General features: G+C 37.3%; 3 protein-coding genes across 4 annotated transcripts; 1 reads left to right on the top strand and 2 right to left on the bottom strand.

The window, feature by feature from the left end:
• Positions 1–29802: 29802 nt before the first annotated feature.
• LOC117344328 (calcitonin gene-related peptide type 1 receptor-like) lies at positions 29803–71395 on the top strand. The gene is made up of 12 exons (XM_033907055.1): positions 29803–30412; positions 39401–39520; positions 40713–40813; positions 50868–50959; positions 63674–63797; positions 64404–64557; positions 64841–64907; positions 65227–65290; positions 67521–67606; positions 69005–69131; positions 69322–69537; positions 70510–71395. Exons 1-12 carry the CDS (start codon positions 30241–30243, stop codon positions 70591–70593), a joined length of 1407 nt encoding a protein of 468 aa, XP_033762946.1. The 5' UTR covers positions 29803–30240; the 3' UTR covers positions 70594–71395.
• A 3008-nt stretch (positions 71396–74403) lies between these two features.
• On the bottom strand, positions 74404–88944 carry LOC117343135 (histidine-rich glycoprotein-like). 2 transcript variants are annotated; one of them, XM_033905450.1, is made up of 8 exons: positions 88839–88944; positions 88274–88411; positions 86109–86234; positions 84947–85069; positions 83229–83351; positions 81677–81799; positions 76107–76229; positions 74404–74483 (listed from the first exon to the last, which is right to left on the bottom strand). In XM_033905450.1, exons 1-8 carry the CDS (start codon positions 88882–88884, stop codon positions 74479–74481), a joined length of 807 nt encoding a protein of 268 aa, XP_033761341.1. In that variant the 5' UTR covers positions 88885–88944; the 3' UTR covers positions 74404–74478. The 2 variants fall into 2 exon arrangements, with proteins under 2 accessions (XP_033761341.1, XP_033761342.1); XM_033905451.1 differs by lacking the exon at positions 86109–86234.
• Positions 88945–100048: 11104 nt separating this feature from the next.
• On the bottom strand, positions 100049–104146 carry LOC117343256. The gene is made up of 6 exons (XM_033905601.1): positions 103804–104146; positions 103331–103411; positions 102965–103035; positions 101980–102642; positions 100502–100661; positions 100049–100168 (listed from the first exon to the last, which is right to left on the bottom strand). Exons 1-6 carry the CDS (start codon positions 104122–104124, stop codon positions 100049–100051), a joined length of 1416 nt encoding a protein of 471 aa, XP_033761492.1. The 5' UTR covers positions 104125–104146.
• Positions 104147–144179: the final 40033 nt, after the last annotated feature.

Genomic DNA, 144179 nt, shown 5'->3' with positions numbered 1-144179 from the left:
TTTCAGATTCTAGCATCACCATACATCCACTTTAACATCTCTTTAACACATGTAGTATTAGTTGTCATGTTAGTACCTTGCAGAAGTGGCAGTTGCCATGGTATGACCGTATTTAAGTGATAGTTGTCATGCCAGTACCGTAATTCAGTGTAAGTTGTCATGGTATTATCATAATTTAGTATTAGCTGTAATTGTAATACCATGATGTAGTATTAGTTGTTATGATAATACCGTGATGTAGTATTAGTTGTTTGATAATACCGTGATGTAGTATTAGTTGTTATGGTAATACCATGATGTAGTATTAGTTGTTATGGTAATACCGTGATGTAGAATTAGTTGTCATGGTAATACCGTGATGTATTATTAGTTGTCATGGTAATACCGTGATGTAGTATTAGTTGTCATGGTAATACCGTGATGTAGTATTAGTTGTTATGGTAATACCGTGATGTAGTAATGGTTGTCATGGTAGTACCGTGATGTTGTAAACGTTGTCATTGTTATACCGTGATGTATTATTAGTTGTCATGGTAATACCGTGATGTAGTATTAGTTGTCATGGTAATACCGTGATGTAGTATTAGTTGTCATGGTAATACCGTGATGTAGTATTAGTTGTCATGGTAATACCGTGATGTAGTATTAGTTGCCATGGCTGTACCGTGATGTAATATTAGTTATGGTAAAACCGTATTGTAATTCTAGTTCGCACGACAGTACTGTCTCTTCGTGTTAGAAATGTATTATCAGTAGTCTTGATAGTCAGATTCACACGTAGTTGTCATGCAAACTGTAGTAATACTGGTGTGTCATGGACATTATCTTGGCGACTTTTCTGAGAATTTAGCCAGCATAACCGATACGTTATTGCACAATATTGTCGATAGAGCAGAAGACGCCTTCCAATATCCTCTGATCATTCTGTGATGTAAGACTTTGTTATACTAATTACCTGGTAATTTTCGCCCCCGTTTAATTTTCGCAATTTTCGCCCCTTTATGATAGGGCGAATTTAAGATGACGGCGAAAATTTCAAGCTCAATTGCAGGATGTATAAGTTATCGTACAAAGGCTAATTGAAGTCGGATCCAAAACAAAGCCTCGTACTTTTCAAGTGTGTTTTTTCCTACACAATTACAAGCAACACGTGTTATATATTTACACTAATTTTTTAAAATAATTTGTTGTTTTATTCCAATCTATACATGTGAAATAAAATCTAGATCTAAATCTAGACCTAGTAAATTTTCAATATCACGTGGAGTTAAATCGAGAATATGGGCTAAGACAGCGTACTAGGTTTAGTATATTTGATTTAAAAAAAAACTATAAATACTAAGTAACATTTAAAATCCAATCTTTTTTTAAAATGATGCACACAAAATAGCATCAGATTCTTGCCATTGTGAAGACTAATTTTATGAGTTCATCGTCGCTTGTGGCTTCCATCGATGACAAATGAACAAAAGAAAATACTGGTCAGTAGCTAGACTTCTAATTAGTCACGGCACGGTGAACTTACCGCTCATCGTGTTTGCTTAAAATCGACCATGCATACCTGATACTATTTGAATCAATATAGGCTAAAAGTAAATCTGAACACAGGTAAACGTTGTATATTTCACACCTGATTACATTTCACAACTCAGCGGGATATGCAAATAAAAGAAAATGGGGGAACTCGATAAATCCCGAATGTTCCGAGTGCAATTATATCGAGAATTGAGAACGGAATTTTTCCGATAGTCCACGAGGAAAAGACATTTCTTAAAAGTAGTTTAGGGCGAAATTAAAACGGGGCGAATATCTTTTGTGTTGCTCAAGGGCGAAAATAACCTGGGGCGAAAAATACCAGGTATACAGTATCTCTTCCAGATGTGATTATTGAAAGGTTTTATTTGCATGATGTGTTCGTTTCACACCAGTTTTTCGAAGTATGACAAACAAGAAATATCTTTAAAAAAGATAAACGGCATAGTTTTAATGCTGGTGGTTCATAATGTAAAACTACTGGTGAAATAAGTTAACGAACTACATTGTAATTAATAAATGCGCAGTTTCAGCACGGATAACAAAATTATATCAGTTTGAATCCTTTTTGGTGATAATAAGACTGTAATATCACTATAAAAACGTTGCAATTTTCACTGAATGTACGCGTTTTGTTCCTTTCCAGTTATGTTTCTGTGCTGTCCCAATGTTCACAGTCAATCCCTATGTCCAGCTTGTCCACTCGATTTAGTTGGGAATCCCCCTCTAAATTTAGCGCGGAAATTATTTTTAAATCATTACGTGACTGTTTTGAAATCGTGGCAGCACAAACACACGATAGTTTACAAGGCGATATATATATTCCATCTGGGTTAGTTGGATAACGATATTATACAGTGGTTTAAATGTTAAATAACACGTTCTGTATATATTATGGCACACATATTTATGTGTAAATAAGTGTAAACATTGTTCATATAGTATAGTGACAGTAGCGATGTACTGGTACAGACTGTATAAATATTACCGAGTTTGTGGAACTATTACAGAGTTTGTGGAAATCTTATCGAGTTTGTGGAAATCTTACCGAGTTTGTGTAAATATTACCGAGATTGTCATGACCTACTATCAAACAATCAAGCAGAATACGAGCGGCGTCCGTATTACTGCTGTTTTCATGTTTGAACTGTTACAATCTATTGTACTGCTTCCCAAGTTTAATTCTAGGATTGTGTTTGACCCATTTTCCTATTATTCTCTTCATTGCGGAAGCTGTTATCGTTTTCAACCGCAGTCGATTCACATTGGAAGCCATTTTTGTTTCCATGTGTTTTAGTTTGTTGTGCGCATGCGTTTATCGTATATGTCACAAAATTTTTGCATATTCAGATTGTTTGATAACCTTTTAATAATAGTTCAGAAGGTTATTTTTTTTAAAGATATACCCAATAATATGATCAAAAATACAAAATAAATATTGGTTTACCGTGAGGTCCCTTTAACTTTGTTTCGTTTTTAACTGTATATCTGCATTTTGCATTGACCGCTACATTGACCAATCACATACTTCATCTTGACCAGAACGCCACCTGTCGCGTCATATCCGGGGCCAAAACAAAATTAGACGGCTATGCCGAAAAATCGGTGTTTACCGACAGGTATTTGGTAGAGTTAATGAGTTACACGTGACCAATGACAGAGTTTCGGTACTTAAGCCTCCTATAACACCACCCGGGTCATTACCTCAGATAGTTGTTCACTTCACTCGAAGTCACCTTGGTCAGGACCTCATACAGTGGTACACTAACTCGAAATTATCCGGGTCAGTCCTTCTAGATCTATAACCATGGTTAATACTAGCCGCAATATCTTCACTTTAGCTCGATTGGTTGAGCGGAAGACTATTAAACCAGAGGTCCCGTGTTCGATCTCTAGCTGAGGCTGCGATCTAAATCTAATTCACCATGCACTCTGTTACATTTCTGTTCGTCCCATTTTCTACAACCTCTTTCAAACGCGAATCAATTCCGTCCCTTATCCCTCTCGTCTCGCTCCCGTCTGTCCCTCCGATAAAACACCTCTACAGCCTGTCAGTAACCGGAAATTGAGGTCTCATTGAGAAGCATTAGAGAATTGGAAGGATGTATACTGTGTGATGAAATGATTACAGCGCGAGGTATTACTGTGGATCCGTCACTCAAGGCTACGGTAATGCCGAGAAATCCTTTTAGAACCGCGCTAAATCGTAACACAGCCTGTGAAATATCGGTTTGGCATTTAATTTGTCACTCTCCCATACTTCCTGACAAAATTGAACTTGAATGATCGAAATGCAGCATGAATCCTGCGTGAAGGCAATCATAATTTATTTCCGAGTCCAATGTTAAGGACAGTTTCGGGTCTGGTACACTTTTCGTTGTACGTGTTAGATTTAGCAATTTGTTACAGGTCAGCTATATATAACGATTTGACACAGGTCTGCTACATTTAGTGATTTGTTACAGGTCAGCTACATATAGCAATTGGTTATAGGTCTGAAACATATGGCGATTTGTGACAAGTCTGCTACATTTTGCGATTTTTTACAAGTCCGATACACATAGCGATTTATAGGTCTGTGAATTGGTACCGGTCAGCTACTTATAGCAACTTCTTATAAGTCTGCAGCATACAATGTACATCGATTTTTTTTTATACATGTAGGTTTGCTACACGAAGCAATTTGTTACAGCTCACCTACATAAAGCGATTTGTTATATGTCTGCTACTTCTAGCGATTTGTTACCGGACTGGTACTTTTTGTGATTTGTTACAGCTCAGCTACATTTAGCGATTTGTAATAGGTCTGGTACGTTGAGCGATTTGTTGCAAGTCTGCTAAACATCCTGGTTTGTTACAGGTCAGCTACATATAGCTATTTGTTACATGTCTGCTTACATTTAGCAATTAAGTGCATGTCAGCTACATATAGCAACTTGCTATATCCATGTCTGCTACTTATAGTGATTTCTTATAGGTCAGTTACATATAACAACACGTTATAGATTTGGAACATACAGCGATTTGTAACAGGTCTGCTACATTTAGCGATTTGTTACATGTAAACTACATATAGCGATTTGTTGTATTCATGTCTAATACTGATAACGATTTGTTACAAGTCTGCAAAACATAGCGATGTGATACAGGTCTGCTACACAAAAAGACTTATTATAGGTCAGCTATAAGTAGCGTTTTATTTAAGTTTAGCTACATTTCACAATTTGCTAGAGGAGTTGAACATACAGTGATATGGTTTCGTCCCGAGCTTTATTACTACGTAATTATCAAGCTATCTTTTTACAATAGTGAATATTTCCCCAAAAAACTATCCATGCTGATAATTTGAACTTTTTCTAAACTGTGTACGAATTCTCCATACACAGAAGGAATACTGTCGACCTTTCATTATGGGGAGAGACGGAAAGGCCATGAATGCAAACTCACGATATGTAGAGCACTGGACAAATCAATTGTTCTTTTTACTTATAAAACAATGCTTACCTTACACATTTACGGCTGGAATATTTTGGCCAAGCGGTTTTAAGGTTTGGCATTTCTATGATTATCACTTGTTGCGTGTTTTTTACTCCCGGCTTAACGATTCAGATCCGACGATTCCTTTTTTCTGTGTCAAAATATCGTTTGGTTAGGGTAAGGAAAGTTGCGTGTGTAACTGTTTCTTTCTGATGAAATATTGTGCGAAATGGGAATAATTGAATGAACGTTCCCACATTTCAAATTAACACTTGTTTTCGCATAAACGTCCTTCAAGCGAATCAGTTTGTAACGCGGTTATGTTTACAAACAAAATATCGGTGCGTGAAATTGACCTTTTGAGCTTGCATGGCAATTATGAATTATATGCTCCCAAACCTCAAGGGACCTGACGGGTGGGGCCAAAATGTGTCGAATTTACTTTTTTTATTAAAATTTCAAATCAATTAAGATGCTTAACAAAAATTGTGTATTTCATGATCCTGGGGTCTCAGGCTTGCTCCTTGGGAGGGGTAACTTTTGATATTCTTTGTATTTTATATAGAAAAATCACATTTAAGACTGTCATTTGTTTAATTTCTATTGGAACTCACTCTTACTTGGTTAACATTACAAACATTGGATGACAGATTATGGAATGCACATGTTGGCCATCACTGACCCCAAGGGGCTTGAGGAGGGGGTGGGGGCGAAAAGGGATCAAATTCTTCTCAGGACCCATATAAGGTAAAATCAAATAAATTTCATAGATGGAAGGGTCTTAGGGTGTTTACCAAAATTGTGAATTTCATGACCCTGGTGTCGCACGTTTGCCCCTGGGGAGGGGGTAAACTTTACTACAGTTTATACAGGATAAATACATGTTTAACTATCATTTGTGTATTTCTGTTGGAATTCATTCTAACTTAGTTAACATTGTCAGCATGATATAACAGTTTGATGTATGCACATATTGGTACTACCTGACCCCTAAGGGCTGATGGGCGAGGCCAAAAAGGGTCAAATTAATTGACATTTCAAGAAACATCTTCTCAAAGTCAATATAAGGTACATTTAGAATTAAATACTTTTAATAGGTGGAAGGCTCTTAAGGTGCTTTACCAAAATTGTGAATTTCGTGACAGTAGGGGTCTCATGTTTGACCCTGGCGAGGGGGTACCCTCTATTGTATGTTATACACTGTATAAGGAAATCACATTGTTGATTGTCATTTGTTTTAATTTCTATTGGAATTAGCAGTTTTTGAAGGCAGTTTGCTGGCAAGTTATTATTGGCTCTCATGGGCTGATGGGCGGGGTCAAAAAGGGTCAAGTTTATAGAAATATTTCAAAGCTCTTTTGACAGTTATAAGGCCCATGGGCCTCTTGTCTGTTTTTAGTCTTCCGCTCAGGCGGTCTCTCCCTCTAGGTTAACCGCCTTCATTAACGGCTTGTAGCTCATGGAAACATTACGGTCTACTATATTAAATATGTTCTGATGTCGAATTTTGATGTTTTTATAAAAAATATTGTCATTTGATATCAGTTCCAACATTTTACAGTTGTGGGTGTGACATAAAGATAAGGAACACAAGCACACGACACAAAGACCAATTTTATAGTTTATTGGAATAGTTTACTTGAATTATTTATTCATTTGATAATCTATAGTCATAATTATTTTTTTTAAATTATATCTTCATTTATATTCATTTAACTCTCTCTCTCTCTCTCTCTCTCTCTCTCTCTCAAATATGTAAATAAAATATATGTCATCTTGTAAAAATAAATGTATTATATGTATATAAAATTATATAGGGAAAGGGCTTAATATAAGTTTGATAACTTGTGCCCAATTCCCATGTATATATTAAGATACAATAAAATATGTTTAAATCAAAAGACCAATTTTAGACTTATGGTCGGTTATGGGCGTGATATAATGACGACATTTGTTGTGCGCCTTTTCACCGAATTGATGACGTCATTACTTGTGTGTACTTTGTGTATTGTGCCTTGTATATCAATGACCGATCAATGTTTCCTGCATCTAATAACCGTTGCTCCAATGTTTCATGGTGTCTGAATGTTGTTTACGTCAGCCAATTTTCAATATGATCGACCTAATTCATCATATGAATGGTTTAAATAAGGTTCGTTTGTTTTGCGGTTCGGCGCGTTAGCAGCTGACAATACCATATTTGGGATTGATTAATTAGACAAAAGTACATTGATTTTATCCGTTTTACTGCACATTTTCTGGCAACAGACACATATGTCAGTTTTACTGCACATTTTCTGGCAACAGATCCATATGTCAAGCTCTGTACTGTACGATACACGTTTCTGATTCAGACAATAAATATCAATAATTTGTCCAGGGCTGAGGACATGTGGGTATCTTCTATACAGCTGTTCATGAAGATTTTTACAATGCTTTCGCTTTATCTTGCAAAACAAACTTAAAATAAATCATGATATCGTTTGTTTTGTGGACAACTACTTTAATTATGATGGACAAGTAGTTTTACTGTTAATGGATATTTTGTAAAGGAAAGGAGCGACCGCGGTATCCTCTATACGTCTCTGATAAAGGTGATGTTACATCAACCATGATCACAAATGATTCTTCCACCCTTAAGTTGCTAAATTGTTTAACTTTAACTGGTAATAAATGTACGTTTATACCGAGATGGAGTGTCCTATTGTAATAAGATTTTATCGTGGTTTTACCAACACCATGTCAGCGTTATCGAAAGAGGCTTCGTCAACGTTAATGACACCTTGGGTCGATAAGCCATTATCGACAAGATTCGTCATGCATGTAATATTTCATTACATGTATTTCGAATATCACGATGAGAAAAATACAAGTTAGTTCATATTTTCTAGCTATGTCAATTTCATTAACGGAAATACATTTTTATTCGAATAATTACATTTTAAACAAACAGCTCCTGGTGGTTGATCGAATGTTGCCAATGAGATTTTTGCCGTTTTGTACTGTGGTAAAATACAGCAAACCACAGATGGTATTTGGTCACGTGATCTCTGATGTGATCAAGATCATCTAAACCCTTCAATATACGATAGGTGTTTTCATCGGAATAAATCATTTACTTGAATAGTGACTTTTATTCTGCCTTTTCGATAGGATAACTGACACTTTATCACTGATTATACGAACACACATATGAATAATTAATTGTTGTCATCAATGTAAATATGTTAACAGTTTCTTGTTTTAATACATTGCATAAGAATTATAGATACCCAAATGTTAACATGCCTCGACATCTCAAAACTACTCACCATTCATTACAATGTAGTTGTGTTATAGGGTTGTGAAATCGATGGTTTCGAATTTTAATTGAGACAAAACAAACGCAAAACAGTTTAAGAAAGTAGAGTAGCTTTGTATTTTTACTGATAATTAAATCGATATATGGCGTTTTTTACTCCTTCTCGCAGGCAATATGAACATTTAAATCTAAACATGAAATTATGTACTTGCTTGTGTATTTCTGGTTATATAAGTTAAACCCTCGCATAATAGCAAAGAGAGCAAGTCTGATATAGGTTTAATACAAAATGAAACCGTAGTTCTAATTCGAGATCTGATAACTGAACTCACCAAAGATGTTGTAGAAAACAAATTTTTGAAATTGAAGTTCTCATTGCGAGAGAATGAAGACAGTCTTTAGGTTTGAAATAGGAAATTGTAGTGGTAAACATCTAATGTTTTGCGATGAGGTATTATCTCGATTGATCTAGAGCTCTATGGAGTTCTTCAAAATTTAAATCTCGTTAATTCGACTTCCTGACTAAACAAGTGCGAACAAAGGCTTAGATCCGAAACGTATCGAGCCACCAATAACGACTTTGTTTCAAAAGTAGTCTCAGACAATGGTATTATAAGTCAGTATGGTTTTTTTTTTTTTTTTTTTTTTTCTAATTCGATAAGGTGTAGGTAAGAGTTCCCAGGTTATCAAGCAAGACTAGTGCCCTTTTAGGGAAAGATAAGATTGTCTGATACCCTATCAGCAGGTATAACCATAGATCAGTTATGTTGATCACAAAGTGCGGTTTTATCATATCGAGTGTGCCTTTTGTACAGTAGTTTGCGATTGCAGGTGGTAAGACTCTGCAGCTTTTCCTTACCTGTTTGTCAAGTTTTAATTCATTTGAATAGTGACACATTTCATAGTATACACATGTACATGTACTTAAAGTGACTGTAGATTGCATACTCATAAAAACGTTGTTTTATTCTTACAAATAGCGACATAGGTTTAAGAAATAGCGGTATTCGACCATATACCATAAAAAATGTTCTGTAAATATATATGTCCGAGTTCTTAAAGAATGTTTAAGTCAGTTGTACGTAAAGAATGCTACATCGACCAAGCGGAACGGAGTCACGTGGTAGGTGCGAGCAATGAGTTCGTGCACGGCGTTCTGCTTACGAGCAGTAACATATGCATGGTTTTGATTTTTTGATTTAAACATATTTTTTTTTTATTTGTAACTGAACTTTACAAAGGGCACAAGTTATACAACTTATATAAAGCCCTTTCCCGATATAATTATACATAATCATTACAACAAAATGGCATATTTACATATTTAAATTGAGAGAGAGAGAGAGAGAGAGAGAGAGAGAGAGAGAGAGAGAGAGTGTTACATATCTATATATATCCACCCAAGCAATTTAGATAAGAGCTAATCTTCACCGATGCCGACAACAGAAGTATACACAAAGCGCTTTTCAAAGCTTGCTGCTGGTACTAATGTTCATCACTTCCCATGCCAATGTTTCGTTCTCCTTTCACTCCTTACTTTCTTGAATATCCGTTTCTCTTTTGTTGTCGGCAACGGAAAAGAATAAGTATAATCAATTGATAATATATATATACACACATACTTATGTATACATACACAAAAACATAACATACCATATGTAAATATATACATGAAATATAAATCTAAAATGGGTGTAGGAGAGAAATCAGAATCATGGTGGTAGGACCTACTGAATTGTACTGTTATTGTTTCGGACTGATTCATGTATTTACAAAACGAGGTTGCGGACACTTTTAATTCTCGTGATTAAGGAAAAAGCCCCCTTTTTATATTACGTCTGATAAAATGTTCCAGCATTGATTTTAACAGTTAAAGTCGCTTTAATGTTCTTTTGAAATTCACCTTTGAAAATTATTACCCAATTCTCTAGCTTAATCTTCGTTGGAATCCATTATTATTTCGAAACTCATTCAGTCTAATGGAACAAGTCTCTTCATAATTCAGAACATAAAACTGTCGAACAACTAGAATATAGCTTTACCGAGAGTAAAGACATATTATGTTATATTTTAGTTATTCGTTAACAATCTTAATTCACATGTTGCAGCGCTTTGTTTTAGTTGAAAATTGACAATGAAACTGAATAGCTGTTAAAGTGACAGGACACATGGTTTTATTTAGGAAGTTTGGTGGTTTGTTAGTTTAGAAAGATGGTTATAGCATTTATTCACTTGTTGGCAAATTCGGTTTTTAAAATATGCCTATGGTCGAAACATTTCGTCTATCTGTACAGACATGCCTGACAAGTAGAGTTTGTGCCATATCCACATTGTTTTTATGAAGTGTACATGCTAATTTTCAAAGACTGCCATATATAGTTTTAGCCGAACTATCTTGTAGTGTACATAAGAAGGACAAATAAAGCGAACACATAATAATTCAAACATAGTGGACACCCATTTGTTCAAAAAAAATTGGCATCGTTAGGGACTTAAAACATTCTCCATAGAAATTCAGACTAGTTTTTGACCAGGTTTCAAAACATGAATACAGTTGTAAATCCAAGCACACTGTGACCTAATGTGAATCTTGCTTTACACTCTAGCTACGACGAATTCACGCCAACTGTGAACTACGGTGAATCTTGCTTTACACTTTCGCTACGACGAAATCACACACACACACACACACTCTAACCTATACGGTGAATCATGACACTCTCACTAGGACGCACATTGCAACCTCCAATGAACTTTGCTTTACACACTCGATATGAACTCTTGTAAAGTTTCCGGTACACGAGGTACACGTCTGTCATAGCAAAGGGTTTCGTGTTGTTTTTATTGCAGTTCCCTACGTAATACTATCGGACAAGTAGGTCAAATAAAATTGTCTCATAATCTGGAGTTACGTGCTGGGGTGACGTTCGATGAACTGGACAGGACATCGGGCTGATCCCGATGGAGTCCATAACGTTTATAGGAGAGCGAGCGACAGTAATCGCCAATGCAATGGTCAACCGAGCAAATCATTTGGTAAATTGATATTTATTAGAAATCATGTCTTCCTTATTATCTGTGTGATTCGTGATAAATTGCAACGCTATCAAGCATATATAATGACTTCTTATGTGGTACTGTATACTTTACGTAAAGTGCAACCAACAAATGGGTTTTTGGCAGCTTTATATTGTCAAGGCGACGGCTGTGATATTAACAGATATACATCTGTAGTACAGAAACTAGACTGTATTTTTTCTAAATATATTATACACCCTTATGTCGTTAAAGATTGGGCTAAAAATAGATATCTGTGTTTTTAAATGAGATATAAAACACACGAGAAAGGCAAACATCAATGCTTTGGCAGAAAGTTTACTTGGCAGGTCATCTGACCCAGAAGACCAACTTGTTTCGTCCATCGTCGTGCACCCGCCATGAAATGTTTGAACTCGAAGTTTACGGCAACAGCCACCACCCTAAAACACCTTTTAAACGTTTTTATCTGGTCCAGTGTAGCCATTATACAGAACATTTGTGGGAATGTTAACGAAATGCTTATTTAACTACGGACTCAACTGTGTGAGTTTGGTTTAGTTTAGTATTGTTTAACGTCCTATCAACATCTACAGATGTATGATTATTTAATTTTTAGTGTTACAAGATTGAAGCATACTGCCGACGACATCAGCTGTTCATCCGGTCACATTATACTGACAATTCTGCCGCCCTACAACCACGCATGCAAAGGGGGCTTAGAACCTTAACGAAGCTTATGTTGAATTATTTCTTTCTTCAGTTTTATTCACACTATTATTGCTTAAACTCTGGCTAATATTTAACGAATGTACAGATTTGGAAGGTAGGTTTGGTTTTATTTGTTTAACGTCCTATCAACAGCTAAGGTCATTTAGGGACGACCAACGTGTGCGGGCGACATGCATGCATACAAGATAAGATAAGGTGAACCGAAATAGCGAGCATTTCCCGCTTTATCGTCGACATACAAATCTATGTCAAATCCGGGTTAAAATGTGAACCAGGGTGGTGAACACACCAATAATTAATTATGAAACCGAGTTTAGGACGGCCTCCATTGTGTAAGGTTTTAATTTAGTATTATTTAACGCCCTCTGAACATCTATGAGTATTTAAGGACGGACTCAACTGTGTGGGTTCGGTTAAGGTTAGTATTGTTTAACGTCCTATCAACATCTATGATTATTTAAGGACGGCCCCCTTTGTGTTAGTTTAGTTTAGTTTAGTATTGTTTAACGCCTTCTAAACATCTATGATTATTTAAGGACGGCCCCCATTGTGTTAGTTTTGTTTAGTTTAGTATTGTTTAACCCCCTCTAAACATCTATGATTATTTAAGGACGACCCCCATTGTGTTAGTTTTGTTTAGTTTAGTATTGTTTAACCCCCTCTAAACATCTATGATTATTTAAGGACGGCCCCCATTGTGTTAGTTTAGTTTAGTTTAGTATTGTTTAACGCCTTCTAAACATCTATGATTATTTAAGGACGGCCCCCATTGTGTTAGTTTTGTTTAGTTTAGTATTGTTTAACGCCCTCTAAACATCTATGATTATTTAATGACGGACTCAACTGTGTGGGTTCGGTTTAGGTTAGTACTGTTTAACGCCCTCTCAACATCTATGATTATTTAACTTTCAGTGTTACAAGATTGAAGCATACTGCCGACGACATCAGCTGTATATCCCATCCGGTCACATTATACTGACAATTCCGCGCCCTACCACTGTATGTGAATTCAATAGATTGAGGTGGTGTGGGTGGGGTGTAGGTGTGTGTGTGTGTGTGTGTGTGGGGGGCGGGGGGGGGGGGGGGGGGGTGTTAAAGGGTTTAGTATGCCTTGCTCTGCTATTTACAATAACCTTGGAAGTTGTTTATGGAACTTTTTACTCTTACAAGGCGTTCCATTTATTCACCACACTTTAACGATTTTGGTTGCTGCTCCACGTGAGAAACACTTTTCAATATTTAGGTGATGTCACACAGCGTTAGAACTAGTGTTAACGGTAATTACCCAATCTTACTATCCGGAGTCTGCAGAGATCGATCTATGTCACTGACCTAAGAGCAGTGGCAAAGCATTAAGTGGCTTTCATGCATTATGTCGTGCATTTGGGGATTTGGCAGTATTCCCAGAAAGACTAATAACGTGCGTCCTGTCGAGCAGTGTGTAACTCTTTTGTTTTTCCTTAAATTTAGCCCGCGATAAACATTACTCTGATGTCCTTGCGTGGTTAAATATTGTCCAAACGGGTTTCCGCCAATGTCTAATGGGTCTGTCGGTGGTTTGGCGATGTGCACACATTTGCAGTGCATTTATCATCCTCTTGTTGAGTGCTTTTAGGAAAAGGGGTGTTCAAAGTTTAGGTTAGGTAAAGTGAAATATCTCGTAAATGGAAATCAAATGTTTAATGTTGGAGCATTTTGATCTGTATTTCTCTTCACATCTCTCTCAACCTAACGTTTTACATTTGATACGTCACTGTGACTTTAAGCGTTAGCATCCGCGAGAACTATTATTAACCGAATAATGCAGTCAATAAAACCTGCCAATTACTGCTTCACTTTGAAAGTTGGAAAGTTAGAACCAGGCTTAATTATAGCCAAGGGCGGATAACTCCAACCAGCTTTCTGTTGTATAAGTAGCCAAATTGATATGCTATATATAATTTGTAACACCGAATAGTTCATCTCAAATCCGTACATACCTGCTCTAAGGGCCTCAGCGAGAGGTCGATGTTCAAATTGACACTCCCCATCACAAGCCTGCGACCGTTCTTGTCCTATTAACAGAGGGCTACGCTGCAAACAGGATGACGTCATCGGTTTCTGTAGCCATGTGACAATGACCTCATCATCCCGTCACGCATTCACTGTTGAAGGTTCGGTCTACTTGAGAATTATAGCAATTTCATCATTAAATAAAAAAAAAATGACTAAAAATCACTCGTGTGTGATGAACAATATTGTGTAGTGTTATTACTTAGTCTTGTGCAAAAACCTCGAAAATCTTTCTATCGGGTAACAATCTCTGTTATAGTTCTCGTGCTAAGCATCAGAAAGTCTGTCTTCGAGGTTGAATATCATATTCAATTCTGCACTAGACGCCAAATTTGTCAGCGCTCTAGAAAATAAAAATGTCGATTATTAACCATGATACAGACCATAGAAAGGCGAAGTAGGGAATGATCACCCTGTAAGAAAAATCTGTGCATTCGGAAAACAATATATACAGGCACAGTAGTATCAATGACCCTCTAACAATGATCCGGTCGCTTGTGTAACTATATTCAACAGAGTATATGGGGTATATTTGGTTTGTTTGGATTGTTTTAGTTATCGTCCTATTAACAGCCAGGGTCATTTAAGGACGTGCCAGGTTTTAGGTGGAGGAGAGCCGGAGTACCCGGAGAAAAACCACTGGCCTACGGTCAGTACCTGGCAACTGCCCCACGTAGGTTTGAACTCGCAACCCAGAGGTGGAGGGCTAGTGATAAAGTGTCTGGACACCTTAATCACTCGGCCACCGCGGCCCGTGTAAGGGGTATATGTTCATAGAAATCTTTTATTTTCGAGGTCTTAAGACATTTCATGCAATACGGCATAATATAACAATGTAACCCATGCACGAACACCAACTATTATCGAAACTACATTGTATATATAAATCAAATACTAAACATACATGTTGAAACTGTTGATAGATCATGCCTTACGTGGATTTCGATAGAAGAATCTGAACCACACCTCATGTCATATAGTTCAGAGTATTTTCGTCAGCAAAGGGAAAAAGGAAAACGACACATAATCTTGCATCGTATATTTTCAGCTCTTTTTATCATGCTAAATATCTTACCTGGTTTACAGTGTTTTGATTTCAGTTTTTAAATTCACTTACTCACCTTAAAACAAAAAACATGCCACGTACATTTGTACATTTCTACTATAATTGTGTCTGTGTTTGATTTAGATGTAAAAACAGTGTGAATTAATACAGGTGCTTGTTTGAAAATATCTGAGAAACAAAATGCAGTAAAGGCACAAAGATATATTGGCATGGCAACCATGACAAAAAATAAAGAATAAGACCAGGTGCTCTCGAAGGATAACCGCCTTCTGATTCCTCCACGGCATCCGCCATACAACTTAAAGCCAAACTTAGTATCAACTTTCATTTTAGCTTCGAAATTTTGCCACTGATCAAGAATGCTCATTGATGGAGGGTTTGGTTTGGTTTGGTTTATTTTGTTTAACGTCCTATTAACAGCTAAGGTCATTTAAGGACGGCCTCCCGTGCGTGCAACATGGATGCGTGTGGTGAGTGCGTGTGTGCGTTTTGGGAGGCTGCGGTATGTTCGTGTTACGTCTCCTTGTGATAGGCCGGAACTTTTGCCGATTTATAGTGCTACCTCACTGAAGCGTACTGCCGAAGACACCCAGCAGGACACCCCACCCGGTCACATTATACTGACAACGGGCGAACCAGTCGCCCCACTCCTTGTATGCTGAGCGCTAAGCAGGAGCAGCAACTACCATTTTTAAAGACTCTGGTATGTCTCGGCCAGAGGACAGAACCCAAAGCCTTCCTCACAGGGGCGAACGCTCAACTAAAGGCCAAAAGTGAGGCAGTGTCAAGGGAGACGTTAGGAAGAAGAAAGTTGTTAAAAAAGAAGAGAAAAGATAAAATCCAAAATTTAGTCGCCTCTTACGATCATGCAATGGGGGCAGCAGGTACAATTCTTACGCCATACCTGCAGGGCTCATTGATGGAGGGCTGTCTCTGTTAAAAGTGTGCATTGCTTTGTGAACTCCGTTTCGCCGTGCCAGGGTATTTTGCTATGCAATTCAATCTAAAGGACCACGCTGTAATATTTAAGATCAATTTCTAACAAATGGTATCGATGATAGACCTATTGCACGCAAATTTAACACTATACTCTAGTTCAAAATATTGCAGTCAACCTAACCATGATCTTCTCAGATTTGTGATATTCGTTGCTGCGTCAAAATAATAAAATCGATATTTTCAATTCGAGAACACATTCAATTTGCCTCTCCATATCCGGATTCGTTGAGCTTGAATCACTGAAACTTGATTTTGCAAAGAAATACATCTAAAAACTAAGTTTGCAAGGAGGAAGAAAAAAGGAACAAAATGATCCAAAATGTTGCAATTGGACGTGGAAGAAAACGAAGTTGATCTGCTGCCCCCTTGGCGACACTTTGGATCTCACTTATCGCAGACAGATAATGCTAATAAAGGAAACTTAATAAGGCCCTTCTCGATTTAATGATAATACAATGCTTGTTAAAAGCGAAATCTCATTTTCAATATTATTTTTACGTTTTTAGTATTTTGTTTAGTCAAATCGAATGATCGAGTCTTTACTTGGATTCGTTATTGATATGTGGTTTGTTCGTCCGATATGAAAGACACTTTCCTCCTGGCTTATTTGTCCGACCTGTCAGCTGTCCATGAACTTATCAGTTCACCCGATATTCTGTAGAATATATATTTGTGAGTTATTACTGCCGCATATAACTTAATATCATATATAAGATAATGCAGTTCTTTTTTTAAATAAACAAAAATAGAAAATATATCGGTATTTGAAATAAAGCTCAATGATAATGAAATTTTCATGATTATGGGAAATTGAGCATTGGACATGTTTGACATTCTAAGAAAGGTAATTTACCAGCTTTAAAATTTCCTCAAATTGATTCGCTAGAACATATGTATATATGGAATGATTTTAAAGAAGTATAAAATATAAACTATGATTACAACTATGCTGATTCAATGTTGGATACATTTCAGTTTTATTTATTTATTCTACTTTATTTTATTTTAGGTTTTTTTAATTAAATGTATCACTCCGCTTACCTAATGTATGTCAATATGACATATTTGGTATCAAAATAACATTAAATTTATACACTGTATGATTGATTTTCGAATCTACATTAGCCTGTGAAAATAATTAACCATTTCGTCATGGTACCCTCCTCACTCGACCTGGTGTTATGCAAGGCTGCCCACTACGACTATCAACAGTGATAGTGATTAATCAGTTATGTGGTTATGGTTCATTTTCATGCATCTACAACTACAAATAGTGCAAAAATAAAACAAATTGAAGTGGGGGGCCAAATGTTGATTCTACCTTAAGAAGCAATTGTACAATTCCATTATTAAAGCTACTTTAGTTCTTTGAAAATTACAATGTGTATACATGTGTGAATTAGCAATAACAGAAATGGAAAAAAAATATGGGATTAAGGTTTCAACTAAACAGTAAGTACATCAGAATCATATACATTTCGATGCCGATTCTACAGAGGGTGGAGAAGATCGGTTTAAGGTTCATGTAAATAGCAAATCCAGTGATATTTTACAAGCATATAAATCATCATATATACAAGTAGATATTATTATGACATCTGAGCACAGTAAGAGGAATGTTTTGGAGACAAATCGTTAACACTGGAATATGGAGCTTTACAGAAATCTGCATATTTTACCCCAAACTATACGGTTAAACTATTTTTCCTAAATACGGATTTTTTCATGTTCTTCATGTTGTCAAACAAGATTATCTTCTTTAAGTACCTCCGTATATGCAAAATTTGTGCAATATAATTCACAGTCGCCATTTGTATTTCAAGATCAAAACAATATCGATGTTTATGATTTTATAAGGTCAAATCTGGTCAAACAGAAGCTCGCACTACCTCCTATACGCACTTCGGAGTATAACGGCATGGTTATTTTGCGCAACACGATTAATATGAGCTTTCTGTGTTCTTCTGAAACTTGCATTTTACGCATGTTTTGCCGAAGTTGATATGTAGCTTAACCAATTAAATATCAAAAGTAAGAGCCATGGATAGCCACATATTAACAATTGGTCAAGTTACCTCAGCTCTATTGCACTATTAAACATTATCCATATGCCACCTGAACTTCTTATATCGATACCATATATTTTTCTGGTGTTTGCCAAAGCAAGACGACACCTGCATTACTGCTACCATCTTTGATCACTGATATATTTGCTTCTTCGTTTCTTTTGATCTGTTCCGGACTTTGAGCTTCCCTGGCAATAAAAATATATGTTAATGAAACAGAAATTAGACCGATTCAATATTTGACAACCAAACGGAAGAAGATATTTCAAAAGAAATTATGTCATCTTTGTAACAACATCCGGCAGGACGTGCTCTAGCGCCTGCCAAGTAATAAACACACGTAGCAATCAATCAGCTATCGACTTTTGTAGTGTTAAACCGTGAATAAACCAAGCGTGCATTAGACGCTGACCATGCTGATACAGGTTATCGGAGGGTCTAGACCCACTGACAGATCGTAAGTGCGTTTGATAAACTGTGGCAGAAATACTACATTTCACTGACAAAACACTTCGCTAGGCCTAATCACTACATTTTTACCGAAACAACTACCCAGACCAAGTAACGACTACCAAACCGGCGTTAATATACCCGTAATCACTGCAAAAACAGCAGTCGAAAATACTTATTTACGTACATAGAGAGTTGTGTAACAGTTTCATATATGCCTCACCACAAGCCTACCAAAAGATAGTGACTTTCTGTATTCTTTCTTCGATATAAATGTTTCTAGACAAACACACGTTTCCTTTCAGTAGTCGATAATAAAGCTTGCACCGAGTTTGATCTGATATCGATAGACACTCGCAATACTGCTGTTTATCGTCGTGCTTACTGGGAAATGTATATTGCTGACCACAGGAGGACAATGTGGAGTAGATGGCGAGCTCATTTACTAAAAATAACATCCGAACAAATCCTCACCCAGGTCACTCACATTTTATTTAGCAGTAAACGGTAATCAGTTTAAATGATTTAAATAATCTACATTTTATGTTTAAATAATTATTTTGTTTCTTTTACGTTTGTACCACTGAACCTATGATGAGGTTTATATAAGAAATAAGAAACAATGTTTATTGCTGTTTACTGGTGTGAAAACGGTTTTTACATATATTCAAAACGAGGCGCGTCATGTTGTAACATATGTGAAAATGTAGTTTACACAGTCTAACAATTGATGTTTACAAAATAATAGCAAACGTGCTGATTCTAATTTGGTGGGAAAGGTTGTCAGCTACAGGAAGTAAATAGAATATATTCCACAATAACATCATCACTTCACGTATTGTTTTTAATTCCATCACAGGTTATACAAAATAAATTCACGAAATGTGAAATTAAAAAAAAAAATCATTGTCAAGTTATTTTACAGGGAAATGAAATATATGCCCCCGAATCTCATATCATATCTATATAACTTATACCACTGATCAACACATCTATTGTGAAAATCGAGAAACCTCTATTACGTGAAAAACGAAAACCACTATTCCAACATAGCAGATACTATGAATGAATCGAACACGGAAGGAGAAATCTCGCAGTTTAAATGGAATACATGCATGAACGTTCACTCCGGCGATGAATCATCGCCCAGACCCTTCAAAGGTACCAATCAGAGATAAATATTAGATGTAGACTTGGAGTTCTTGTATACTTCACAGTTAATATATATTTACACGTGATCTGTGAAGAGAGATTTGGGCAAGGCGGTCTCCCAGGTCGTACTAAAGGGATCCGGAATTAGGTCGACGGACTATCTGGTAACCGCTTTCGTTGTTAAAATAGCATATCGTATACCAAACAAATTGAGTTTGCATGTTGCTTTGGGTTTTCGAAATTGAGAGTTGAAAGGATTTCAGACCGTGGAACCAATCGGAATGTTCTATCGACGCAGCTACCGGTGCAGGGAAGGAATTGGCTCTAAATATGTCGTCTTTTTAGGAGTAAAACTTGAAAGAAACGATGGGCATTTTAATCATTTCGACTTCAAACATATTCCTTAACAAGAATGGGGGGTGTCATTATTACAACTCAAAGACCCATTTGAAGTACTCTGACAACCATAATTCAACCATAAATGAAGTTGAGGGAAGACATTTCAATTTTCAAAGTCTGGTGGAGAAATTTTCAATGTCTTTTGGCGGTTTTAATTTGGTTAACCCCACATTTGCTTTTTATTTTATGTTTGATCAAAGTGCTATTTTATATGTATTTGGTATATATGAGTAATTTCATCTCATAATCTTGTATTACCACTTTTTTCGTAATTAATAAATGTTTTGTTGGGTGGCCTTATTCGTTCCACACAGTTGTTGAGTTGTTACTTGTAAGTGTGTAGATGTATACATAAAGTTATCGACTAACGATTAAAATCATTTCAGTAGGAATAGAATTTTAAACAATCATTGACACAACAAACATTAAAGAATTTAACTGCATTTTGTGTCGGGTTATAGGCATATGAATGCAAACTGCATTACACGAAAATAGCGTGAACAGTCAGTGGCGCGTGCTCCTTTTCCCGCGACGGAACGGAGAATTTTCTACATGCATCTGTGGTGATTAACTTCCTGATACTCACAGTGTTTCTGCTTTAGTAAGAACAAGAACTTGTAATAGGGTTTACCTGTTTCTTCATGTTCAGAGAGCTATGGAAGTTTACAACAGGTTGGACGGCTTCAATAGTTTGAGCCCCAACCTTTACCTTGATATATTTAGTGTGATGACACCTATGGGTAAGATGTTCTTCTTTTCCGGATTAAGCTGGATCATGTTTTACTTCATCCAAATACTGTCTTTTAGACAGGCTGTACGTATACGTCAGGCAGCATAACTTTGGCATGAATCGTACATTGGTAGCACTTGGTTTTCAAAAATATCCGAGATAAATGTCATTTGAAACTATGGACCTCAAATATTTTATTCAAGAAAAGAGTGCAGACATCAATTAAAATGCCTGTAATTATTTAATGTTATCATGAGTTTCCCACACGAAGATAACGTGCAGACATACATTTTATGACGGCAGTGGCACATCAGAAAAACGTCAAAGGAATGAAAGCTTTCTGAAGCAAAGGAATTGACCTGCTGTGGCGGTAATGGGGATATATTGGCGGGAGCACTTCCTAACGAGTACAGACATTGATGTAGTCTCGGTGTTATGGAAAGCTTTGTTGCGATACAGCTGCTGTGGGATATATATCAAGCATCTCCGCTACACAGACGACATCTTACAATCACAGATTACACTTCAATTAGATGACTATACTTGTTCCATATTTAAATGAGATTATAGCTGACTTTCAATAATGTTTGTCCAGCTTTTTTTTATATAAAATTAAACCATCCTATGAGATATCTGGGCTTACCTCATCAATAAAAATATAGTTGGTTTTAAAATACTATGGCGATGCTCACATACGTAATACATACACAACTCGTCTTCCAGTGAAACGTTTGGATCTATTTTATCGATTAAAGAATAGTTGTCTTTCTTTTTGAAGGCTTTGGATTCTCTCCTGCTCGACACATACTGTACCAGAGTCTCAAAAAAAATGCTGGTGACACGAACCACTGCTTAACGCTCAGCATTTTGGGAGTTGGACGACTGGTCAGTGAATTGTCGGTATAATTTAACCGGGTGTCCTGCTGGGTGTCTTCTACAGTATGCTTCAGTGGGATAGCACTATAAAGACGGTATCAGTTAACACAAGGGGGCAACTGTAGCCTTGCATTATACACACACACAACATAAATATACCACACCGGTGACCTGAGACGTTAACCAATTTAAAACCAACTCCATCTCCCTATTAGATGTTCTAAATGTTTTAACTTACTTTCGATGAGATATGTGTAATTAATTTATACGTACGATTTTTAATTAATTTCCAATTAGATGTCTGAGAATGTATTTATAAAGAAGAGTATTCCGATCACTATCTTTACAAGGATATTTCTGAGCTTGTAGGCACATATCAATGTAAGAAGTAATCTAGTAATGTTTAACGGAATCTCCATATGGCTGCATAAACTTTAATCATCAAATATAAAGCTCTCTTGAAGCGATGTTAAATGCTATTCACGAAGCATGGACATGACTACTAAACGAAACAAGATGACTATATTATTAGATATAGGGATGACAGTTACGGCAGTCATACGTAATGCTCGTGGTCTCGTGAGATTGGGAGCTCAGACGACCTCTGATTTTCGTCTGTACCGCGCGTAATACCCCTTCTTAAGGGAAAGTCGTCTTATTGCCTCGCCCCTCGAGGAGGAGTGTCAATCATGATGTGTCTTCTACATTGGATATTTTCCACACTGATTGCTGGTCACGGTCACACGATTCCATTAGAGAGAATTTCTCCGACAGATAAACCGAGAAATTGAGATAACACACACAGTGTGGTAAATTTCGGCTTGGTTTGGAGGAGACGAAAATTATGGGTGATGACCACAAATAACACGTTTTACTCGCTCTGATGTGGTATAACCATGATAAATTGTACTCGTAATGTTATTTTACTTATCGTGGATATATATATTTATCGTATAAAAAAAAAAAAAAAAATATTGTGTAGTTCAAGGCATGTTGACATAGTCCAGGTGAATATGATACCATTCCTTTCCATGTATATGTCGTCATTCCAATACATCTAATACAGTACCAATCTAATTAAAAATCTAGATGGTCATTCTCACTAAGTTACATGAACATCTAACAACATCCAATATGGGGTCACGTTCTGATGACCTTTTGGATATGTGTATATCACTCTCAGGGCGAATTGGCATTTTATCGATGTCATCGAAGCAAAACATTTCGTCACAGCATGCATCTGAAACAAACCATTTCGGCATAGTATATAGTATATGCTTTATGGGGCGAAATGACTTAAAACAAATTGACAGACTTTACACTCTAGTCATGCTAATTCGGACATATAAAATCCAATTCCAAGATTCTGGAAGTAGCCATTTGATTGGCTAATCAAAAAAGGTCACCCTGACGTGACCCCTTATGGGATGTTGTTAGATGTTCATGTAACGTAGTGAAAATGACCATCTAGATTTTAATTAGATTGATACAGTACTATCACTTTTGAAAATGTTGGTGTTCACCTAACGCTCGGGGCACCTAACCTTTGATGACCCAGAACACCACCGGAAGCTTGTTGAAACCTGGTGATCATTTTATATGTAACTTCCGGGACACACAGTCCTAGTTAATTGTAAATTTTCAAGGTCCCCTGTATATATGTCTTGATGTTCATATATTTCTCTCGATCTATTACTTTTGATTAAGAAATATGTACGTGTCGGTAATCTTGTATTTTAATAGGAAATTTGTACGATGGCTATAAGTTTCAATGTCTTATCAATAGATATGGTCATTTGAAGACGGATTTCCAAGTGAACGATGTGTACTTATTTGATGAAAGTGTTTTGAGAGGCTGCGGTATGTTGATTTTCGTCTACTTGTGATGGCGCTGAAGTGATACTAACTTTATAGTGCTACCTCACTGAAACGTACTGCCGAAGACACTCAGGAGTACATCATCCATGGTCGGTCACATACTGACAACATGAGAACCAGTCTCCCATTACCGAAATACTGTGTCCTAAGTAGGAGTTACTAGCAATTTTACAGACTTTACGAAGTCTGTTTCTGTCAGGACCGAAAGTCTCGGAGGGGCGACCGCTCCACTAAATACTAAAAACTGAGGCATTGCAAAGGTAGACACTAGAAAAAAGACAACAGTGTCTCTAGTAATACTAAATATATTTCACTCGTGAGGCTAATATTTTAATATTTTTACACGAGTGAAATATATTTGGTATTTCTGAAGATACTGTTAGATATTCTGTTTATCACACTTTACAGCAAATATACCGAGGTAGCTTAATCTCTCCCAGAATTCATTGCGGTCCTGTGTCAACGGCTAACAAGTTTCCGCTAAATCGTGACGGTATGTATTCTATCTTGCATTATGAGTTTGAAGTGTTTCATTCTGTGAATGCCATTCTAGTCTGGTGTTGTTTAGCTCTAAATAATTCGAATTGTCGATAGGCCGTACAACAATACAATACCTCTTCGTCGTTTAACAGAAGACGCTTGCCACCCTGGGACATCTTGTCTTGTTTTCCTTGCTCATTTTCAAGAGTCTCCATGGATATCAGTATTTTTTTTATTCTGCACTCGTTTTATCGACTTTCAGTTAGAATTACGCGCTGGTTATTATGTCGGTATTCTCTGTAGCTTTCATCTTGTATTCCGCATTTAAAATCTCGATTTTATTTTATGTTAAATGTATTTTGATCAAATAATCACTTTATATTCATTCATTGTGTACCCATTGATTCAAAGAAATGAGGCATAGAAAACATTACATAAAAACAATTACTGTTGGTGAAGTGTGACCCTAGTTTTGTTGGTGATCTGTGATCCGGACTTTGTTGAAGGTCTTTGGTTTGTTTGGTTTGTTTTTTGTTTAACGTCCTATTAACAGCCAGGGTCATTTAAGGACGTGCCAGGTTTAGAGGTGGAGGAAAGCCGGAGTGCCCGGAGAAAAACCACCGGCCTACAGTCAGTACCTGGCAACTGCCCCACGTAGGTTTCGAACTCGCAACCCAGAGGTGGAGGGCTAGTGATAAAGTGTCGGGACACCTTAACCACTCGGCCACCGCGGCCCCTAGGAAGGTCGAAATTATGAGAAATCGAAGGACAACTGTGTGCGAACTCTGACTTTTCTTTTGTTGAAATCTGAAATACGAGAAATCATTAAGAAACAAGTATTTGCCCACCAGATATTGATTGAGGAACCAGTGCCGGGATATAAGGCTAGGGTTGATATGGTAAAGTACCTGTACATGTATATCTAAGTGTTTTAGTTGTATGAAAATGATACCGGCAGTCAAGTGGAACACTCATTGTCAAATGAGTTCATGAAAATTAATTTAAATGTTGGTTTAATAGTTTATTATTTCGGCTAATCAGCATAAACATGTTCAACACATGATACAGTACAAATTGGATAGGTGATTCATGGTAATACAGACATATGCATAGTGACACAAATATAGGGGTAAGATTACTACATTTCAAATTAAAATGCCTATTCACCAATCAACCTCTCTAATGATTACTGTTATTAGTCCTGAGGAATAAGTTTGTTGAGTATTTTCATATTTGCGTCATATATTTGCATTGGATGCACTTGTATATCTGTATGATGGGATCGGGGACATTCGAAGGTTATTGCATTATATATAACTTCAGTTATGTGATTGTAAAAGTTAAATTACTCGAAGAAAAGATGTAACAAAATATCACTTTCCTCTAACTCATTCATTCATACTCTACTTTGTATTGACTGTGTAATATTCCGTACCAGTTCGCTCCGAGGACAAATATCAGATCCTTAAGTATTATATACGTATACTCTATACCGCAATAAAGGCATCATCATTTGAATTTCATATAATACTACATCAACACTTACAGCCAAACACAAGTCACTACGGACAACGCCAGCATACCAATAGATACAGTATATGTTTGCGTTTCGGTGTATGATTATATTTGCCGCGTTACGACTAATTCGTTCATATTGGAGTATATTTTAGGTGAAATAGGAAACGAGACCAAAGTAAGTGCCACGGAAGTAACCATAAAGTGCTAATTAGGTGTTCTGTTTTCGCCGGATAAATGATAAACAGGAAAATGGTTCGAGGGTTCGTTCACTGACATGTGGAAAATGGAAGAGCAAACCTACGTCATTAAATCCCCAAGTGAATCCCGCCAATCATTTGTATAATGCTTATTAGCATTTGTAAAAGGTTTCATTATATTCCATCCAAGATACACCAAGAAATATGTCAACAATGTTATGTATGTCACTTGTATCATTTAAAAATCAATATAAATATATCATGTATTGTCATTTGTATAATGAAATCAGGAACCAGGGAATCATTTTCGAGAATGCCAAAGGAGATTAGTGAATCATGACCGTTCTATCCTTACTGTATGGGCTGACCGTTCGTGTGTCCAGACATTTCAGTTGTCAGTGTTCATATATCTTTGTCTGTGTATCCAAAACTTCTTCTTTCCGTGTGTCCATATACTCTTGTTGTCCGAGTGTCGGTATATTCTTGTTGTCCGTATGACGGTATATTTTTGTTTTCCGTGTGTCGGTATATTCTTGTTGTCAGTGTGTCGGTATATTCTTGTTGTTCGTGTGTCGGTATATTCTTGTTGTCCATGTGTCGGTATATTCTTGTTGTTCGTGTGTTGGTATATTCTTGTTGTCCGTGTGTCGGTATATTCTTGTTGTCCGTGTGTCGGTATATTCTTGTTGTCCGTGTGTCGGTATATTCTTGTTGTCAGTGTGTCGGTATATTCTTGTTGTCAGTGTGTCGGTATATTCTCTTGTTGTCAGTGTGTCGGTATATTCTTGTTGTCCGTGTGTCGGTATATTCTCGTTGTCCGTATGACGGTATATTCTTGTTTTCCGTGTGTCGGTATATTCTTGTTGTCTGTGTGTCGGTATATTCTCGTTGTCCGTGTGTCGGTATATTATTGTTGTCCGTGTGTCGGTATATTCTTGTTGTCCGTGTGTCGGTATATTCTTGTTGTCCGTGTGTCGGTTTATTCTTGTTGTCCGTGTGTCGGTATATTCTTGTTGTCCGTGTGTCGGTATATTCTTGTTGTCCGTGTGTCGGTATATTCTTGTTGTCCGTGTGTCGGTATATTCTCGTTGTCCGTGTGTCGGTATATTCTCTTGTTGTCAGTGTGTCGGTATAATCTTGTTGTCCGTGTGTTGGTATACTCTTGTTGTCCGTGTGTCGGTATATTATTGTTGTCCGTGTGTCGGTATATTCTTGTTGTCCTCGTGTGTCGGTGTATTCTCGTTGTCCGTGTGTCGGAATATTCTTGTTGTCCTCGTGTGTCGGTGTATTCTCGTTGTCCGTGTGTCGGAATATTCTTGTTGTCCTCGTGTGTCGGTGTATTCTCGTTGTCCGTGTGTCGGAATATTCTTGTTGTCCGTGTGTCGGTATGTTCTCGTTGTCCGTGTGTCGGTATATTCTCTTGTTGTCCGTGTGTCGGTATATTCTCTTGTGGTCCGTGTGTCGGTATATTATTGTTGTCGGTGTGTCGGTATATTCTCGTTGTCCGTGTGACGGTATATTCTTGTTGTCCGTGTGTCGGTATATTCTCGTTGTCCGTGTGTCGGTATATTATTGTTGTCAGTGTGTCGGTATATTCTTGTTGTCCGTGTGTCGGTATATTATTGTTGTCAGTGTGTCGGTATATTCTCGTTGTCCGTGTGTCGGTATACTCTTGTTGTCAGTGTGTCGGTATATTCTTGTTGTCCGTGTGTCGGTATATACTCGTTGTCCGTGTGTCGGTATATTCTTGTTGTCCGTGTGTCGGTATATTGTTGTTGTCCGTGTGTCGGTATATTATTGTTGTCAGTGTGTCAGTATATTCTTGTTGTCAGTGTGTCGGTATATTCTCGTTGTCCGTGTGTCGGTATATTATTGTTGTCAGTGTGTCAGTATATTCTTGTTGTCCGTGTGTCGGTGTATTCTCGTTGTCCGTGTGTCGGTATATTCTCGTTGTCCGTGTGTCGGTATGTTCTCGTTGTCCGTGTGTCGGTATATTCTCTTGTTGTCCGTGTGTCGGTATATTCTCTTGTGGTCCGTGTGTCGGTATATTATTGTTGTCGGTGTGTCGGTATATTCTCGTTGTCCGTGTGACGGTATATTCTCGTTGTCCGTGTGTCGGTATATTATTGTTGTCAGTGTGTCAGTATATTCTTGTTGTCCGTGTGTCGGTGTATTCTCGTTGTCCGTGTGTCGGTATATTCTCGTTGTCCGTGTGTCGGTATATTCTCGTTGTCCGTATGACGGTATATTCTTGTTGTCCGTGTGTCGGTTTATTCTTGTTGTCAGTGTGTCCGTATATTCTTGTTGTCAGTGTGTCCGTATATTCTGGTTGTCAGTGTGTCCGTATATTCTTGTTGTCAGTGTGTCCGTATATTCTTGCTGTACGTGTGTCGGTATGTTCTCGTTGTCCGTGTGTCAGTATATTCTTGTTGTCAGTGTGTCGGTATATTCTTGTTGTCCGTGTGTCGGTATTTTCTCGTTGTCCATGTGTCGGTGTATTCTCGTTGTCCGTGTGTCGGTATATTCTCGTTGTCCGTATGACGGTATATTCTTGTTGTCCATGTGTCGGTATATTCTTGTTGTCAGTGTGTCGGTATATTCTTGATGTCAGTGTGTCGGTATATTCTCGTTGTCCGTATGACGGTATATTCTCGTTGTCCGTGTGTCGGTATATTCTTGTTGTCCGTGTGTCGGTATATACTTGTTGTCCGTGTGTCGGTATATTCTTGTTGTCCGTGTGTCGGTATATTCTTGTTGTCCGTGTGTCGGTATATTCTCGTTGTCCGTATGACGGTATATTCTTGTTTTCCGTGTGTCGGTATATTCTTGTTGTCTGTGTGTCGGTATATTCTTGTTGTCCGTGTGTCGGTATGTTCTCGTTGTCCGTGTGTCGGTATATTCTTGTTGTCGGTGTGTCGGTATATTCTTGTCGTCCGTGTGTCGGTATATTCTTGTCGTCCGTGTGTCGGTATATTCTTGTTGTCCGTGTGTCGGTATATTCTTGTTGTCCGTGTGTCGGTATATTCTTGTTGTCCGTGTGTCCGTATATTCTTGCTGTACGTGTGTCGGTATATTCTCGTTGTCCGTGTGTCAGTATATTCTTGTTGTCCGTGTGTCGGTATATTCTCGTTGTCCGTGTGTCCGTATATTCTTGCTGTACGTGTGCCTGCATTCGGATTCGAGTATACGGGTAATATGAACACCAACTTCCGGAAAATACCTTGAACCACAATAACTCACTAACAAATAGTTGTATTAAATGACATTGTCTTGTTGGCTTTGACTGTGATCCTAAAGCGAACACTTAGATAAAGATATCTAAACATACCCTCTTCTGTTTAATCTGTATATTAGTCGTGTATATTATAATACCTGTAAATGGCTTTGTCTAGACGTCAGGGTCAGCCAAAGAAAGCCGAAAATCTATTGTGTAATCAGGCACGAGATTATTGTGAATTCTGCTTAACATATTGACTCAGAACACAATCAGCGCGGTAAGCCGTGCCTGGTAATCCGTGATGTTATCTATCCATAATAAAAATATGATTCCATGTCGTCGTAAAAAACACAATTAGATTTGATTTCTTTATCATGTACTCGGTAACAATAAAACCGACTTTTTTATTATAATGTAGGCGAATACTATTTAAGTTATTTGAGAGGAAGCAGTTTGCTTCTTAGAAGTGCATCGAATGATCTGAAGTTATTGCTATGAATGGTAATTGAAATCCTTGTGAATGCGTCAGTTGGTATAGTAGTTACGTGGGTCAGATTCACAGAATGTCCTGTGTGGCTATGCATTGTCACTAAAACACCATTCACTTAGCAAAATTGCAAAGTGACATATACTTAAATACTTATATATGACTTTGTTGGCGGAGAAACCAGCGCTCTATAAAAACAGTATCGCAACGTGCTGCAGTTGTACCACTATAGCCAGCAAAGACGTCTCGCGCCATCTGTAGGCACCAGTCAATGTTAGGTCAACCACTGTCCGTCCCTCAATAACACTCGTTATCATCGGCAACTCGGGAGCTACTAGGTATTTCCAATTGTGTCCGGAACACCTCTTTAGATATTGTTCTCTTAACTTACATGCTATTTTTCACAAAACACTAAACCGACATAATGCAGTGCTTCTCTTGAACTCCAGAAGTGGACACATATCTCCGATAGAAACGTCCCCTGACAGTCTATATGCTGATGTGCTGGATGATAATATTGTGCTATACCAAATTTCAGAAATATAAAAATCGGATTGCTAAGCTGTTACCTTGCCCTCTGCTAATTTGTGTAAAATGAGTAGCACATGGTACCCAATTAAAATGGATGTATTACCCAATACGGACACCACAAATAGTGATTCTCAGGTGTTTTCTATGAGCCCCGAGGACCTTATGGCACGTGGAATTTGGATGGCGTGGTATGACTGTAATAATACAGTCTTATCACAACCCTACCCTAGCGACGGTAAGTCTGTTAAATATACCTGTCTATAACATCTACATTTTATAACTGTGTTTAGTGAAATAGCAATATCGCTCCCTAGCGACGGTAATAATATATAGAAGTTTATGAAATGTTACCTGTCTATAACAACTACCTGTGTATAGTGACACAGTGAAATCATAACCTAGCGACTGTAAATGTATGAAATGTTCCTGTCTATAACAGCTACCTGTGTATAGTGACACAGCCAGATCATACCCTTGCGACTGTAAGTCAATGCAATATACCTGTCTATAACAACCAACTGTTTATAGGGACACGACTAAATTATACCATATAATGACGGTATAAGTATATGAACTGTACCTGTCTATAAAACTGAGTATAGTGGCAATGCAACATCACATCCTAACGACAGAAAGTCTGTTAAACATCTGACCTGTCACGAACAACGTTTACCTGTGTATAGTGACGCGGCCATATATTACCTTTTCGATGGTAAGTCTACGAAACATACATGTACCTGTCTATTACAACTAACTTTTACACAGCGATATTGCGATTTGACCTGTCTAGAACAGCTACCTGTATATAGTGATGCAGTAATGAAGTACCCTATAGATGGTAAGTCTACGAAACGTACACTGTACATGTGTAAGTTATGGGTAAAGGGGGTCAAGGTTAAGATTGGTGTTAGTTAGGGGTACTGTGGGTCAAGGTTATCACTGGTGTTAGTTAGAGGTAAAATGGATCAAGGTTATCACTGGTGTTAGTTAGAGGTAAAATGGATCAAGGTTATCACTGGTGTTAGAGGTAAAATGGATCAAGGTTATCACTGTGTTAGAGGTAAAGTGAATCAAGGTTATCACTGTGTTAGAGGCAAAGTGAATCAAGGTTATCACTGGTGTAAGTTAGAGGTAATGTGGATCAAGGTTATCACTGGTGTAAGTTAGAGGTAATGTGGATCAAGGTTATCACTGGTGTAAGTTAGGGGTAAAGTGGATCAAGGTTATCACTGGTGTAAGTTAGGGGTAAAATGGATCAAGGTTATCACTGGTGTAAGTTAGAGGTAAAGTGGATCAAGGTTATCACTGGTGTTAGTTAGGGGTAAAATGGATCAAGGTTATCACTGGTGTAAGTTAGAGGTAAAGTGGATCAAGGTTATCACTGGTGTAAGTTAGGGGTAAAATGGATCAAGGTTATCACTGGTGTAAGTTAGAGGTAAAGTGGATCAAGGTTATCACTGGTGTAAGTTAGAGGTAAAATGGATCAAGGTTATCACTGGTGTTAGAGGTAAAGTGGATCAAGGTTATCACTGGTGTTAGAGGTAAAATGGATCAAGGTTATCACTGGTGTTAGAGGTAAAGTGGATCAAGGTTATCACTGGTGTAAGTTAGAGGTAAAATGGATCAAGGTTATCACTGGTGTTAGAGGTAAAGTGGATCAAGGTTATCACTGGTGTTAGAGGTAAAATGGATCAAGGTTATCACTGGTGTTAGAGATAAAGTGGATCAAGGTTATTACTGGTGTTAGAGGTAAAGTGGATCAAGGTTATCACTGGTGTAAGTTAGAGGTAAAGTGGATCAAGGTTATCACTGGTGTAAGTTAGGGGTAAAGTGGATCAAGGTTATCACTGGTGTTAGTTAGAGGTAAAGTGGATCAAGGTTATCACTGGTGTAAGTTAGAGGTAATGTGGATCAAGGTTATCACTGGTGTAAGTTAGAGGTAAAGTGGATCAAGGTTATCACTGGTGTAAGTTAGGGGTAAAGTGGATCAAGGTTATCACTGGTGTTAGTTAGAGGTAAAGTGGATCAAGGTTATCACTGGTGTAAGTTAGAGGTAATGTGGATCAAGGTTATCACTGGTGTAAGTTAGGGGTAAAGTGGATCAAGGTTATCACTGGTGTAAGTTAGAGGTAATGTGGATCAAGGTTATCACTGGTGTAAGTTAGAGGTAATGTGGATCAAGGTTATCACTGGTGTAAGTTAGAGGTAAAGTGGATCAAGGTTATCACTGGTGTAAGTTAGAGGTAAATTGGATCAAGGTCATCAATGGTGTAAGTTAGAGGTAAAGTGGATCAAGGTTATTACTGGTGTAAGTTAGAGGTAAAGTGGATCAAGGTCATCACTGGTGTTAATTAGAGGTAAAGTGGATCAAGGTTATCACTAGTGTAAGTTAGAGGTAAAGTGGATCAAGGTTATCACTAGTGTAAGTTAGAGGTAAAGTGGATCAAGGTTATCACTGGTGTAAGTTAGGGGTAAAGTGGATCAAGGTTATCACTAGTGTAAGTTAGAGGTAAAGTGGATCAAGGTTATCACTGGTGTAAGTTAGAGGTAAAGTGGAGCAAGGTTATCACTGGTGTAAATTAGAGGTAAAGTGGATCAAGGTCATCACTGGTGTAAGTTAGAGGTAAAGTGAATCAAGGTTATCACTGGTGTAAATTAGAGGTAAAGTGGATCAAGGTCATCACTGGTGTAACTTAGAGGTAAAGTGGATCAAGGTTATCACTGGTGTACGTTAGAGGTAAAGTCGATCAAGGTTATCACTGGTGTAAGTTAGAGGTAAAGTCGATCAAGGTTATCACTGGTGTAAGTTAGAGGTAAAGTGGATCAATGTTATTACTGGTGTAAGTTAGAGGTAAAGTGGATCAAGGTTATTACTGGTGTAAGTTAGAGGTAAAGTGGATCAAGGTTATCACTGATGTTAGAGGTAAAATGGATCAAGGTTATCACTGGTGTTAGAGGTAAAGTGGATCAAGGTTATCACTGGTGTAAGTTAGGGGTAAAGTGGATCAAGGTTATCACTGGTGTAAGTTAGGGGTAAAGTGGATCAAGTTTATCACTGGTGTAAGTTAGAGGTAAAGTGGATCAAGGTTATCACTGGTGTAGGTTAGAGGTAAAGTGGATCAAGGTTATCACTGGTGTAAGTTAGAGGTAAAGTGGATGAAGGTTATCACTGGTGTAAGTTAGAGGTAAAGTGGATCAAGGTTATTACTGGTGTTAGAGGTAAAGTGGAGCAAGGTTATTACTGGTGTTAGAGGTAATGTGGATCAAGGTTATCACTGGTGTTAGAGGTAAATTGGATCAAGGTTATCACTGGTGTAAGTTAGAGGTAAAGTGGATCAAGGTTATCACTGGTGTTAGAGGTAAAGTGGATCAAGGTTATCACTGGTGTAAGTTAGAGATAAAGTGGATCAAGGTTATCACTGGTGTTAGAGATAAAGTGGATCAAGGTTATCACCGGTGTAAGTTAGAGGTAAAGTGGATCAAGGTTATTACTGGTGTAAGTTAGAGGTAAAGTGGATCAAGGTTATCACTGGTGTAAGTTAGAGGTAAAATGGATCAAGGTTATCACTGGTGTTAGAGGTAAAGTGGATCAAGGTTATCACTGGTGTTAGAGGTAAAATGGATCAAGGTTATCACTGGTGTTAGAGGTAAAGTGGATCAAGGTTATCACTGGTGTAAGTTAGAGGTAAAATGGATCAAGGTTATCACTGGTGTTAGAGGTAAAGTGGATCAAGGTTATCACTGGTGTTAGAGGTAAAATGGATCAAGGTTATCACTGGTGTTAGAGATAAAGTGGATCAAGGTTATTACTGGTGTTAGAGGTAAAGTGGATCAAGGTTATCACTCGTGTAAGTTAGGGGTAAAGTGGATCAAGGTTATCACTAGTGTAAGTTAGAGGTAAAGTGGATCAAGGTTATCACTGGTGTAAGTTAGAGGTAAAGTGGAGCAAGGTTATCACTGGTGTAAATTAGAGGTAAAGTGGATCAAGGTCATCACTGGTGTAAGTTAGAGGTAAAGTGAATCAAGGTTATCACTGGTGTAAGTTAGAGGTAAAGTGGATCAAGGTCATCACTGGTGTAACTTAGAGGTAAAGTGGATCAAGGTTATCACTGGTGTACGTTAGAGGTAAAGTCGATCAAGGTTATCACTGGTGTAAGTTAGAGGTAAAGTCGATCAAGGTTATCACTGGTGTAAGTTAGAGGTAAAGTGGATCAATGTTATTACTGGTGTAAGTTAGAGGTAAAGTGGATCAAGGTTATTACTGGTGTAAGTTAGAGGTAAAGTGGATCAAGGTTATTACTGGTGTAAGTTAGAGGTAAAGTGGATCAAGGTTATTATTGGTGTAAGTTAGAGGTAAAGTGGATCAAGGTTATCACTGATGTTAGAGGTAAAATGGATCAAGGTTATCACTGGTGTTAGAGGTAAAGTGGATCAAGGTTATCACTGGTGTAAGTTAGAGATAAAGTGGATCAAGGTTATCACTGGTGTAAGTTAGAGGTAATGTGGATCAAGGTTATCACTGGTGTAAATTAGAGGTAAAGTGGATCAAGGTTATCACTGGTGTAAGTTAGGGGTAAAGTGGATCAAGGTTATCACTGGTGTAAGTTAGGGGTAAAGTGGATCAAGTTTATCACTGGTGTAAGTTAGAGGTAAAGTGGATCAAGGTTATCACTGGTGTAGGTTAGAGGTAAAGTGGATCAAGGTTATCACTGGTGTAAGTTAGAGGTAAAGTGGATCAAGGTTATCACTGGTGTAAGTTAGAGGTAAAGTGGATCAAGGTTATTACTGGTGTTAGAGGTAAAGTGGAGCAAGGTTATTACTGGTGTTAGAGGTAATGTGGATCAAGGTTATCACTGGTGTTAGAGGTAAATTGGATCAAGGTTATCACTGGTGTAAGTTAGAGGTAAAGTGGATCAAGGTTATCACTGGTGTAAGTTAGAGATAAAGTGGATCAAGGTTATCACTGGTGTTAGAGATAAAGTGGATCAAGGTTATCACCGGTGTAAGTTAGAGGTAAAGTGGATCAAGGTTATTACTGGTGTAAGTTAGAGGTAAAGTGGATCAAGGTTATCACTGGTGTAAGTTAGAGGTAAAGTGGATCAAGGTTATCACTGGTGTAAGTTAGAGGTAAAGTGGATCAAGGTTATCACTGGTGTAAGTTAGAGGTAAAGTGGATCAAGGTTATCACTGGTGTAAGTTAGAGGTAAAGTGGATCAAGGTTATCACTGGTGTAAGTTAGAGGTAAAGTGGATCAAGGTTATCACTGGTGTAAGTTAGGGGTAAAGTGGATCAAGGTTATCACTGGTGTAAGTTAGGGGTAAAGTGGATCAAGGTTATCACTGGTGTAAGTTAGAGGTAAAGTGGATCAAGGTTATCACTGGTGTAAGTTAGAGGTAAAGTGGATCAAGGTTATCACTGGTGTAAGTTAGAGGTAAAGTGGATCAAGGTTATCACTGGTGTAAGTTAGAGGTAAAGTGGATCAAGGTTATTACTGGTGTTAGAGGTAAAGTGGAGCAAGGTTATTACTGGTGTTAGAGGTAATGTGGATCAAGGTTATCACTGGTGTTAGAGGTAAATTGGATCAAGGTTATCACTGGTGTAAGTTAGAGGTAAAGTGGATCAAGGTTATCACTGGTGTAAGTTAGAGATAAAGTGGATCAAGGTTATCACTGGTGTTAGAGATAAAGTGGATCAAGGTTATCACCGGTGTAAGTTAGAGGTAAAGTGGATCAAGGTTATTACTGGTGTAAGTTAGAGGTAAAGTGGATCAAGGTTATCACTGGTGTAAGTTAGAGGTAAAGTGGATCAAGGTTATCACTGGTGTAAGTTAGAGGTAAAGTGGATCAAGGTTATCACTGGTGTAAGTTAGAGGTAAAGTGGATCAAGGTTATCACTGGTGTAAGTTAGAGGTAAAGTGGATCAAGGTTATCACTGGTGTAAATTAGAGGTAAAGTGGATCAAGGTTATCACTGGTGTAAGTTAGGGGTAAAGTGGATCAAGGTTATCACTGGTGTAAGTTAGGGGTAAAGTGGATCAAGTTTATCACTGGTGTAAGTTAGAGGTAAAGTGGATCAAGGTTATCACTGGTGTAAGTTAGAGGTAAAGTGGATCAAGGTTATCACTGGTGTAAGTTAGAGGTAAAGTGGATCAAGGTTATCACTGGTGTAAGTTAGAGGTAAAGTGGATCAAGGTTATTACTGGTGTTAGAGGTAAAGTGGAGCAAGGTTATTACTGGTGTTAGAGGTAAAGTGGATCAAGGTTATCACTGGTGTTAGAGGTAAATTGGATCAAGGTTATCACTGGTGTAAGTTAGAGGTAAAGTGGATCAAGGTTATCACTGGTGTAAGTTAGAGATAAAGTGGATCAAGGTTATCACTGGTGTTAGAGATAAAGTGGATCAAGGTTATCACCGGTGTAAGTTAGAGGTAAAGTGGATCAAGGTTATTACTGGTGTAAGTTAGAGGTAAAGTGGATCAAGGTCATCACTGGTGTAAGTTAGAGGTAAAGTGGATCAAGGTTATCACTGGTGTAAGTTAGAGGTAAAGTGGATCAAGGTTATCACTGGTGTAAGTTAGAGGTAAAGTGGATCAAGGTTATCACTGGTGTAAGTTAGAGGTTAAGTGGATCAAGGTTATCACTGGCGTAGGTTAGAGGTAAAGTGGATCAAGGTTATCACTGGTGTTAGAGGTAAAGTGGATCAAGATATCACTGGTGTAAGTTAGAGGTAAAGTGGATCAAGGTTATCACTGGTGTAAGTTAGATGTAAAGTTGATCAAGGTCATCACTGGTGTAAGTTAGGGGTAAAGTGGATCAAGGTTATCACTGGTGTAAGTTAGAGGTAATGTGGATCAAGGTTATCACTGGTGTAAGTTAGAGGTAAAGTGGATCAAGGTCATCACTGGTGTAAGTTAGAGGTAAAGTGGATCAAGGTTATCACTGGTGTAAGTTAGAGGTAAATTGGATCAAGGTTATCACTGGTGTTAGTTAGAGGTAAAGTGGATCAAGGTTATCACTGGTGTAAGTTAGATGTAATGTGGATCAAGGTTATCACTGGTGTAAGTTAGAGGTAAAGTGGATCAAGGTTATCACTGGTGTACGTTAGAGGTAAAGTGGATCAAGGTTATCACTGGTGTTAGTTAGAGGTAAAGTGGATCAAGGTTATCACTGGTGTAAGTTAGATGTAATGTGGATCAAGGTTATCACTGGTGTAAGTTAGAGGTAAATTGGATCAAGGTTATCACTGGTGTAAGTTAGGGGTAAAGTGGAGCAAGGTTATCACTGGTGTAAATTAGAGGTAAAGTGGATCAGGGTTAAGATTGGTGTATGTTAGAGGTAAAGTTGATCAAGGTTTAGATTAGTGTAAGTTAGAGGTAAAGTTGATCAAGGTTATCACTGGTGTAAGTTAAAGGTTAAGTGGATCAAGGTTTAGATTAGTGTAAGTTAGGGGTAAAGTGGATCAAGGTTATCACTGGTGCAAGTTAAAGGTAAATTGGATCAAGGTTGTCACTGGTGTTAGAGTCAAAATGGATCAAGGTTATCACTTGAGAAAATTAGTGTTAAAGTGGATCAAGGTTATGCTTAGTGTAAGTTACAGGTTAAGTACATTGTAGGTCAAGGTTATGAATCGGGATAGAATCGTGCTCATCCTTGAGAAAATAGTATGAGCTGTCATACTCTCTGAAGATGGCACCAGACAATGCTGACTATCACACAGCTGTCTAGTGGGCCAGAAACGTGCTCGTGGCTATTGTTACATTACTGTAAATAACCTGTGTGTTTATATTAGAACGAAAACAATGAAACTGACGTTAAGCAGGATACTGAGGGTTTCTTTTCATATGTGAGTCACAATAAGTGATGTCACTTTCTTATGCCATTCATATATTTCAGTATATACGTAGATACACTCTCTCTCCGATTACATGTTTTACAAGCACAATGCATCCTGTAGCTGCAATTGCATTGTTTTCCATATATGATGGATTTTGAAATGTGAAAGATTGACATCTTAAGTTTATGAAAAATACTGTTTTGCAAAGAATAAGTATACTTTTGATTGTCTTACACATAAAGCATTGTGGTAATGGAAAACCCTGCTTAATCTTCTATGTTATTGCATGTACACCTCATATACTGCCATTAGATAAAATCAACGAAAGAAACCACTCGACCCGTCATTGGAGGCCGAGTGGTTAATGTGTCCCGACACTTCCTCACTAGCCCTCCACCTCTGGGCACAGGCGCTTGCATAGAAAATATGACTTTCAATTTTTTTTTGATATGACAGTGGTATGTGTTATCTGTTAAGTACAAGCTTCAGCTTAACATATTACACATACCACTGTCAAAAAAAAATATGAAAATAACATTTTCTATGCAAGCGCCTGTGCTCTGGGTTGCGAGTTCGAAACCTACGTGGGGCAGTTGCCAGGTACTGACCGTAGGCCGGTGGTTTTTCTCCGGGTACTCTGGCTTTTCCTCCACCTCCAAAACCTGTCACGTCCTTAAATGACCCTGGCTGTTAATAGGACGTTAAATAAACCAAATCAAACCAAACGTAATTGAACAAAGTCCTGTAGCCGAAATCGAACGTAAACGTCACTAATAAGGATCAACGAGAGGGTAAAATTTAATTGGAATTTAAATGGCTGGTGACAAGATCTCTCAGCCAGATTTAGAGTACAGACAATCTAGTTTCTCTCTTGTAAGCTGTTCGTAAAAGGTCTAAAACATTTGTGATTATATCTAATTTAATAAGCACGGATAAATTGAGCCAAAAAGTGATCGTTTTAAAGCGACATTATCATTCGACCTAACCAGTCCCTGTCCTATTTGTTCCTAGTATAATTTTCGTTATTCAGATTATATTGGTATTGCCAATTGCAGATGCGTTGTACAGATTGATGCGCTTTGCCCGGTCATTGAGGGTATATCTCCTGAAGAATTTTTTTCCCAGTCATTGCTTCCGAAGAAACCTTATAACCAGTAATTGTGGTATTGCCACCGAAAGGTTTTTGTCTGGTCACCGAGGTATTGCTCCAGAAGAAGCGTTATGGCCGGTTATTGTGGTATTGTCCCCAAATGGTGCCCCCGAAAAACTTTGGTTCATGAATGAAAAATTACTCAACTGCCATCTAGCAGTTCATGTCATACGGTTATAGTAATGAACACCATTTAAACACACAGTAAGTATACGTATAACATTGTTTTATCTCCCTCACAGGTGGTCTGTACTGTAATGCTACATTTGATGGCTGGGATTGTTGGAACTTTACATCTGTAAGAACCAGGGTCTATCGTGATTGTCCTTCCTTCCTCCGGCATAAGTATGGCAGTCCTACAGGTAAATATTCATAATTACGATTTATATCGATATACACTTCCTCCGGCATAAGTATGGCAGTCCTACAGGTAAATAATGTTGTGTATGATTTATATCGATAATGATTTCCTCCGACATAGGTATGACAGCCCTATTGCTAAATGATGATGTGTACGATTTATATCGATAGATATTTCTCCCGACACAAGTATCGCAGTACTACATGTAAAACATCGGTCACAAGCAGTTTAAAAAAAATAACTAGACACTCACTTCATATAATAGGGCACAGAAGCTGCTTTACCTCATAGAAATTCTAACTAACGCGAAATGCACACCTCATACAAAGTCTCACTAAAGTATGCGAGAAGCCATTTCAAATAATTTGTCACTAAAGAGAAACGCAGGCATTTTGAAAATTGTCACTAAAGCGAAATAATAGTTCATACAAAAGATTAAAGGGACGATGTTCCACTTGAAGCCCTAACGAATCCCTTATGTCAATATTGTCAAAATTCAACAGTCCACTAAATGTCACAGTCCTCAAGAGGGGATAATTATCAGTGAACCCCACGATATGGATGGATCTGCAGTAGTTGACACATTAGAAATTGACATTGGCCTTACGATATATCAGTCACCATCCTCTCAATTGTAGATTTGATTTATCTGACATGGCTATCACTTTTCTGTTACATATCACATATCTGTCATCGTCACGATATAGTTTATCATTCGGATAAAACGACATAATATGATTGAGCGTTTACTTCTAACCTAAAGCTGAAGACGCTTAACCCTCCGGACCATCTGTTACGTTCACCTTACTAACCTGTTTTCATGTTATATAATGTTAAACTATCAAAAGGCTGTTGGTATGTACCACAAGATACACGAGTAAAAATAATCATATTTTTTCAATTTTGAAATATATGTGCGAGTGTACCAATATGTCTTGCCTATTGGACACATTTTGTTTGTTTGATGCCCATTTATATCCACAATCGTTTGGCACCAATGACCTTTACTGTGTTGATGGGCCGTTGATGATTTAATGCTAGCTATCTAAATGTTTTTATCTTGAGAGAACATTTTCGGTCAGACTTATATGTATCGGTATCGTTTCGTGTCTTCAGACAGATGTTTATACAATATACTCCATGAACTACATACTATTTCAGTTCTTGTTAAAATTCTGTTTCGAATCTATCAGGCCAAGCGTTCAAGGATTGTCGTGAAGACGGGACGTGGCTCACACATCCTGACACTGGGCGGACATGGACAAACTATACATTGTGTGCCAGCAATAAAGAGGTAACTCCCTCCTCCTTCTTTGGTTTGGTTTGGTTTATTTCGTTTAACGTCCTATTAACAGCTAAGGTCATTTAAGGACGGCCTCCCGTGTGTGCGACATGCATGCGTGTGGTGAGTGCGTATGTGTGTTTTGGGAGGCTGCGGTATGTTCGTGTTAAGTCTCCTTGTGATAGGCCGGAACTTTTGCCGATTTATAGTGCTACCTCACTGAAGCATACTGCCGAAGACACCCAGCAGCACACTCCACCCGGTCACATTATACTGACAACGGGCGAACCAGTCGTTATCATTGACATGCCGTCTGGGCTGTTATATCATTAGATGATTAAACATCTTTGTCGACTTTACCACCCGATCCTCAGTAATCTTTGTGTACACTCAATAATCCAACGATTGTTTGAATCGCATGTTAGTTAAATAAACACCACTCGCAATACTCTTAAGATCGGTGAGGCATCGGACTAATAATTTATAGTTAAATTCTACGCTCGAACAACATCTCTGTGACCGAGACACAACTGCAAGACATCTGTAGACGACATCCAATTTGGGGCCATATGTCTTTACGATGAATAATTGATGCAGTTATTGTCCAGAACGGTAATACTCAGCGGAACCACACAGCGACGTATCATTAGGTCGCTAAAAAAAAAAAAACCCAAAAAACCCACACACAAAGCATTTCCCTAGTGGGTAGCTAGATCCCTAAATAACCTATGTCATTTGGTACATGTAACATTTTCCTTAAACTTTTTTTCTTTTAATTGGTCAAGGAATTCGTGTTCCTTTTTATTGAAATAAGTCGGTATCAATTGATCATAATGTGCATTGTTTTAAAGATAAATTGTCGATAGTTCTCCATAGTGGCATGTACCCTAAATGCAACGGTTACTATTTCTTGATAACACTTGTTTAATCCAAAGAAATAATCCCAAAAACGTGACTTAATCAGAATACAGAGATAACTAAGTAAAAGTAGCCTACCGATGAATAGTTGCTTTGTAAAGTGACAATAGGACAATATATGCGTGTTTCCGGTAAGAAAAGAAAGAAATTTGTATATAGACAAGTATTTTTGGTTACGACCGAATGTAATTAAATTTAATGAACTTATGAATGCTACTAATATAAAAACACTTAAAAAATTGTGTACATTTATAAGAATAATCAATAATATTATTTGTCCTCCTTAAAACAAGTTTTGTATATTATGAAAGTGCTGTATATCTACAAACGAACACTACACGAATAATGATTGTATATAATATTGTAAATATGTTTTCTCTATGCATTATGTTATGAAAAGAGAAATAAACCAATTTGAATAAACCAATTTGGTAACAATGACATACCTGGTAAAACTTGTATATAATTTCGTAAATAACGTACCTGTAATTAAAAACAAGAGCTGTTGGATAACAGCATAGCTCGTCTCGCAAATGTTTGTCAATAAATAATTAAAATATATTAATTGGAAGGGTTTCGCAAATTGCATTAATAATATTTATATTGTTTACTTGAACATATTATGTTTTGTGAATTCATGCAATTTTCAAAACCATACCAATTTATATATATATAAATTATTTATTGACAAATATTCGGGAGACAAGCTATGCTGTTGTAGATTAAATGAATATATTAAATACCAATGTAATTGCTTTTGGACATATTTCTTCAATTTTTTGATAAAATATTATCCTAATGAGAGTTGTCTCCCTTGAAAAATGTGGACCGGTATAAATTGTCTATTGTGAGCATTTTCACATTGTTTTATTTTCAGTTTCACCCCAAGAAGGGATAGTGTAACTCCAAAGGGACTCTTTTACCAAATATCAGCACCCTAGTACAATCATAAAGTGATGTGTTAAATAGCTTTCAACATTTGCACAAATTAAAAAAAAAAAAAAAATGTGTTTTTTCCCCCAAAAAATATTTCAGTTTAACTCCGGCAAGGGATAGTTTAACCCCCACCAGGGAACCTAATACCATGTATTACTATGCCTTTCAACACTCCCAATATAAACTTAACACAATTTTAAAAACAAAAACAAAAAAACACAGATTTAAAAAGAAAAAATCCATTTTTTTTTAAAAGTTTTACTCCAGGAAGGGATTGTCTTACTCCATAGGGACTCTATTGCCAAATATCAGCACCCTAGTACAATTATAAAGTGATGTATTAAAACCTCTTAACACTTGCACCAAAAACTTAACGCAGAAATATTCTAAGTCCAAAAGTTTGAAAATTCTGGTTTTTTTCTCAAAAAATCTTTTAGTTTAACTCCAGCAGGGGATAGTTTAACCCAAGAGGGAGTCTACTACCAATTATCAGCACCCTAGTACAATTATAAAGTGATGTATTAATACCTTTCAACACTTGCACCAAAAACTTAACGCAAACATTTTCGAAGTCCAAAAATTTTCAAAAATCTGTTTTTTTTTCCAAAAAATCTTTTAGTTTAACTCCGGCAGGGGATAGTTTGACCCCCACAGGGACCATATTACCATAAATTACTATGCCTTTCAACACTTGCACCAAAACTTTAACATTTGGAAAACCTACGCCGACGCCGACGCCGACGTGACGACATAAGCTCTCACTCTTCTTCGAAGAGACGAGCTAAAAAGAGTACCGCGGGCGGAATAATATACGCCCATTAGATGATAGATAGCGTTATATACTATCTTACCAGAAAATAACATGTTTCAAAGAAATCGGTCGAAAAATGTAGGAGCAGATCTCTGGACAATAATCAAATACTGAAATAAACAAAGGGCAATAACTTTCGCAAAAATAGTTGAATCAAAGTTCTTGTCAGGGTAACGTTATCATATTATGATTATAAAGCCTACCATGCCCGAAAGAATTCAGTTGAAAAATGTGGCAATAACTATAATAATAATAGTAATTAAATAAGTATTTATATAATAATCCGAATTTTTATGTTAATAACCGTAGCGACTAAACAACAACTGTTCTGAATACGTATTGAAAAAAACTAGATGATCTGACCACACGGGAACATTGTACGATGCTTACTTGCCGAAATATACGCAATTTAATTTCAATCCAAACCGCCTGACAGCTTCAGGTCGCCATCTTTGTTCAAATCAAAGCATCTGTGCGTTTGAAACAGTTAGTACTGCAAAGCTTCTAAATGATATTGTGATCATGAATTTTATCAAATGAAACGAAAAGTAAATTTCAAATCATTTTAATTTTGATTGGTTACGATTTAGGTGAGCAAATTTAAATAATTATTTACAAAGGGAATTTAATGTTATACTCAAAACTGATAACGTTTCTTTTATTAAGTTAATCTTTATTTCTTTCATTTCATTTCATTTTAAAAGGAAAATTAGATTCCCAGATATATTCGCGGGAAATGAATTTGATGACGTAACCGGAAGCGCATGCTTTCAGAACGTGACCCGGAAGATATGTTCACCTGTAAACGACAGAAACTTGACGATAATAAAAATAGAAGATTATCGAATATGACTGGATTTTTTCGGTATTTGTTGAGACACCAATGTGCTAGAATACAACGAAAGGTAACACTTATTTAATTCATAGCTATCGTATCAAATAAAACGAACAGTCATTGCGAAATAGCAGTGTCCGCTTGCTGAGCTAGACCTAGAACGAATATTCATACCCTGCCTACACTGCTCTCCGGCAGGGTATGAAGTCCCTCCCATTGCCGATAGTGTAGCAAGCCCCGATGTGATTCATAAGCAGTGGTAAAAAAATTCTCGGATAAAAAAACACATGTAAATTGATGATTCTGGTATCTATTATGAATATTCAAGCAACAAACCTGCACATTACTTCAAATGTTTGACAATAAATAGTAAAATCCAAAACGAGCAAGACACACGGAGATACATGTATCAGTTTAAACATACCGCCATCTTTGATACAAGTGTAAAGGTCAATTTCCTTATAAGGAAATCAAAATAAATTGATGCTAATGAGGTTTCCCGCGAGATTTCAACAGAAAAACAGATTCGGAGTAATATATCTCGGTAAGGAAGGTCAATTCATTCTGAAATTATTTAATTACGCAAAGTAAGGTTCGCTTTCTTCACAAGAGTTACAAAAGAGTGGTTAAATATCTCTGATTATGTATTTATTTATCGTAGTAGTTTCATCCATATATGGATCACGGGTTCCATATTTGGGTTAGAATCCTCGCGAGAGTTCTTCGAGAAGTATCATGGCGGATCACGGAGACAACTCCGAGCAGTATGATATTAGAATATGCGAATTAAAGATTTCTAGATTAGACGGTAGGCTAATACATTGCAAAATTGTATTAGAAATGTTTAATTATACGAACTATTACTCCAAAGTTAAACGATATCCGCTATTTGTAGCATTTTCGAGGTTCACTGTTTTGCTACATTACGAGCAATGGGAGGGAATCGTAGCTCTGACGACGACCATCTGTCAGAAATTGTCCGTCCGTCGTCCAGAGCTACGTTATCGCAGCTAAGCTAGACCTACTTTCGTTTTACAGTTTGCGCACACAGTTATTTAAATACTTCATCTTCACAACCATTGTCTATATAAATGCTTGTCCGCGACATTGTTCTATGTAGGAATATTTGTAGTTCTGTATAGTACAGTGTAATTACTTTTTTTTTAATTGACTGGTCTGGTAATTAACTACCCCGACCACAGGGCCACGTAGCTACATTCACGTTTTGAACACTTGTGTGTTTACCATACGACTCATAATCTAGCTGCCGCAGGTTATGAGTTATTATAGGTTAAAGAGACATATCAAGTGTGTCTCAGGCTAATCATGATTGATAGGGTAAACATTGAGATATATATCAAAATGCTTCAAGTGTTTACAAAACGAAAAGATTGTGACGAGGCCCTGTGCCCCGACTGACATTACTTAAGGCACTAAGCACAGGGGTTGGTGTTGATAACACATAGCTCTATTGGGGAAAGTTATTTTGTATTACAAGATAAATTAAATTTATTTCAATGCCTCCACTGTAAGTACGGATTGAAGTTGGGACCTCAGGAAAATTACTGTTACAGGCTAGCCAGGAGAAAATGTAGCAGCCAGATTAGGGTTCGAACCTGGGACCCTCAGAACTTAAGACGGACACTCTACCACTGAGTCAAAATAAATGTCTGGTTATTAATACATGTTTTTGGGAGTCTGCAGTGTTCATGTTTGTCTCCTTTTGGTAGTGTGGAACTGTGGATCTGATGCCAACGTTAAGGTTAACTCACTAAAGCGAACCTAAATTGCTGAAGACACCCAGCAAAAGAAAATAAAAGACACATTACAGTTTATTATCGAACCTCTGTATCTAACCGTCTTTTTTAACCAAAGGTTGATTATTTTGTATTCAACCTTGGCAGATTTAGCCTTGCATTTGATTCCCCTCATCCGCCACATAATAGTGTAACTTTTTACTATAAAAAACTTTGAAACTTATGATTGTTTCAGCACTGGCCACCTAGTCTTTTCCTTTGTTGCCATTTACATTAAGAATATAGTCAATTTAATCTTTCCCAATTGATATAAATACAGAAAATTTTCCCCGAATAATTTCAGCAAAAAATCTGACATGTTGCACAAATCACCTCAGTACTGTGTGCTGTCATTACTATTTACACTTCCAGGGACTTGCCATGAATTTGAACCCATGGTCTACCCATATGTAATACACAATTTCATTAGATACTCTTAAAAAAGACACACACTAATTGGAAAGCTTGTTTGTTTCTACGAACAGGTAAATGGAAAAGAGGGTACCCAGTTAATGGTGGGTAGGATTTTTTTTTTTAAATCTCGCAAAAACAATTCAGCACAGGAAAATTTGAAATAGTGAAACAATTCAACACAGGAAAATCTGAAATAGAACAATGTAACAGTTCATTGAACTGTTTAAGCAACAGATATAACCAATGGATGGAAAACCTGGAGATATCTATATTTTAAGTGTAATTGATCTACATATACATTGTAAATTTGTATTACTGACAGTTAAACAGGAATCAACTATACAAAGGTAACAAATATTTGCAATTTAGGAAAAAAAACTGATTTGGGGGAAATCTTTTTAAGGTTATGATGGGTTAGTAGAAACAAAGCTTTTATTCTATTTGGCCTATGAAGTCTAAGTCATGAAAATATGGTTTTAGAAATAAAACTTTGGTTATTGAAGATGAGGTGTTACATACTGGACACAACAGGGAATGACAACAGTAAAAGCAGAAGAAAACATATGTATGTATGGAATGTTTTTCTCTGTCAGTTCTGACAGACTGTAAATTTAACACATTATGAAGATGTAAAATTAAGATCATTTTACACAAATCACGAGATTGTATTGTCTACATTTTTTTAATTTAGTTCATCTTTATTTCCACACTATTCTCTGTGGAATTTTTTTTTCTTTGTTATAAATCCTCACTACAACTATTAAGTCAAATATGTACATTTGTATATATATATATATACATTGTATGTAAAAGGATATGGTTCTTGACAACTTGACTACAGAGCAGGAATTAAGCTTTCAACATCCAATGCACTCCACATCATATTGTGTGTTGACATTTTTCTGTGACAATTATGATTCATACACCTATTTTTTAGAATGCTGTGTTATATAGATTCTTGGATCAACTCAAACATAAGCATTTCCTTCAATTCTGAAATCTGTAATGAAAATAATTACAGAAAATATATAAGTTTGCTTTAATAATACGAAAACAATTTTGTTAAACATTGGTGGATCCATCCAAAAACACTGCAATACTTTTTTATCAGATTTTCTTATTCGATCTGGCAATCTCACCTTCTAACACGTCAAAGACCCTTGATGAGAATGAGTAGCCAGAGTTTCCTCTAGCCCAAACACCGGAAGTTAGACACATACAAGCTCTCTTGACTTTGGTTTAGGAACACATTCTCAAAAGACAATCATCACATATTAAATTCAGGGCTGGATTTCCACTAACTTGAAGAGTTGTGTCCCTTTATTTTCTTTCATATATATGTCTTATAGGGTTCTAGCTATTCTAGCAGTTTATAGTTCATTTTTCCCCATTGTTTTGCACTTCATAATTAATATACATAATGTACATCTGATGATACATATGCATCTGGAAGTGTTTATTTTGTTTAGTGTCATTGACTTCATTTCTCAAATTTAAGTTCAAGAAGTCTTAAAGTTACAGAAGATTCAAAACTTTACAAAGTCATTTCTGTTTCCATGATTTAATTATGGTTGTTTTACTTTCCATTGTGGGGATAGGGGACTTATTCATATCAATCAGATATAACTTTTATATAGTAAGGTTCCCACTTTCTTATTTGTATATTTCTGATTATTTTTTTTCATAATATCTCTTTAGTTAAAGTCCCTCAAAAGATTCTTTATATTTCTTTCTGTTAAATATTTTCTTCTCATTTCTATATCTTCCCAGTTTCCTTTGGGTAAAATATGGTCATATTTAGGTGAATTTTGAGAATTGATTGTTTTGCAGAATTCCTTTTTGTTTTGCAATACATCAATATTTTGCATGGCTATAATAAATATAGACATGCTCTGTCACTTCCTTTTATGTTGAATGTTTGAGTTTCTTTAAAATTTCCCATACTGATGGTGTTGGACATCTTGAATTTGCTGATTTGTCAGATCACAATGTTTTCAAACTTGGTCTGGAGCATTACTTATTATAGGGCACAGGGGCCAAACATGCAAACATTTGAAAATCTTCTACTCAATAACCCAGAGGCCAAGTGACCTGATATGGGGCCTGTAGTATGCTGTGGTAAAGTGATGAAAAGTTTGTTAAAATGAATGACCTTGACATACATTCACAGTCACAGGAGTCAAACATGCTAAAATATTGAAACACTTTTTTCTCAAATAGGCAAGAGGTCCAGAGAAGCAGGTCATTGATACAGGTCTATAGGGCATCTTGTTTGATTGCTGCACAATGACTTAATTACTCTTTCAGGTCTGCAGGTCAATGGTACTATTTCTATAAATTGAAAATCAGTTGAAGTACAATATATTATGAATTCAGCTGAGCTGATTATGCTTATTAGAAGTTAAAATTATCAAGTTCTACCTTGTGCCTGCTTTCAAGGATAACTTATACGGGCCCGATGGTCAAGATCACTGCTACTAAAGAAAGTATTTGCTTAGAATACTACATGTAGCTTCAGGCTTGAAAGTCAAAGGTCAAGGATAATGTTACTATAAATAGAAAAAAAAAATCAAAAAAATCATGTACATCACTTTTTTGTTGGATTCTATGCACTCAGACTTTGTCGAGTGTTTTATCGCAGAAATACTTTATTTTCCCCGATTACACAGATTGTTTTATTCTTCAATGAACACAGGTGATATATACAGTAGTTTTTTAAAAATATATAAATACTTATTACCGGTTAGCTTGTAATAAAAATAATAGTCGAATCATTTTTTTAGCGGGATGTATGGTTATACATGTACCACATACCATGTTTCAAAGAAATCAGTTGATAATGAAGAAGGAAATCTCCGGACAAAATGTCAAATACCGAAATAACGAACGGGACTAATTTTTCAAAATAGTCAAATCGAAATTCTTTTTTTGAAAAAGCACAACTTCATATAATTTCTATATTGTATGCCAAGTTTCAAAGAGATCAGTAAAAAATGTAGAAGATCTCAAAGTGAATTTTTTTAGCAGATCTCCGGACAAATAAGTGTTAACGCCGAACGGACAACGCCATAACATAATGCTTATGTTAAAGTGTGCCGGCGTTTAAAAAGGGAGTTGTTGCACCGTTGATATACCTAATTTGTTCTCGTCCAAATGAAAACATAATAGGAATCTATATTTCAATAACTCAAACCCTTAAATATCCCTCCATTCACCCACAAAAGAGTGTCTTTTTATTTCATTTTTCGGAATACAATGGCAGGGGCGTAGCGTCCATTAGAAAAAAAGCCCGGGCTTACACATAAAAATCCTGCCTTTATGTTATGGTCCAACGTTTCAAGTAGCCTCCGAAAAAAAAGTAATGATTATGACTTCAAAGTTTTGATGTAATATTATAACCAAATTATTGATTATACCAGAAAATGTACCACTGTGTGCTATATATTATAAGATATAGTTCTAGTGCATTCCGGAATAGCTATCACATCATACTTGTCTAATACTGTCACCCCTCTGTTTCCGGTTGTATAATGTTGAAAAGTGTATCTATTCAAAATGAAGAAGGTTTAAAAAAAATGTGCCAAGGATCGAAACATTCTTCAAACCCAAGGAAGAAGAACCAGCGACTAAAAAGTTAAACCAGTCTGCTGATAGCTCATGCCCAAACCAGTCTGCTAATAGCCCATGTCCTGGCCCAGGTAACGTACATGTACCACAGACACATGACAAAGTCGGACCTATATGTTCCGACCAAAAATTATCCCAAAAAGGCCCAAATTACCTAGACATGGGATTTCCTACCATAATTGAAATGTATTTTATTTAGACAAACTATATAAACAAATGAACATTAATTATATGTTTATACCGGAAAACTTGTAGTTCGGTATAATTAAGAATTAAACATATTTTGAAATTACTATCTCGGAAATCAATTTCAAACCCTCATAAAAGCTTTAAATTCATTTTCCCTCGCCCCCCCCCCCCCCCCCCCCCCCTTGATCCCCCTGCATGGGCATAAACGACATGGAAACACGAGAAACTCGCTTATGTTATTGCAATTGTATCACTGATTCTCTACACAAAAAAAAGCTATTTCGATTGCCATTCCTAACTCATGAATTTTTATAATTCATCTTGACGGTTTTTTCTCTTTTCTTTTCTTTCTTAAGAATGATCAGTATTAACTAATTATCAAATAGTGTTCAAATAATTTCGTAAGAACGTTTTTATCACCTTGGTTAAAAAAAATCATAATTTCGACACTGTGCTTGTGTCAGGTTGATGTTTTCTAAAACCCCATTTTACCGAAAGGCCAGTTTTGTCTCCTATTTGATGAACGTATTTGTCTTGCAGACTCTACAGAAAGTCATTAGTACATACTACAGTGGCTACGCCCTCTCCGTCATCCTCTCCACGGCTGCTCTCCTTATCTTCTCCTATTTCCGGTAAGTATAACACCATAAAGCAGAGTTCACATTGAAGTTCCGGTACGTAATCATCTGCTCAAAGCTGAACTGGTCACAAAGAGGTATGGCCGTTTTCCACTTATCCTGGCCTAGGCCACGTACAGCGATAGTCTGAGCTAAAAATATAGGTAAAATATCACGTGACCCCAGTGATTCCCACACTACCAAAATAGATCGTTATGGCGTAGTCAACAATACCATATGAAATAAAGTAAAATGGACATGTTAGATATGAATTTGACACTACCCATCCATGTATGCCTGTTGTCGATGCTGCAGTTCATTTACATTTTACTTCGAATGATACGGGGTAAATCGGTTATGATTTTACTCTTTCTTTTATCCAAGTGAATTTTTTTTATCCCAACATTTTTTTCTTTATACTTAATATTTTATATTAGATATGCATTTAATGTTGCAAATATCTTTAAAATACGACCAAGAAAAATTAAATGGTATTAAGAAACATAACAAGGGGGGTAGTGATACTTATCAATAACAATTTTGAAGTCAAGGTTTTAAAAGAAAAAAAGGACTTAACAGGGAATTTCTTGGCGTTAGATCTAGAAATTGAAGGTAAGAAATTAACTCTAATTACATTATATGGTCCAAACTCTGATAACCCTACTTTTTATGATAAAATAGAGGAAACTCTCGATGAGTTTGAAAATGATAGCTACATTATTTGTGGGGATTTTAATTTAGTGCTTAATCCTGATTTAGATTGTGATAAGAATTATAAAAAAAATAATAATCCAAAAGCTCGTGACAGGGTATTAGAATTAATAGATAACTTTGATCTAGTAGATGTTTTCAGAGAGCAACATGCTGATATTTCCAGATATACATGGCGAAGGAGTAACCCCATCAAGCAAGCTAGGCTAGATTTCTTTTTGGTGTCTGAAAATTTATTGCAAAGTGTATCTGAGGCAAGTATAGATCCAGGTTACAGATCAGACCATTCTTTCCCCAAAATTATGTTAAAATTTAATGAATTTAAAAAAGGCAAAGGTTTATGGAAATTGAATAATTCTTTATTGCATGACTTAGAATATCTTAATGTAATTAATGATACTATAAAAACAGTTAAATTACAGTATTGCCTTCCTGTGTATAACCCTGAAAATATTGATGATATACTCGATTCAGATTTACAGTTTGTTATAAATGATCAATTATTTTTGGAAACATTATTAATGGAAATTAGAGGTAAGTCAATTTCATATTCTTCGTATAGAAAGAAGCAATACTGTGTTAGAGAAAAAGCCCTTCTTGATGAAATAAAGGAGCTAGAAAATGAGAATATTGTAGACTTAGAAAAGTTAGATGAGAAAAAAGGATTTGGAAAAGATTAGAGTTCATAAAATAAAAGGGAGTATAATACGTGCAAAAGCTTTATGGCTTGATGAGGGTGAAAACCTACAAGTTATTTTTTTAATTTGGAAAATAGACATTTTTTATCAAAAATTATTCCAAAGTTACAACTGGAGAATGGCGAAATTCTAACTAAACAATATGATATATTAAGTGAGGTGAAAAGTTTTTATGAACAGTTATACTCTGTTGATAGTGAAGTCGAGGATATAGATTTGGATGAATTTTTAGAAGATTTTAATATTCCTAGATTAGATGGTGATGAAGCTGTCAGGTTATAAGGTATCATTACACATAAAGAAGCATCTGAAACCCTTAAAAGAATGAAAAATAATAAGAGTCCGGGCTCAGATGGATTCACATCTGAATTTTTAAAATGTTTTTGGAATCAGATTTAACTTTGTGGTTAGGGCATTAAATTATGTTTTTTTAAATGGTCAGCTCTCTATTACTCAACGTCAGGGAATAATCACTTGTATACCCAAGGCTAACAAATCAAAGTATTTTATAAAAAATTGGAGACCTATTTCTTTATTAAATATTGTATACAAAATTGCTTCTGGTTCAATAGCAAGTAGACTCAAATTGATTTTACAAAAAAATTACAAATTCTGATCAGACAGGATTCATATCAGGCCGTTATTTAGGAGAAAATACCCGCCTGGTTTATGATATTATGCAATACACAGAGGAAAATGAAATACCTGGAATGTTATTAATGGCTGATTTTGAAAAGGCTTTTGATTCTGTTTCTTGGAAATTTATAGATGAAGTACTCAGATATTTTGGATTTGGAAATGATTTTTACATTGTAATTCTAGCTCTGCTATAAACCAGGGGGGTAATTTATCATCTTTTTTAAAAATAAGTCGCGGTTGTCGTCAAGGTGACCCGATTACTCCTTATATTTTTATATTATGTGCGGAAATATTGGCAATCCGGCATAGAAATAATATGAATATTACTGGTATAAATGTTAATAACTGTCCAATATTAAACTCTCAGTACGCAGACGACACTACTTTAATATTAGATGGTTCTGAAAAATCACTGAAAGGGGCAGTTGATGAATTAGATATCTATGCAAAAATTTCTGGTCTTAAAGTAAATGTTGGTAAAACTGAGGTTGTCTGGATAGGTAGTTAAAAATACAGCAGTGATGTTCTCCTTCCAAATATGAATCTAAGATGGGGGGTTGATAAAGGCCCTGTTTCCAGTAATGTTAATTCTCCATAGGAGCCTGCCCCCGTATAACTTCTTATCTAGCTCAACTACAGTTTTTTTCTTTTCCGAAGAATAATTTTACACCTTTCCGACACCCAGATTTCATAATGTCAGTGAAAATGTATTTTTATAAAGTTGTCATATTGAGCATCAAAGACATGAGGTCGTAAATAAAAGAAGGTTATCTCGAAATTGTAATTCGCAACATAGTATAAATTTCTTTTGATAAATATTTCCAAAACATCGTGTTTATTCATAAAACAAAAATTTTCTCGGATGAAAATGCACTTGCAGAGACACAATTATGAAGAAAAATGCCATAAAATTGCAATTTTCTCCCGTTATATAGTTTTGGATGCAAATTTCCATCACAAAATCGGATAGAGCTTTACTTGTTTCATATGTGTACCAAAAATCAGCTAATTCCATGTGGTGGAACGTTCTCATATCGCCGCCTGAATGTGGTTGTAAATTGAAAGAAAAGGGGAAATGAGTAACAACCTTGTCTGAACCCTATTATATAGCTTATTATATACAAAATTTTATATTGAATATCAGAGCGGATATTTTCATGACAGTTTTATGATATCTAACGACTAAATAAACAGTATCGATATAAAGATATACACTGAGGACACCCTGATACATGAATACTGTTCTATCTCAAGTTGTCCTCTTTTGAATTTTCTGATCGTGTGGCCTTGTACATTTATCCGTATCTTCTTGTCTTTGTCTATACGTTTACGGAATCATTGACTCGACGCTAGCTATTCTTGTCTCACTTTCCTTGTTTTATTGTCCCATCTCCAAAGCGTTGTGGCTCTGTCAGGGTTGGGACCCTGACTTGTCTCACTTTCTTTGTGCCTGCCGACCACGCCACATCGAATAGATAGATTATCCATATGAAATACTTTATTTTGTTCTAAGTAATCAATCAATTCTGCGCTTCTTGGAGGTATTGAATGTGATTTATTATATTGTCTTGTTATTTTGTGTAATTAGTTGTTCGTTATTTATCACACATTTTCGCATAATTGTACCAAACTACTAAGTATTAGCTGTTTACAGCAATCATCGATGGCTTGCTATTTTGTTACTTTATCGACGCTTCATAAACCAATCGTTATTGTTTCAAGATGGAGGGTAAATGTGTTGGAGAAGGCTGTCAACTATACTTCAAGAAACGTAGTGGCAATAAGAACAGAAGTGCAGGCAATGTAAATAGTCCACAATATAAATGGCTCCTAGATACGCTGGTGCAACAAGGATTGATGTCAGCAAAGGAACAAGCACTTATTTGCCAGAAGTGCTACATGAAGTATCTTCGGAACAAAAATCAGCCTGAACCTGAACCCGAGCAGAACCAGGAAATAGAGGAAGAAGACGACTCCCCGTCCCATATCCTGCCGTTGCTGACCCTTCATGATCTTTTGAATGGATCATCTTCACACAAAAAATGCTGTCTCTGTCTTGTTACCTTTGCAATAAATGGAACAAAATCATCAGTCTTACCAAAACGTGCAAGACATCACTTGATCTATTCACACAAACTGTGGTGTCCCACCTCATCCCGCGTCTGCTCCATTCACCTTATTGGTAACGACTTAGATCCGTCTACAGAGGTTGTCCTTGATGGTAGCGGTTCCTTGGAATCTCAGTTACCATCAAAATCGTCCGAAATCATTAATGACCTCCTAGAGGTGTCGCACGTCCTTTCACAGAACCAGTCTGCGTTTGCAATAAGCTTTTCTTCTCTTGATGACTCGGCATGCATGGCCTGGACAGGTTGGTCCAAAGATCAGTTCCTCGAAATCCACTCGCACTGTTCCCCATATCTTTCATCTGGTATATATACCAAGACTACACACGATGCTCTATTACTGTACTGGGTAAAACTGAAAACCGACATTTCCTGGAGTCAGTGTTCTTCTCTTTTTGGAATTTCCAAGTCAAGTGTGTCACTCCATAGTACAGGCATTAGACACATCGATAGTCCCACAATTTCTAGGTCCGGATCACTTGACAAGAGAACAGTTGCTCGGGCACAATACTGTCTTTTCAGAAGCATTTTTTGGAGATAAAGCCACTGCCATATTAGATGGCACCTATATTTATATCCAGAAAAGCTCCAACCACAAGCTCCAGAGAATGTCCTACTGTGGCCAGAAGAAGAGAAACTATCTCAAATTCATGAGCATCGCCTTACCAGATGGCTACATTCTGGACACAGTAGGACCATTCATTGGCAGCGAAAATGATGCTACAATTACAAAAAAACGTCATGGACAAGCTAGTTACTTGGCTACAACCAGATGACAATGTTGTCGTTGACCGAGGTTTTAGAGATGTCCTACCAGTTCTCGAAGCCTCTGGCCTCAATGCTAGCATGCCGTCATACCTGAAACCCGGTCAAAGTCAACATTCTGACGTCCAAGCAAATCTTGACAGAACTATCACCAAATCGAGGTGGATTGTGGAATCCTATCATGGTCGTCTGAAACACTGGACGTTCTTCCGAACGCAATTGGTGTCTAACAGCTTTATCAATGTCATCGAGGCTTTGCTTCGAACCGTCACAGCCTGTCTGAATGGTATTAGAGGACCGATCTACCAGAGATCTCCAGAGAGAGAGATGCCAAAGATAGGCTAATGGCTGAACGTATGAAGGACCGTTTGACAACACCGAATGGTTTAGCTCAGAGAGTCAAGACAGATCCGGATCTATCTAGACGGGCAAGGTCCGAGTTTGTCAAGATGGATGCATCTTTTAAAATTGGATGATGGTATATGGGGATTTTTTCTGTGTTGTCTCATTGTGTAAAAGGTGAAAGTGTACGATGTTGTTGATGACAATGAACTAAGACAATGATGAGCTGATGATTACCTTATTCATTGTTGGCATGGGAGAATGTGTGTGTGTGTGTGTGTGTGTGTGTGTGTTACAGTGTATGTATGGGTGTTGTAGTCATACTTTGTAAATGTACATGCATTAAAAAATCTTGAAAAAAAAAAAGTAAAAAAAAACAAAAAAAAACAACAAAATATGAAAAAGTTACATCTTGTTGATTCGAACTCCAAACTTTTGGGTTGCTAAGCGATGGTTCTACCATATGAGCTATGCGGACTTGTAATGTGATGTTTATGTTATCAGATATAGTCAGTCTAGTTAATGCTAAATCAAAATATTTTATCAACTACGTTTTTTCAATTTTTCGATACCAGCGCATCGGACGACCACTTTTTAAGAATAGGATTTTAGTTGTCTTTTGGTACATAGAATAAAATTAGACATTGTAAAAGTTGGTCTTCTGATGCGCTCTATGCAAAAAAAAAAAACTCTCGAAAGTTGCAAATAGCTCGATGATGCAATTTTACGGCCAATTAATGAAATATCCATTGTTATGACCAAACACATTTTTCGCAAATAAGAATATTTATATGTTATAGATTTAAGGTTTGTATTCAAAAACACAGTTTTGAACATTTATTTTTTTATTTTGAAAACAGTCACCGTTAGGTCGAAACAGGCCAATATGCGCCATACCTCTTTCTAGTAATCTTCGACAGCCTTATCTTTTACCCGCTTCAGTTTGTATCTTCTTCTAGTGAGTAAGTTATTCGTTTCGCCCATACTTCATAGGTGCATTCCCGCTTTAGGTAGGGAAAAGATATTCTGTCTTTTCCCGGGGTAGGGAAAAGATAGCTCACACGCGCTATTACGTCATAAACAACACACTTCATATTTGGTGAACTTGACCCGCTACATTTAACACTAAATAGACAAAAGTTCCGGCCTGTCACAAGGAGACTTCACACGAACATACCGCAGCCTTCCAAAACACACATACGCATGCATGTCGCACGCACGGGAGGCCGTCCTTAAATGACCTTAGCTGTTAATAGGACGTTAAACAAAATTAATCATAATGTCGCATATTTCTACGATAAATCCGCATGAGTTCAGGATGGTACCGGGAATTATTCTTCCTAAAACGACAACAACAACGAAAAAACACTATCTTCTTCCCCGAAGTATGTATTTGTTAATAGTACTTTGACATAAGGTCAATGGATAATAGAAAAAAAAACCGTTAAAATTACAGACGATGAATCAGCTTTATCACTGAGTATTACGCTTGCTGTCTGGTTTCGTGCAAGGGGAAGTAAATCGTACATCTTTTGTGTTGATAATAATGACCCCCACCATCAAAATATGTTCAGTCTCGGATTTTCCACTTGAAAATCGATAAGTGAAATCGCCGATCTTTTCTACATTTGATACTTAAAATGAAAGTAGAATACTTCCGATTGGTTTTTGTGTCATTTCCAAGAAATCAGCATACAAGGAAATATTTATGAGGCGAAATCTAGTTTGTTTCTGCTACGGAAATTCCAATAGCAATTAAGAAGTTGGTTTAAATCAGTCGATAGCAAAGTGTATGTACAATGTATATAACATGAACGTGCGATTCAATAAATCACCGCAACGGTAAGGTAGGCGAAGTCATCGGTAACAAACAATACATTTCCGAGACAAGTTTCTTCTTACGTTATTCGAAAATCAAATATGTAATCATGAACCAGGCACGTCCTTAAATGACACTGGCTGCTAATAAGACGTTAAACTAAATAAACCTAAAAGCAATCATGATACAGATCAATTAATGTATGGAGAAAAAAGTAGTCATTTGACTGCACTTGAAAAACTTAGGAACCAAAATATACTTGTCCGGCAATTCACAGGAATCTTAAACATGACGGATATCACAAGATTTATCGATATAAGAACTAAGGTTAATTCAGCTTTTAGGAGGTAATTCTACATATTTCAGCAGAAGGTTAACGCAACAGTCCTTTTAAAGCAAATACAATTCTTAAAAATGACATAGGATAATAACCAGTAAAAAATCAGGAATGCACTTAAAAACAAACAAGTTTATTCTGATTTCCTAAGATTTTGTATCTATATACTACTTTTTTTCTCTCTTTTATTTTCGATTTCTCAACACAGCACCTTTGCATGGGCTTGGTACGTTAAAAATATATACTACTGCTCCGTCGTAGAACGAGTTCGATCAGAACAAACTGACTAAAGTAAATAGGCGATAATCGAGCCGAGCAGTAGTGAATATTGCAAAGTACAGTTATCTCTCATATAATATTTACTTCTGTTCTGTTACATACAGGTCCACTGCGGCCAGGTGACGGTACATAGTTATCTGTTATAGCCAGGTGACGGTACATAGTTATCTATCATAGCCAGGTGACGGTACATAGTTATCTATCATAGCCAGGTGACAGTACATAGTTATCTATTATAGCCAGGTGACGGTACATAGTTATCTATCATAGCCAGGTGACAGTACATAGTTTTCTATCATAGCCAGGTGACAGTACATAGTTATCTGTTATAGCCAGGTGACGGTACATAGTTATCTATCATAGCCAGGTGACGGTACATAGTTATCTATTATAGCCAGGTGACGGTACATAGTTATCTATCATAGCCAGGTGACGGTACATAGTTATCTATCATAGCCAGGTGACAGTGCATAGTTATCTAATATAGCCAGGTGACGGTACATAGTTATCTATTATAGCCAGGTGACGGTACATAGTTATCTATCATAGCCATGTGACGGTACATAGTTATCTATCATAGCCAGGTGACAGTGCATAGTTATCTATTATAGCCAGGTGACAGTACATAGTTATCTATCATAGCCAGGTGACGGTACATAGTTATCTATCATAGCCAGGTGACGGTACATAGTTATCTATCATAGCCAGGTGACAGTACATAGTTATCTATTATAGCCAGGTGACGGTACATAGTTATCTATTATAGCCAGGTGACAGTACATAGTTATCTATTATAGCCAGGTGACAGTACATAGTTATCTATCATAGCCAGGTGACGGTACATAGTTATCTGTTATAGCCAGGTGACAGTACATAGTTATCTGTTATAGCCAGGTGACAGTACATAGTTATCTATTATAGCCAGGTGACGGTACATAGTTATCATAGCCAGGTGACAGTACATAGTTATCTATCATAGCCAGGTGACGGTACATAGTTATCTATCATAGCCAGGTGACAGTGCATAGTTATCTATCATAGCCAGGTGACAGTACCGAGTTATCTATCATAGCCAGGTGACAGTACATAGTTATCTATTATAGCCAGGTGACGGTACATAGTTATCTATTATAGCCAGGTGACAGTACATAGTTATCTATCATAGCCAGGTGACAGTACATAGTTATCTGTTATAGCCAGGTGACGGTACATAGTTATCTATCATAGCCAGGTGACAGTACATAGTTATCTATCATAGCCAGGTGACAGTACATAGTTATCTATTATAGCCAGGTGACGGTACATAGTTATCTGTTATAGCCAGGTGACGGTACATAGTTATCTATCATAGCCAGGTGACAGTACATAGTTATCTGTTATAGCCAGGTGACAGTACATAGTTATCTATCATAGCCAGGTGACGGTACATAGTTATCTATCATAGCCAGGTGACAGTACATAGTTATCTGTCATAGCCAGGTGACAGTACATAGTTATCTATTATAGCCAGGTGACGGTACATAGTTATCTATCATAGCCAGGTGACGGTACATAGTTATCTATCATAGCCAGGTGACGGTACATAGTTATCTGTTATAGCCAGGTGACGGTACATAGTTATCTGTTATAGCCAGGTGACAGTGCATAGTTATCTATTATAGCCAGGTGACGGTACATAGTTATCTATCATAGCCAGGTGACAGTACATAGTTATCTATCATAGCCAGGTGACAGTACATAGTTATCTGTTATAGCCAGGTGACGGTACATAGTTATCTAATATAGCCAGGTGACGGTAAATAGTTATCTATTATAGCCAGGTGACGGCACATAGTTATCTATCATAGCCATGTGACGGTACATAGTTATATATCATAGCCAGGTGACGGTACATAGTTATCTATCATAGCAAGGTGACAGTGCATAGTTATCTATTATAGCCAGGTGACGGTACATAGTTATCTATCATAGCCAGGTGACAGTACATAGTTATCTATCATAGCCAGGTGACAGTACATAGTTATCTATCATAGCCAGGTGACAGTACATAGTTATCTATCATAGCCAGGTGACGGTACATAGTTATCATAGCCAGGTGACGGTACATAGTTATCTAATATAGCCAGGTGACGGTACATAGTTATCTATTATAGCCAGGTGACAGTACATAGTTATCTATCATAGCCAGGTGACGGTACATAGTTATCTATTATAGCCAGGTGACGGTACATAGTTATCTGTTATAGCAAGGTGACGGTACATAGTTATCTATTATAGCCAGGTGACGGTACATAGTTATCTGTTATAGCCAGGTGACGGTACATAGTTATCTATTATAGCCAGGTGACAGTACATAGTTTTCTATCATAGCCAGGTGACAGTACATAGTTATCTATTATAGCCAGGTGACGGTACATAGTTATCTGTTATAGCCAGGTGACGGTACATAGTTATCTGTTATAGCCAGGTGACAGTACATAGTTATCTGTTATAGCCAGGTGACGGTACATAGTTATCTGTTATAGCCAGGTGACGGTACATAGTTATCTATTATAGCCAGGTGACGGTACATAGTTATCTATCATAGCCAGGTGACGGTACATAGTTATCTGTTATAGCCAGGTGACAGTACATAGTTATCTATTATAGCCAGGTGACAGTACATAGTTATCTATCATAGCCAGGTGACAGTACATAGTTATCTGTTATAGCCAGGTGACAGTACATAGTTATCTGTTATAGCCAGGTGACAGTACATAGTTATCTATTATAGCCAGGTGACGGTACATAGTTATCATAGCCAGGTGACAGTACATAGTTATCTATCATAGCCAGGTGACGGTACATAGTTATCTATCATAGCCAGGTGACAGTGCATAGTTATCTATCATAGCCAGGTGACAGTACCGAGTTATCTATCATAGCCAGGTGACAGTACATAGTTATCTATTATAGCCAGGTGACGGTACATAGTTATCTATTATAGCCAGGTGACAGTACATAGTTATCTATCATAGCCAGGTGACAGTACATAGTTATCTGTTATAGCCAGGTGACGGTACATAGTTATCTATCATAGCCAGGTGACAGTACATAGTTATCTATCATAGCCAGGTGACAGTACATAGTTATCTATTATAGCCAGGTGACGGTACATAGTTATCTGTTATAGCCAGGTGACGGTACATAGTTATCTATCATAGCTAGGTGACAGTACATAGTTATCTGTTATAGCCAGGTGACAGTACATAGTTATCTGTTATAGCCAGGTGACAGTACATAGTTATCTATCATAGCCAGGTGACGGTACATAGTTATCTATCATAGCCAGGTGACAGTACATAGTTATCTGTCATAGCCAGGTGACAGTACATAGTTATCTATTATAGCCAGGTGACGGTACATAGTTATCTATCATAGCCAGGTGACAGTACATAGTTATCTATCATAGCCAGGTGACGGTACATAGTTATCTGTTATAGCCAGGTGACAGTGCATAGTTATCTATTATAGCCAGGTGACGGTACATAGTTATCTATCATAGCCAGGTGACAGTACATAGTTATCTATCATAGCCAGGTGACAGTACATAGTTATCTGTTATAGCCAGGTGACGGTACATAGTTATCTAATATAGCCAGGTGACGGTAAATAGTTATCTATTATAGCCAGGTGACGGTACATAGTTATCTATCATAGCCATGTGACGGTACATAGTTATATATCATAGCCAGGTGACGGTACATAGTTATCTATCATAGCAAGGTGACAGTGCATAGTTATCTATTATAGCCAGGTGACGGTACATAGTTATCTATCATAGCCAGGTGACAGTACATAGTTATCTATCATAGCCAGGTGACAGTACATAGTTATCTATCATAGCCAGGTGACAGTACATAGTTATCTATCATAGCCAGGTGACGGTACATAGTTATCATAGCCAGGTGACGGTACATAGTTATCTAATATAGCCAGGTGACGGTACATAGTTATCTATTATAGCCAGGTGACAGTACATAGTTATCTATCATAGCCAGGTGACGGTACATAGTTATCTATTATAGCCAGGTGACGGTACATAGTTATCTGTTATAGCAAGGTGACGGTACATAGTTATCTATTATAGCCAGGTGACGGTACATAGTTATCTGTTATAGCCAGGTGACGGTACATAGTTATCTATTATAGCCAGGTGACAGTACATAGTTTTCTATCATAGCCATGTGACAGTACATAGTTATCTATTATAGCCAGGTGACGGTACATAGTTATCTGTTATAGCCAGGTGACGGTACATAGTTATCTGTTATAGCCAGGTGACAGTACATAGTTATCTGTTATAGCCAGGTGACGGTACATAGTTATCTGTTATAGCCAGGTGACGGTACATAGTTATCTATTATAGCCAGGTGACGGTACATAGTTATCTATCATAGCCAGGTGACGGTACATAGTTATCTGTTATAGCCAGGTGACAGTACATAGTTATCTATTATAGCCAGGTGACAGTACATAGTTATCTATCATAGCCAGGTGACAGTACATAGTTATCTGTTATAGCCAGGTGACAGTACATAGTTATCTGTTATAGCCAGGTGACGGTACATAGTTATCTGTTATAGCCAGGTGACGGTACATAGTTATCTATCATAGCCAGGTGACGGTACATAGTTATCTGTTATAGCCAGGTGACAGTACATAGTTATCTATTATAGCCAGGTGACAGTACATAGTTATCTATCATAGCCAGGTGACAGTACATAGTTATCTGTTATAGCCAGGTGACAGTACATAGTTATCTGTTATAGCCAGGTGACAGACAGTACAGTTATCTCCCTTATAATATTTACTACGTCTATGTTACAGACAGCTTCACTGCAGCCGGTTTACAATACATAGTTATCCCCGCTTGTAATAAATTACTACTGCTATTACAGACAGCTTCATTGTAGCCGGTTTTTAGTACAGAGTTATCTACCTTACAATATTTTTACTACTGTTCTCTTACAGACAACTCCATTGTAGCCGGGTGACTTTGCACAAAAATCTGTTCATCACATACATTCTGTCCGGGGTTGCCTGGATGCTCATGTTTGCCCTGATGGACAATCCTGTCTTTGTCAAAGAAAATAAGGTATTTAAGTAATCGGTCATAATTGATAATATCGTTTCCATTATCATAAGAGAAAAGAAGGTTTCTTACACATAGGTTTATCAATGAGTACCTTCAGTTGGTCAGTTAAGAGAGGTTTAAAACAATAGGTTTCCAACTAAATTAGAGAGAGGATGACACCCTTGTTAAAATGGAGACACAGGCAATGAGTGTTTGGGATAATATAGAGCAGCTTCCAATCTGATTATAAGGTCAAAGGATGATCGCACGAGATTAAAAATGTTTTTTTTTTCAATCCGCCGAAAGTCGAAGCAACAAGATTTTAGAATAATTTTTCATCCTACCTATATCTTCGCATGAAATCGTATATTTGATACCTCTGATTCAGCTCAAAGCTAACGAAGAGATCTGAATCACATGTACTATGTATGATTTGTGGTTGTTTTGCTCGCTATAACTCTCTTTACTTGACAGCAATTCTAAGCAATACAAATTCGAGTACCATATATGATTGACATATTGTCAAGTAAGATTCTGACTTAAATCAGTCAACAGTAAACAACCAGCGTTAATGATGTATAGTGGATTTCCATTGTAACCGGAAGTTGTATGTGTTTATTCCCGTAGCCATGGTGTCAGGCGCTGCATGTACTGACACAATACCTGACGCTGTGTAACTATTTCTGGATGTTCTGCGAGGGTTTCTATCTTCACACACTTATCGCCGTCGCCTTTACCAATGACAAGCGTCTCCTAATCATCTGCTACGTCATAGGATGGGGTAAGACAATGGGGTTCGTACAAGTATAATGTCTGTTTATGGATATTTCGTAACTGAGCAGGTTCATTTTATGTAAATGAAGGTTCCAATCAAATGGTATATTAGGTAGAGGAGTCGGGCGCTGTATTTTCCTCTCATATACGTAATCTCAGGCAAGATGATGCATGCCACATGTAACCAATAAGAAAATGTTTCAATGGTTACACAGTGTTCACTTTTTTAAATATTTATATCTGTCAATTATAAACATTATGGTGTTAATATGTGTGTCTTTGATTGACAGTCGGTCCACTGATACCTACTGCGGTGTATGCAACAGTCCGAGGATCTAAACCTGAACTGCGTCATGGGTAAGTAATACTTCTATCAAGCAGCTTACAAATAGGTAAATTTTCATTTACGGGGTGGTAGGTGATGCACGAGAGAATTATGTAAAATTTAAAATTTGGCCCACCTTAATGGAATGCATTTTATATTGAAATGACAAATATGCAGTGTGATCAATTATATATACACGTAAGATGTGAAATAAACCACAAACGCTAAATTTCAGCCGGCTTTGCGGGAAAATAAGTTATACTATTTTTTTTAGTATATAATTGAAATTATAACGATTAGTAAATATTATCACACTCGTAGAACAAAGTAACCTAAATCATGACTTTAAAGGTGCTGGTCAAGTACAACTAACGAAAACTGGATTCTCACTGGACCTGTCTTGGTATCCCTAGTGGTAAGTTCAAACACCTGCAATGACCTTGTATATTCTTTCTGGTGGTAGGACAAGATGTACTGAACCTCAATGGAGGACTGTAGAATTTTTAATGATATGTATAGACACTCTTTGCATCACGAATGAGTTGGAGAGTAAGATTAGATATACCCACTCTTTTTGATAATTTCACATACTCTTCCTCGTATCATTATGTTTCCTCATTGACATAATTATATATTCACAATGACATCATTAGTTATCCTCAGTGATATCATTAGGTATCCTCAGTGACATTAGTTATCCCCGGTGACATCATTAGGTATCCTCGGTGACATCATTAGGTATCCTCAGTGACATCATTAGGTATCCTCAGTGACATCATTAGTTATCCTCAGTGACATCATTAGGTATCCTCAGCGACATCATTAGGTATCCTCAGTGACATCATTAGGTATCCTCAGTGACATCATTAGGTATCCTCAGTGACATCATTAGGTATCCTCAGTGACATCATTAGGTATCCTCAGTGACATCATTAGTTATCCTCAGTGACATCATTAGGTATCCTCAGTGACATCATTAGGTATCCTCAGTGACATCATTAGGTATCCTCAGTGACATCCTTAGGTATCCTCAGTGACATCCTTAGGTATCCTCAGTGACATCATTAGTTATCCTCATTGACATCATTAGGTATCCTCAGTGACATCATTAGGTATCCTCAGCGACATCATTATGTATCCTCAGTGACATCATTAGTTATCCGCGGTGACATCATTAGGTATCCTCGGTGACATCATTAGTTATCCTCAGTGACATCATTAGGTATCCTCAGTGACATCATTAGGTATCCTCAGTGAAATCATTAGTTATCCTCAGTGACATCATTAGGTATCCGCGGTGACATCATTAGGTATCCTCAGTGACATCATTAGTTATCCTCAGTGACATCATTAGGTATCCTCAGTGACATCATTAGGTATCCTCAGTGACATCATTAGGTATCCACAATGACATCATTAGGTATCCACAATGACATCATTAGGTATCCTCAGTGACATCATTAGTTATCCTCAGTGACATCATTAGGTATCCTCAGTGACATCCTTAGGTATCCTCAGTGACATCATTAGGTATCCTCAGTGACATCATTAGGTATCCTCAGCGACATCATTAGGTATCCTCAGTGACATCATTAGGTATCCTCAGTGACATCATTAGGTATCCTCAGCGACATCATTAGGTATCCTCAGTGACATCATTAGGTATCCTCAGTGACATCATTAGGTATCCTCGAGTGGACATCATTAGTTATCCTCAGTGACATCATTAGGTATCCTCAGTGACATCATTAGGTATCCTCAGCGACATCATTAGGTATCCTCAGTGACATCATTAGGTATCCTCAGTCGACATCATTAGTATCCTCAGTGACATCATTAGTATCCTCAGTGACATCATTAGGTATCCTCAGTGACATCATTAGGTATCCTCAGTGACATCATTAGTTATCCTCAGTGACATCATTAGGTATCCTCAGTGACATCATTAGGTATCCCACAATGACATCATTAGTTATCCTCAGTGACATCATTAGTTATCCTCAGTGACATCATTAGGTATCCTCAGTGACATCCTTAGGTATCCTCAGTGACATCATTAGGTATCCTCAGTGACATCATTAGGTATCCTCAGCGACATCATTAGGTATCCTCAGTGACATCATTAGGTATCCTCAGTGACATCATTAGGTATCCTCAGTGACATCATTAGGTATCCTCAGTGACATCATTAGGTATCCTCAGTGACATCATTAGTTATCCTCAGTGACATCATTAGGTATCCTCAGTGACATCATTAGGTATCCTCAGTGACATCATTAGGTATCCACAATGACATCATTAGTTATCCTCAGTGACATCATTAGGTATCCTCAGTGACATCATTAGGTATCCTCAGTGACATCATTAGGTATCCTCAGTGACATCATTAGGTATCCTCAGTGACATTAGGTATCCTCAGTGACATCATTAGGTATCCTCAGTGACATCATTAGGTATCCACAATGACATCATTAGTTATCCTCAGTGACATCATTAGGTATCCTCAGTGACATCATTCATCAATTACACAAGTCGACCGAATAGCTATAAATACTGTGTGCCTAGAAGACGCTGTTTCAGGCGACGGCTTTATTATAGTGCAATATGTTTCAATTGTAACATATTATTTTCTTGATTTGTTCAAGGTAAACTTCCTGTTTTTACTGAACATTTTACGGATTTTGCTGTCTAAATTGCGAGCAGTGAATTCCAACGAAGCCCATCAATCAAGGTTAGTAACATAACTGATCGTTTTTGTGTATATATATACTTATCATCATCTCAATAAAGAGAACACTATAAAATAAACGATGATTCCAATTCAGGAATTAATTGCGACTCAAAAGATAAAAAGATAAATCCGTCATTTAATATCTAATACAACAATCAAGAGCATCGCCCCAAGAGTCTTTTTCACGCACTCGAGGTAGAGACTGAGTATTTCTCTCCCCCCCCCCCCCCCCCCCCCCTCCCCTTTCTCTCTACCATGTTTACGCAGGGTAAAGCTATTCAAACAAAATGACCAGAGGGCCTCCATCAATATTTCAGTAATTATGGTTAATGCTCATGCAAATACAGATATGTTCCTTCTGTTTGAGCTGCCTTTCCGTACAATTGTTCGAACAAAACATAGACCAGATCCTGTCATTCTTTAAGAAGGATTTTAATTTTTTATTGCTTTTCTTCTTTATGATCTCCTCTCTCTGGCCTCAAGGTGGCCACACCTCTGTTAGATCCATTCAGTCTTCGGCGCTAGAAGCGATTTAAAGGATATATCTCTATTCCCCCTATTGGCCGCAGCACGGATCATAGGGACGCCACATGCTCTGTTTCCACAAGATTGGATCTCCTTTGCACAATAATGCTCTAGACCATATTGCATCAAAATTCATTCAGGCGTTCAGGACTAGTACGGATTTAACTCAATATCTTCTATTGGGTCAGCCATTCGGCCCAAAGAGAGCCAAATCCTCTGTTTATATATTATATCGCCTTTGCCAAATTATGCCCCAGTGACATATAGGAATGAATTTTATACATCGAAAACGCTCTCATCAGGCAATATCAAGAGCACAACAAATTGGTTAACTGCTGAAATTTTAAAAAAGATATTTATATTTTTCGAACCCCCCCCCCCCCCCCCCTCTAAATTTGCAGTTAAAAGTTTTGTCTTGAAAACACCAGTTCCACTATCACCAGGTGTCTTAATATCCATTAAGAACATCCTTTCAATAGAAATAGTTCCCCTTGGGTCATATTTGTTTAATATTATTCAGAACCGCCATTTGTATTTCAATGTCAAAACAGAATCAGTGTTTATACGTAAATCAAGGTAAATCCGGTCAAACTGATACCCCTATTGCATGCCATAGACACGTGTAAGCATAAGGGCATATATGTAATTTCAGGTTTGATTATGTGTGTTACTTATAATTGTTTGCTGCTGAAATTAACCACTAAGTTACTCTACAAATGGAACTACTAAGCTAAGCATCTATAGCTAACTTATGACTAATTTATGGATATTTGTTCGTTTTATTTTCTTACACAAACATTGAAATGTTGAAGCGGGTAGACACTGGTACGTCTGTCCTTAGAAGTACCTTTGTGATATTGCCTTTTATTGTAGACGTGCAGCACGTGCCACGCTTATTCTTATTCCACTGCTGGGTCTACAGTACTTTGTCATCCCATTTAAGCCGGATACCGCTTCTAAAATATATGACATCACTTCTGCTGTGCTTACGTCGTATCAGGTACGTTCAAATTATGGTTGATACACAACATAGGTACTCGTTCTTGTTTCCATTGTCATAACGTTAGATGTCATACATTTAACGTTAATCGTCTTCATCAAATAACGAAATGCTAGGTACTTTAGACTTGTAGTAGTTTAGGTAATACTTTAGCCAACTTTTTTGTGTTTTGCATTTTTTTTTCTTGCAGGGGGTGTTAGTGGCCCTATTTTTCTGTTTCTTTAATGGCGAAGTTGTCAATGTTGTTCGGCGAAAGTGGAAAATAATGAGGGAGAGATTAGGCAATGTGGATATGAAGCGCAGCAATACATTTAACGTGAGTCTGCTAGAGACGACCTATGTGCCAAGGACCATGTCTGCGTCTGCTTCATTTAACCGGAAATCAGAAGAAGGAATATCAGCAAAGGTATTTAGAGCTATTTTGTTTGGAGTGTTACTATCGTTGTTACAGTAAACTTGTAGCATTACCCGAAGAGCATTAAGTACAGTGTATGTTAGGCATTGATGAATGGTTTATACTCCTGACCAATGACATTACTTTGAAGGATAGAGAGAAGATAATTAATTTTAACAAGAGGCCCATGGGATCTGTATCGCTCCCCTGGTTGTATTTGACCAAATGTCAAAATAATTTTCATGTTCAATTCGTTTTATTTGTCAATCTCAAACAATGTTGTATATGGTTATAGTGCGGGGATCCCAACTGCTTTAAAGAAATAACGACGTCCAGACGCTCTAAGGGTCTGAAAGACCTCAATGATTGCTTTAACAACATGCATTCATAACTTTACGATTTATTTACCCTATCTTGTCTTGCCCCTCGGGGTTCAGAATCACCATTTATGCAAAATCTGTTCCCCTTCCCCAAAGGATGTTTCTGACTAAATTGGGTTCAAATCCATTCATAACTTTATGACTAGTAGCGATTTAAAGGAATTACCTCTATTTCCCCTAATGGACCCCGCCCCTTTGGCCCCTCGGGGGTTAGAGTTATCATTTATGTAAAATCTGTTTCCCTTCTCCTCTTTGAGAGCTGTCTCTAGGTGGGCTGGTAAATTCAAGAATACAATTTATATAAAAGAAGCATGTCACCTAATTCAGTACTGTTTAGGAGATAGCGGACATGCTTTCAGAATGCAGTAACCACCATTGACAAATCCGGCGATTTGCCAGAAGCCTTAAAAATCATTGCAGTTATATCTCAAGAAAAAAATACGGCGTTTTGAACACCCTCGAAAAACATGCTGTAATTAGCAATGACTGTGAAATAATCCAGTAACCGTGGAACGTCGACATATATTTCCTTATTTCCCTATTTGTTACTACTACCCCTACCTTAATTCCCTCGTTTAAGTTTTTTTTCTTCTCAATTTTGCAGGACTGTCCTGGTCTGTGCAAGACTGATGGTGACCTACCTTGCATACCAGTGGAGCAAACCAAGCTTGACAACGGCGATCAATGAACAGTCATTACCACCTAAGCTAATCAATTATAGAAACTACTTCGGAACATTTATGCTGCTTATTTATAAATATCATATAGTAAATGATACTTCGCCTTGCTACTGTACTGTAACAAAATCCTTTTATGAATAATGAATGTTAATCAATTGTATCAAGGTCACAACAAACTACATATTTCGTAAAAATGGCTGTCCAGTTCGAATCGCGACAACCGGACAAAAGAGTTTTGATGATGACCTTTAAATTCAAGAACATAAATATTTCAATTAAAATAATCCTATGTTTAATTTTTGGATGGTAAATGTGTTGCGTAACCATATCTTTGTCTTAAGAATACTTTTTGGTCATCAGCTAATGATGGACTATTTTCAAACAAACCATTAGACTTGTACAAGTTCTTGTGACTGAAGACAAGGATTAAATTCACCGCCTTCTAAAATCGTTTCAGTTCAAGTTGATTGTTTCTCAAAAGCAACTAAATTCATCGCCTCATTAAATCGTTCGTAGTACATGTTGAATTTGTTTAATCCTGATATGCCCACTTCTTTTAGAAGATAAAAAAGTGTCTTCCTATTTCACAAAATATTGTAGTATTGTGTGGCGGAATATCATCCAAAATGGTAGTCAATATGTCCATTCATCATTTGTGGAGGAAGAAGGCAGGATTTGATTTACACATATGTATTTTTAACGGATAATTTAAAAACTGCATAGGTATAATAATGGCCACACGACCCGAGACAAGTTCGTTAACCGAAACGGTTTGCCGAAACAGTTTTTGCGCAATTAACAGTCATTTTAATAGTACAAGAGGCCCAATGGGCCTCTATCGCTCACCTGGCTCTACAGCAACTTTGAAGTTGATGAGGTCATTTCTAAAGATACTATGTTGATTACATCTTTATTCAAATATCATTGTAAGCTAGTTTTATTCATATTAAAAATGTTCTAGTCCTTCATTCCAGCATTCTATTGGCCTAATATCAGGTCTTGGAGGCTCTTGGCTATCGCAAATTTCACCCCTGTGACCTTGAATGTAGGTCAAGGTCATTTATTTGAACAAAATTGGTAGCCCTTCACCCCAGCATGCTACAGGCCCAATATCAAGTCCCTGGGCCTCTTGGTTATTGAGAGGAAGTTGTTTGAAGATTATAGCCTATTTGACCCATGTGACCTTGAATGAAGGTCAAGGTCATTTATTTGATCAAACTTTGTAGCCCTTCAACCCAGCATGCTACAGGCCCAATATCAAGTCCCTGGGCCTCTTGGTTATTGAGAAGAAGTCGTTTGAAGATTATAGCCTATTTGACCCATGTGACCTTGAATGAAGGTCAAGGTCATTTATTTGAACAAACTTTGTAGCCCTTCACCCCAGCATGCTACAGGCCCATTATCAAGTCCCTGTGATTCTTGGTTATTGATAAGAAGTCGTTTGAAGATTATAGCCTATTTGACCCCTGTGACCTTGAATGGTCAAGGTCATTTATTTGAACAAACTTTGTAGCCCTTCATCCCAGAATGCTACAGGCCCAATATCAAGTCCCTGTGCCTCTTGGTTATTGAGAAGAAGTCGTTTGAAGTTTATAGCCTATTTGACCCATGTGACCTTGAATGAAGGTCAAGGTCATTTATTTGAACACACTTTGTAGCCCTTCACTCCAGCATGCTACATGCCCAATATCAAGTCCCTGGGCCTCTTGGTTATTGAGAAGAAGTCGTTTGAAAATTATAGCCTATTTGACCCATGTGACCTTGAATGAAGGTCAAGGTCATTTATTTGAACAAAGTTTGTAGCCCTTCACCCCAGCATGCTACAGGCCCAATATCAAGTCCTTGGGCCTCTTGGTTATTGAGAAGAAGTCGTTTGAAAATTATAGCCTATTTGACCCATGTGACCTTGAATGAAGGTCAAGGTCATTTATTTGAACAAACTTTGTAGCCCTTCACCCCAGCAAGCTACAGGCCCAATATCAAGTCCCTGGGCCTCTTGGTTATTGAGAAGAAGTCGTTTGAAGATTATAGCCTTTTTGACCCGTGACCTTGAATGGAGGTCAAGGTCATTTATTTGAACAAACTTTGTAGCCCTTCACCCCAGCATGCTACAGGCCCAATATCAAGTCCCTGGGCCTCTTGGTTATTGAGAAGAAGTTGTTTAAATGAAAAAGTTGACGCCGGACGGCCGGACGGACGGACGGACGGACGACGGACGCCGCACCACGGCATAAGCTCACTTGCCCTTCGGGCAGGTGAGCTAATAATTAAAAAAATAATCGGATGGTTTATTGCCACGAGTCCTGGGAAAGGTTTGATAACCAAATTTATTCCCGCGTTATCTATGGAGCTACGGCCCTTAGCAGATTTGTCAAAATAGTTTGCGCTCAATATCTTGAGCAATTACAAAAATGCATTGGAATTTCAACGAAACTTACCAGCGATGATCCTTACATATTTTAGATTTTCGTAATCCATAAGAAGTATAATTTATCTCCCCGTTTAAATAACGAAGTTGACCCTAACCTATGAGGTCAAAAGTTAGCTCACCATTACTATTAATAGACTTGTTCAATGTCTTTAACTATGCTCATAAATGCTGTTGACTTTTGAAATATAGTCCATATAGAAACAGGAAAACTGATGTTAGGAAAATAAATGATAATATTTCTGTTTCCCCAAATGTTTTTTCCCTTGATTATTTTCTACACTGCTTTATAAGTGGCCAACAAATATGGTATTGCAAAATGATGAAAATTATTTTATGTTATATGTTAAAAACCTAAAGTTGTTGGCCAATGCAAATGCTTTTTGCATACGAGATATTATATAGAATATAATTATTTTCCATTTCCCGTTCAACAAAACTACAATTAATTTCATTATTATACAAATAACCTCATTGGCGGCGGGGGTACGAGTTGGCCCCCGGAGGACAGTTTTAGTTTTGCTGCATTTTGTATCAGATGATTTTGTCATGGATCTTGCATTGATTTACCAACTCTTACCATTCCAATTTATTACGGATAAGTGATGTTGTTCTAAACAATTTTGATTGACTTTGGCCATGGAAGCTCCCTGCTTAATACAATTAAAATTGCTTCAGTGGTTTAAGTTGAAAATGTATTTGTTAACGGATGGACGACCAAACAATTGAACTTCTGAAATAAACAAAGAGGAATAGTCCAATAGAAATTCTTTTAGGTGAAGCACAACTTCATATCATGATTATAAAGTATACCATGTTTCAAAAAAATCAGTCAAAAAATGGATGGAGATCGCGAGACAAGTAAAAGTTAACCCGGACAAACAACGCCATACTATAATACTTCTGCAGATTTGACGAGCGCATGATAAACTACGGATGGACCAAATCCTGATATTCTGAAGAAAGTAAAATTATTCTGAAGTTATTTTTCCCCTATGGGGCCCTTGTCTGCCGTCCCAAGTGCCACATTCCTCGTTAATACATCATCAGATCCCATCTGGCAAACAATGCTACGGACCAAACTCCATAAAAACCTCTTCAGTTGTTCAGGGTAGCACTTTAAAAGATTCACCTTTATTTCTCCTCTTGGGCCCCACCCCTCCTGCTCTAGGGGAGTCAGACCCTCCGTTTATACAATATAATATCTCCTTTGCTTAATACTGCTCCAGACCAAATTTCATTAAAAAGTGTTCGGGCATTCAGGAAGAGCAGGAAAAGAGCTCAAAAATGAGAGAGGCAGTAGTAAAAATGAATTAAAATACATTATACATCAGTTTCGTTCTTAAAACAAATCACGTAAGGCGACAAGACAACAGAATAAAACCAACGATTTCTCAGCGGGTGGAAATAATTTATTTAAAAGCACACATCCGTGAAACTTGAAATTGTTTTTCCAGCAGCGGGTTTAATCTGTGGAGAGACAACAAATATTTCAAAACTTATGGAGTGTACGAGAACTGATGTCTCTAAAACAAGCTTGGTTTGTTTTTGTTTAACGTCCTATTAACAGCCAGGGTCATCTAAACCAAGCATTGTCAATGAAAGGATAATTATGATCTGAATTGATTAAGGCAAATTCACAATACTGATACATTAAGCTATAAAAATGAAAAAAATTATCAGTAAAATTAACAAAATACAAAACAGCAAACAAGCGAAACATGTAAGAATGTTAATAAAGAGTGGTCCACTAACATTTACTTTATAATGAAATTGTGGCTATGATTACTCGGATCTTGTGACACAGACCAACATTTTGCAGATTAAGTTCAAACTTCTGTAAATGCTAACAATTTTGAGAAAAAACATTAGACTTGCTATGCTGTTGTAAAATGCAATCCAATAGTAAGTTTTTAACTGAAGGCAAATGGCGCATTGCACGTGATGCACTGACGCTGGTCCTAACACTTCAATGATGCGTTGTATATGGTCCATTTTCAGACGGGTAAGGCAACCTCACCTCGTCGATTATTTCGCTAACATGGCGACCATTCAACTTTAACTTTCATCGAGTGTATACTATTGTTTTTATACTGTTTTCATTCTTTTTCCACTTGGATAATAAAAACTGAAATTACAGATGGCTTAAAATCGGTAAATAAGGTTTGAAATAATCTCGGCTATCTACTGTTTCATTACCAGGTATTCCGGTATGTCCAGCAACTCAGCAAAACATAAGGAGGCTATGCTATGTAGTACAAGCAGTATTTTTCAGGATATTTTAGATTTCTGTCAGACAGATAGAGTGAGAATATATAATTGCTCTCGTTATATTGTTACTTTTAATGTTTTCGAGGGAAAGACAGATAGCACGGGTCTCTGCAATGACAATAAAAGTGTCATTTGGAAGCCAAGGTCCTTAAGATACGACACTACCATAACTGGGGAATGTCTCGTAAAATATTTTTGGAAATCTGTACATGTATTTTTGAACATCTCAATTCGATGCGTTTTAACTTGCACTGTCAGCTTTAACTTTATTGTCAGTACAGAGAAACAGAGTAATATATTAATGCAGGGATACCTCAATGATCTGTTTTTGATCCACTTCTCTTTCTTCTTTTTAGAAATTGCGCTGAAATTGTTCTCACTAATATCGAGCTTGACACATATGACATCCCTCTCTATGTACAATGTACTGGATTTATTTGGCCAATTTTGGATTATGCTGACATTGTTAAGGATAACTATATACTCTAAGCTCAAAGATCTACTATAATCAATACACATACAGAAGCACCAGGAATTATAACCGGTCTTCGCTCTGGACCTTCCCATAATAAACTTTCATACTGAACTCGGTTGAGAAACTCTAGTTATCAGAAGAGAAACACTAAGAATCATGATATTAATCAACGGACTCTCACCATAATATTAACAAGATGTATTGATTTCCTGTTTATAACCATTATTCTGCCTCTGACAAACTAGACTCATTAACCATCAATATACATAGCAAACATCACTAATAGTCTAATACTAATCTAAAACATTTGACCAAACAGTCTACCATATCGTATTATAGGTACTTACGGTGACATGTACATCCATGATGCTCATCACAATGTTCCGGTGTTCCGTCAGGACAGGTTCCGCAGTTCTCACAGTGATGATGATGACCGTGGTCACCATGGCCGTGTTGTCTCTTATCCTTTACTGATAATAAAGTGTTCGTAATATATCGTTGTGCAAGCAAGACATGGAATAGTTTTCGTTAAAATGGAGTGAAATCGATGGGAAATGCGCACGATGATAAACATGTCGTTATAGCTCTTCATAATGCTTAATTATGTTCAGCAATAATGTATTGCTTGAAACTCGAAGAAATATTAAAGCTTTATAAAACAAGAGGCCCATGAGCCTTAGCATTCATCTGAGTCTTAACTTCTTTGTATTTACAATGTATTTCTAAACAGTTCCTATACTTCTTTTAGTATAGTTTCGCCTCTCCTCATAATTCTAACCAATTTTGAATAATTTCCACTAAAATGCGATTTTCCAACACAAACTGTAGTAACTTATTTTAAACCTCTCCAGGGAGAAAGATGAAATCAATAGGCCACGACATTTACAATTTTGCTTAATCCTCTTAATACGTTTACATCAACGAAATGATCTGTTATCCATCTAGTCGAGCTCATATGCTGTACTTATGTCTTCTCTTCTTTTTTCTCTTAATTTCCGTCATTTGACCTGTCGTTTGATTACTGTGACCTCGAATTTTGTTGGCCAAGGTCAACTTTTTGCATAACTAATGCAGCCAGCAACTCATACTGTCGATATGCTAATTATCAAGTATATGTGTCAAAGTAACAAGGGAAAACATTTGAATTGAAATTTTCAGATAATTTTTAATTTTGGCTGGAAAATATTCTCCAATGAGGCATATCAATCAATTTTGATGATCCGACCTTGAAAACTTTGCACACACCTTCATGAGGGCAGTTTTTGTTTTTAAAAATGTGACCCGAGTTAAAGTGCTTAACGACCCATCAACAATACAATAGGCCCCGAGGGCCTGTACCACTCACCTGGTTTATTTGAGCAAACATAAAAATAATGTTCAGGTTATATTTGTTAATGTCTAACAATGCTACATTGTATATGTATGATTATGGGGTGAAGATCTCAACTGGTTCAAAGATATAACCTAGAAATGACTCAACATCATTGTGTTCAAAGAAACCTATTAAGTCCCTTGGGGTGGGGAAAGACCCCTGGGCTTATTTTTACATCAGGATTGTGTTCATCTCTTGATCTTAATTGTTTCAAAACTGCAAAAAAAAGTCCTTTATAGCAATATACTCAAACTGACCCTTTTGGCCCCGCCCCTCAGGCCCCTGGCGGGTCAGCCCTATCATTTGTATAAATTTGAATCCCAGCCACCTAGAGATGTAACCAAAGAAATATCAATGTCAAACATACAAACATTGCTTAGGTCAAGAGAAGAAGTCATTAATATCAATATTGCCAAAAGAAATCCCAGCCACCTATGGATGCTACCATTGAAATATCAATGTCATGCATTGCTTAGATCCAGAGAAGAAGTTGTTGATATGAATATTGCAAAATGGACCCCTTTTGGCCCCGCCCCAAAGGCCCCTTGGGAGTCAGCCCTATCACATGTATAAATTTGAATCCCACCCACCTAGGGATGTTACTGCTGAAATATCAATGTCATACATTGCTTAGGTCCAAAGAAGAAGTTGTTAATATCAATATTACCAAATGGACCCCTGTGCCCCGCCCCCTAAGGTCCCTGGGGGGTCAGCCCCATCATATGTATAAATTTGAATCTCACCCACCTAGGGATACTTCCTACCAAATTTGGTTAAATTCTGATCAGCGGTTCAGAAGAAGTCAATTGTGTCGTCCTTCGGACTAGGTGAGCTAATTAGGGTCTTAAGGGCAAGAAAAAAAAAAAAAAAGTAAGAAAAATTAAACATACGAGCAAAATGGACAAGAGACAAAATGACATAAAATACATTGGTACACTCACAATCAGTTTAAAATAAAAATGTGGCTATGATTACTCAAATCTTATGATAAAGCCCAATAACTTTCAGATAGCTCACAATTTTGTATATACTAACAGTCTTCAGACTTGTTATGCTGTTGTAAAAACGCTCTCTTGCAATTTGTAGATCAATGCAATCAAATAGAAAGTGTTTAACGGTAAATGGTTCATTGAAGAAGACGCACTGAGGCAGGTCCTCGCGCTTACATAAGCAGAAATGCGTTATAGGGACCACAGAACCAAATCAAAAATAGAATGTGGGTTTTCCCCGTTTGGGCAGAAGATTTAATAGGAAGGTGAATACATCGGGGCCTACTGATTGGATATTAAGGTGAGAGAAGTTTCCAAAGTTTTAATATGTGGGTCGGGCAATACATATAGATGTAAAATATATAGAAAAACAGTTATTTTTTTGCTAGCCTGTTTTTGTCAGGGGGAGGTAAGTAAGTGTGTATTTTGTTGTTAATTTAGATGGATTTTTGGTGCTGATTTCAATACAAGATGGCGGCCCCCATATAAAAAAAGTTCAAATTGGTAGAATTTTTTATAATTCCATTTAGAGGTTTCCGAGATGACATACTTCAAAATTATTGCTACTGGACCAGTGTTGAAAACTCCATTTAAGCAGTACAGTGATAAACGTTAACATTACCGTCTATGGAAAATCATTTGGTTCCGTGGTCCCTATAGGGAGCTACCGGATTTGACATTTTATGCCGTTCAGCGTCCCTGGACACCAGATTACGGGACCCATCTGAACAAGTTCGGCTGGGATTTTCATCATGGAGCTATTTTGGCAGAATTTAAGCAGGAAATTAGATTCTGAGCTTGTTTATAATGAAAATATGGGCCTGTGTACAGTGTAAAGGGGGCCATAGACCAGGTTAATAGGAAAATATAGTATTTATTTCAATGGTAGCTGTATAACGCGTGTTTCGTAGTCCCGTGGTGTGTCTGGTTGTTCTGTAGTCAGTACCCCGGTTCGATTTTTGGTGTTTTTTCTGGTTGTACTCTTGACTCTAGCCCGGTTCGGTGTTCGATGATGTGATTGGTTGTTCTGTTGTCACTACCCCGGTTGGATTTCTGGTGGTTATTTTGGTAGTTTTGTTGTCCCTAGCCCGGTCCACTGTCCTGTGTGTGTGTTTTGACTCAATTATATACAAAAATGCTCTTGTCCTAGGTTTTCTTTAGATAAAGGCGAGAAATAAGGGGGGTGGGGAGATAGCATGGAGTTATCTCCCCTTGATCTTCAGGGTATTTCTTATTTGTTTATATTTTTCAGTAGTGCAATATCAATACTCTTATATGACCAAAAGACATCTGTCTGGATTTAAAATTCAGCAAGATATTTCTATTTTAACTAAAAATTTGTTTCAATTTTTATGTCCTTTTCTAATACGCATCTCCATCTCCGGTACCAATATAAGACTTGACCTACCAGCTCAAGACTTGCAGCCAGCCACTTCCTATTTGGACATCATACCCTATGGTCCTATCCTGTCCCAGAAAAGTTAAATTTGAAAAATGTGTACGATTCTATAGGGACCACAGAACCAAATCAAAAATAGAATGTGGGTTTTCCCCGTTTGGGCAGAAGATTTAATAGGAAGGTGAATACATCGGGGCCTACTGATTGGATATTAAGGTGAGAGAAGTTTCCAAAGTTTTAATATGTGGGTCGGGCAATACATATAGATGTAAAATATATAGAAAAACAGTTATTTTTTTGCTAGCCTGTTTTTGTCAGGGGGAGGTAAGTAAGTGTGTATTTTGTTGTTAATTTAGATGGATTTTTGGTGCTGATTTCAATACAAGATGGCGGCCCCCATATAAAAAAAGTTCAAATTGGTAGAATTTTTTATAATTCCATTTAGAGGTTTCCGAGATGACATACTTCAAAATTATTGCTACTGGACCAGTGTTGAAAACTCCATTTAAGCAGTACAGTGATAAACGTTAACATTACCGTCTATGGGAAATCATTTGGTTCCGTGGTCCCTATATATGTATGGCCTATCCTATGACGGGCAAGAACAACCTCGTCTCGTCGATTGTCTCTGTATCAAGGAGACTATTCGCCGATACTTCCCCGAGTAGATAATTTTGATGATCAAGGTAAAAAATGAGCACAACATTTGTAGGTAGTCAACATGCCTATCAATGTACCAAACATCAAGCTTTCATGTGTATACATAAAAGAGCAGAAAACTTATTTTCTTCGATTTTGGGTGGTTTTTGTTTTTTTTCAATTTTGGCAGGACAAACTTTCCCTTTTTTTTCAATGTGCCATTTTTCTGTCATTTTTGACCTGATGATCATCAAACTTGCTCATTCTGTTTCAGTTGATCATATTCCTTGATGTGCAATAAAAAACAACTCAACTTCAGATGTTTTTTACTTTCTTTTTGACCCCATAGAAAGGCCCTTGACCTTAAAATTCTCTGATTACGAAAAGATAGCCCTGACCAAATGCTAACCAATTTTTAATGAAAACCAATGATAATCATTACTCTCTCTGAGGAGCTAGAGTCTTTAACCGCAGATATGCAGATCTATCAACTACTTTGACAGTTTCTTTCCTTTTACATGCAGCATGGCTAACATCACTATGTATGGTCCATCCTCATACAAGCAAGACAACCTCATCTCGGCGATTATTTTACTAGCATGGAGACCATTAAACCTTTACTTTAATCGAGTGTATTGTAGTTTTTATACTTATCCATTGTAATGCTTTTCGAGTATTAAATCCAGAAAATTCTCCATTCGACCCGAATTATCACTTATTACTGCAAAGACATACGGTATTTGTATACGTTATGGGTTATTTTGAAGCAAATCCTTATAACTTGGATCAAATACAGAGAAGTATCTCGACAGTTTTTATCCGGAACGACGAATAATGAAATGAATAGTCCATTAAATAATTACAATTGCTTATAAGTCCCGAGTCATCGAAAAGATTATTATGAGGGTTATTTGCCTTAACCTTAACTTTATTTTCAGTACAGAGAAACAGTAATATATTAATGCAGGGATACCTCAGTGATTTGTTTTTTGTCCACTTCTCTTTCTTCTTTTTAGCTATTAATAGCGCTGAAATTGTTCTCACTAATATGTAGCTTTATACATATTACACCCCTATAGAATGTAATTGTAAATGAAAATCCACCTCGCCCACTATCTACTGGATTTATTTGGCCAATTTTAGATTATGCTTACATTTGTTAAGGATAACTATACACCGTAAGAGAAAAGATCTACTATAATCTATACACATACGGAAGAACCAAGAATTATAACCTGTCTCCGCGCTGGACATTCCCATAATAAACTTTTATACCGAACTCGGTTGAGAAACACTAAGAATTATGATATTAATCCATGGACGCTCACCATAATATTTACAAGACGTATTGGTTTTCTGTTGATTATTCTCTCTCTGACAAACTAGACTCTTTAACTACCAATATACATAACAAACATCACTAATACTTATCCACATTTGACCAAACTGTTAGTTCAGATTTTGTTTTGGTTCACATTAGATGTAAACAGTCTACCATATCGTATTATAGGTACTTACGGTGACATGTACATCCATGATGCTCATCACAATGTTCCGGTGTTCCGTCAGGACAGGTTCCGCAGTTCTCACAGTGATGATGATGACCGTGGTCACCATGGCCGTGTTGTCTCTTATCCTTTACTGATAATAAATTGTTCGTAATATATCTTTGTGCAAGCGAGACATGGAATAAATTTCGTTAAAATGGAGTGAAATCGATGGGAAATGCGCACGATGAGGCTAGACCATCATAATCCATGTACAGACAAGACAACAGAGTATTTAACACATTGAGCACATCGTCTGCAGATTATGTAACCTCCCTCAAGAAAAAAATATTTCATCGCGATTTTGTACGATTACCTCGTCGATATATAAATAGGCAATATTAACAGAGAATACCGACATTTACGTCAAATTTTGCAACATTGAGATAATATGCAAGGTAAAACAGACTAGTAAGTATCTTGACAGTTTTCATCCGGAACAAAGATTAATTGAATGAATAGTCCATTAGATAATAACAATTACTCATGAGTCCCGAGTCATCGAAGATATTATTATGAGGTTATTCGCCCTCACCCCTACTTTATTGTCAGTACAGAGTAACAGAGTAATATATTAATGCAGGGATACCCCAATGATTTGTTTTTGGTCCACGTCTTTTTCTTCTTTTTAGCTATTAATAGCGCTGAAATTGTTCTCACTAATATCAAGCTTTATACATATTACACTCCTCTTTATGTAAAATGTAATTGTAAAAGAACACCCAGTTCGCCCACTATCTACTGGATTTATTTGGCCAATTTAAGATTATGCTGACATTGTTAAGGATAACTATACACAATCAGAGAACAGATCTACTATAATCTATACACATACAGAAGCACCAAGAATTATAACCTGTCTCCGCGCTGGACCTTCCCATAATAAACTTTTATACCGAACTCGGTTGAGAAACACTAAGAATTATGATATTAATCCATGGACGTTCACCATAATATTTACAAGACGTATTGGTTACGTTCTGATTACGTTACACTACACGAACCCTTGGCGGATATAGGCGTCAGTTCTGGCCCTCTAGCGGAGATTCAAAATTACCACTCTTTACGCATGAAATTTTCCACCAATCAAAACGAGCGTTACCGATTTACTTCATCTGAGATGTTTACAAACACACATGGAGGCTTGGGTCATTTTGATGAGATATGTGATCAATGACTTAAATAGATTGATCAAACACTGCGAATGTTTCCCTAAAGATAGTTCGTCTCTGTATATAGGTAAAATGCCATGACATAGTCGACATTGTAGCTCTGTACTGGGTGCCGCAATTTTTGTTTACTGCGAAACCAAGCCTGAACGTACAACGCGATTTGATTGGATGCCCTGGGATTCCAGGGCGCGACGGTTTGAACACGACTATATCCGCCAAGGGTTAGTGTAGTGTAACGTAATCAGAAGCCTTGGCTAGCGAAGATGTACCTGCAGGGCACATAACAAACATCACTAATACTTATCCACATTTGACCAAACTGGTCTATCATCTCGTATTATAGGTACTTACGGTGACATGTACATCCATGATGCTCATCACAATGTTCCGGTGTTCCGTCAGGACAGGTTCCGCAGTTCTCACAGTGATGATGATGACCGTGGTCACCATGGCCGTGTTGTCTCTTATCCTTTACTGATAATAAAGTGTTCGTAATATATCTTTGTGCAAGCGAGACATGGAATAAATTTCGTTAAAATGGAGTGAAATCGATGGGAAATGCGCACGATGAGGCTAGACCATCATAATCCGTGTACAGACAAGACAACAGAGTATTTAACACACATTGAGCACATCGTCTGCAGATTATGTAACCTCCCCCAAGAAAAAAAATATTTCATCGCGATTTTGTACGATTACCTCATCGATATATAAGTAAGCAATATTAACAGAGAATACCGACATTTTACCTCAAATTTTGCAACATTGAGAGAATATGCAAGGTATTGGTTTGGTTTACTTTGTTTAACGTCCTATTAACAGCTAAGGTCATTTAAGGACGGCCTCCCGTGCGTGCGACATGCATGCGTGTGGTGAGTGGATATGTGTGTTTTTGGAGGCTGCGGTATGTTCGTGTTAAGTCTCCTTGTGATAGGCCGGAACTTTTGCCGATTTATTGTGCTACCTACTGAAGCATACTGCCGAAGACACCCAGCAGCACACCCCACCCGGTCACATTATACTGACAACGGGCCAACCAGTCGTCCAACTCCTTGTATGCTGAGCGCTAAGCAGGAGCAGTAACTACCATTTTTAAAGACTCTGGTATGTCTCGGCCAGGGGACAGAACCCAAAGCCTTCCTCATGGGGGCGAACGCTCAACTAAAGGCCAAAAGTGAGGCAGTGTGAAGGGGGACGTTAGGAAGAAGAAAGTTGTTAAGAAAGAAGAGAAAAGATTAGATCCCAAATTTAGTCGCCTATTACGATCATGCAATAGGGGCAGCAGGTACGATTCTTACGCCCTACCTGCAGGGACATATAGATATGCAAGGTAAAACAGACTAGTAAGTATCTCGACAGTTTTCATCCGGAACAAAGATTAATTGAATGACTAGTCCATTAGATAATTAAAATTACTCATGAGTCCCGAGTCATCGAAGATACTATTATGAGGGTTATTCGCCCTCACCTTAACTTTATTGTCAGTACAGAGAAACAGAGTAGCATATTAATGCAGGGATACCCCAATGATTTGTTTTTGGTCCACGTCTCTTTCTCCTTTTTAGCTATTAATAGCGCTGAAATTGTTCTCACTAATATCAAGCTTTATACATATTACACTCCTCTTTATGTAAAATGTAATTGTAAATGAACACCCAGTTCGCCCACTATCTACTGGATTTATTTGGCCAATTTTAGATTATGCTGACATTGTTAAGGATAACTATACGCCATCAGAGAAAAGATCTATAATCTATACACATACAGAAGCACCAAGAATTATAACCTGTCTCCGCGCTGGACATTCCCATAATAAACTTTGATACCGAACTCGGTTGAGAAACACTAAGAATTATGATATTAATCCATGGACGCTCACCATAATATTTACAAGACGTATTGGTTTTCTGTTGATTATTCTCTCTCTGACAAACTAGACTCTTTAACTACCAATATACATAACAAACATCACTAATACTTATCCACATTTGACCAAACTGTTAGTTCAGATTTTTTTTTGGTTCACATTAGATGTAAACAGTCTACCATATCGTATTATAGGTACTTACGGTGACATGTACATCCATGATGCTCATCACAATGTTCCGGCGTTCCGTCAGGACAGGTTCCGCAGTTCTCACAGTGATGATGATGACCGTGGTCACCATGGCCATGTTGTCTCTTATCCTTTACTGATAATAAAGTGTTCGTAATATATCTTTGTGCAAGCGAGACATGGAATAAATTTCGTTAAAATGGAGTGAAATCGATGGGAAATGCGCACGATGAGGCTAGACCATCATAATCCATGTACAGACAAGACAACAGAGTATTTAACACATTGAGCACATCGTCTGCAGATTATGTAACCTCCCTCAAGAAAAAATATTTCATCGCGATTTTGTACGATTACCTCGTCGATATATAAATAGGCAATATTAACAGAGAATACCGACATTTACCTCAAATTTTGCAACATTGAGATAATATGCAAGGTAAAACAGACTAGTAAGTATCTCGACAGTTTTCATCCGGAACAAAGATTAATTTAATGAATAGTCCATTAGATAATTACAATTACTCATAAGTCCCGAGTCATCGAAGATACTATTATGAGGATTATTCGCCCTCACCCCTACTTTATTGTCAGTACAGAGCAACAGAGTAATATATTAATGCAGGGATACCTCAATGATTTGTTTTTGGTCTACTTCTCTTTCTTCTTTTGAGCAATAGCGTTGAAATTGTTCTCACTAATATCAAGCTTTATACAAATTACACCCCTCTTTATGTAAAATGTAATTGTAAATGAAAACCCAGTTCGCCCACTATCTACTGGATTTATTTGTCCAATTTTAGATTATGCTTACATGTGTTAAGAATAAGTATACACCGTAAGAGAAACGATCTACTATAATCTATACACATACAGAAGAACCAAGAATTATAACCTGTCTCCGCGCTGGACCTTACCATAATAAACTTTTATACCGATTTCGGTTGAGAAACACTCAGAATCATGATATTAATCCACGGACGCTCACCATAATTTTACAAGACGTATTGGTTTTCTGTTGATTATTCTCTCTCTGACAAACTAGACTCTTTAACCACCAATATACATAACAAACATCACTAATACTTATCCACATTTGACCAAACTGTTAGTTCAGAATTGTTTGGTTCACATTAGATGTAAACAGTCTACCATATCGTATTATAGGTACTTACGGTGACATGTACATCCATGATGCTCATCACAATGTTCCGGCGTTCCGTCAGGACAGGTTCCGCAGTTCTCACAGTGATGATGATGATGCTCGTGGTCACCATGGCCGTGTTGTCTCTTATCCATTACTGATAATAAAGTGTTCGTAATATATCGTTGTGCAAGCAAGACATGGAATAAATTTCGTTAAACTGGAGTGAAATCGATGGGAAATGCGCACGATGAGGCTCGACTATCATTACCATGTATAGATACAGTTGTAAGACAACAGAGTATTTAACATACATTGAGCACATCGTCTGCAGATTATGTAACCTCCCTCAAGAAATATTTCATTGCGATTTTGTACGAATGCCTCATCGATATATAAATAATATTAACAGAGAATACAGACATTTACGTCAAATTTTGCAACATTGAGAGAATATGCAAGGTATTGGTTTGGTTTGGTTTACATTGTTAAACGTCCTATTAACAGCTAAGGTCATTTAAGGACGGCCTCCCGTGCGTGCGACATGCATGCGTTTGGTGAGTGCGAATGTGTGTTCTTGAAGGCTGCGGAATGTTCGTGTTAAGTCTCCTTGTGATAGGCCGGAACTTTTGCCGATTTATAATGCTACCTCACTGAAGCATACTGCCGCAGACACCCAGCAGGCGCCCCACCCGGTCACATTATACTGACAATGACAGCAGTAACGACCATTTTTAGTGACTCTGGTATGTGTCGGCCAGGGGACAGAACCCAAAGCCTTCCTCACAAGGCCGAACAATCAACTGAAGACCAAAAGTGCGACAAAGGGAGACATTAGGAAGAAGAAAGTTGTTCAGAAAGAAGAGAAAATATAAGATCCCAAATTCAGTCGCCTCTTACGATCATGCAATGGGGGAAGTAGGTACAATTCTTACGCCCTACCTGCAGGGCAGTAAATAAAGTTTCTAAGTTAACTAAAAATATCAATTAAGACGGACGATATTTGTGCGAAGGAAATATCGTAGATTTTATGCGCTTTGAAACTATTGTAATGATGGAAATTTACTTATCTGGTTCCAAATTTATCACACAGGCAGAACGCGAAGGGTTAGTACCGAGAGTCATCATTCTCCATTAAAGGTTATTAATGCAGGGATACCTCAAGGATCTGCTTTGGTCCAATATCTTTTTTCATTATAGTGATTGTGCTGAAATTGTTCTGGCTAATATCAAGCTTTTTGCAGACGACACCCTTCTTTATGTACAATGATATTGATAGAAATCCCAGCTAATGCAGCTCATCCACTATCTACTTTGTTTTTGACAAATTGTTTGAAGATGCTGACATTTGAAGTGATAACTGCACACCAGTAGCTGCTTAAATCTACACATATATAGAAGTAGCAAGAACTATAACAGGCCTTTGCTTCGGCACTTCCAATGATAAACTCTAAACCGAAATTTGCTGAGAAACTCATGCTACGAGAAGAAAGAAACGCAATCAATTACGATGTATAAATTAATGCAAGGACTCTCACCACAATTTTCAAGACGTATTGATTTCCTGATGTTAACCGCTATTCTCTACAACAAACAAGACTCTAATAACAAATATTCAGAATTAACAGCTTTTTTGACAGCTTCTTTCCTTTCATGTGCCGCACAGCTATCATCACTAATACTAATCTATGCTGTTCCTACTTGTTCGCCGCTGTGAGGAAGGCTTTGGGTTCTGTCCCCTAGCCGAGACATACCAGAGTCTTTAAAATGGTAGTTGCTACTCCTGCTTAGCGCTCAGCATATTTGGAGTGGGACGACTGGTTCGCCCGTTGTCAGTATAATGTGACCGGGTGGGGTGTGTAACTGGGTGTCTTCGGCAGTATGCTTCAGTGAGGTAGCACTATAAATCGGCAAAAGTTCCGGCCTATCACAAGGAGACTAAACACGAACATACCGCAGCCTCCCAAAACACATACGCACTCACCACACGCATGCATGTCCCACGCACGGGAGGCCGTCCTTAAATGACCTTAGCTGTTAATAGGACGTTAAACAAAATAAACCAAACCAAACCAAACTTCGAAACCGCTGTAGTTATTTAAATTTTGATTTGTGTGGTGACCAAAATCATGGTCCAGTATTTTTTGGTTCACACGAAAAGGAAACAGTCCATCATATCGTATTATAGGTACTTACGGTGACATGTGCATCCATGATGCTCATCACAATGTTCCGGCGTTCCGTCAGGACAGGTTCCGCAGTTCTCACAGTGATGATGATGATGGTGATTATCGTGCGAGTTGTCAGGATGGTTGTGTTGCCTCCTTTCCGTTGCTGATTACAAAATATGCATAATTGATTGTTTTGCAAAAAAATACAAGGACTGAATTTTGTTAAAATGGAGTGAAAACGATGGAAAATACGCACGATGAGGCTATGCCATCATTATCCTTGTACAAATGAGATAACAGGGTATTTAACAATCGTCTGTAGATTATGCAACCATCGTTCGCATACATGAATGAAGCACATCCTCAAGAGATACTAAAAATAAGGTCGTGCATTTCATCGCGGTTTTATACAATACCTTATAAATATAGAAATCAGTAACATAAATAGTGAATTCCGTACACCAGGGAAGTGTGTGAATAAAATATAGATGTGCATGCTTGTTAATACCAAAGGATCAGGACCGTAGATCATAATGATATTTGTTAAATAACACGTATACACAACTCACATTGTTACTATCTATACATACCAAGCACAACACAGGCCAGTAGACAAACGAGAAAAACAGTTTTCATAGTTGATTTGGTTTCCAATACACCACTGATTGATGTGATAAACGAGTGGTTTGGGTCTATTCATTTTATAGGAGTCTTGTCGACTAGTGACTATCTTTAGATAAGATCGTGTCAAAAGCATGATCGCATAGCACGACAGGTTAGATAAATAAAGAAATGTCAATTCTCAAGGACACGCAAATAAAAGTGTTTTTGTTATCAAGTCCTGAAATGCCCAACTATTAAGGTCATTCCAAAATTTGAAGTGTTTTATTTTAGATGTTTAAAGTTCCTAGCGATAGCAGGGGTCATAACAGGAAAAGTCACAGAAAGAGAAAAGAAATGTTGGGTAACAACAGCTTGCATACAAAATCTTCACAATTTTAAGAACAGTTGATAAGGCATGGGTCTGTGTACTGTGAAAACTACAAGGTAGGCAGCTCCGTTACGAACGAAACGGCACCTTTAGATCAACCGACTAACAACATGTTTATTCAAACGGACACGGCGCATAATATAAACGACCGCCATCAAGATACATTAACTCTTATCTTACCGTTTCCCTCAATAGAGTTTTTTTTACATCCAAAACACAATCCGAGAAGACATTGCCGAATTCCTCTTTCAGACCTACATTTTGCTCCCTAAGTTTGTCTAGTATCTCCAAATATATCTGAGGTAGAAAGGTCATGCGGGTCGGCTGTCTTCAGGATTACCTTTTTTTTTTTTTTTTTTAGCTCACCTGGTCAAAAGGAAACCAGGGTGAGCTTATGCCATACCGTGGCGTCCGTCCGCCCGTCAACAATTGACTTATTTTACATCGTCTTCATAACCGCTGATCGTAAATTGCACAAATTTGGTCAGAAGCATCCCTATGGGTAGGGGACTCAAAATTGTACAAATGATGGGGCTGACCCCCTGGGGAACTCTGGGGCGGGGCCAAAAGGGGTCAATTTGGCTATATTGATATAAACGACTTCTTTGAAACCGAGCAACGGATATTGCTCATATTAGCCTGGTAGCATCACTATGGGGTAGGGATTCAAAATTGTACAAATGATGGGGCTAACCCCCCAGGGGCCTGAGGGGCGGGGCCAAATGTGGTCAATTGTGCTATATTGATACAAACGACTTCTCTGAAACAAAGCAATGGATATCGCTCATATTTGCCTGGAAGCATCACTATGGGGTGGGGATTTAAATTGTACAAATGATGGGGCTGACCCCCCAGGGGGCTGAGGGGCGGGGCTAAATGTGGTCAATAGCGCTATATTGATATTAACGACTCCTTGTTTGAAACCGAGCAATGGATATCGCTCATATTAGCCTGGTAGCATCACTATGGGGTGGGATTCAAAATTGTACAAATGATGGGGCTGACCTTTTGGGGGCCTCTGGGGCGGGCCCAAAAGGTGTCAATTTGGCTATATTGATATAAATGACTTCTCTGAAACCGAGCAATGGATATCGCTCATATTGGCCTGGTAGCATCACTATGGGGTGGGGATTCAAAATTGTACAAATGATGGGGCTGAACTTTAGGGGCCTCTGGGGCCGGCCCAAAAGGTGTCAATTTGGCTATATTGATATAAACGACTTCTTCTCTGAAACCAAGCAATGGATATCGCTCATATTGGCCTGGTAGCATCACTATGGGGTGGGGATTCAAAATTGTACAAATGATGGGGCTGACCTTTCCAGGGGCCTGAGGGGCGGGGTCAAATGTGGTCAAATGGGCTATATTGATATTAACGGCTTCTTCTTTGAAACCGAGCAATGGATATCGCTCATATTTGCCTGGTAGCATCACTATGGGGTGGAGATTCAAAATTGTACAAATGAATGGGCTGACCCCCCAGGGGCCTGAGGGACGTGGCTCACTGTGGTCAATTTAGTTATATTGTTATAAACAACTTCTTCTCTGAAACTGAGCAATGGATATCACTCATATTTCCATGATAGCATCACTATGGGGATAGTATTCAAAATTGTGCAAATGGTGGGGACCTAACCCCCTGGGACCAGAGGGGCAGGGCCAAAAGGGGTTAATTTGTCTATTGATATAAACGACTTCTGAAACCAATCAGTTGATATTGGTCAGTTTTGAAAAGTAGCATCACTATGAAATGGGGATTCAAAATTGTACAAATAGTTCGGCTGATCCCCGGGGGCCCGAGGGGCGGGGCCAAAAGTGTTCAATATGGCTAGATTGATATAAGCTACTTCTCCTCTGAAATGGAGCAATGAATATTGCTTATATTTGCTTGGTAGCATCATTATGCGGCAGTCGTTTGATTGGGCAGACCCTCCAAGGGGCCTGAGGGTTGGGCAAAAGGGAGCAATTTAGTTGTATTGCTAAAAACGACCTGTGTATTTTAGAAACCGTTGAGATCCCCACCCGATAACCATATATAGCATTGCTGGGCATCAAGAAATAAACAATATCTTATAAAAATAAGCCCTGGTGTCTTTCTGCACCCCTAAAGACTAAGTTAGTTTGTTATACATCTTTGAAATCATTGCGATCCCAATCCCATAACCATATATAGTATTGTTGGGCATCAAGAGATAAACAAAATAATGATAGAAAAATAGGCCCAGGGATCTTTCCCCACCCCTAGGGACTCAGTTTGTTTGGTATATGTTTAAAACCATTGAGATCCCCACCCCATAACCACATATAGCATTGCTAGGCATCAAGAGATAAACAATATCCTGTAATAAAATTAAGCCATTGGGTCTTTCCCCACCCCTAAAATCCTAGTTTCTTTGTTATATTTTTGAACCATTGAGATACCCACCCCATAACTATATATAACACTCTTGGGCATCAAGAGATGAACAAAATAATGATGAAAAACTAGGGTTTGCCCTACAGGTAGGGCGTAAGAATTGTACCTGCTGCCCCCATTGCATGATCGTAAGAGGCGACTAAATTTGGGATCTTATCTTTTCTTTTCTCTTAACTTTCTTCTTCCTAACGTCTCCCTTGACACTGCCTCACTTTTGGCCTTCAGTTGAGCGTTCGCCCCTGTGATGAAGGCTTTGGTTTCTGTCCCCTGGCCGAGACATACCAGAGTCTTTAAAAATGGTAGTTGCTGCTCCTGCTTAGCGTTCAGCATACACGGAGTTGGACGACTGGTTCGCCCGTTGTCAGTATAATGTGACCGGGTGGGGTGTGCTGCTGGGTGTCTTCGGCAGTATGCTTCAGTGAGGTAGCACTATAAATCGGCAAAAGTTCCGGCCTATCACAAGAAGACTTAACACGAACATACCGCAGCCTCCCAAAACACACATACGCACGCACGGGAGGCCGTCCTTAAATGACCTTAGCTGTTAATAGGACGTTAAACAAAATAAACCAAACCATCCCTAGGGACTCTGTTTTGTTTTTTTGTTATATGTTTAAAACCATTGATATCCCCACCCCATAACCATATTTAGCATTGCTAGGCATCAAGAGATATTCCCCACTCCTAAAGACTTAGTTCCTTTGTTATATCTTTGAAACCACTGAGATCCCCACCCAATAACCATATAAAGCATTGTTGGCCATCAAGTGATAAACACAATCACATTGTTAAAAAGGGCCCTTAGGTCTTTCCCCACCTCTTGGGACTTTGTTGTTTTTGTTATATCTTGGAAACCATTGAGATCCCCACCCTTAACCATATATATAGCGTTATTGGGCATGTTGTAGAAATAGGCCCTAGGGTATTTTTCCACACCTAGGGACTTGGATTCTTTGTTATATCTTTGAAACCATTGAGATCTTCCACCCCATAACCATATATAGCATTGTTAGACATCAACAAATAGAGCTGTTAACAAATTGAACATGAACATTATTTTGAAGTTTGATCAAATCAACCAGGTGAGCGATACAGGCCCTCTGGGCCTCTTGTTTTGGTCACATCGGCATATATTTTTTACGGGTACTGGTACAGGCTGTCGTTTGTGAGATCACAGACTTAATTAGATAATATGCTCTTTTATGTCAGTGATTCCTTCAACTGCATAATTTAGGTAATTAAAACTGCGTTTTGAAATCGAAACACTGCATATAAATTGACGGTAATCAATAGCTCGTCAAGAAATGTGCTCCAATTATAGTATATATAAACATGTGTGTTAACGTCCCTGCTTGAGACCTGTAAAAGTGGGTCTACGTCAAGGAAGCATCACCACCGGCCCGGACTTTTTCACCATATGTATATACATCCAAATGAACCATAGTCGATACATTTCATTAGAAAAAAGCATAGAAAAGTTTACACAAAAGTTCAAATGTATCAAACATTATCAACTTAATTAGCATAGATGTAATCAGAGTCTATATTTTATATTTTTGTGTGAATTTCCAGAAATCAATGTTGTCCTGAATTCGACAAAAACACATTACGAATCTCAACTATCAGCAATAGGAGGAGTCGTATGACGTGAGGAAAATGCACCGAACACATATGGGTATCTTCGACGAGGTCTAAACATGTACGAGTAGCCTCCTCTTCCTTGCTGCTGGAAACGGCCAGGGATGGTCCCGCGTCCGTAGTTACCACGGTCGTTCCTCGACTGATCCCCGGAATCGCCAAATTTGTGCTTAGCTGCCGATAATTCCGCTGCAAAGTTTAGATTGTCTAACGATTGTCCGCTTAGAGCAGAAGAGTTATTTTCCAGGCATTTAAACAGCGTACTAGTCTCACTGTCAAACTTACTCTTTACGAGTAGTTTGGTTTGGTTTGGTTTATTTTTTTAACGTCCTATTAACATCTAAGGTCTAGAGCAGCATACTCGCTCCCTAGAAAGTTAATATGAGCCTGCATGATAGTAAGCATTTGATTATGTTTAGGTATCTCCTGATCGGATGCTTCAAATAACGGGTACATTTACTGATAACGGACAAAATATTTGGCAGTCTTTCGATATTCCCTGTTTGGTACCTTGCATGCGTAGATGTGTCGGACGCTTTACTTAAGATAATGAGTCCTTAACTACTTGGTACTCACGCTTAATCCAAGATACGCTAGTCGGGAGGGGCTTCGGCCCTAGCAACGCCGCTAAGGGGCGGTCTGTGAAAATCGGCCATATCTTTTTCCCGATATCTCTCAGTCGCTGCTCAAACCTACAAAACTCCTCCGTTTGCTTGTCAACCTGTATCGAAATATTAGATACTTTGTCTAAAAGTTCGTGTAGCTATTCTTAGAGGTTTCAGCATTGGCCAACTAGCCATAATTTTGAAGAATGTCTATCTAATTAAAATCAAGATGGTCATTATAACTACGTTACATACAGTTGTTCATGTAACGTAGTGAGAATGACCATCTAGATTTTAATTAGATTGGGAAAATGTCATCTCACAAACCTGTTAATAGAATATTTAAAAATTCTATCAATTTTAATTTTTTTGATAAGGGCCACCATCTTGTATTAAATTAAGCTCCAAAACAAAACAAAAATCACATAAATTTACAACTTGCACACTTAATTACCCCCCTCCCCCTGACAAAAAAGGCTAGATAAAAATCAACCTGTTTTCAACATATTTTACATGTACATGTATTGCTCAGCCCACACATCAAAAAATTGAAACTATTCTCACCTGAATATCCAATTAATAGGCTCCGATGCATTCACCTTCCTATTAATCTTTTGCCCTAACTGGGAAAAACCAACAATCTATGTTTGATTTGGTTATGTGGTTCCTGAAGTTGATTATGTTGAAAAATAATACAATCTGTCTGGCAAAATTCAAATCCTTCAATATGAGGCTCACCACATATCAATCAGCACTCGTATTTCTCCGAAAAATCTTCCGTCGGTATTTTTTTCATTTGATTAAGATTAATCTTTTAGAATTTTGAGCTTGTCAAACCTGTTTCATAGCGAATTAATAAGGATCTTATATGAAGGTTCAACCTGTTTTTAAATGATTAAAATTGGAGATAAGTAGAGAAAAGATTCGTCTTACAGAGATCTAATAAAGATCACTCGGTGGTGGGCGCAAAAAGCCCTCTGAGATCTCTTCTACCTGGCTTTGATAATCAAAATAACAGATACTGTGAAAAATGATCAAGTATCTATTGTGGTCTCGACTGCCCAGATAGTTAAGGTCACGCATCCAATTAAACAAAGCAGTTGTAACTAGTTGTTCTGTATAGAGCCGATGCGACCTTACGTCAGTTTTCTGGGTTTTTATTTTATTTTAAAATTTCTCTAGCGGAGGAAGTCGCAACGACAGTACTTGTTATCTCCCGTTGTCCATTAATGACACTCAACAGTCACATACTGTTTCTCAAAAAAAAAACCAACAAAAAAACATCCGCTTTTCCCGCAGCCGCCGATAATGCTAAACAGGCATCGTTCAGTTCTATATTAATTTTTAACTGATTTTGATCAATTCATAACGGTTAATCAATTTTACACTCAAGACAAGGGTAACGGAATAATTTCCTTGCCAAAAAAAACAGTCGCCCTTTTTAAGTGCGAGGAGCAGATTCAGCACATTTAATTGGTTTGGTTTATTTTGTCCAACACCCTATTACAACTAAGGTCATTTAAGGACGGCCTCCCGTGCGTGCGACATGCATACGTGTGGTGAGTGCGTACGTATGTTTTTGGAGGCTGCGGTATGTACATGTTAAGTCTCCTTGTGATAGGCCGGAACTTTTGCCGATTTATATTTTGACAGTACTGTTCAACAACATACGAGATGATTTAGCAAAATTTTGAAAGGTCCGAAAGCTTTGGTTTGCACGACCATATATGACTGACCAAATTGATTTAATTGATGTAAACCAGCAAGTCAACATGTTTTGCATTTATTATAACATTTCATATTCTTCAATGCACGAAAGAAAAAATAATCGCCTTTTCTGACATGCAGTTGGGTTACAGCAGGCACATTCTTTAATCGTTCATGCGTGGCAGTATTTCATTTATTTATTGTCTCTTTTTCTCACATTTAATTGACCCTAAGGAAATTTCAAGTGTTGATTGGCTGTTAAGATTGCAGGATATACCACCCCTGCATGGGTGTAAATATTGTATTTGTTTCGTTTAACACACTCTTTTCTGTCCTTTATTTGGCCCTAATGAAATTTCAAGTGTTGATTGGCTTTTACGATTGCAGTTTTAAAGTATGGTAAGGCAAAATAGAATCCTTATCTATTTCAAGACTAGATCTAATGAGAGACAAGCGGCCCATGGGCCTAAACGGTCATCTGAAAAAACCCACTTAGAGCAGGGACGCAGCCTCAATGTGAAATGCTCAAACCAGCATCATTATAAAAGTGTCTGTTCGCAGCAAGTTATGTTTTATATTAAATTTGGTATTTTATCCATTTTGGCTTGAAGGTGAGGGTTTGAATGGGGGCGAAATACTTTCCCCAGGGATTGGACCTTACACATTAATAAAAAATAAATAAATAGATTACCTTTCCCGAAATATGAGCCCTGCAGGTAGGTAATAAGAATAGTTTGGTTTGGTTTTACTTGTTTGACGTCCTATCAACAGCTAATGTCATCTAAGGACGGCCTCCCGTTCTTGCGATATGCATGCGTATGTTGAGTGCGTATGTGTGTTTTGGGAGGCTGCGGTATGTTTGTGTTAAGTCTCCATGTGATAGGCCGGAATTTTTGCCGATTTATAGTGCTACCTTACTAAAGCGTACTGCCGAACACGACCAACAGGACACCCCAACCGGTCACATTATACTGACGATGGGCGAACCAGTCGTCCAACTTCAAATATGCTGAGCGCTAAGCAGGAGTAGCAACTACCATTTTAAAGACTTTGGTATATCTCGGCGATGGGACAGAATCCAAAGCCTTCTTCGCAGAGGCGAACACTAAAGGCCAAAACGTGAGGCATTCTCAAGGAAGACATTATGAAGAAAGTAAGAAAGTAAGAAAGAATAGAAATGATAGAATCCCTAATTTAGTCGCCTTCCACGACCATGCAATGAGGGAAGCAAGTACACTTCTTACGCCTAACTGCAGGGGACCACTGTGAAGTGAATAGATGCACACTGCACAAATCTTTTTCATTTATATTCTTCAAATTACGTACTCCATAATAACATGCAAAACCTGTATAACTATTATTGCACCTAATCAGAGCGAATAGTATGTAATCAAATGCTACATGTAACCTCACATTATATACCCCGCTAATATCCATATATCCATAATGGAAACCCCTCTAACCCCTTTCACTATGGCTATTCTTCCGTATCCCTACCTTTCCTTCTCTGTACGTGACACTAGAACTTAAACCCCATCACGTATATCCGTTTACGTCCCGTCCCCTCCCTACACAACGACCTGTCCTGATGCCCAATGTGCCTTTGCCGAAGTTTGTTTTCTTGACACCTTGGGATGTTGTTAGATGTTCATGTAAGGTACCGAGAAGATTTCCCATTGCACGATATCGTAAGATGCGACTAAATTTGGGATCTTGTCTTTTCTCTTCTTTCTGAACAATTTTCTTCTTCCTAATGTCTCCCCTTGACAAAGCCTCACTTTTGGCCTTTAGTTCAGCGTTCGCCGCTCTAAGGAAGGCTTACTATTCCTGCTTAGCGCTCAGTGGGACGACTGGTTCGCCCGTTGTCACTATAATGTGACCGGGTGAGGTGTCCTGCTGGGTGTCGTTGGCAGTATGCTTCAGTGAGGAAGCACTATAAATCGGCAAAAGTTCCGGCCTATCAAAAGGAGACTTAACACAAACATACCGCAGCCTCCAAAAACGCATACGCACTCACCACATGAGCTGTTGATAGGACATTTAACTAATAAAACCAAACCAAATGCTTAGTAAAGTCTTGGCATAACTTTTCTATCAGCACCCCAATCAGTTTTGAAGACTACCTTTATAATATTAAGTGCTTTAAGGCATTTAGCTTTCAGGTGATTTATTTGCGACGGAAATAGGAGTTTCTGTCAAATATTATGCCCAGAATCAGATTGTTTAACTTCTGGGATGAGTGTACCGTCAAGGGAGATAATTGAATCATCGTGGTCTTGCGTAAGTGGCAAAAATGCATACACACCGTTTTAGATTTAGAACATTTGAATACATTTCCGTTCGCCCAAATCTGGAGTTTATTAAAGCATTGCTGTTATTAGCTTTCAATAATGTGTTTTGATTTGTAACATATCAGGAAATCATCAACGAATAGAGAACCTTGAACTGGAGGGGAAAAGTTTTAACAATATTGTTTATATACTTTACCTTTTGTTCTTGGGGCATAGTGTGGCCACAAACATGGTTTCCAGAAATGCAGCCTTGTGATGTCGGCTATCAAATACTGCTTCGTCAGAATCTTGCCCTTGAATACATTTGGGATAACGATGTACCGAAAGCAATGACATGTTGCGATCACAATACGAAAAAAACGACCAATTAGACGTTCGGATCTAATGCACCAGAGTGGTCTTATCTCTAAGCAAAATCCCCTAGTGCAAGACAGAGAAAATGTGTCGATGTGTCAAAGACGAGAAATAAACAATTCTGGAAGAAATCCTCACCCCATAACATATATATACATAATTGTGTTGATTTCAATGACGCTTCTCATTACTCTATACAGAAACTCGTATAACCAGCCAGTACTGTGTAGATTGAGAGGATTTAATATATTTGTAATTTCGGAATATGGCTGAACATGCAGAAAAGAAACTGCTTAATGTTAAAACTGATAGAATTGTCCGTATTTATTGAGCTAGAACTGCATCGCATGTCACATACGGAGTACCGAAAGTCGTCTGCTAGGATTTTTGCATTTATCGCCGATTCTTAGTGATTTCCCTGGATAATACGTACGTGGAGACTTTTTGTATCTAAGAATAGCTGCTATAATGTAGGATTTAGGGAATAGCTGCTTTTTTATAAACACGAAAATGTCTATAGTAAGGCAATTTCAGATAATACAGTGTTTAGAATGTAAATATAATTATGTTTACACAATAGTCTAACCATTCTAAGCCAAATTGAGCTGAACAAAGAATTACAAGAAACTTGTATTCCTACTAATCATATATAAGAAAAACAATAGTTTTGAAAGGTAATTCTTTGGGGCAGATGACATATTCCATGTACAGGTGCTCCAAAACTTCCCACTCATCATTTCATTTTTCACTTCAATATTGAATGATGATTTTGCATTACAGTTAAAATGTTACCATGTTTAGGCAATATTATTTAAAAAAAATATCAAAACTTAGTTTAAATGACTATTTATTTAGCATTTTAAAATTTGAAATTGCTAATGTCACTTTTGACAGAAATTTTACAGAAAAAGGTGACGTTAGCAACTACTTAAATTGTGTCATTCTCCTTAATATATATCGAAGACGAAAAGATTAATGTGCAATTATTTTATGACTGCATGGCTACACAATATAAATCTACAGAGGCCATTGTCTTAGCTGTACATTTAACATAATTCCTTTTAATAACTGTTGCTAATGTCACATTTTGACAGAACGTTATGTTGCTAATGTAACATGTTGACAGAACATTTTGTTGCTAATGTAACATGTTGACGGAACATTTTGTTGCTTATGTAACGTGTTGACAGAACATTTTGTTGCTAATGTCACATTTGACAGGACATTTTGTTGCTAATGTCATGTTTGACTTTTGCTAATGTTACATTTGACAAAATATGCTTGGTCTTGCAAGGAAAGTTCTTTTTTTTTAAAGTATATGAGAATGTTGTTGTTTATTTGGAACAATATATACCAAAAGGGTAGACAATAACGAGGAAAACGTTACTTTAAGGTGAGCATAGATTTCTTGCTCCACGTGTTGAATGTTTACCATGTCAAATATTGATAGAAACGCCAATTACAACCTCGTTACTCGTACAGAATTAAATTCAAGATCGAGATGGCCAACTGCAGACATCTGGTAACTCAGCCCTGCCCAGAGTATCTGTTGAACTGTGACAATGTATTGTAAACTCGGTGGATTTCGTCTTACTGTTGATGAATATGAAGTTCACCATCAAAAAGTTAGTCGTAATATCTATCGGTCTTGGTGCAGAGATGACCATTGTTATTGTACCAGTATATTTTTTTTGTATGATGCTTTGATATTAAATTTTCTTTAAAATAAAAATTGTTAAATTGTTAAGTTTTCTCATTGTTCAGTGAGCTGTATCTATTATTGAACTTTTCTACATCATCAATAAAACAAAAATAACAAAAGGACGGAGAAAAAATTTATTTCATAAAATGCATGCCATTTAAAAAAAGGATCTGCCTCTTGTGTGGGGACGTGCCTTGGGAAGTATTTTTTACAGGTCTGAAAGAAAAAGAGAACAGATTAAATAAAACGATGTCTTGGGATATTCACAGAATTATTTTGTGACATAAACTGAAAACATGTTGTCTTGTGCTATTTGTAACCTGCTGCTTTTCTCAAATCCTGCTCGAAAATATTAACCTGGGCACTCTAGTGCGAGAGACCTGAAAATGGATTGAACTGGGTTTACCAGCATGTACCTGGTATCTCTAATTTGTTCAGGGGAATATCAACAAATGAATCATAATGTTGACTGACATTTGATATAAAGTGTTCATTGTTGCAGCATTTGTCCTCTTACTTTTTAAAGCAAATATTCATTTTATTATTTACCTTTGAATATGTAGAATATCCGTGATCCTTGCATGATGATATCTGGGGGATTGAGCTGCCCAGCAACATCATCATGCACAATGGTATGCACAATATCCCCCTCCTGCCACTTCCCTTTCTTACAGCTTGTATAATACCTAATGAAAGGCCAATCATCCACCTGTGAAAATATGAAAAAGTATTTAACTACCAGAAATATAATCAATACTGGAAAAATGTTGCCTAAAACTTCACCAGAATTATCTGTGTGGGAGGGGTGGGAGTTACTTATATTAAATTTGATGGGTGGAGGGGATTAAAAATCCCAATTCTTATAGTATTCCCTATACTAAAATATGTTTCAATGTTTGATGGATGGTGGGTCATCTGAAAAATGTTAATGCCTCCCATGAATTCCTCCCACAGATAATTTTGGTACAGACCTTATCATTACCAAGTGGTCAATACAGCGGAACTGAGTATAATGTGCTGTATGTATGTAGGGAGTCTTTTTTGAATTTGTACTATTTATCCGTGTAATTCATTATGTATATAATTTTGCAATATGGGGGCTTAAGATTTTCTTAAATTCACATATGTAGTATTGCAATACTTGTACAATTTACTCAGAGTGACTACTGTGCATTACAACAGATTTTCATGTTTATCAATGACACATTTTGTATTTTAACAGAAATTTGTGAATAGTACTTGTTGCAGAGCATCTCTTAAAAGCAACACTCAAAAACTCAACAAATAAAACAAAACAAACTGTTATCAAACATCAACAACAAATCAAAACTTTATGAAACAGTTAAGGCTACAGTTGAACAACTGAGAAAGAAAAAAACAAAAACATTTGGATGTGTGTGTGGGTTCTTTTAACCTTAGCATGCCCTCTGACAGGCTCTGCACCATACAGACAAAACTTGCACCTTTAAACTTAGTGGGGGTTGTTAGATGTACGTTTATTAATCTGAAAGTAATTTTTTATTAACTTTCAATGTAAAATAAAATAAGTTAAAAAACTTTTAACAAAACTATCACTGATCATCTAATACTTACAACAGCAGGTAGAATTGTTGTGCCATGAGCAATTTTTAAGAATTGCCCTGACTTATAACTGAAAGATCATTAAAACACATAAAAGTAGCTTTTTTAATAAAACTTGGGCCCAAAAATACAAGTACCTTTTTGGAATTGCAGCATCAAGATAAATAGACTTGTTCAGTAACAAAAATTAAACCATAGTGTCAAGGACAGACCTGAATCGGAGGAAAGGTCTTCACCGAGGTTTGTATTTCAAACTAAAGCTGTATGGGCCATATAAGATTTTTTTTTAAAAGAACATGCATGTGCACAATGTTACAACACAATATTTAAATTTTGAATAATTTATCTTTGTTCCTCCCAAACATTTAAGGTGTATGCTTGTCTTGACACAGATAATTTGTCAAATCAAAGGAAATTAATTGCGTGGACTTTTTCTTTAAACTGACCTTGGCTGAACATCATCAGCAGTGGGGGGTTGTACATCAATGGTGGCAGGAGGCTGCTCATCAACAGCACCTGGGGGCTGAATGTCTAAAGTGGTGGGGAGCTGATCATCGACAGCGGCAGGAGGCTGATCAACGACAGTGGCGGGTAGATGATCATCGACAGCGGCAGGAGGCTGATCATCGACAGTGGTGGGGAAATGAACATCGACAGTGGCAGGAGGCTGATCACCAACAGTGGCGGGTAGCTGAACATCGACAGTGGCAAGAGGCTGATCATTGACAGTGGCAGGAGGCTGATCATTGACAGTGGTGGGCAGCTGAACATCAACAGCGGCAGGAGGCTGATCACCAACAGTGGCGGGTAGCTGATCATCGACAGCGGCAGGAGGCTGATCAACGACAGTGGCAGGAGGCTGATCAACGACAGTGGCGGGTAGCTGAACATCGACAGTGGCAAGAGGCTGATCAACAACAGCAGCTGGAAACTGAATGTCTAAAGTAGTGGGGAGCTGAACATCGACAGCGGCAGGAGGCTGATCATTAGTAGAAGGCAGCCGAGTGTCTACAGTGGCATGATGCTCGTCATTAACAGCAGCAGGGCTATGAACATCTACCTTGACGTGGAGCTTCACATCTGCAATGTCCTGTTTTAGGGCATTGAAACTGCAAAAAGAAATAATTATATTATTTAGGTATTAACTTGAATATGTTTTGATATTAGGGAGCCATAACCTCAAAATTAAACATTACAATCCCTGTGAAAATCAACATATATATTAAAGGATTCTTTCCTCCGAGAAATTATAATATGCCGCTCTATCAGCCAATCAAAACAGATGTTACAAATTGAGACGTCATTTTTACGTTATAATGGGCTAATAACATAACTTCATCAGCCAGTGAAGAAATATTTTGCAAGCAAGGTTAAATCATAAAAGAAAAATTTGGGTTTACATCACTAAATCAGACATGTCTTGTCCCTTACCTTTTAGAGAGTGGCTGCACTTGATTCGTCTCACTTTGGTTACCGGTCCCCATAGTCCTTGTTTTCTGTACCTACAAGATGAAAAAGATGAGAGAAAATTACCAACAAGAAAATCATACAGATCAATGCTTTGTTTTCCTTTCAAGTATAGAGAAATAGTACAAGCAAATTATTAGGACTATTCCATAATTAATCGTGTGGGGAAGGTGGGAGGCACCTGTATTAATATATTATGGGTGGTAAGGTTAAAACCAGATCTGCACATTATTCCTTATTTTAAATCTCAATAATATTTGTTGGGTGGTGGGGTCTCTGAAAATGTGCATCCCACCCCTCCCATATGGTTAATTCTGGAACAGCCCTTACCTGTTCCTCCATCATGGACATCAATGTCATATCATCATCTGGAAAGCCAAGCAGGGAAAGCTGGTCATCGTCCTCGAGGGCCTGGAACAGATTTAACATCAATTATTATATTTCATTATATTTGTCTTCAATAAGCCTCCTCCCCTACAAATTTGAATAGTGAAGTTTAGGAAATGCTTAATTTGAACCATGTATATACCAGTAAAATCGATGTCAACAAATATGCACAACTAATGAAGTGGGCATATTTATGAGCATAGGCTTATAAATTTGCAGATAAATAAGGTACCTTAAAATAAAATTTTGTAAAAATGCACTCACAGTGAGGAATACATGCAGTGTTCCTTTTGTATTGAAGTTGCTTTCATTTTTAAATGCTAGTAAATAGTATCTGGAATTTGTATATGTGTAATTCATGTTATGTACAGCTATAACAACTTAATTGGATACATTTGGCTATAGATATCACTTACATCATTTTCAAGAATTTCCAAAATTCCACTGAGGCCAGATAGTTCCATGTCCTTCTCCTCTTCTGAATAACTGTCATCCACAAACTCTGCTGGAATTTGCAATGGCAAAAGTGGGACGAAGTGGTTTGGAATCCAATGAGAGGACCCCATATCTTCTCTTGTTGAAGTCCACATGAGGTAAACTTCCTGGTTGGCAGCACCTATGGGCATTATCTTTCTATTAAGATCTTTGCGAACATTGGGGTTTCCTCTTTGTGGGTACACACAGTTCACTACACAGTTCATCACTGTGGCAGCAGCAAATAGCTGCCATATGCCCATATATGATCCCCTCTTTGAGACTTCTAAAACCTCTTTCTCCGGATTGTATTTTCGGTAAGAATATCTCCAAATGTGTACTTTGGAGAATAACAAGCATAAATGCCTGGGAGCTTCCTTGCTTCCCGATCTGAATAAATAGCTCCTCTACACAGATGATGGTAATCTAAGTATTCATCTTCATTTTTTGCCAACTCCATAATTATCCTTACTCTCATCTCTTCATGCTTATCTTCATTGCCACACACATGCGCCGAAACCGACCGTGGCAAACAATTGCCGTCTGCAGCTACTCGCGCCGGATAAACTGAAGCATTAAGATCAGATGGAATGAGGTTGGATGCAATCTTGTCAATAGAAAATTTGTTTTCGATGATAGTAGGCCTACTTGTGAGTGAGTTGATATTAAGGACATTCATGTTTTTTGAGAAAGAATACACTTTGCACTTCAGTGCTTCGTATGTCGCACAATGCTGAAATTCATCCAGAATGTTTGAAAAGTCCATTTCCGGTGTTTTCTTTTTTGATGGTATCTTTTCTTTAGTCCCAGAATTTCTTGTTTCGGGTATGTTCTCCTTTGCTACCAGTCTCTCTCTTTTATTTGTGGAATTTCTTCTTTCTTTTATGTTCTGTTTTGCTGGTCTCTTCCCGTTATTTGCCGAATTTCTTGTTTCTGGTATGTTTTCTTTTGCTGGTCTCTCCTCTTTATTTGCAGAATTTCTTGTTTCTGGTATGTTCTGTTTTGCTGGTCTCTTTCCTTTATTCGCAGAATTTCTTGTTTCTGGTATGTTTTCTTTTGCTGGTCTCTTCCCTTTATTTGCAGAATTTCTTGTTTGTGGTATGGTCTGTTTTGCTGGTCTCTTTCCTTTATTTGCAGAATTTCTTGTTTGTGGTATGGTCTGTTTTGCTGGTCTCTTTCCTTTATTCGCAGAATTTCTTGTTGCCGATATGTTTTCTTTTGCTGGTCTCTTCCATTTATTCGCAGAATTTCTAGTTTCTGGTATGTTCTCCTTTTTTGTTTCGTTCTGTCCATTGCTGATTTCATCAGTGTTTTTTTCCTTTCTCTTTTTCCTTGTTTCCCCCATGTCCACTTTTCCGAATGCATTGACAAATCTTGCATTAGGGCAGTTGTTGCGATTTCCTGTCCTACAACCAATTCAGAAGCATGACAGGTTTCGCACTTCAAGTATGTTGGTCCCAGGACAGTTGACAATCTGGTGTAAATTCCTGGTTCCCTGCACAGTTTTTACATCAACTTCTTTCTGTCTTGAAATATCCTCTTTCGGTACAAAAAAGAATTTCCTTTTAGTCATTGTCTCATTTAACTCCAGATTCTCTTTACAAAATCTAAACATGTCTTCAGCGTTGTTAATAATAACTTTCCTGCTAACAATGGCCCTGTCAACAGCTCTGTTAATGATCCCCGTTTCAGCATCGCAATCTCCCTTCCCATGCTCAGATCCGAAGAAGTTTCGATTTACGGGTATTTGCGACTTTAACAGCAGCTTGAAAGGTCCCTTGGACTTAAATTGAGAACTGCACCCATCACTGAATAAGACCATTTCATCTATGTCTAAAGACATGTTTAAATGTTGATTTACTGTGGACTGGAAATGCTCCACCGCCTGATAATCATGATTGTGATCATCAGATATAATGATATCAGCTTCCCGTACAATACCTTCATCTGTCCTGTAATAGGAAACAATTGGGTGCATTGTAATCTGTTCCACGGTGTAGAAGACAGATTTGATCTCATCTTGGTACCGTATTTCTCGGTTTTTGGCAAAGTCCATTACTTGCATGACACATTTGTCTGGGAGTTCACTTTTTATCTGGTTGAACTGCATAGATTGCCACTTGTATGTGTGTACATGTTTGAAATATGTTGTTCCTTGTGATGGCTGTATAACATCCTTTAAGAGTTCTTCAATTAGTGTTTGTTTTGTCCCTGTCTTTGTGATAAGCGTTCTTTTTTTCTTGCCATTTACATCTTTGTATTCCCATCTGCTCCATGTTACTTTCTTGTCATTTCCAATGTCCTTGTAATAGTCATTTAAGGTCTGAGCGTAGTTGTTACAGCTTTCACATGTCCCATTAACACAATTGGCATTGTAGAATCTTTCACTGTCAGATTTTGGACACAGCAAAACTTTGAGGATATCCTCTTCAGTTTGTAGAGTTTTTGATTTATCTTGCATCAGTCTGTTGAGGGTCAAGATTTTGTTTCTGATGTTTACACAGTAATAGCAGCAACAGTATTCTCGAAATTTATTCGAAATTTTCCTTATGTTTCTTGGCCGCTTTGCTGCAAAACGCCCCAGACTCACTTTGATCCCAGATTCTCTGTTAAATTTTGCGTGAGCCTCGGATATCGACACCTGCATTAGGTACCCTGGACCCTCCTTCGTACAATATCGCTTCTGTGGGAGAACCCTTGAAATGTCTTCTCTGGTATAGAACTTCCTAATGGCTTCATTTACTTCATTTCTTTTGGCACCTTTCTTCTTCATTCCTGCCAGTGATGCCAGAGATCTTCTAGGGGTTTTGAATTTCCTGGCAAGGAATCTTTTGCTTTTGTTCACCGCTGACTTAGCTAGTTCTCTTAGTGCTAATTTCCCTATCTTTGTTTTGGTAAGTTCATCAACTGTGATACTTGTACTCTCAAATTCATCCACTTTGCTTTTTCCAAGCTCTATTTTTTTCTTTGGCGATGCGCTACGTACAAGGTTTTGTACTATTTTTGCAAATTTCCGTGGAGACTTTGGTAATGCCTTTTTTGCTTTACATGTGACGTTCCATTCTGTTTTTTTGGAAGAAAAGGGTGATGTGTGGTCATTTCTAACTTCCTTGCTGCTTGGGGCCCTGACACTGCATTTCTTAAGCTGTCTTTTCCTAGCCTTCCTTTCTCGTTCTTTCCTTTTAACCCATTCTTTTTTTTGGTATGTCATCTTTTCTCTTTCTCTCTGCTTTGCCATACGATTGTACTCTCTTTGTGACTGAATTGCCTGTCTGGTTTTGGGTTTGAGTTTCACTCGTCTTAATTCTGCTACAAATTCAGGATCATTTTTTCTCTTTTCCCTGTATTTTCTTTGCCGCGTTCGCTGTTGCTCTAATGCCTTGTCTTTCTTTTTCATTGATGTTTCTGTTGGGTGTTTTGCTTTCATTTCATTTTTCAAATTATCTCGATACTTCTTTGCCCTCTCTCGTTGTTTTTGTAGGTATTCTAAATACTTCTCAGGTTTGTTTGCCTTCATATCCCTTCTGTAGTATGTAGTTGTATGTGCTACAATATAAGAAAGACTTAATTATCTTGGTGAATCATTATTGTTGCATCTGTTTAAGTGGATGTTTAAAGACCTCTTCAATGTTTTAGGGATTTAATGTCCTCGCAATGTGAACAACTAATGTTATACTAAAGGGGCTGCCTTCAATACACATTTTACTTATGATTAGGTAAAATAAAATGTTTCTGCTTAGATTGAAATCACAAGATAGTGTTATTAGTAGCTGCTGGTAGGAATATTATTACTGTAGTTTTCTGAATTTTAGTAAGGTGATATTGAGATGACTTTATGACTATAATATTATGTACTGACTTTTTTAAATACCAGTTTATAGCCGCCAGACCTCCACTAAAAGACCTAACCAGGCATGTACATTGCCAGACTTTCAATACAAACAAGGCTACCATTAAAATATTGTTGTGCATTATTTTTTAAAAATAATTTAAAAGAATTTCTTTGTCAAGAATTAAAATAATGAATCATCATCATGCTGTCACAAATCATACAAGAACATCCATTATATGTTACAGTTTTTAAACTATTTAAATTTATATGTATGTACTTGCATTTTTAAAAAGACATGGGCTAAATTTAATTTAATAAGTACATGTTCCCACAAATTATCAGGAATAACAAATTTTCATAGTTACTGATCACAAATGCCCTGTTAAAAAATCATGCAACTACTTAGGAAATTTTGTAGCTTTTGTCAAAAAATAGGGTGTAAATAAATATGGATGAAACAAAATTATATTTTGGTAAATGAGGTTAGTCTTATCAACATAATTCATGATCTGTAGGCTAACCTCTACTACAGAACATTTCTTGAAACAGTTCTACCTGTGAATCTGATCAGAATGTTTGTGCCAAATATATATATAAAAAAAAATGAATTCGAGTCGGTCATGCAAAACAAACAATATTATTTCTGTCCAAATTCCAATATATTTCGTAAAAACTATTAATGAGGTGCTTGCAAAGTTGTCACGATGGTTCAATGTCGCACCTTATTTAAATATAATTGCCAAGTCAACTCGCCACACACAGGAAAACGGTCGTTCCAACTTCCAGAATATTAGATAATTTAATTGTAAAGATATTAGCCATCACACTTTAAAACACATTTGAGCAGTTTTTCGTAGTATGAGCGTTTTTATTGATGATTATAAACAAAAAACTCCCGATTCCTTTGCCTCTTGTTTACAAAATAAATTCCTTGTTTATCGGTGACGAGTTGTCTTATTCAGAATTATTCGATCTTTGAATAGAGATAACTGTCAAATCGCGGACGTTAGCATAAAAGTTTTGGTCAAAAAAGACGTTCGCAATCTATCGTGTGTATTAACAGACTTCCAATATCATTCAGATAACATATTTCATAGTCGCTGAATCAACGATTCGTTTATAAACAAGTTTGTCGTCATTTCAATACTTGAAACAGCGCCAAATGAATGTATTCGCTGTCTCGTCTGCGAACGTCACTTGTTGCGATCGTAACTTTCTTTGACATACAAATTCAGTTCATAATTACTTACCCGAACTATCACCCGCCAGCTTTTTCTTCGGCGCCATTTTGCTGTGTATATAACAACGATAGCGAACCTAGCGGTAGGAACTTTGACAATGGAAGGGCCGTAACTATCGACCAGCTACAAGCCGTTGCGAACGTAACATTCTTTAGGAAACGAGTTTGACAGAAATGACGTTCGCAAGATTTCTAACGATCTTTTAACACAGTTTTGGTATTCTTCAGTGATCTTTTGTCACTCAGAGAGGTTAATTTTGATATTTTAACACCAGTTTTTAATGTTGGTCATTTTGCATTAAAAATAAACGCGTTATTTTGATGGGTTCACGCAAGTGCGAACGTCACAAATTTTGACGGACAATGTTTGGAATTTTGACAATTGTCAAAAAGTGACAAATATTTATTAAATCTGATTTCTTTGAATAGTAACATTTATCATACAAGATAAATAATACATATTTGAAAATATATTTAACAGAAATTAAATGGTATTGTCATAATGATTAAGTACATTCAATTTTGATAGTCGTCATATAACCAGATCGGGAGTGGAATTCTGTCAAAAGCGACATTAGCAACGCTTAATTATTTCCTTTTTTCGTCCAAAATTATAATAAATAGTTTCATTTCTTTATTTTTTAGATGGAAAATGCAATTGTTCACACTAAAATCTTACAGGAAGTCTGAAATTCAAATGACTATATTTTATAACATCAGTAATTTATTTGACAGAAAATGGTACACATATATATGGAATATGTCAGATGTGATGTGTTTCCCTCAAAACCCCTATGTTCCATTTTTTGCCGCAATCAAACAATATCTAAATTTCAACCAATCAGAAACTTCCATTTCGTTATCATGGCAACACAGGTTTTCGAAAGTGGGACCATTGTTTTCGCCTTCCCTCAAAACCCCTATATACCAATTCTCACCGAAATCGAACAATATCTAAATTTCGACCAATCAGAGGCCAGGATTCCGTTACCATATGGCAACGGACGGTTTCGTAGGTGGTACCATTGTGTTCGGCTTCCCTCAAAACCCCTATGTACCAATTTTCGCCGCAATCAAACAATATCTAAATTTCGACCAAAACAGAGGCCACGAAATGGCGGCCATTTTGGAATTTCGTTACGAAACATGCGCGTTGCACACCTTCTGCCCCCTACCAATACTCATGTGAAGTTTCATAAGTATCCTTCCAGTAGTTTATGAGGAAATCGCCGGAAAAGTTCACCACGGAAAGATAGAAGAAAGCGGAATATTAATAAGTGCTAATTGTAATGGGGGCCATTACAGAAGTCCCCAAACCCCCGCAGTTTTGTTCAGAGTCCTGAAATACATGTACATACATGAAAATCGGACGATGTTTAAATTTTGGCCAATCAGAGGCCTGGAAAAATTGAACCGCAATTGAGGAATAACACACCTGCATACCAAATTTGAGCAAAATCAGAAAACATCGAAATTTTTACCAAACACAGTTCTAGAGAGGCAGCCATTTTGTCGATAAAAAAAGAGTTACGGTATTGTTCGTAGAGTCATACGGTATTGTTCGTAGTCACATTACATACCTATCTAAATTTTGACCAGCTTACCAAGTATATGGGGGCCCTCTTAATGCGCAACTGTCAAATAAAGTTGTCTTGCACATGTAGGCATACCTACAAATACTCATAAAAGTTTCTGAGAAAATGCATGGTGAAAATGTACAACATAAAGTGTTGTAACTGAAACTGCTACAGATGTTTCCCACACACACATTTCCCTGAGTTCAGGTTCCAAATACACTATATCTATAAACAATTATTTAAAAAATATTAAGGTTTTGTTTGAAATACTACCTGTACGTTGTTAAATATCCAAATTAACTGTTTCCGTATTGCTGCTCCTATTGTCCTGATTTGGTGTCCGTCTATTTTGTTCAAGAAGTTATCATAATGATGACATTGCGTTGGTATTGATGAAATGGCATTGATATTGATAACATGTTGGTATCAATAACATGAAAACCATATTCACAACTGGCAAAGTTACCTTGCCGAGTTGAAATAGTAGTTAGAGATGCTTCTTAGGTATTGATATTGATGACATGGCGTTGATATTGATGACTTGACATTGGGATTGATGACACGACGTTGATATTGATGACTAGACCATGGTTTTGATGACAAGACATTGATGACTTGGCATTGATGGAATGACATTGATTTTGATGACATGGTGTTGATGTTGATGACATGACGTTGATATTGATGACTTGTCATTGGCATTGGTGACATTACATTGACGACATGCCATTGATCACACGATATTGGCATTGATCACATAACATTGATTTTGATGACATGACATTGATATTGATGACTTGACATTGGTTTTGATGACATTACATTGATAACATGGTGTTGATATTGATGACTTGATATTTGTTTTGATGACATTACATTTATGACATGGTGTTGATATTTATGACATGCCATTAGCATTGATGACATTGATGGCATGTCACTGATGACATGACACTGATGACATTGTGTTGATATTGATGACTTGACATTGATTTTGATGACATGACATTGGTATTGGTGACTTGAAATTAGTTTTGATGACATAATCTTGGTATTGGTGACATGATGTTAGAATTGATGACATGGCAACCATTTTCACAACCGGTAAAGTTACCTTGCCGAGTTGAAATACTGGTTTTAGACGCTTCTTAGGTCTTGCAATTTTGGTGTCCTATGTCAAATCTACACTATTTCATAGAAGGGTTTTCTTGTTGGTTGTGGCCGAGCAATCCCCAAACAGCAGACGAGTAGTCACAAATTAAGCAAATTGTCTTCCTGCTAATATAGTTTATGGAACAAGAGATCAAAAACTTATGATATTAACTTTGACATCATCGCAGTTTGCAGCTCCTTGGCCGAGCTGAATGTTTTTCAGAGAGATGACAATTGCTTCATTGAAGCTGTAATACAGTGATACAATGGCTATTTCAGGAATGTCTTTAAATCCCTTGACATACACTAGATCAAGACAGGTACCTGCTTCTGTAGTAGGAACATGCACAAGTTGCTGGTAGCCATATTGTCGGAAAATTTGTTGATGTTTGCTGTTGCCCTGAAATTAGTCATCATTGAAATCTCCGAGGATGATCACTCAACTTGTTTTATCTAGTTCTGTAAGGAGGTGTTGAAGTGCATCAGAGAATGGGTAAACTTGAGGGCGATACACAGTTATTACAGAAAAAGTCATAAAAGTATTTATTGTAACTCCAACACATTTAAAGTTTTCGATTTGAAGATGGAACTCTGAATGTGGCGTATTCTCATATACAAATACTGCAACACCACCATGCTCTTTGGATGCAAGCTGCTGTTTTGCATGATATGCAGAATCTCGGTGCATTGCATGTATCTGGTCGTTTTGCAGAACTGATGGTGGGTGTACTTTCTTTTATCAAGCCACGTCTCTGTGAAACAGACTATATCAGCACCGTGTAAAATATCTGCGGTCCTTATGTCATCTGCATGTGGCAATAAACCTTGTGTATTGTGCATAACTATCCTCAAGTGAGTGTTGTTTTGCTGTTGGAGGTTTGGTTCGAGCAGGAATTTTGGCATGTTCTCCAAATATGTCTTTATTTCCTCTTGAGGCATTGTCGAATAGAAGGGGGTTTCCTGATCATACTGTTCAGTTTGTGCAGTGCTGGGAGTAGTACTAGTTGATGGTGTTGATAGTGAGTCATCTAACAAGAAACTGACACTTTCCTGACTTGTTTCCAACTCAGCCTTCAGTTTTTAATACTATCTTTTGCCTGGCGGACTTCTTCCAGCTCAAACTGGCGTTTTTTTGATGCTGCAAGATCCTTTCTTACTGACTTTGTATATTCTGTTTTTTCTATGAATACTTTCATAATGTTATTTGAGCTGTTTTCAGGTCATGAGCCATCTTTAATCTATCATCGGTACATTTTCCTACTGATGTCAGTGTGGCGAATCCTGCCATCTGTAGGGCACTTCTTTTAACGTCTGCCCTGCAGGTAGGGCGTAAGAATCGTACCTGCTGCTCCCATTGCATGATCGTAAAAGGCGACTAAATTTGGGATCTTATCTTTTCTCTTCTCTTCTTTCTGAACAACTTTTTTCTTCCTAATGTGTCCCTTGACAATGCCTCACTTTTGGCCTTTAGTTGAGCGTTCGCCCCTGTGAGGAAGGCTTTGGGTTCTGTCCCCTGGCCGAGACATACCAAAGTCTTTAAAAATGGTAGTTTCTATTCCTGCTTAGCGCTCAGCATATTGGGAGTGGAACGACTGGTTCGCCCGTTGTCAGTATAATTTGACCGGGTGGGGTGTGCTGCTGGGTGTCTTCGGCAGTATGCTTCAGTGAGGTAGCACTATAAATCGGCAAAAGTTCCGGCCTATCACAAGAAGACTTAACACGAACATACCGCAGCCTCCCAAAGCACACATACGCATTCACCACACGCATGCATGTCGCACGCACGGGAGGCCGTCCGTAAATGACCTTGGCTGTTAATAGGACGTTAAACAAAATAAACCAAACCAAACCAAACTTCTTCCAGCTCAAACTGGCGCTTTTTTTGATGCTGCAAGATCCTTTCTTACTGACTTTGTATATTCTGTTTTTTCTATGAATACTTTCATAATGTTATTTGAGCTGTTTTCATGTCATGAGCCATCTTTAATCTATCATCGGTACATTTTCCTACTGATGTCAGTGTGGCGAATCCTGCCATCTGTAGGGCACTTCTTTTAACGTCTGCCCTGCAGGTAGGGCGTAAGAATCGTACCTGCTGCTCCCATTGCATGATCGTAAGAGGCGACTAAATTTGGGATCTTATCTTTTCTCTTCTCTTCTTTCTGAACAACTTTTTTCTTCCTGATGTGTCCCTTGACAATGCCTCACCTTACGCCTTTAGTTGAGCGTTCGCCCCTGTGAGGAAGGCTTTGGGTTCTGTCCCCTGGCCGAGACATACCAAAGTCTTTAAAAATGGTAGTTTCTATTCCTGCTTAGCGCTCAGCATATTAGGAGTGGAACGACTGGTTCGCCCGTTGTCAGTATAATTTGACCGGGTGGGGTGGGGTGTGCTGCTGGGTGTCTTCGGCAGTATGCTTCAGTGAGGTAGCACTATAAATCGGCAAAAGTTCCGGCCTATCACAAGAAGACTTAACACGAACATACCGCAGCCTCCCAAAGCACACATACGCATTCACCACACGCATGCATGTCGCACGCACGGGAGGCCGTCCGTAAATGACCTTGGCTGTTAATAGGACGTTAAACAAAATAAACCAAACCAAACCAAACTTCTTCCAGCTCAAACTGGCGCTTTTTTTGATGCTGCAAGATCCTTTCTTACTGACTTTGTATATTCTGTTTTTTCTATGAATACTTTCATAATGTTATTTGAGCTGTTTTCATGTCATGAGCCATCTTTAATCTATCATCGGTACATTTTCCTACTGATGTCAGTGTGGCGAATCCTGCCATCTGTAGGGCACTTCTTTTAACGTCTGCCCTGCAGGTAGGGCGTAAGAATCGTACCTGCTGCTCCCATTGCATGATCGTAAGAGGCGACTAAATTTGGGATCTTATCTTTTCTCTTCTCTTCTTTCTGAACAACTTTTTTCTTCCTGATGTGTCCCTTGACAATGCCTCACCTTACGCCTTTAGTTGAGCGTTCGCCCCTGTGAGGAAGGCTTTGGGTTCTGTCCCCTGGCCGAGACATACCAAAGTCTTTAAAAATGGTAGTTTCTATTCCTGCTTAGCGCTCAGCATATTAGGAGTGGAACGACTGGTTCGCCCGTTGTCAGTATAATTTGACCGGGTGGGGTGGGGTGTGCTGCTGGGTGTCTTCGGCAGTATGCTTCAGTGAGGTAGCACTATAAATCGGCAAAAGTTCCGGCCTATCACAAGAAGACTTAACACGAACATACCGCAGCCTCCCAAAGCACACATACGCATTCACCACACGCATGCATGTCGCACGCACGGGAGGCCGTCCGTAAATGACCTTGGTTGTTAATAGGACGTTAAACAAAATAAACCAAACCAAACCAAACTTCTTCCAGCTCAAACTGGCGCTTTTTTTGATGCTGCAAGATCCTTTCTTACTGACTTTGTATATTCTGTTTTTTCTATGAATACTTTCATAATGTTATTTGAGCTGTTTTCAGGTCATGAGCCATCTTTAATCTATCATCGGTACATTTTCCTACTGATGTCAGTGTGACGAGTCCTGCCATCTGTAGGGCACTTCTTTTAACGTCTGCCCTGCAGGTAGGGCGTAAGAATTGTATCTGCTGCCCCCATTGCATGATAGTAAGAGGCAAAATTTGAGCAAAATCAGAAAACATCGAAATTTTTACCAAACACAGTTCTAGAAAAGGCAGCCATTTTGTCGATAAAAAAAAAGAGTAAAGGTATTGTTCATAGAACCATATTACATACCTATCTAAATTTTGACCAGTCTATCTAAATTTTGACCAGCTTACCAAGTATATGGGGGCCCTCTTAATGCGCAACTGTCAAATACAGTTGTCTTGCACATGTAGGCATACCTACAAATATTCATAAAAGTTTCTGAGAAAATGCATGGTGAAAATGTACAACATAAAGAGTTGTAACTGAAACTGCTACAGATGTTTCCCCCACACACATTTCCCTGAGTTCAGGTTCCAAATACACTATATCTATAAACAATTATTTAAAAAATATTAAGGTTTTGTTTGAAATACTACCTGTACGTTGTTAAATATCCAAATTAACTGTTTCCGTATTGCTGCTCCTATTGTCCTGATTTGGTGTCCGTCTATTTTGTTCAAAAAGTTATCATAATGATGACATTGCGTTGGTATTGATGAAATGGCATTGATATTGATAACATGATGTTGGTATCAATAACATGAAAACCATATTCACAACTGGCAAAGTTACCTTGCCGAGTTGAAATAGTAGTTCGAGATGCTTCTTAGGTATTGATATTGATGACATGACGTTGATATTGATGACTTGACATTGGGATTGATGACACGACGTTGATATTGATGACTAGACCATGGTTTTGATGACAAGACATTGATGACTTGGCATTGATGGAATGACATTGATTTTGATGACATGGTGTTGATGTTGATGACATGACGTTGATATTGATGACTTGTCATTGGCATTGGTGACATTACATTGACGACATGCCATTGATCACACGATATTGGCATTGATCACATAACATTGATTTTGATGACATGACATTGATGACTTGACATTGGTTTTGATGACATTACATTGATGACATGGTGTTGATATTGATGACTTGATATTTGTTTGATGACATTACATTGATGACATGGTGTTGATATTGATGACTTGATATTTGTTTTGATGACATTACATTTATGACATGGTGTTGATATTGATGACATGCCATTAGCATTGATGACATGTTGTTGATATTGATGACATGACATTGATGGCATGTCACTGATGACATGACACTGATGACATTGTGTTGATATTGATGACTTGACATTGATTTTGATGACATGACATTGGTATTGGTGACTTGAAATTGGTTTTGATGACATAATCTTGGTATTGGTGACATGATGTTAGAATTGATGACATGGCAACCATTTTCACAACCGGTAAAGTTACCTTGCCGAGTTGAAATACTGGTTTCAGACGCTTCTTAGGTCTTGCAATTTTGGTGTCCTTTGTCAAATCTTGCATCATCTGCGTAATACACTATTTCATAGAAGGGTTTTCTTGTTGGTTGTGGCCGAGCAATCCCCAAACAGCAGGCGAGTAGTCACAAAATAAGCAAATTGTCTCCTGTTAATATAGTTTATGGATCAAGAGATCAAAAACTTATATTAACTTTGACATCATCGCAGTTTGCAGCTCCTTGGCCGAGCTGAATCTTTTTCAGAGAGAGATGACAATCGCTTCATTGAAGCTGTAATACAGTGGTACAATGGCTATTTCAGGAATGTCTTTAAATCCCTTGACATACACTAGATCAAGACAGGCACCTGCTTCTGTAGTAGGAACATGCACAAGTTGCTGGTAGCCATATTGTCGGAAAATTTGTTGAAGTTTGCTGTTGCCCTGAAAGTAGTCATCATTGAAATCTCCGAGGATGATCACTCAACTTGTTTTATCTAGTTCTGTAAGGAGGTGTTGAAGTGCATCAGAGAATGGACTGAGTGGGTAAACTTGAGGGCGATATACAGTTATTACAGAAAAAGTCATAAAGTATTTACTGTAACTCCAACACATTTAAAGTTTTCGACTGGAAGATGGAACTCTGAATGTGGCGTATTCTCATATACAAATACTGCAACACCACCGTGCTCTTTGGATGCCAGCTGCTGTTTTGCATGATATGCGGATTCTCGGTGCATTGCATGTATCTGGTAGTTTTGCAGAACTGATGGTGGGATGTACTTTCTTTTATCAAGCCACGTCTCTGTGAAATAGACTATATCAGCACCGTGTACATTATCTGCTGTCCTTTATGTCATCTGCATGTGGCAATAAACCCTGCGTATTGTGCATAACTATCCTCAAGTGAGTGTTGTTTTGCTGTTGAAGGTTTGGTTCGAGGAGGAATTTTGGCATGTTCTCCACAGATGTCTTTATTTCCTCTGAGGCATATGAGGTCTCCTGCTCACACTGTCCAGGTTGTGAAGTGCTGGGAGTAGTACTAGTTGGTGGTGTTGATAGTGAGTCATCTAACAAGAAACTTACACTTTACTGACTTGTTTCCAACTCAAGCCTTCAGTTTTTTAATACTATCTTTTGCCTGGCAGAGTTCTTCTTCCAGCTCAAACTGGCGCTTTTTTTATGCTGCAGGATCCTTACTGACTTTGTATATTCTATTTTTTCTATAAATACTTTCATAGCTGTTTTCAATATCTTCATATAGGTCATGAGCCATCTTTAATCTATCATCGGTACATTTTCCTACTGATGTCAGTGTGACGAGTCCTACCATCTGTAGGGCACTTCTTTTTACGTCTGCTCTGCAGGTAGGGCGTAAGAATTGTATCTGCTGCCCCCATTGCATGATCAAAAGAGGCGACTAAATTTCGGATCTTATCTTTTCTCTTCTTCCTGAACAACTTTCTTTTTCCTAATGTCTCCCTTGACAATGCCTCACTTTTGGTCTTCAATTGAGTGTTCACCCCTGTGAGGAAGGCTTTGGGTTCTGTCCCCTAGCCAAGACATACCAGAGTCTTTAAAAATGGTAGTTGCTGCTCCTGCTTAGCGCTCAGCATATTAGGAGTGGGACGATTGGTTCGCCCGTTGTCAGTATAATGTGACCGGGTTGGGTGTGCTGCTGGGTGTCTTCGGCAGTATGCTTCAGTGAGGTCGCACTATAAATCGGCATAAGTTCCGGCCCCGGCCTATCGCAAGGAGACTTAACACGAACATACGTCAGCCTCCCAAAACACGCATACGCACTCGCCACACGCATGCATGTCGCACGCACGGGAGGCCGTCCTTAAATGACCTTAGCTGTTAATAGGACGTTAAACACAATAAACCAAACCAAATATTTTTACGTTAGTGAATTCTTTTTGTGTATCTATTGTATTCTATAAAAAAAAAAAAAAAAGGTGGGTTTGATAGTTCTGTGATTGATCCAGTAAGTGTGTTAACTTTCTGCTGTCTAATTCAATCTTGGATTGTATACATGAAAGAAAACCACTGGTACTCCAAAGCTTGAAGCATGACATTATGATGGAATTATTACCTTTTTTCACAGAGACATATAAGCAATACAAGTAATTTCACAACTTTTGATATTTAATACACTAATTAAGAGAATATAAAATCTTTCCTTGACTTATGACCTTATGACGTTTGACATGATGACCTTGAACAGTAACCTTGACATGTGTAGTCAGATGACTTGCCGTTTACTAAAATTTCACATGCAAATACAATATGGTATATGCATATAGACCCTGTAAACAAGAATGTAATGGAAGCACACAAGCAATTACAAAGTTTTTACTAAATGCCTTGCTTACCTATAATTGCGGGAGGGGCATATAACATGGTATCAATTTGAGTCGGTCCGTCAGCATGACATGTAGTCGCAATAATTGTCTTGGAAGGGTTGAGTTGACGCACGTCAGGTCACTTGGATTCGTCGTTCCGAGCAATTAAAACAGTTTCATTTTAGACTATCTGGAAGAAGCTGCTTCAGTAATATCCCATGTCATGGGATGGTCTTTGTCCATCTAACGACCGCACGTTTTGTCGACATAGTCTTCAAGATATTCGACGAAGGAGCTTATACTATCTTAGTTTAATCATTGCCATTACCCTCTGCGCCATTCATTCTGAATTCGGAAACGTTGTATGAAGATGAAATGCAAAGAACTTCTAGAAGCAATTTAGATGAAAATGGATGGTGCATATATACGCCATGGCTCAGTTGGATGGGGCAATAATTGTTCTTGGTCTGTATACCTGGATAATCGAAGCTACTTTAAGAGCTGAATCAGGCTGTCCAAAAATATCGGTAAGGGACATCTGAAGGGCTTCTGGGACGAAATATGTGTTATGATGGATTGAGGAAATATAATTTGCTGAAGAGTATCCCGACTTAGATTTGATGTCGGCTTTTATCAGCTTTGCTCAGGTAGGAATGATAACTTTCTTCTGCTGGTCAGGATCACCCTCCTTGATCGCTGCTGTTCGTCGGGATTTTTTGTCATTAATCTTTGATAACCTTGTAGTATATTTGATGCATTTTGTTTGAATGTGATCACGATGAGTTGCCCATTGATGTTTGTGATGATAATAGACGAATAAAACCTAACAATCTCGTGTGAACACCATACTGAATGCTTCTTTGCCGTATCGTTGGGCCATTCTATCGCCAAATTATTCACCATCACGTCACTTGCTAGTTTGAATCAGTTTCAGAAAGGCCTAGTCGAACGTTTATTTCTAAGAATGTCGTGTTCCATTTGTTTGCGTTATCCATCTTTCGTGATGCTAGTATCACCTATTTGGGTGTGGTTCTAATTAAGCGACTTCTTAGTTTACTTGCTGATATGTCACTGGTCATCATGTGATTGTTCGGGTTTATTATTTTATAACGTTCTATTCGCAGCTAAGGTCATTTAAGGCGGCCTCCCGTCATGGATGCCTGCGTACATTTTTTTTTGTATGTGTGTTTTTGGAGGCTGTAGTATGATCGTGTTAAGTCTCCCCATCACAATCTTGACTATTAATGTTTAATTGTTCTTCTCTGAAACTATATTTCATGTTGATTGGCTACAGTGTTGTTCGAGGCATTGCCGCTTTGGCGTAAATGATCTTACTGGTGTTATTTTGAATGAATGCAATGACCTTTTTTATTCTTAAGAATAGGAACAGTTGAGCAAAACGTATTGGCTTTGAACCATAACTGTGTTTGTTGTCTTTTACCAATGTAGCATCTGAAACTAACCCAATCAGTATTTTACTTGATAACGCAGTATCAATACGATAATCTTAGTAGTTTTTTTATTTGAAAATATAAGGAGCATAAACCCGTACCTCGTAAAATTAAACCCCATGTTTTACATTGAAAATTGCAAAATGACCAGCGTTCATGATTTTACCACCTCCACCTCTGGGTTGCGAGTTCGAAACCCACTAGGGGCTGTTGCCTTGTTCTGACCGTCGGCAGTTTTACTATGGGTACGCTGGCTTACTGTTAATAGGCCGTTAAAAATATATAAACAAAATCATGATTTTACGAGATCTCCTATTGCCACAAAATTGCACAAATGTTATGAATGATTATCTAAATTTTCCTTTAAAATCACTTTCAGTGTAAAAATAGTCTTTTTAGATAGGAAAAACACTCGAAACCGACAAAACATTGAGAAAAGTCTCAACCTTGCAGTGGTAACCTCAAAAACCTGTAGGCGTTTTCATTGGGTAAGTGACTAAATACTTTTAGAAATACCTTCCGACAACCCGTCGACGCGTTCATAAGCAACATTCTACCTTTGTAAGAAGGAACGGTGAGTTAAACTTGCCGAGTTACCACTTTTCCCGCTTTAAAATTAAAACCACTAGTTTCACCAAGCATCACTCCCACCTGTGGGGTTTAACAGGGTGGTAATGAAAATTTCACTCAAAAACACTAAAATAAGTAACTATTTGCGATTTTTTCGTATTGTAAGTGTGATTATGTTTCTAAAGATTACGAATGTGTTCGTTTATTGCAATTTGTTTGAGGTATAATTATTGAAAAATCTAGTATATATAATGCCGAATATAATGTTTTTCAAGACTTGTACCTGCTGCCAATTTGCATGATTGTACGAAACGATTAAAATTGCATCTTATCTTTTCTCTTTTCTTCTAGAAACTTTATTCTTCCGAATATCTCTCCTAACACTGCAACAGTGTTGGCCTATAGTTGAGCGTTCGCCTCTGTGGAGAAGGCTTTTGGTTATGTACCCTAGCGGAGACATACCGTAAATTGCCTCCTAGTTGTTGATAGGATGTTGAACAATACTAAACCAAATCAAGACTATTTGTTCATCAAATGTTTAGAAAATGCGATTTCAATATCACAATCTTGAATAGGTTGGGATAAAAGTACAGTTCATATAGCAAAGAAGCGTTTCAAACACTTCGCACAATTCAATACCGGATTGAAATTCAATTTGCTATCTTCATGCTGTAATCCTGTCCCATGACAGTACGATCAGGGTACGTCGTTTTCGTGCCGCCGATGATAGTTCAATTAACGTCCAGTAACCAGATTAGTAGGCGACAATGGTTAGGTATATTGTCTCTGTAACGTTAAAGTGCATTGTAGCATGGATATGGCTTTTGTCGGCAAATTCGGTAACGCAAATGTGTTACATCAGTTCCAGAAATACCTTCCTTATTGTTCACTTGGTCCGTCCGTCCATAAACAACTCGTTATTGCTATTTCTCAAGCACTAATTAGGGGATCTTTTTCAAATTTCATATATATATGTTCACATTGGTCCTTAGTTGTGAATATTGCATTTTGGGACCGATCGGAAAAAATGGCAGATAGGCGGCCATCTCAGATTGTGATAATTGTAAATTTGTTTATTTAATACTCAAGGGATCCTTCTCAAATTTCATATGTATGTTTCCTTTGGTCCCTAGTTAAGCATATCGCAATTAGGACCGATCAGAAAATAACATGGCCGACAGTCGCCCATCTTGGATTTTGACAATTGCATATTGCTCCTTCTATATTGTGTTCTATAAAAAAATTAAATGTTTTGAAAGAAAAGTAAAAGAAGAGAAAAGATCAGTCTTTCTTTCGACTTGCATAGACCAGTCAATAGTGGGCCCCAAGATCCCTTTCTTGTTGAAAGTATTTGCAACGATATGCATATGCGTACAAAGGCAATGATCATCCCAATTCGTGTATCAACATTTGCCGCCATATTGAACAAAAGCAATTCGGCATCGCTACCAATAAATCCGAAGAAACTTATAACATAATCAAATCAATGTTTGTTTTGATTTGTTTAACGTCCTATCGACATCTTATGACGATCGCTAGTGCGTGCAATATGCATGCGTGTGATGAGTGCGTATGTGTGTTTTGGGAGGCTGCGGTATGTTTGTGTTATGTCTCCTTGTGATAGGTTGGAATTTTTGCTAATTTATAGTGCTTGCTCACTGAAGCATACTGCCGAACAATCTCTGTCCTACATCCCAACATAGCCTGACCTTAGCTGTTAATAAGACGTTAAACTAAATAAACCAAACCAAACCCTGACCAAATGCGAACTAATTTCCAATGAATACGATGTAATTTATGCTAAAATATGTGAGTTTCCTATATCAACTATCATCAAATTTACCCCTTCCCCAGGGGGAATGTGACACCCAGGGGCCATGAAATTTACAATTTTGATAACGCACCTTAAGAATCTTCCATCCATGAATAGTATACCATCCTGCCATATCTGGGTCTTGAGAAGATTTTTGAAATATCAGAAAATTTGACCACTTTTGGCCCCGCCCCCCAGGCCTCTAGGGGAGGGCCCCCCAGGCCTCTAGGGGAAAGGGACCATATAATTTACAATTTTGGTAGACCTCTAGCCAAGGAAGGTTTCTGCAAAATTTCATCAAAAATAGTTCAGGAGCTTTTGGGAAGAAGTCGAAAATGTAACATCTTAACTAACGACGGACGACGACGACAAAGGCGGATTGGAAAAGGTCAATGAGCTTCGCTCAGGTGACCTAAAAATAGAAGTAATTACAATTGAACAAATATTTTTATAAATATCTCAATTTATGCAAGTTATAATAGATACTAGGAAAAACTTACTTACCAATGATAATATTAAACAGTAATTTAAAAGGTAAAAGGGAAAAAAATAAACATACTCGTAAAAATAATACTAATATTGCGTCCAGATACAATTTATTACAGATCACATGATTATTATTAAAACAAATAACAAGTAAATACAAAGTGTACAATTCACATTATTGCACATAGCTTAAATGGAATTATTTTGCCATGATTACCAATATATCCATGTGAGCGATGCAGGCCCTCATAGCATCTTGTTTATGAAATAAGTTCCCAAAGGTATTCTCTTTCATTGGAACCTACTACTTTATTGTTGCAGATAAATACACCTTTTCTTATATGTAACCGAGTTTTGATATTTTATTTCCTTGTATAGGAACTTTAAAATCTTTCTTTTCATGAAAATAAAAGCTGATTACCACGCATAAGCAAAAGGCTAACAGGCCAAAACCTACACCTACCAGTATTGAGTTGACATTTCTACTTAAAGTAAAGTTAAGGTTGACCCAGTTATCATAACCTACTACATCCTCTCTGAGGATAAGCATATAAAATAATTTTAATCAATTTGTATAGTTATATAGGAAATGAGTTGTTGGCCTATGATTTGTGGTTTATCGTTTGTTGTATTGTTAAACTTCCTATCAACAGATAAGGCCATTTAAGGAAGACCTCCCTTGTATGCGAGATGCATGGGTGTGGTGAATGTTCGTGTGTATTTCGAGGCTGCGGTATGTTCGTGTTTCTCTCCTTGCTACAGCGCGGAACGTGTGCGAACTTTATAGTGCTACCCCAGTGAAGCATACTTTCGAAGACACCCAGCTGGACACCCCACCTGGTCACATTACACCGACAACGAGCGAACCAGTCGCCTCACTCCTAGGATGTTAATCAATAATAAACCAAACTAAACTCGGATTATTCAGACGCAGACATGCAGAAACTGCATGCACATTATAACAGTGTCTTTGTGGTCGCAGACCAGACCTGCATGTCTGGAGGAATCGAAGAATATCGACCTATTCCCTTGTAAAACAAACAACGATGACATTATTTCCGAGGACATCACTAATTTCCGGAGTGTCGGAAATTCTATCTGTTCTTTAATATGTAATCGTTAACACGTTGACAAATTTCGTTCCGCCATTTTGTCCCTTAATCAGTAATCTTAAATTTATACCAACCCAGTAGACGATGATATCCGCATTTAGAAATCAACACCGCCATTCGCAACAAACACGAACTACCCTTCCGCTTGACTACCGCAGGACCATAATGTCTAATAGAGGCGAAATCCGATAAGGCGATGTCTTTGGAACTCTGACGTAATCACCCATAAGTGATCAAAACATGTTTTGTAATAATGTTTTATTGACGATAATTCTAAGTTTTATTTAGCTGATTATGCATTATTTGATGAAATGAGAGGTTAGATTGTTTTTCAAATGATATTGTCTGAGCAATCTCGGAAAATCATTGTAGTCAGCTTCCGGAATAACAAGGCGGTTTATGTACGTAAATACCATAGGACTTATTAAGAACCGTACGGATTAAGAGAATTTATAGCAATACCTTAGCAGACTTTGAATTCATCGGGGACACGCACGTGTACCGGCCAATACGTACACTGACGTCACACCATGGAAGTTAAATTAGCAGTTTGATTACAGTTTCGGTGATGTTTGATCAGAAGTAATCAAGCGAGAGATTTCAATAGTATATAGTTATTACATGTCTAACACAAAACAAAAAAGGTACAAATCAATATACTTCTTTATGCTTATAGGTCCGACAGAAAGCAGGTAACTGCAATTTGATCATGCAGGAAAGCTTATGCAGCTTGAGCATCTGCAGCTTGTCATGCCCATGTGATTCCTGAATCTAGACTTTTATATTTTCAAAAGTATTTTACTCAAGACAGTAATAAGCAAACAACAAACAACAAGAAGCAATTCCAAAATGTTGTAGGAGATGACTAAGTGCCCTAATCTCCACTTCCACACTGTTGGGTTGATCATGTGTTCAGGCGATACTGGAAAAACGTATATAGTCACGTCATCAAGTCTTTCATTCAAGAAAGCGGCATCCACTGGATAAATTTATAGAGTCCTCTATTGAATAAATTGAGTGATGTACAATTCGCAATCATACCACTTTTGACGGGAAGTAGATAGTTGATATAAATTCTACAGTGAAAAAAAGGAGTGCAGATATTGGACAGCCTTGTCTAATTCCATGACTGGTTTTCACAGGTTCTGATAACCATTCATTGTTATAGAATAACCAAGTTATTTCACTATAAAGCGTTGATATCCACTTGATAAAACTGTTTTTTTAAATCGAATTTTTTAATATACAATGCATGGAATTCCATTCTATCGAGTCAAAAGTTTAAAAATAAAACCGCTCCACTTCTTTCCAATTATTCAGCATAATCAGTCATGTCTTGTATGAATCGAATGGTGTAGCTAGTGTTTCTGTTATGAATAAATCCATTTTGGTCAGTGTTGATTATTTTCGTTAAAATAGGTTTAAATTTTTTTCTACCACAATACCCTGTGTTATTCAACTCTCAGACCATCAGTTAATCAGTACAGCTGTTGATTAACAATCTGTTTATACCACACGTGGTATAAACTCTGTACGCATTTTGATTGGCTAACACGGTGAACTTTGACCCAAGCTGCAATTGTTGTTGACGTCATCAATAATCGAATGACGTCACATCACCGGGTCCCGGACTTCACCGGTACACTTTATTTGCATACGCGAAATTATACTTGGCACGTTTCCCTTTGATTCAAGCCGATATTATTGTGGTAGAAACAGGTCACACGACTCGAAATTGTTGGATATGGAATTTATTTCACACTCGTAAGTTATTTTTTAAAAGTTGCAAAAAACACTCACTAAAGCTCGTGTCTTTTGTAACTTTTAAAAAATAACTTGCTCGTGTGAAATAAATTCCATATCCAACAACCACTCGTTGTGTAACCTCTATTTCTAACACCGTGCAAGTATCCTATAACCCGCGTTAAGTAATGTAAGTGGACGTAAATTATAGATCTAGGTCACTTTGTTTTAAACGTTAATGATAATATACCAATTCTTCGTGAGTCTGATAGCTTACCTTGACGTTAAACAAAATAAACCAAACCAAGCGTACCTTGATAATACTCTTTATTGAAATAATTTAATAAAAGTTCTTTGAGGTAAGGCCCCAGAATTTCTTGTAAAACTCTATTGTTCATCCATCTGAGCCCGGCGATTTGTTCAATTTCTTTCTATTTATTGCTTGAATACATTCGTTTTCAGTTCTAAGGCCTTCACATTTGCTACCCTCTTCATTCATCAAAATTGTATAGATCATAAATATTGATTAATTTCATCTTTACTGGGATTCCTTGAAGTTAAAATTTCCTTATATATATATATCATTTTTTTTTTTTGCGTTTTAATAAATCATCTTGATTTTGTATTATCTCCCCTTAATGTTGTATAAGCCTGGTGATATATTTTTTTAAAGTTGTCTACACTTTTCTACAGACAAGAAATATTTAGTATTTTTCTCCCTTGCTCACCCCATTTTGAACCGGATCTAATTTGATATCCTAATGACTTGTACACATACTGTTCTTATATTTGCTTGTCTGGTGAATTAATTTTCATCACTTTTTTCTGTAATAGTTTTTGAACTATTTCTTATTTTGCAATTAACTGTTTTCTTCAACTCGCTTTCTTTTTTTTCCCAAACTCTATAAAGCGCTCACATAATTCTAATTTAGACAAGTCCCAAACCATCAGTTTAGTCATATGATAATCTACAGTGCCAAATTAATAAATATTTAAACGTTAGACACGAATGTCACATGGATATTATAGATTGTACCTAGCGAAAATTACTATTTTTTTTATACTTTTGCCAAAAAAAAAACAAACAAAAAAAACGTTTATAATTAGTTTTATAATATCCATGTGACATTCGTGTCTAACGTTTAAATATTATTAATTTGGCACTGTATGCATTCATAACAATCATTGATAGATGTCTATCACTTTTTAAAAAAACATCTTACCATGACACTAACGAATTCTCGTCACCCATGATTTTTCTTGTCTGGTTCTTTAAAAAATTCAAATTTTCCGCGAAAACAAACGTATCGGAATACCTTTGACTAAACCGATTAAATTGCATTGTCACGTTCGGAACGTCTCTAATCAGTGGACGCCACTCTAATCGCTCTCCACTGGGACGTTGCTTTCGCTGTCACAAGTTAGTAAGTGGCGGTAATTTTCAACTTAAATGTTGCGTTGGATTATATAGACATCGTATATATGCGATTGAGTGATATGTGCATGATAATGGATTATCAGAGGACTGACATGTCACTGTGACTCAAGGAAAAAAGGTATACTATTGCGAAAAAAATAACTTTATTCGAGGCGGGGGTAAAAATTTCAAAATGGCGACTGTCGTCCCTTTCTCTGTTTTATTAGTAATTAGTCTACCTCGATTTTTTAATAATTTTTTAAATCTCGATTTTTCTGAAAAAAATCATATGGTCGTTAAGTATATTGACCAGTCCATCCAGTAAATACGAAATATGTATGGTAAATTCCATTTTCATTGAGTTAGCCCCCTGTGATTATACTGACAACGGGCGAACCAGTCGTCCCACTCCAAATATGCTGAGCGCTAAGCAGGAGCAGCAACTACCATTTTAAAGACTCTGGTATGTCTCGGCTAGCGCACAGAACTCAAAGTCTTCATCAGAGCGGCGAACGCTCAACTAAAGGCCAAAAGTGAGGCATTGTCAAGGGAGACATTAGGAAAAAGAAAGTCGTTCAGAAAGAAGAGAAAATATAAGATCCCAAATTTGTCGCCTCTTACGATCATGCAATGGGGGCAGCAGGTACAATTCTTACGCCCTACCTGCAGGGCAGAAAATCGGCAAAAAGCCCGGCCTATCATAAGGAGACTTAACACAGACATACCGCAGCCTTCCGAAACACACATACGCATGCATATCGCACGCACGAGAGGCCGTCCTTAAATGACTTTAGAGTTGAAAGGACGTAAACAAATCAAATCATAGGGATTTCAGGTAATTTTTTTCAGTATGATAAAAACAAATAATTTGTATATCATTCAATAGAGAATGAAAACACAAAACAAACAATCCAAAGATCAACAAAATCGAGTGAGTACTTTTTGAGTTATGCAATTTTTTATTTTCATAAATTCGGCTTCTTTCGGACAAAGGCACTGTATATAATGGTATGCAATGGCACCGAGATACACACAACAAAAACACTAAAAATGCAAATATCTTTAAAACTAGACAAGTAATTGCAATAATTTTTTTTGTATATTGCAATGCAAATAAGTACCCCTATATCTGCGATGAAAGCTTCGGTATATGACCTTGTCGGCCATCTTGAAATTCAAAATGGCCGCCAAAATTTCGCAAAAAATGCAATAAAATGGTATAAATCATCATTTAATTGAATGTTATTGGGCAAAATAAATCTATTCTATTACTTTGCTTATATTAGATCCCCTTTTAACAAAAAATACCTGTTTTGCCTACAATAAAGACACCAAAGCAGTCTGATTGGCTCATCTAAATTCAAAGATGACTGCCAAGATGGCCGACAAAATCGCAACATTGACTGTATTTTGAAATATAATCATGTGATATATCATTTCGACACAAATGTTCTCAATCTTTCAAAAATAAGATATATTTGTGTTGTAATAATTGACTTTAAAGTTTAAACATAATTATTTACATTATGCTTTAAAAATGCAAGCTGAATCATTTGAATACTCAACAATGTTAAACGTGTACAACCATAAATGCTATGATTCTATAATCAAATCTCCACCCTTGAGGTCAAGGAGGAGATCAAAGACATATTCATCTTCAGGGGTTTCATCATACACAACCACATATTTTGTTTTGATAGGGTCATCACATTTCTTTTTTGTATTAAATTTCATTACTTTTGCAGTGTACCATTGTGATTTCCCATCCTCATCCTTGCACTGATGTTTAATTGCCTTACCAAGGAGATCTGAAGGAGAGTTCAAGTACAGTGGCAAAAGATTCTTTTGCTGGTCAACCACTCTTTTTTGTCTTGCTTCCTTTATTTTAATGTTTACTGCACTTCTGTACACGTCAATTTTTTCTTTTACAATTTCTAAAGGTCTTACCTGGAGCCCCTGTTCTGTTTGTTTTGTTGAGTCTTCATTTAATGACAAAATGGTTTTTAAATTATCAATTAGTTCTGCTTCCGTATACTGTTTACCTTTTTTAGTTTTCTGAAACAATTCCCTGGGTCTATTGCTGCCAAGAACTTCTTTCTGGAATTTGATTTGAGTCAATATTTTACTCACCTTGCAATCGCTCTCCTTGATTTGACTTACCTTCTCTTCTACCTGCTGAATAGTTTGCCAAACACCCCCCATAGCAACTATTTCATTAGTCAGATCTAATTTGACAACCCTGTGTTTTTCCTCCTTTTGAGATTTTTTGTCTTGTTTTTCTTTTAGTTTCTTTAGTTTTTCTTCTTTGATTTTTGTTTTTTTGTCTAAGTACAACTTCTTAATTTCAGGTGCTTTGTTTCGAGCTGAATCCAGAACTTGAGACTTTTCCTCGGGCGATAGACTGTCTAACCAGTCAGTTGTCTTATTATTAGACCACAAAATGATAGACTCCAGGCAGACCACAGTACTGGCAGGTTTGGCTCTGAGAAGAAAATCTAAACTGCCAAAATCTCTCTCAGAAATTGTGTTTGTTTTGGGTACAGAAGCAGATTGTTTTTGAAATACATCATCAATGTCGTAATATCGTCCACCGGGAAGTTGGTCTTTTCCTTGGCGGTCTAAAATAATGACAATGGCATTGATGATGGTTTCTAAACCCATCTGGGTCAAAGTGTCAAGTTCTGGATCTGTGTCTTTGAACAAAGCATCATACAAAGAATCTTTGTGAATATCTATTTCAAAAAATAGCTGGTCCCCTTCTAAAATAGGGGCAGCATTATATGCCCATTGCTGCAACTTCAACATTGCCCTCTCTAAAAAGGGGTTGAGACTAAGAATAGAGCCTTCCTTTTCAAAAAGTCTCCATAAAGGCCCTGTAATTACCTTGTCAACAATGCCAAGGGCTCTGATTTCTGAAACATAGAGTTTCTGGTTGGCATCAAACTCAACTGACTTCAGCAAGTCATTTGGTGACAACCAGTGATCTAAAAACTCCTTGACATGGTTGATATGGTAATACAGTGCAGCACTATCATAAAAAAGAATATTGAACCTATTAGACCTGTATGTTACTAAATGATTCTTTTCATCTTTTTCATCAAGAAAGGATTCCCAGTATGACGTGACACCTGATTTCTCCGACCCATGGGCTGTAAAACATTTTGCTGCGGTTCGCACAAAACGAGCGGCGCCAGATTCAGCATTCCCAAAACTGTGGGGATTTCGTCCAGTTTCAACAACGTCCGTTTCAAAAATGTTTAATGCCTGATCAGCTTCTGAAGCAAAATTTACAATAAGATGCATTTTGCAGAAGAAATGGCCCATACGTCGGAGATGCTCACGTGTCACTTCATCAAGGTTTTCCCAGTTTTCAATTACCTGAGGAAGTAATTCTGACCTCATCTCTGCAATGAGTTTGTTAAGAACTGGGTTTATTGATCCCTGATCAGACATGGTGTTAGTAATAGAAGTTACGAGTTTTCCAACTAAATCAGCCTTTTCGTTTTCTGTGGAAGACAATGTTGACGCTAATTCCTTCATTTGGTCTTTAAAACTATTGAATATAGTGCAACTGTCTGAGCCACCAAGTTCTGTTAAACCTATACTCAGAGACTTGCCATTGCTAAGTGTAACTTGGAATGACTGATAATGTTTAAAAAACTTGCTGGTAGCATCAGAATGGAGTGTATTACCAACAAATTGTTCAGGGTCACTGTCAGTCAACATGGCCTGAACAATTTGTTGATGAGCCACTGCTTTGGCTTCAACAAAAAGCCTAGATCTCACTGCCATACTTGGTAACCTTTCTGGCAATTTCCCAGTGAGGTTTTTAAGAACTGTATTGACAGGGGTCGACATTAAGGCTTGTCCGCTTGTCCGGTACCAGACTAAATTGCTGTTGGACAAGTGAAAGTATCAAAACACTTGTCCAATGGGACAAGTAACAAGTATTGTCTTTATGTTGTTTATTTATATTCTGAAATCAACATTCAAAAGACTTCACCTTATACCTATGACAAAAAAGAAACGAAAACATGGATAGTGTACATTGGAAGTGACTTGTTCATAACGAAATAAGTTTAATTCGGAACACTATGCAGATGACAACTAAACTTTCCATGTTTTTTCGAAAATATTCAATCGGCCCCATTGGTGTCTTTGAATTGAATATGCATATTGAAAAAAGGGGAACATGAATAAAAGCGTACAAGGAAATTGCAAGTGAATTTGAAGGACTAAAGTGGCAACAGATGCTGATACTATCAGGCTCGCTATTTATTGCAAGATTTAGCAAATATAGTATTCCAGATATTTATGCACTATTGCATTTCTACAATTATGTTCATGTTTTAGTCAGTTTATTTCTATTCTTATAAGACTAGTTCAGTTTCTGTAAATCGAAAATAGGCAGTCAGTAGCATTTTTCTTCTTCTTCATTATGTAACTTGGACAAAATACCAATAAATATCAGTTATATAGTTGTCATTGCAATGTTATCGTTTTACTGCTGCATGACACACAGACATTGAAAAACATCATTAAACTTAATTGAAAGTTTTCAAGTGATAATTCCATTCGGACAAGTGAATATAAATATTACTTGTCCAAAGGGGCAAGTGCAGAAAAAAGTTAATGTTGACCCCTGATTGATGACCTTATTGACTTTACTGAGGCTTACATTACATTCTGTAAGTAAGGACATCACAGTTTCCCTTATTTCGTTAGTATAACGACCATTCTCAAAAGTGCTTATTACATCACTCTCAAGAATGGTGTTAATGTTTTCTAATTCTGTGATTCGCTCATTGCGTTCTCTAATATCTGCTTTGAGTTTTTCAATTTCAATATTATTGAACACAACAGCATCATTGTTTCCCCTCCCCGCTTTACATTTCAAGGCACTAATTTTTTTTCTGCAAACTATGTTTTTCATGTTTTAGTGCAGTCAGTTTTTGTTCTGACAGCTCATTCAGGTTTGAAAGTTTTTCATTTTCTTTTAACAAATTCTCTAACTGTTTCTTGTTTTCTTTGTTTTCATTTTGTAACATTTGTGTCTTTTCTTTCATTCGTTTTTGTCTTTTGTTGAAATTTCTAGTGTCATACTTAGATAGTTTTTGTTTTGCTTCATTAAGCTTTTCTGTTGTGTGATCCAGAGAGTTGGATATGTTTTGATATTGTTCCTGTAGTTTGGACGTTTCTTTTTTTAGCTGATCTTTTTCGTTTGCATGTGTTTTTAATTTGTTCATGTACATCATCTGTACTTTATTGAGTATTGCCAAACTTCTGTCTAACTTCTCTTCTAGCATTTCTGCCTCGTCTGATAAAGATTTTATTTCTTCACCATTTTCCTCAGCTTCCCGTTTTAGACCCTTGTTCTCCCTAACCACATCTTCAACCCTTTTTTTTATTTTCTCCGTCACACATTGCTGTTCTTCTGACAAACCAGATATTTGTATGTTGTCAAAAGTTATTTTGGGGGGTTGAAAAGCACAACTGGCAAATTCTTCCTCTTTTGATTTTTGACACTTTTTTCTGAATTCTTTTATTTTGTTATGTGTCACTTGCACTTTTTTTCGCATACTCTCAAAGTTGGTGTTTTGAAAATTAATATCATCAGCTTTGATTTCAGTTAAAACTGTCGCTGCCTCAGCATCCGAATTACAAAACAACCGGACTTCATGCACAATACCATTTGTTATGGTGATCTTGCTGGGCTTTTTTTATTGTTATGTCATAAATGCTAAGTCCTGCCCGATGAGAGTATTTTCCGAGAAAATCTTCAGGTACTGATGCCATTTTCAGACCTGAGGAATTGACAACTGCATTAATATATTGCAAAATTGGTTGAAAAAAATATCAAGAAATTGAATCAAAAATTAAAATAATGAAATAAAGAAGACAAAAATAATTCAAATAATTCCTAACTGTGAAAAGATAGACTTTTACTGTTTTTGTGTGTATACATGTGAGGGTGTGTGTGTGGGTGGGGTGGGTGGATTGGGATGGATAACTTAAGATATTCAGTATATTTGTAGGATTTTATATCAATTTTCCCATAACATAATTTTCAGAACTTGCAATGAACGAGTCCCATCACACAAAATATCTGAATAACTGAATAAGTCACTGTTTCTTTAATTTTTTTTCACACATTTTAACTTATTGTCAACTCTTCCATATATATATTTGGGTACATTTATCTTTTTGGCCCATCTAAAAGACGTTCTTTGTAAAAAAAACAACAGAACAAAACAAAATCAAAACTCAAACTCAAAGCAACACAACCAGTAGTTTATTTCGAGACACAGAAATGAGATAAATAATACAGACTAATATTTATATTTCATAAGTATAAAAGGTACAATGAATAACTTAAAAATCAACTAAAATGATATGATCATTAAGTTACAACATGTAATATGTAGTATAAAATCAAACATTATATTCATCAAGCTAACATAATCAAGCTAACAATGCTTGGCTACAAAAGCGTCTCCGTGAACTAGGCATCAAACATGCCGTGGTATCACTTTTTGACAAAATATTCTGCTGCTTTCATCTAAGGGATCAATTTTGTATTATATATCATTTTATTCAGAATTAATTATAGTTTTAAAATTCAGTCACGCAAAAAACATACTTACATGCAATGGAGTGAAAAACTCTATTCAAAGTCTTCCGAGTGCTGTCATTTCTTTTCTACTACGGCTATAGTAATCGCGTGAACTGGAGCATAAAGGTTGACCTTTCGCCTTTAACCATATAAGGACATTGGGGGCGGTACTGACCGAAAAACAAGCAGAAACACGACCAATCAGAGGCGATCCGTACGGCACGGATTCCCCAAAAGCGCGCCAGTCAGCACTAGTGTAAACACGGTCGCGGGACATGGACCGCTCCGCTTCAACTCGAGATCGTGCTTTCTGTTTACAAAACAAACACTAATCAGAAACACCATCTTCGAAAGGAAGATCAGCCCTTTCCAACGATACATAATATATACAATATTACTTTGAAACGTCGTCATTCAGAGCTGTGAAAGATGACCGATCTGTGAAAACTCACCGGCGGACAGGTTTGTCGTCGATAAAAATTACGTGACCTGAAATCCCTACAAATCAAACCAAACCAAACACGCTGTCCCATATATAGGATTCTTACGAGGGCGACCTCATGTATCTTTAGATACTATCTTACAATTTGCCTTTCGTTGAGCGTTTGCCATTGCGAGGAAAGGCCCTAGGCGTGATATACCAGTCTCTAAAAATGGTGGTTGCTACCCAAACTTAATGTTCAGCATTTCAGGGGATGAACGACCGATTTATTATATGACTTAGTATGATGTCTTGCTTGCGGCCTTTGGTAGTATACTTCGGTAAAGTAGCACTGTAAAGTCGGCATTATTTCCGTGCCATCACAGAACATAAAATTTGCTTATCTGTGCCGAATTCCAATTGGTCTTTTAAGCGTCATATCCCAGTGGGCACACAACGTCCGGACAACGTTGCAGTTACGTCAGGATGCAACGTTGCATTTAGGTTGTAGTAATGTTGCAAATGAAAGTTTGGGGAACGTTTTCATACAACGTTCCCACAACGTTACTGAGTTACGATGTGGCAACGTTTTATTTACGTTGTATAGACGTCACAACGTCGTATTATTTTATTTTCTACTATTGTTACCTATTATGTACAACAAAAACTCAAGTTTTTTTTAAACATTATTTTAATGTCTTTATTTCCATGTGTCCATGTGCTTGCACTCCTCCCATCACTCATATCTCTGATGTCTCCGATTACCTCGGTGCATCCAGTTATCACCATTTAATCTGTAAATAGAAAAACAATCAAAACAATTATTATTTATATACCGTAAACTTTTCGGCAATATATCATAACGTCCTCGGTTAACAAATATGCGTGAAACTAAACTTATACCCGGTGATACCAAAAACGTACATCCGTCGTACGTACGTACGTGAAGATAAAATAAATCATAACATGCCCGATCTGTTTGTAAATAAGTCAAAATCAAATCAAAAGTGTAATAAACAAAATATGAATCATATAGAACTTACCTTGAATTACTGATCTGTATTCGGGAAGAAAGCTGATTCCATATGTTATTTTGAAAGCAAATACATAATCCAGTATAGCAAGTCAACAGTCGGATTGAAATGTGTGTGTGTACGGCCCACGTGTGTTTGCAGAACAAAGAACCGGAAGTTAAAATTACCGCGCAAATATCAATACTCGTTTTTCTTCTCTCTATCTATTTCTTTTCCCGAAAAAAATTGCAACGGTTTCAACCAAAACATGATAGTTTCATGCAGTTAAAACTGAAATTAAAGTCGTTTAAAAAAATGTTTTTGAAATGAATGTAAATGTTTGTATTGCCCCTGGCGGATATATATTGCAACATAAAGGGAGGTAACACCGATTTGTTATCGTAACCTTGTAAGTTCGTTTGATCACATTTATTTGTATAAAAGGAGGTCTTACAGCAAAATTGGATAAGGAAAGGATCAATGATCGATGTTATATCATTAGGGCACATTATAGGCGACGTAGGTTGCTTTTAAACTAATCTAAACATATTCATCATTGACAAATGAAATTTCGAGCAAATTAGATAATTAAATTTATTTTTATCATGAAATTTGATGTTTTCGTTCGGTATGTCTTTGGCATTTGTGTAAACTTGCAAGCCGTTTAAAATTAACAACAAATACACAAAGTTTGCATGAAAACCTTGTTACAACGTTGTTACAACGTCAAAAGCTAACGTTTGACATAAAACGTTCTCACAACGTTGTAGGAAAGTCCCGGACGTTGTGACCTGAATAGGACGTTTTCCGGACGTTCTCCGAACGTTTTGTGTCCACTGGGATCGTAATACACAGGTTTATCAACATATGCAGTTAAAGATAAAAAAACAACATCGCCTTTACAGTGTTGATTGGCCGTATATAATGAAATACTAATCTAACAAACAGGCATTGTGCAAAAAAAAAAAAAAAACCTAATAAAAAAATGTTTACAATGTGAACATAACATATATACATTAGACAATAGGATATGTCGGACAGAACGAACTTCTTGGTACAGCCTTTGATGTACATGTATTAAATAATACCACATTTTCTGTAGCATCATTGCCTCTCAGGAGAATTTACCAATTGCATATTTGGTGTTAGAAGGTCGCCATGCAGCCCATGTGTTCGATTTTACTGTTTCGTGTGATTTATGTGAACATTGCAATTGTAATGAAGACCAGATTTCACAGGGAATAACTATTCAAATAGCCAACTGGAATAACTAACTGCTTAGGTGTACATTGTATATAACGATTACAGGCAGTCTTGAAAAGATCGTGCATAAGAGTATAGCCAAAATATATCCAGTAATTCCAATACTTTCACAGGCAGGAAAGTCAACATTTATAATGCATGTTTTTGTAGTTTGATACGATTGATGGTGATTTCTACTGTCTCTGAGTCGTAGTACAATACAATTCTTACACCCTACCTGCAGGGCATGTGATTTAAGTAGAAGTTGAAATTGAACAGCATTTACACTTATGTATTTACCCAACGCATCAAATCTTTCATCCAGTGAGCTCTTGGTTTAGACGGTCTAATGTTTTTGTTGCCAGGGAGCTATTATTTGGCTAATTGCAAAAGAAACAAAAATCTTTTGATTTTTGACGAACAATTTACGATAAAACATAGTTGATTGAACTGAGCCCTTCACATCATTTTTACCAGAACACCAAATCTCAGATACCTATTTATGCATTTTTGGATTACTTCAAAGCTGTTGGCCTATTTAAAAAATCTAACCATTGCTACATTATCATTTTTTCTTTGTTTTCATGGTAAATACTCAAATGTGATTGGTCGAAAAATTCTTTTCATTCTTCTATGAAAGAAATTACGAGAATGGCGCGAAAAATGTGACGTCACAATACGACAATTGACGTTGCGTATTGATTTGAGAAAAAGGAATCCCATTTAAAACCAGTAAAATTGTACATAAAACATGTTTTAAATTAGAAAATCATTTTCAAAAATTAATTATAAGCGTTATTCAATTTTGTTTTAGTTTCATCGGGGTATGAAACAAATTTTGTTTACAAACTTCTGTAAGAATCCGCGACGCTACGCGTAATTGTACCTGTCTTTGTGTTTTGTGATATTTCTGGAATATGTCGATTCTTTGGTTAACTGATTTTTTGTTTTTGGTTTTGTTTGTCTGTTTAACCTTCATAACCCACCATTTATTGACACTAAAGACCGTTTACTTTGTTGATGGACTGTTGATTTGGTTTTCAATTGTGTAACAGCTGATCAAGCTATGGTCATTTAAGTACGGCCTTCCTCGAGATGCATTTGTGTTTTGGAACACGTTACATTCATGTTCATTTCCTTGTGATAGCATGGAACTGGTGTCGACTTCACTGAAACAAACTCCCGACCGAAGGCACCGTCGTTAAGAGAAGTATAATGATAATAAACCCACCGATTTTGATAATCCAAACTGGTTGGGGAAAAGATGTTTTGATGCTGACACTATTTTAAAAAGTCATTGGAAATAGTTCTTAAAAGATAAAGCACACTAAGACACGCTACAGCTTGTGCAGAATATCTCTAATTGACTTTACCTGTTGACAGCTGGTATCGGTTTCCCAATGAAGCCCGACACGATCATGTCGGAGATGGAAACACCGGTTAGGTAAGGAAGTTTGTGAGATTGCACAGTATTGTTGTGTTATCATGTGTATACTTATATACAACTGACATGTTTACTAATGTCATGATTCTTGTAAACATGCTTGTCATGAATGTCAGGCCAAATTAAATTCCACAAAACGACTATAGCAGAAGCTATAAAATTAATGTCGATGTACCACGATTCTGTAGATGAGGGTTGTGATAGAAACTGTTTATAGGTTGTGTCTAATATATCAACACTATTTGATTAAACAGTCACGAGGACTTCTACAGAGAATATTAATGTAGCGCTGCGTGAGTTAAATTTGTATTAGTACGTGAGTGAACTACTTAGACCGCGGAATGATTTAATTGTTCCGGCGTAATTCGGTTTCCGACTTGTTCCAAGTCCGGTGGAAACGATTGACTACACTGATCTCGTTTAAATCTCATTGCTGAAACACGGTCCGGGATCAAAACGTGGAAAGAATAATTAAATCAACACTAACTGCGTGATCACGTGATTTGTAACACAAGAGTACAGGGAAGCACCCACTATCCATGCCCTGGTGCTGCCGGAATTCATTTGATGTTCGTTATTAGATTATAGGAAATTGTGGAATATCGATGATTCTGATGATATTTCGGACATTTCAGACGTAAACATGACGATAAATAATATAAAGGCATTTCCGATAATCACTGTATAAATCAGTAAAATGAAATACGTCGCATACATGCTAATAATGACGTAAAACTGATATTGAAAGTAAATGTCGGTCATACACGTTTCGGATACATTATTTACATAAATTTCACGCTGGACTTGATGTTTTTGGATACATTATTTACATAAATGCCACGCTGGACTGGGTGTTTTCAATTCAGTTTCATATTCTAAGCAATTGCAATAAAGCAATCCTTTCTAAAACATTCGAATTAACTTAATAGAATTTAATTTCCTTTACCACGTTCTAGGTAAGTGCTTCAATAGTATCAGAAGTGCTTGAACTATGGCAGGACGAGTTATTGAATTTTAATTCATATTTTGCACTTTACACAAGTCAGAATTGTATCACTATTTTTCACGATTTTTTCGTGTTTACATTCTGACGAACGGCGAAAAAGACAAAACTTTCATAAGTTTTACGTTCTCGGGAGAACTATGCAATTTAAATCTATTTCGTATTGATTTCTATTGAATCTACATGCAGACTAACTTCCTTGGTATATAATTTAAAAAAAAAACAATTCAGCAAGCGTTTTTTTTTTATATTTTCTGTCACGTGTTCAACACCTTGACACGTTTTTGGAAATACGCTATCTTTATATAATGCCGTTGAAAGAAATTATGCTAAGGAGGAGGAGATTGTCAAATACCTTCCAAGGCTTTGAGTCAAAAGGGCGAGGTTTGTGTACTTGAGGGAAACTGAGGGGACAATAACCTCTTCTACTTTTAGTTGAGATTTTAAGGCAGATCCCACTCAAATGTTCGTGTAAAGTCTCCTTGTGATAGACCGGACCTTTTGCCGATTTATAGCGATGTTATGGATATTGCGAACTGATTCCGATTCCCCAGCTATTCTCCCTCTTACTTCTATGTAATTCTGTAAATATATTGCCAATTTCACATAGCGAAATATTGTCTATAACGAACCAATTTAGCGCTCCCGTCAGCTGAAATTCCGTGTTATTTTAACACTAGTACGAACCGATCTTCCGAAGTCGGAAAGTCATGCCCTGGTGATCACGACCGTGTCACCGAGAGGCGCACATTTCAGTGTATATATTTGTACGGCTATTGAATCGGTGATTTGTGTTTTCGATGACTTTGGAATAGAGTGAGTTGTTTTATCGATGTTTGGGTCGAGTTGTTAATCCATTCTTAGATGTCTTAGTGTGTACACAGTACATGTGTGTTTCGCAATGGCTTTATTATCAATCGAACGAGAGCTAGTGAAAACGAGGCTTCCGGGGTAAAGGTCACAGGACCGTTTTTGTCAGTAATACTACGGAGATGACTGATGCAGATGTTGTAAAAGACGTTATGAACGTTTTGAACAGTGAAGACGAGGAGAAAATAGAGACAGAGGAGGAACATTCCGTAATCAGTGGTGCTACGGAAAGTGATTTTTTGCACGAGTCTAGCAGTTTTCTAGAGTCTCAAAATGATACGTCAGATGATTTTAGTACTTTGTACACACTTGTCTCACGCGAAAAGTTTCGGCAGTAAGTTATAACTGACTGAGAATAATTGCATCGCTTTTAATTTGTACTTGCTTGTAATTCTTTTTTAATATTTTTATACCGCGAAGTTTTTAGGAAAAACCAATAAAATTCGTAATACACGTAATAAGAACTGATTCAGTTGGTCCCCAGGGATTCGTTATATAACCGTGTTTTACTGTATTGATACAATTGGCCATGACTAAAAAAATTGTGTGATACAGAGCAAAAGCCTATTTAACTACGATATCATGGGTTAAACAATATAACTTATTTGGCAAAAAGCTGTATTTAGTTATTTAAGGCTATTCCAAAAGTGTGTATTTGTATTCAATTAATTAACCACAAGACTATTAGGTTTTTCGCTCACCTGGTCTAAAGAACGGGGTTGAGCTTATGTTGTGGCGTGACATCCGTCGTCCATCGTCCGACATGTTTTTGTTAAATATAAATCCCTATTTGTCATAAACTGCTCGGCGAACTTGAATTAAATATTGTCTGAAAGATTCATGGGTGAAGGGGTATCAATTTTGTATAAATGGTGGGTATCGGCCACCTCGGCAAGACGTGCTAGGCCCGATAGGGGAAATGAGCTTTTCAAAAATCCTTTAAATCACTACTTGTCCTGAATGGATTTCAATGAAAGTTTGTCTGAAGCATTATTGGGCAACGGATATTTAAATTGTTCTTAGTGGGGCCCGCAAACAAATTGGAGGGGGGAGGTCGGGGGCCATGTACGGACTGGCACTTTATTCTAAAATAATTGTTCTTCTCTGTGAATGACAGGATTTGGGTCGACACTGAAATATCTATTAGAGCGATTCAAGCCATAAAGGGCCTCTTGTCGCTAAGACGTATGAAAAGGGTAAAAACTATTCAGAACCACAGTTACGCAAGTGTGCATCAACTTTCGTTAATTTTTTTTTTCAAGGTTAGAGAAACCTAACGGCGGTGATTTTCAAACTCGCTTTAGGAGATGCAAGTATCCTCCCAACTTTCATCAAAATGTCGTCCATGATGGTTCAGAAGATATGAAAAAAGAACTTGCACTTATTCAATATTGTCTCCTCTTCGAATGAATACTCGTTATATAATCGAAACACAACATAACAGTTATTTCCTTTTCGAATGAATCATCATTATATACTCTAAACACAAAATAGCAGTGATTTCACGTTGTTGTATGCATATCGGTTAGCTGAAGATACTGAGAAATCAATAAATATTATCTACTGAACACGTAACAAAAGACACTGATCAATAAAGATTATCAGCTTGTAACATGCTTTTTTGCGTCATCCGTTAGACGGCAGAACTATATTTCATAATTTCGTAAATATAAAGGAAATCATAACATATAAGTATTATTATGAAAATGGTATCGCTAGATGCATAACATGCTTTTATATATATATATATATATTTATTTCATTTTATGTTACAGACTGATAGAATATTGGCAGGATTTGGAAATATATTGCCTGTGTGTATATAAACTGGTGGATACTTTGTCTAAGAAATGGCGTGCATCTCATCCATCTGTGAACATTTATCGGGCGCCTAGGTAAATATCCACACCTATCCTGTGTCAACGAATCGAATTTAGTATCTATTCATGGGAACGTTGGCTCGTGAACCTTTACTTCCATTTCAATCGTTTGCATAGCCTTTAAAGGCACGTTATAGCATTTCGTACTCGAATGATAAATTTTGCAGTGATCGCTCCTATGGAGAGTTAAGACGCCTGAACTGTCAGCAGGCATTAGTCTTTCGGACGAAATTCAAGTAGGATTTTTTTCTTTATGATCCTTTTGAGAATTTGAAAAATGTTCCAATATATAAAGCGCCTCGAGCTACCGGGTATAGGTACCGAAACAGTCTATTGTTTCTGTAACGATATCTACCGAACAACCAGATATTGGTAAGTCTAGACGTACATGTACATTCATACAGCGATGTATGTCGAAGTACCGAATGTTGGTATCAATTACCGGATATCTGTCAATCAACCATACCGTATATAGCCCGCTCAAGTATTCAAAATATAAAACGTTTATATTGAACATGAAGATCAACACGAAGACACCGAGGACATGTAACGTTAATAGCTATGGTTATTATTATTTATCAAGAAAACTTCGATCTTTTGTCAACCATGAACAATTCGAAGTCCCACTGTTCCGAAGTTTTTCTGTTAGTCCCGTGAACTTCGAAACATCGAAGTTTGACTGTAGCTATACACATACTGTGCCGAAACGGTTCGCTTCAGATGCATGCTGTGACAAAATGTGTTGCTTCGTTAAAATCGACATTCGCCCTGAAAGTGAAATACACACATCTCAAAGGTCATCAGAACGTGACCCCTTATGGGATGATGTTAGATGTTCATGTAACGTAGTGAGAATGACCATCTAGATTTGAATTAGATTGATTTAAAGACGCTTTCCTCCGTGCGAGATGCATACATGTAACTGTGTTTTTTTGTTTGTTTTTTTAGGCTGCAGTATTTTTTTCTCCATTTTAAAACATAGTGGTAGAATGTGTAAACAACAAATTACATTCAATTGCAGTATGCGCGGAATATGCCAATAATTGAACTTAAGCGAGGGGTTTAGGTAATAAGTCTACCAAGCGAGTTTTATCAAAATCTTATCTTTCCTTCAAAAGATATCGTTCGAAAAGCGAATCCGGACGGATGGACAAAACTCATTTGTATATCCCCCGCAAACTTGGTTGGGTTGGGGATATTAATGCCAAACACATCAACTCAATACCTTATCAATAAACATCTCCCAAGCTCGCGTCTGGTCAGTATCTCAGTCGCACATGATCAATCTGGGAATAGTTTTGATGACTTTAGAACATTTTCCCATAACTCGCCATGGCGAACGGTTAGACAGCTGAAGACAAATTATTACAAAGTGATGGACATTTCTTTAGGACATAAAGTTTTGTTTTGGCACTATTTCATGAATTACGCATTTTCGTCCTTTATTGTCTGATTTTCACCAAACGCGTCTGCTTCTGGTTAGAATTCATAGAAGCAATAGTAGTTCCTACTCGTACTATATCAAGAAGGTGCAGTGTCTAATAATGTTTTTTTTTTTTCTGTAAATACTAACTAGTAGTAGTAGTAGTAGTAGTAGTAGTTGTAGTTGTAGCAGAAGTAAAAAAAATAAGTGCCTGTAAAAAACATAATCTCGATGTTCAGCATTTTCGGTTATCACTTACGTGTTGATCCGATGTCTTGTCGCCCAATTTTGAATGAGCTTTATTGCTGTTTGTTTAGGTCTTATCTCAACTTCTTTTTTGTCCCCTTATCCCCACATCTTAAAAAATCTAAGGCGAAAAACACATTGAATTAAGCATCGACGACTGCATGAAGGTCATTGTTAAGCAAGTAGGGATACAAAGAATTATCACTGTGCATACCCGTAAACCGGAAATTGCTACCAGCGAAGCGAAACTGCTAGGAAGACGCGGTCAAGCACAAGTAAGTTTTTCATCATTATATATTTTTACACCGCGAATAAATTGTTTCTGTGTCAAACCTTTGATGTATGCTTGCCATAGAACCTCCGTATGTGATATTTTCTTTCGAAACATGTCTGTTTAAGCTGATAACATGTGGCCTGGTACCGCTAAATGTCAAGTGATAAAAAACAGGCAACGATA

This window comes from Pecten maximus, chromosome 15 (assembly GCF_902652985.1).
Source record: "Pecten maximus chromosome 15, xPecMax1.1, whole genome shotgun sequence".
Lineage (NCBI taxonomy): Eukaryota > Metazoa > Mollusca > Bivalvia > Pectinida > Pectinidae > Pecten > Pecten maximus.
Note: the sequence above shows the minus strand (reverse complement) of the source record. Positions and strands in the feature narration are given on the sequence as shown.

Excerpts from the sequence above, each read along its gene's own strand:
- LOC117344328 (XM_033907055.1), top strand. The coding sequence starts at position 30,241 with ATGAGTAGCACATGGTACCCAATTAAAATGGATGTATTACCCAATACG. Across the intron at positions 30,413-39,400 it reads ACAACCCTACCCTAGCGACG|GTGGTCTGTACTGTAATGCT; the intron begins GTAAGTCTGTTA and ends TCTCCCTCACAG. Across the intron at positions 67,607-69,004 it reads AACGAAGCCCATCAATCAAG|ACGTGCAGCACGTGCCACGC; the intron begins GTTAGTAACATA and ends CTTTTATTGTAG.
- LOC117343135 (XM_033905450.1), bottom strand. The coding sequence starts at position 88,884 with ATGAAAACTGTTTTTCTCGTTTGTCTACTGGCCTGTGTTGTGCTTG. Across the intron at positions 86,235-88,273 it reads TCATGGATGCACATGTCACC|TAATGGATAAGAGACAACAC; the intron begins GTAAGTACCTAT and ends CTTTATTATCAG. Across the intron at positions 76,230-81,676 it reads TCATGGATGTACATGTCACC|TAAAGGATAAGAGACAACAC; the intron begins GTAAGTACCTAT and ends CTTTATTATCAG.
- LOC117343256 (XM_033905601.1), bottom strand. The coding sequence starts at position 104,124 with ATGGGCATATGGCAGCTATTTGCTGCTGCCACAGTGATGAACTGTGTA. Across the intron at positions 102,643-102,964 it reads GTGCAGCCACTCTCTAAAAG|TTTCAATGCCCTAAAACAGG; the intron begins GTAAGGGACAAG and ends TTCTTTTTGCAG. Across the intron at positions 100,662-101,979 it reads GCTGATGATGTTCAGCCAAG|GTGGATGATTGGCCTTTCAT; the intron begins GTCAGTTTAAAG and ends ATATTTTCACAG.